This window comes from Equus przewalskii, chromosome 20, assembly GCF_037783145.1.
Source record: "Equus przewalskii isolate Varuska chromosome 20, EquPr2, whole genome shotgun sequence".
NCBI lineage: Eukaryota > Metazoa > Chordata > Mammalia > Perissodactyla > Equidae > Equus > Equus przewalskii.
Window position 1 is genome coordinate 53,096,023 of NC_091850.1, and position 144,179 is coordinate 53,240,201.

Here is a 144,179-nt window from a genome sequence, read left to right on the forward strand (position 1 = left end):
CCTGGAGAATGTGGGGGTATGCAGAGAATGTGAGTGGCCAGGATAGAAACGAGAGCCAGACAAAACAGGTGGAGCACCGAAAAGGAGCCCATGGTCCCCCAAATGGCTGCAGGATACTCAGCAGCCCAGCCACAGCGCCAGCACTAACCCATCCATCCTGCTCACCTTCTCATGAAACGGTCTTCCTGGGAAGGGTGGGCTAATGGGATCAATGGAATGGAAGCCAGTTGCTTAGTAGTGATTACCTAGCTATCTCTATTTGATCCTCCTGATTCATTCAGAAGTAGTTATCACCCTGCTCCTCTGTGCTGAGCTAGAAACCAGGAAACCTAGTGAACAAAATCTCCCTTGTGCTTGGCCTCGTGGAGCTCCTTTCCAGCAGGGGAGACGTTCATTGGACAAACATCATGCATTCATCCTCCATATGTAGTTAAGAGCTGTAACCAAAGATGGGAAGGGAAAGTGGAAGAGGATAAGGACAGCGTACAGGGGCCCCAATTAAGGAGGCTCCAAAACCCCAGCACGAACCTGAAGGGAAGGGGTGGAGCCTTCCAGGAAAGGAAACCCCATTGGAAAGTCCTTATTCAATATCCATTATTTTTCAAGATTTAACACTGCACAGTGGGACTAAAAGTTTGTGTGTGCGGATTGGTGAGAGCCCTGTTTTGCAATTCTCTTCCTTACATCACACTAACCTCAAAGCCCCTTTTGCTCCCCAAGGACATCCCAGAGCTCTGGTTTTGCAGGACTGAGGTCTCCATTTCAAAGGGGTGTCTGGGTCTGCTCCTCTCTCTCCACTCTTCTGAAAAATCTTATAATGAAGCCTTTTTTTCAATTTTTTACTGTAGAAAATTTAGAAAATAGAAGTAAACTAAGAAAAATAAAAATCATCTTTAAAAATAATGATATTTAATCAGTATTGATATGTGCTGAGTCCTGCCTTGAAGTTTTTTACATGTGTCATCTCATTATAACCTCGCATCAACTCTGAGGCAGAGGCTGAGTAACTCGTCCAGGGTCACACAGCTGTGAAGTGACGAGGCCACTCTGGACCACTACGGACGAGGCCCAGCGGTGGGGCTATGACTTTCTGCTTCCCAACTTGTAATCCCGCCTCCTGGAGATAACCACTGTCAGCACACGTACAAATGAACCGTCTTCCATCCTGCTCCCTGTGAGAGTGTGTGTCCACACTTTTAACAAAAATGGGATATTGCACAGATTGCTTTTTAAAAAATAATTTATTGAGGTGAAACTCACATAATATAAAATTAACCATTTTAATAATTCAGTGGCATTTAGTACATCCTCTGTGTCGTGCAATCACCACCTCTCTCTAGCTTCAAAACATTGTCATCACTCCAAAGCAAACCCCTTCATCATTAAGCAGTTTCTTACCGTTCTCCCCTCCAGCCTTTGGCAAATCCATGTCTGTGTTCTGTCTCCATGGATTTTTCTATTTTGGACATTTCACATAAATGGCATCTCACAATGTCTGACTTTTTGTGTCTGCCTACTTTCAGCTAGCACAATGTTTTAGAAAGTTCTCGCAGGGTACAGCATGGGTCCGTACTTCATCCCATTTCATGGCTGGCTAATAGACCCCTGTATGGACATACCACAGTCTGTATATCCATTCATCCGTTGGTGGATGTTTGGGCTGTTTCTACTTTTTGGCTGTTGTACGTGTACTTTTGGCTGAAACATGTCCTTGCTGAGTAGTTGTCTTCAACATTTTTGAGTCTATACCTAGGAATGGAGTTGGGGGGTCATATGATAATTCTATGTTTGACCTTTTGAGGAACTGCCAAACTGTTTTCCACAGAGTCTGAGCCAGTTTACATTCTCAGTAGCAAGGTGCAAGGGTTCTAATTTCTCCACATCCTCATCAACATTTATATTCCTTTTTAAAAAATTACTATTATAGCCATAATAGAGGGTATAAAGTAGTATTTCATTGTGGTTTTAATTGTCATTTGACTAATGACTAACAATATATTTTTCATGTGCTTGTTGGCCATTTGTATATCTTCTTTGGAGAAAGATCTATTCAAGTCCTTTGCCCATTTTCCTAATTGAATTGTTGTCTTTTTGTTGATGAATTCTAAGTGTTCATTACATATTCTAAATACTATATTTTATCAATATATAATTTATAAATATCTTCCTCCATTCTGTACATCGCCTTTCCACTTCTTCACAACATCCTTTGATGCACAGAATTTTTTAATTTTGATGACGTCCAATTTTTCTATTTTTTTATTGTTGCTTGTGCTTTTGGTGTCACACCTAAAAATCCATTGCCAAACCCAAGGTCGTGAAGATTTACCCCTATGTTTTCTTCTAAGAGTGTAGTGATTTGGCTGTTATATTTAGGTCATTGATCCATTTTGTGTTGATATTTGAATATAGTGTGAGACGGGGGTCCAATTTCATTCTTTCGCTTGTGCGTATCCAGTCACCCCAGCGCCACTTGTTGAATAGACAATTCTTTCCCCCTTGAAGAGGTGACTGTGGAATGGTCTTGGCACCTTTGTTGGAAATCAAGTGACCATAAATTTGTGAGTATCTTTCTGGATTCTCAATTCTATTCCGTTGCTCTGTGTGTCTTTCTTTATGCCATTTTGATTACTGTGGCTGCGTATACTGCTTTTTAAACTTTTTGGTTTTACTCGATAAACAGAATAAATTCTTTAACAACAGAACTATAAATATTCTCCTAGAACTTTATAAAGTCAACATTTTTATGTTTAGGTTGTGCATATTTTTTTATTGTCAAGAGGACCATAACAAACACACTTGCAGTTTGAATGAGATAACGCACAATTATTCTTCAGAATAACTTCCTGGAAGTAGAATCACTGGGTCCAAAGATACGCAAAATTCTCAGAGTAGCTATTGCCAAATTCCCTTCCGGAAGAGCTCTCCTGGGTTATCCTCTCTTTGGACTAGAAGAGCAGCTCAGTTCCGGTACTCCACTCTTTTTTGATCCAGTCTGACCCAAAATACAACTATCTCTTCTTTTCTTCTATATCCAACTTTGTTGAATATCAACTTTCCTTCTTTTCACAGTTTTAAAATTAATTGCAAATTGGAAAATGTAACACTCCCTTTTTCCTTCTTTGGCCCAGAGATTTACAAACTCTGCTCCCTTGAAAAAGCCTGGAACCCTGTTCCTAATGTGGTGATCCAGCAAGGACCAAGCTGCATCATGAGGCCCTCTTGACTGATGACTCCACTGAGTCCAAACGAAATGATGGAGATTCCCTACCGAGCACTATCATCTCTCAGTAACTACCTTTAGAATAGAGATGATGCGTTAGTAATGAATGGTCGAAACTATCCAGCATAAAGTCCCTAGTCTCAACTCAATTACACTGGTAAACAAAGCCCTCTCAAGCCTACTGGGCAAGAATGACACAACGGAGAAAAAGAATGCCTCATCTGACACCGGAGACAGCCCTTTCTCTCTGTACCTCTGAGAAAAACAATTGTGAAAATTTCTCCGCTCTGGCTGACACATCATCAAAGCCATATAGGCTGTGAAGTTTTACTGAGATGGAAACAGCTTCCTTTGTCAATGCACTCAGAGTGGTGACTGCTGAATGGCACATGGAGCAAAAGGAAAGCAAGGTTGGGACAGTTGCCATGCAGAATATGAAAGACAATAAGATCTCTCCACTCTAAATGTCTCTGATTCTGAGATGCATGTTGTAGCTTAGGGGCTGCCAACCAAGTTTCCTCACCAAGGTCCTTTCAGTGAATAGAAACACTTTAAAATACTTCTGTTTTTAGCATTAAAGTACAGAAGAGTAAAAACACAAGGAAGCTACTTAGGCAGTTGAGTCATGAGCAACTCCAAAGGAGAAATTAACCAAAATTAGACTAAGCAGGGAGACTAGGCTTCTGGCATGCTCACCAATACTCCCCAGCCCAACACCTGCACAAACATCACCACTTGATAAGCCGACACCTTCTTGCTGAACCATCCTTCTCCGCAGAGCTCCAGGAAGCCACTGCCACTGTTATGAGTGAATACATAAGGGGAGTCCAATTGGTCATGGCAAGGGCTAGACACTGCCCTCTCCAGGTGGATCGGATCTCTCCTTTTCTCTCGCTCCTTGTCCCTCTCTCCTAATATCCCTTTCCCAAAAATGGATCCGTGAGAATAAAGGAGAAGAGGATGGGGGAAGGGCTGAAGATCTTAGTATATCCTCTTGGCATGATTATCTCTTTGGAGATGGAGGCAAGGATCAGTTCAGTAGGCGTATCTGAAGGGAAGTCTTCCTTCCAGAAGGGACACCATCCCTTTGAGTCAGGTGGGCACTTCTGCTTGAGAGGCATTGGTCCCAGTTAAGCTGTCAGTACCGGGACATGTCAGAGGGCAGAGGTTCTGGATTTGCATTTACTTCCATGCTCTTTGAAGGGTATTACACAAAACAAATGAGAAATTGGAAATAAGGAGGAATGAAAAAGAAGCTAAGAGTAATACTTTAAAGAAAACATGCTAGACAGAGTGACAGAAGCAATCATCTATGATGGACTCAGGAAATAGGGTAAGTAAAAAGAAATACAGACACAACTTCACATTTATACTTTCGCTTCACAGAGCACTTTAGAAATTATCGTCTCTTAATCTCCTAACTGTGCCTCAGGGCAGATAGCATTAGCCCTCCTTTCCAGATGGAACGATGAGAAGAGACGCACCCAGTCGTCTGAGCAAGGTCACGGGGCTCATTAGTGGCAGTAGAGGGTACTGAACCAGGTCTCTGACTCAGGCTGGCTCATCAGCTAGTGCTAAGAAGACAAAGGAGGAACACGTGTTTAAAAGCCCAAATTTAAAGCAGAGCAGAAGAGAGTTGGTGGAATGACTTGGAGCAGAGGCAATGCTTCAACGTCATAGAAGGACAAATTAGGAAGAGTCTCTCTGAACTAAAGAAGAAAACCCAAGGTTGGGACAGGAACAGGACTTGATTTTGTAAGGTAACCACTCAGCGTCCCAGGCTCTATGGGTGCTAGGAAAAATGGCAACTGGTGAAGAGAAATGGTTTAGAATGAGTTGATTGAAAACACAGAAGCCAAAAGTCAAAAGGAGAACAGCAAACACAAAAGGTGATGGGGAAACTTCGACTGAGCACACGAAGGACACAGCTTTACAGAGGAGAACTGGACAGAAGCCTCCGACAGATTCAACATGGAAAATGCCACCCAAGCAGAAACCGAGGCAGGGGTGACTCACAGAATTTGCTTAAAACTTTAAATATTTGGGTTAAAAACGTCTGCCGGTATGCCTTATTCACTCATTTGACATTTATATTCCAAGGAGGTTTGAGAAAAAGACATGAATATTAAGCCAGAGATTTCTACGTAGAACTGTCTGATTGGCGATGGCCAACCAATTCTGGTATTTTTATTTGAGAGGTTTGCATTCAGAAAACATGGTGATTTGTTTTCCTTGGAGAAATATCAGAGCAGAGTAGCTTTTAGTAGCCATTAATCCCTGCGACCTCATTCACTCTTCTTTTCAAAGAGGGCAAAAACCAGAAACAGATTTCAAACAAAAGCTCTTCTAATGAGCAGCGACAGACGAGCAATTTGGGAGTAACAGGCCCTGAGCCTGGAATCAGCCACTCTGTTAAAGTGTCCCCAGAGGAGACAGCCCTACGAACCTAAACAAACACACGCCTCATCTGGTACGGCTTCCTCTCTCCAGATGACCCTCCTCTATCTGTAACTTCCTGGTGCTTCCTCAGTCCTCTCCTTCTCACCAAGAAGTAGGCATAGAGGTCTTGCGAATAATGAGTCTATTTATTTTTCTGACCCAGTGATTCTCAAGCAGAGATGACTCTGCCTCCCTGGGGACACTTGGCAATGTCTGGAGACATCTTTCATTATTGTGATGGGAGCGGGGGGTGAAGTGGTGCTATTAGCCTGGGGTGGGCAGAGGCCAGGGATACAGTTCACCATCTTACAATGCACAGGACAGTCCCAAGACGATAATCTGGGTCAAAATGTCAATGGAGCAGAGGATGAGAAACCATGACTAACTGAAAGGCATGAATAAACCAGAGCTAGTCTGTGCCACCTCTGAAATAGGAACTAGTTCACACTCAAATTCTGGGGTCTGTCTTCTTTCAAACGCAGGATTCCAACACTGATCTATCCAAACAGCAGACATATGTAAGCGACGCCCTGTTGCTGCCCTCATCTAACGCTGGAGCGTCGTCCCCATGTTCAGGATGATGCTGGCAGATAAGTCAGACCACAATTATACAGTGTTGTGGGGCGAGGACAGTTCCAGAATGTGTGAATGCATGCGGGTGGGATGCATAGCAAAGAGTTAACTTCAGCAGAGGCACACGCATCGATTTTTTGACAAGAATTCTGAAGGCCTAACTTCTTCCCTGCCGCATTTGCTGCACGACATTATCAAAGTCAGCTACCTGCTGGATCCCCGTCCTGTCCTGACTGTCAAAAGGGACACTGAGAAAATGAGGGCCACTCTTTACTCCTGGACAAGGGGCTATAGAGAAAGTGGAGTCTAGTGTCTAGAAGAAGAACGAGTTGTGCATGTTTAAAAATTTGTGACAAAAACAATAAAGAAACGAGCTTTTAAAAAACAGGTATATCACAATACCCAAAAGGTGGAAGGAACCCAAATATTCCTCAACTGATGGATGGATAAACAGAATGCATTCTATGCATACAATTTGGCCATAAAAACGAAGAAAGTACTAAAATATGCGAAAACATGGATGAACATTGAAAATATAATGCTAAGCGAAAGAGACCAGACACAAAGGCCGTATGTGGTGTGATTCCACTTATATGGAATGTCAAGAATAAGCAAATCAACTGGGACAGAAATAGATTAGTGGTTGCCAGGGGCTGGATGGGTGGGGAATGGGGAGTGACTGCTAATGGGTACAGGATCTCCTTTTGGGGTGATGAAAATGTTCTGGAACAAGATAGAGGTGATGGTTGCACAAGATTGTGAATGTACTAAAAGCTACTAAAATGCAGACTTTAACATTGTTAAAATGGTGAATTTTATATTACACAAATTTTACCTCAATTTTTTTTAATAAAACATGTTTTGGGAACACTCACTTGGGAAACCTGATGAAATGAGTTCTCTTGAATGCCAGGGAAGTTAAGTAGGAAACACTATTCAGGATCTATTGACTTATGAAGAACAAAGCCAAACAAATAGCAAAAATTATCAATACGCCAGGTGTTTGTGGACAGGAAATGCAATGGCTCAGTCCCCTTGGTGCTGAGTTGTATGGCTCTGGGACATGATAAATGAAGGCATGTCATCGAATATAAGTCATTGCTGATCATTAGCCGGGCAGATTTTTCCATCATTCCCGTTTTTAATCGCTCCACGCAGCTTCATTTCATTGTGACTCGGTGGTATTGAAGAGCAATCACCGTCGATGCCAGCCTCTGGTACAGGTGGCTGCCTAGCCATCGGGACTCTAAGGCCTTCCTCCCCACGCATATCTCCTCCACTGGCATCAATGGGTCCCCAACCCTGGTCTCTCTATAGTTGTGGGGAGGAGACAGAGGGCCATGAGATGTCATCTATTAAGTCTGCACGACACTTAGCAGCGTGAAGAGCATATGGGACAAGTGAGCAGCAGCTGAGCTACCTAAACCACAGTATGCTTCCTGCAGAATCTCATCATGCTGGGGAGCCCTGAGGTCTTGCATGGCCAGAAGACAAGGAGGAAAAGGCACAGACATTCTGAAAAGGAGGTGGTTTTAAACAAAAGAAGGTCAGGGTGGGCTAAAAGGGATTTTCAAATGGAGGATGATAGAGCTCCGAAGGTCGGCTTCATTGATTTCACCTTTCTGCAGACCCCACCTTGAGCTTTTTTGTCCCGGTGGTGCACCCAATGCACCCTGTGCGTAGACCTGACCTTTGCCCCCACACCTAGCACCTCACCTTCTTTCCTGATGCTGCCAGGAAGGACAGACTTCAGGCTTCCAGAATGTTCCAGCTACTTGACAATCTCACAATCAAATTCATGGGGTCAGAGGCACTGCGGATGCAGAACCCATTCCCACCAAGACATACTTTGTAAAGAAGGACAGGCGTGTCCAGACAGACTTTGGACACAGTTTGTCCTGCTCATTGCTGTGTCTCAGTTGCACATAGATGTGTTCCTGGCATTGGACAAACAGAGTTGTTTTCTTCTTTGGTTTGAAGCAGTGTTTAAAAGTCACCGTGGCCAGCTTGAAGCTATCAACCATGAAGAAAAACAAATTTTTATCTTAAGATTGTTTTAGATGCTAAATTGGGTTTGGTTTTAAAGATTCAGACACAGCAGAAGCCTTTAATGAAACTGAAAAGAAAAACAAACCAAACAAACCAACTAACATATAAAGGTCCAGAAAACTTAAGCGTCTCTCTAGGCTCCTCAGGTGTGTGTCGTCTCTGCTTGTCTGGAAACACACACAGAGGGGACGTGAAGAGCCACACACTGCATCTGGGCTGTTTAAGTGATGGCACTGTCACATAACCAAAGGCAGCCACCATCCTTCTATTAGATGCCTGGTTCTGTACGCTTAAAAGAACACAGCAGGTGATCATCCACATTACACACACCCTTTGGCCATTAAAATTCCTCTCCAATGTCCTGTTACTTCCTCCTAGGAACTTGATCTATTTTTAAGATTGGCATTAAATGTTCAATTCTCTGCTGATGACATCAGGGTCAGAGATGTCCCTCCAGGACAGGGGACAGGACATCATCAGTGCCCACGAGCTTGTCCTCCTGGTGCGGTCGTCTCCCACCAGGGCTCTCGCTCTGGGTCCGATGGGAGGACGCACGCAGGGCAAAGACGAGAAGAGAAAGAGAGGGGCTAACGTGTGAGCTGGGGTTGTCTGCTAACCCCAGGCTGCTCCTCGGCCTGTGATGGGGAGAGAGGGAGGCCTGAGAGGACATCGGGGCGTGGGTGAGAGCGGTGCAGGACTTCTTCATTCGTTTGGAAGAAGCGCTCGATATGTGTGCCTGTGTGTATGGTGCACATATATACACACATGACAGTCAAGGCTGTCATTCAAAGGACCACAACCTGGAGGGCTTAACCAACAGAAATTTATTCTTTCCTGTTCTGGAGGCTGGAAGCCCAAGATCAAGGTGCCAGCAGGGTTGTTTCCTTCTGAGGCTGTGAGGGAGAGTCTGCTCCAGGCCTCTCTCCTCGCTTCTGGTGGTTTCCTCTCAAACTCTGGCATTCCTTGGTTTGTAGAAGCATCACCCTGGTCTCTGCCTTCATCTTCCCATGGCCTTCTGCTTGTGTGCGAGCCTCTGTATCCAAACCTCTCCTTTTATAAATAAAGAAACCAGTCATACTGGGTCAGGGGTCCACCCGACTCCTGTATGGCCTCAGCTTAGCTAAATCCATCGGCAATGACCCTATTTCCACAAAAGATCACATTCTGAAGAACTGGGGGTTAGGACTTTAACACATGAATTTGGAGGGTACGCAATTCAACCCCTAACATGCCCTGGCTACAAACGTGCAAATACACACACATGCTCAGACACATTCATCCCACATCCCATCCGCTTTCATCTAAAAAAGATATATTCATGCCCGTGTGGGCACACATCTCTTTGTGGCCCTCCGGGGGTCCCTGTGCTATGTGATTACAAGGTACAAATGTCACAGAGAATGACAAACCCAGACTAACACAAAAGATGCCCCTAAGCTCTGGCTTTCTTTTCTGTTGCCCTGCGTCCATGTGTAATGCTGCCACTACATCCAAGCGCCGGTCTCTGGGATTTCTTCAACCCCAACAATTCTGTGATTCCATGGAGACCAGGCTTCGGAGCGAGAACTCCTGGCATTGGGGGTCCTGGACATGCACCCAACTCTAGTATTAACTGATGTAGAGAGAGTCACCTTTGTGCCTGATTTCGTCATCTAACACTTTATTTATGCGGCGAATGGGATTCATTCATTTTTTATGCATTCAAAAAGCTCTAATATACTCACTCTGTGCCAGTTACTATGCAAAAACATTGGGGATGCAGAGATAAATGAGAAGCAGCCCCAGGGGCCTCAACCTTCCATTTTCTTTTGCCTCTCAGGTTCAGTGATTCTAAACTGGCTGTAAAAACTGGTACCCTGTACTTTAACAATCCTGTCATACGGTAGACATGGTCATGGGCATCCACAAAGCTTTGCTGCTTTAAAAACTGCAGATATTTCCTTCCATGTAAGAACTGATACATCCAGCCACCCCGACTCCTACAACACAAAGAGGCAGGCTTCATCAGGCTACAGAGAGGAAGAAGAAAAAGACCCAGTGTGCAGCCTCCAGCCTACTGGAAACTGAGCAGACACGCCTTGTGCTGGTCGTTCTCCTTTGCTCCCACCACAGGCTCCTCTGTTTCAACAGGGCTCCTGGTAGGCTGGCTTCCCTTTGGTTCAGCCAATGGGAGGCCCCAGCAGGAGATTGGAGGGAGGGAAAAGAGAGAGGTCAGGTTGTCTCATCCCCATTTCCTGTTCTAGAACATGCTTCTGGCAGCCACCGAGGTCCCTTCTTCACAGCTCCCACTCCCACTTAGCTTGGGTAAAACCCTTTCCTCCTCTTTGTGAAATAAAAAGTGATGCATTACACTTGTTAAAGATGGCAAGGCAGACTTCATTTGGGGGGACTATTTCAGTAGGTATAGTAACCATCACAATGGGATTTTGCAGTAGGGGAGAGATTGGGCTCAACTCTGAATATCACAAGGAAAAGTGGGGATTTGTGGCCAAGGAGGGTCTTTCACTAACTCACCTAACAGGATTATTGCTGAAGGCAGGCGACTGGGGTGATCAGACATCACCTGGGGGTGGTGGGGGAGGAACCGGATCAGAGGTCAAGGGTGATCAGACATGGAGAGTGGGGGATTCTGGTGAAACCAACATAGCAGGATTTTTGTGTAAATGGGGTGATGTGAAGATGGACACGGAAGTCCAAAGTTCAGGGTCCAGATGGGCAGAGGACGGAGAGGAACCTGGCAAGAGTCTGGTCAAGGACAGACGCTGCTGCCTCGGCCCTCTGGGTCTGGAGAGTAACAGGAAGCCTCCGTTGTCGTCTCCTTAAGCAAGCCCACACCCCCAAGAAGAGACCTTTCTGAAAGGTCTCCTGAACCACTGGAGTTCGATTTCATTTTCTTCCGGGACCCTGACTGACCCAAGCCTGGAGTCCAGTCCTGTGTCGTGTGCATCACCCAAGCCTTTCTAGCACCCAACATGATTTGCAATTTTGTTTCTGATGTTCCCATTCTGTAGGAATCTGAAGATCTCTTAACAACACAGATGCCTCCTTCAACAGGGAGCCACCTAAAGACAGCTATTCTCCATGATTTGCAATGTGCTTTCAAAGCCCCTCAAATGAGTGGATTGGGAATAGGAAAGATTTATCACTGTCACTCCTGCTATTGAAAACAAGCCCACACCTCCATCAGAGAATTCCAGCTGCAGAGAGCAAAGTCAGACAAGATCGGACCATGAAGACAGCTGGAAAGGCGGTCCCCACACCCCCATCAGAGTTAGGGTTGTGCGCATTCTCTCTGATGAATGCTGATTGCCTTTAAAGGAAATCGCTCTGATCTGCACAGCAGTGCCCACACTTCCATTCTGAGCCTCCCTTTGTCACTGAGAACAAAGCAGGCACGGGGGCTCAGTGTGCGGAATGACCCGTGTTGTCTTGCCAAAAGAAGCATCACGAGACACAGGTCAGGTAGATCAGAGTTGGACACAACGTGAAGCTAGTTGCTTGCTGGTTCTCTCACACTCAAAGAGTTAAATAACATCTTTCTTCTATTAATCTCTTTCTTCATTGATTCCAAAGACCAACAATAGCTGAACTAAAGTAAATATTTTTTATAGTTGTTCAAAAGCCACCTGATGGGGGTGGCTGAGACATGTATTTCAGAGTTTGATAGCCTGGTGGTGGCCTCTCTCCTCCTTCTCCACCCAACTTTGAATTATACTTTTTTAGGAGGAGCCGACAAGGATGGAGTGTTTTATCCCTTCTGCCTGCTTGTTCCAGAGCCCTTTCCATTATCCCTGTCAATCATGTCCCTCGGGTGGCCTGTCTAGTTTGCTGTACTTTCTTTAACTCAAAGTCAGGCACCTCCCTGCTCCATGATGACAGCTGCAGCGGTGGCCAGCATGAGAAAGAAAGCACTTAGCCCCCAGCCTTCTGCAATACTGGGTGAGAATGCAGCCTGCAGAACTCACGCTGAGCATCTGAAAGACAAATCACCTTGAAAATAAAGACACGTGGAACCCTACTGAGGTCCCTTCACATTCTAGGAGTCTAATGCAAGGCTGAAAGATGACTTCACTAGCAGAAAAAATCTTTTGTTCAATGGAAGGTTTAAATGAATAAGAGCATCATGTTCTCGACTCTAAGCACAAGGTTGTCTAGACACAAAATACTGCCTTTATCTGTGTGCTGGAGTTTATCCAGGTTTCATATGTACTTCATACCGTAATGAGAGGAAAGCACACCAGCTAACATTGACCATCCTCAAAGACAGGGTGATGGATCAGGGGTCAGCAAAGTACGGCCCATGAACCAAATCCATTCCACCTCCTGTTTTTCTAAATAAAGGTTTACTGGAACACAGCCACTCTCATGTGTTTACATCGTGTCTATGGCTGCTTTCTCACTGCAACGGCAGCGATGAGCAGTTGTGACAGAGACTGCACACAACCCAGACAAGGCACCACCAATGACTGGCTCTCCTCACCATCCAGAGGCTTTCCTCTGCTTCTGAGAATTCCGTAAGTTCAGAATTCTAACGAAATTTTTGTTCATGAGTAAGTGTTCATACACTAATACTTTACCTACTGATGGCTATTTTCCTGGTAATAGTTTTCATGTATCAAAATTCTAGTTAAATATTACAGAATAAATAACAAATTATGCTTTTTTTCCCCTATAATTAAGTCTTTAGAGTGAAGTGCTAAAATTTTAAATGTCATTTGATGATAAACCCTCAACACACAGTAATGTGACTGACTAACTTGTAGCTGTGCTGGTCTGTTCAACTAACTCTGGGTCTTCCTCACAGCTTTTTTTTTTTTTTTTTTTTTAACACAATATCTATAGGAAAACACTTTTTTCTTTTTTTTTTTTTAAGATTGACACCTGAGCTAACAACTTTTACCAATCTTCTGGGGTTTTGGGGGTTTTTCTCCCCTGCTTTTTCTCCCCAAAGCCCTCCAGTACATAGTGGTATATTTTAGTTGTGAGTCCTTCTAGTTGTGGCATGTGGGATGCTGCCTCAGCATGGCCTGATGAGCGGTGCCACGTCCACGCCCAGGATGCGAACCAGTGAAACCCTGGGCCGCCGAAGCAGAGCTTGTGAACTTAACCACTCAGCCACGGGGCCGGCCCTTCCTTACAGCCTTACAGCAGGTAGAGTCCACAGCCCGGGGCTTGGTCAGTCTGTGCTTCAGGGAGGGCCCAGCAGAAATTCCACGGCCTCCCCCAGACCCCGCTCTGTGGCGGCTGTAAAGCTGTGAACTGCTCCCCTCAGACAGGAGTCCTCCAAACTCACAGCCCACAGTCCATTCCTGGAATTTCACAAAGTCTCCTCAAGAGAAGAACTGGCTCATGCAATTTTGGGGACTGGCAAGTCTGAATCTGCAGGGCAGGCTCGCAGGCTGGAGCACCAGGGAAAGCCTGATGTTGCAGCTCAAGCCTGAAGGCTGTCTGCAGGCAGAATTCCTTCTTTCTCAGTGAATCTCAGTCTGTCTTCTCAAGACTTTCAACTGATTGGATGAGGCCCACCCATATTAGGTAAGGTACTCTGTTTTAATCAAAGTGTACTGATTTAAACGTTAATCATTTCTAAAAAGTACTTTCACAGTGACATCTAGACTGGTCTTCCACCAAAAACTGGGTATCTTGGCCTAACTCAGCTGACTCATAAAATTACCACTTATATATATTCAGTCATGCACCACTTGAGGACATTTCAGTTAACAATGGACCACATATATGATGGTGGTCACATCAGATTAGTACCACACAGCCTAGGTGTGTAGCAGGATACGCCTTCTATGTTTGTGTAAGTGCACTCTGTGATGTTCACGTAATGATGAAATTGCCAGACAATGCATTTCTCAGCACATGTCCCTGTGGTTAAGCAACGCGTGACTGCACTTGCATATACACAAGTCAAAGTTAAGTAGCAAAGAAAGTCTATACGATGCTCTACCTGTCTACCCACAGGTGACCGTATGTTTGGGTTTTCTTGGCTAAAGTCCTGTTGAATGAAATCAAAGCAGTTGGTGTTAGACATTCTTCTTTCATGGGAATGAACCCCTCTCTGTACCTAAGTCGTCCTTCCTGGAAATGGAAGTGATTCTGTTTGCACAAGATGTTTTAACAAAGCAGTGCAGCGCGAGGCTCAGAGCAGAGGCTCTGGAGCCAGCTCTGGAGCCAGCGCAATCTGAGTCCACACCTTGGCTGTGTTACAGTCTCTCTGTGCGATCTTGGACAATCAATGTATTCTCCTCGGGGCTGTTTCCTAACCTGTAAAGTGAGCACACAAAAGTGAAACTCACAGAACAATGTGAAAAGGGGCAATTGAGACCTAAAAGGAAGGCACTTAAAGGCCACGTCAGGCACAGCATAACGGCTTAGCAAACGGTTGCTACAAAAGGGAACCAGAAAGGGTTTCCATTGTTATCTGCCACATGCATGCGGTGTAACAAAGGCAGACTCAGATGAGGGCGATGATGATACTTGGCCGATAAAAGCATCTGAGCTTCAAGGAGGAAGTGTGGGGAGCAGTGGTGCCAAGACTCTGCAGCGTTTCTAGGGCAGGTGGGGACGAGGGAGGAGCATCGAGGTGGCCCAGGGCAGTGTTTAAGGGGGTGACTGTCTCCACGCTGATTTTATAGGCAGTTAATAGCAGAAAACACCCTCAAGTTGGCAGAGTATCCAGGTGCCATGAACATTTTAGAGCAAAAGGGTTGCAGTCCTGACATGAGAGCTGTCATTCCTAGCATGATCACAACCATGGAGAAGGAGATTGGTGAGAAAGGACTTCAGCTACATAGTGGGTTCAATTGTTTTCCCATACATTAGATGCAAAATTCCCATGAAATTGATTTATCTAATGATGAGCATTTTTAGGCTGCTTAATTTTAAAATGGCTTATGATGAGGATTTTTAGGCTGGTTAGTTTTAAAACTACAGATGAGATTCAGGCTCCAAGGAGTGGAATTTGTTTGCCCCTTTGTTGGGAAACATTTACATTTCTAAGGGAAACCTCTATCTGGGAAGATGCCTCCCTCTCTGTGCCAGGAAGAAGGGGTGATGTTCTTATCTCTAGAAGCTCTTAATCAATGCCAGAGGCAAGAACTTAAGTTGGTTACTGTCTGGCAACCTCATGTAACTGACCCCCCCCCCACCCCAAATCCTCCTTTGTCTTTAGCCGAGGATAAAATTCAAGCGGTGACTTCTGCCATTTACTCAATCCGGTTTGATTCTTATCTAAAAGTTGTGGGACCGCCAAATGGCCAGACCATACGGGCACTGATATCATTTTAACTTTTTTACATATTCTTTGTCTTGTAAAGAGATGACTCACATACCTATGCCTTAAATTTAGTCCTAACCCTCAACTCGGGGCAGCAGCAGGAACTCTGACTGCCCGTGGGTCCTGTCCCCATGCTATTCTATACTATTCTCTAAATAAAAGAGCACTACTGCCAGATCTTAAAAGTCTAAAGAAATCTTTCTTTCAACTCCTCGGCTCACCGACCCCGCATCATCTAACATATGGTTGATATTATTATACAGATGAGTTCCAGCTCCACTAATACCAGACTAATCCTTCCCAATGAGAACAACCAGAACATCTGAGAGAATATTGTTTAAATGTATTTAAAGGTGTCAGAATACCAACACAGCAATAAAAAAAAATTACAGAACCAAGATTTGAGAGAAAAATAAAAGAGGACAGCCTGGCATTTGGGATCGTTTTACCCTAGAAGCTTCTCCTCACACTGAAACGAGCTGCAGAACATGTGGAGATGAACAGAGCCTTCAGTGACTCCAGGGAGAGGGAGAGAAACTGGAATTCAGGGCAGCCTAGGCATGGAGGGCCACTCTGCTTAACACCTTGGCATTGAGTTGGACATCAAAGGGTTAAAACCTAGCAATGAGGGTAAACCAGAAGTAGACAAAACCTCAGGAAAAAACTAATTAAGCTTTGAGCCATGCCCATCCCTGAGAGTCCAGGTAATCCCCACTTTCTAACTCTCCTAGTCTGGTTACCGTCCAGAAGTGGACTGAAACCCTCTCTGTAGAAAGAGGGTCATCCAGACCTTCAAATTATCTCTATGACTTTCAAATACAATGCACCCAGTCCAAAATTACCATGCCCAAGAAAGTATTATTTACAATAAAGAGAAACAGCTGACCTATAAAGGATCCAGACAGTGGCCGTACCAGACACAGACTTTAAAAGAATAAGACTTAACATTTTTAAGGAAATAAAGATTAGACTGAGAATTTTTGTAGAGAAATAAAAATTATTTTTGTAGAGAGCTAGAAAGCATTTTTTAAAGCCAAGTGGATCTTCTATAACTGAAAAACTACAATGACACCGTGTTAATGGATTTAACAGAAAATTATATAAAGGCTGAAGATGGAATTAGTAAATTGAAAGCCACTTCAGAAAAAATAATCCAGACAATATAATTAAAACTACAGAAGGAACATAAGAGATACAGGGACATGGTGAGAAGGTCTATACTGCATACAATTGAAGGTGCAGAAACACAAGAGAAAAATAAAGAGGAGGAAGAAATAGTGATAATTTTCTAAAACTAATGAAAGAACTAAAACCACGTATTCAAGCCACATAAGCTGTGCAAACCCCAAGAGGATAAATGCAAAAACGTCACACCTAGACACAACATAGGAAAACAAAAGACAAAGAAGACAGAGAAAAAAGACAAATGATTTTCAAAGTGATGTCAGTAAGACTTAAGGCTGACCGGTCAATAGAAATGATGGAAGCCGGCAGAAAATAAAATAATATCTTCAAGTAATAACAATAATAACAACTACAAAGGATTTAAATTCTAGAAAAATATATCTCAAAAATGAAAGTGAAATTAAAATATCTTCAGACAAACAAAAGTAGACAGAATTTGTCCACATGAGAACCACACTGAAGGAAATGCTAAGGGGGTAATCCAAGTGGCAGACTTGGACTCCAAGGAGAAGACTCCAGACAACAACTGAAAGAAGAAAGAGGAGTGTAAACTTCAAGCATGTGAATGAATCTAAATAGAATTGTCCATATAAAATAATAACAATACCGAGTTAAAATAGATGACAACAATAATGCGTAAGGTGGGAGGAGCCTAAATGGAGCGAGAGCATCCTAAATTTCTTGCATTGAGCTGGAATAAGTAAAAGTATTAATTTATATTAAACTTTGTAAATCAAGGATGCCTGTTGCATTCTCTAGAGTAATAACTTGCTTAAAAAGAGTATATAACTATGTAGCTAATAGGGGTTGGGGATGGAATAATTAAAGATTACTTAACCAGTGCTATAAAAACGGTGATCTCAACAAGAAAAACAGGGAAGAACACCTTCTCTTCCAGATATCAGGACTTTCTGTAAAGCTACCATAATTAAGACACTCCAGTATTGACAGAAAGATAAACGAAAATTTTAAAAATAGAATAACCCCTTTGGAAAACTGTTTGGCAGTAGCAGCTAAATATGGTCACTTACTGGAAGACAAAGTTGGCACTGAGAGCGAGGGAGACCCGATGTGCTTTTCAATAAATGGTGCCGAGTCCAGTGACTATCCGTCGGGAAGAAAGAGAATCCTGACACCTCCTTCTCCCAGTACATAAAATCAGTTCCAGGTGATTACTGATAACCCTGTGAAATACAAAACAATTAAAGTTCTAGAAAACAACAGAGAAATATCTTCATGACCCAGGGGTAGGAAAAGATATAAATGGAAAAGAATGATAAATAGAGCAGTGTTAAACTTAAGAAAGTGTGTTCATCAAAAAAAAAAAAAAAACCACTGCTAAGGGAGCAATAAGGCAAGGCACAGAGTGGCAAGAGGAATTTACATCACGTATATAAACCACCAAAGGCCTCCGATCCAGAACCCTAGAGAGTAACGAGAAAAGACAGGCAACCGTGTGGGAAAAACAGGCGAGAGACTTGAGCACGTAGATCACAAAAGAGCATGTCTACGCAGTTAATAAACACGTGAAAATGTGTTGATCTCTTGAGCCATCTGGGGAAACATGGTGTTAGGACCACAGTGGGACGTCATAACACAGCCTCCAAAAGAGAGAAATTCAAAGAGTGACGGGAACAAGCATTCACACAGCTGCTTGGAAATGGTTTGGCATTACCTACTGAATCTGAGCAATGCCCACCCTGGGACCCAGCAACTATACCCTTCATCCACACCGGAAGACGTTTATGAAAATATTTGCGGCAGCATTATTTATAATAGCCCCAAACTGCAAACGATGATAATATCCTCCAGTGGTGGAAAGTATAGATAAATGGTAGAGTACTAATACAATGAAACATCAGGAAGCAACGAAAACTAACGGCTGCTGCATACAACAGCATGGCTGAATCTCACAAACGTAAGTTGAATGAAAGAAAGCAATAACGAAAGAATTATACTATACGATTCCACTTCCGTAAATTCCAAAAAAGGCAAAACTGATCCAGGATGTTAGAAGTCACGTGGTGGTTATTTGCGATTGGGTGGCAGCATGAGCAGCACTTTTGGGCTCCTGGCAGTGTTCTCTATCTTGACCTGGATATTGGAAACACAGGGGTATTCAACTGTTAGCAATTCATTGGCTAACATTTATGATTTGTACATTTCATGTACAGGTGTTACATTTTATCAAAAAAAGGAGAAAAGTCTGCTTTCAAATGTCAAACTTGAGAGCATAAGAATGTCACAGTTTGGTAGCTGAAGTGGAAATAAATTCCTGGGAAACCTCTATTCTACTCTTTTGAACAGATTTTAACATGTGTGATTTGGAATAGATTCTGTTTATGGTACCACTACTTGGTGCTCTAAAAGACATAAAAGTTTATGGAATAAATAAATGGAACTTTGGGCATAAAAAAATGGATATTGCTATTCTTCGAGAGGAGAAGAGCAAACCCACTCTGAAGAAAGAGGTCCTTCATTGTCATTCACCAAAGACCTGCCAAGCATTGATCACAGAACAGGTGTGTCTGTTAGCCTAGGAATATATAAACACGTATCTATGCAGCTTCCACAAAGTAGACAAAAGAACATAGAATTTGAAATCAAAACACCTACAGTTTAGACTCCATGCAGCCATTAAACTATGTTGTATTAGCAGGTATTTTAACATGGAAGATCCAGAAGATAAAATAGAGAGCATTTTATTGTTCTTTAAAGTAAGAGTGAAACATTACCATTGTATTCATATAGACTTGTATAAATGTTAAATGCAACGTAGATGGTTGTATAGTCAGAACTCCCGTTGGGGTTGGGAGTGAACGAACTACAGAAAAACAAAAATCTGATAAGGAATCAGGAGGGTCAAACTTTCCCTAAGAAGTTGTCCCAGATTAGGTATTTCTGAGATCTTGAGTGACTGAGGGCTCTTCAGACAGACAACATCTTACAGCTCTAGGCTTCTGAAAAGAAGCTTGTAAAGCTGCTGCTGCTGGTGCTGCTGGTGCCTTCTCAGGAATCATTGCCCTGAGCTTGGGCCTCTTTCTCTCTGGTCCATCAGAGAAGCTCTGTCCAATTCAGGAAACAGTAAGATCGTGATCAGCAGTGATAGTCCTGCCTCAGCCCACATCCTCACCAGTAACTCTGAGAGAGCCCATCTAACTCTGACGGCACAAAGCACTGTGATACTCCTGGCAGAGACCGGCATATTAATCCCTCTTCATCTTCTCTTACCTTCCTCTAAACATTGTTGTCTTCGGTCTCAACTTCTGCACCTCATGGAGTCATAGGACAGGAGTGGCATCCTGATATCAATACCACACATGTGAGGATAGAGCCAAGGGAGGGCCCTTCTAGGAGTCCACATTGTGGCTTTTCCAAAAGAATTGTCCCAAACAACAAGAGTAAGACTCCATTAAGGAGTTTCCAAGTCGACCAAACCAGCCTAATGATAGTAACTACACCCTAGGGCTTGAGGCTTAAATTAGACTAAATTAGAGGTAGGCAACTGAAACAGAGTAAGCTTTATAAATGATAGGCATCACCAACATCATCATTGTCATCATCATCACTACCATCGTTGTCCTCAACATCATCGCCACCATCGTCATCAACACCATCATCATCACCATCACTGTCACTGTTGTCATCAACATCAACACCATCACCACCACCATCATCATCACCATCAGCAGCAGCAGCACTTGTCACTGTTGTCATTGCCGTCAACACCATCACCATCACCACCACCATCATCATCGCTGTAGAGCTGGTAGATTGCTTCTGCTTTCTTCTTTTTTCAACGTCCCACACTCCTCAGTGCTCCACACTAGACCTCTGGAACAAAATGCGCCTAGCCATGCTCATCACCAAGGCAGTGGGAAAATGGTGCATCCTCCCCTCTGACCATACGAAGATGGCAAGGATGCATGTCAACAGCCAACTGTGCGCTGCGTGAGCCAGACACACCACAGACCAGCCTGGATGCGTGGCTTTGAGCTCAATGGAATCAGAGCAGGAGGAGCCCAGTCCCAGGAGGCGGTGTGACCAGATGGCTGAGAATGAAGATGTTAAAAAACTGGCTGCCTGTGATCTTGAACGTGCAACTGACTCGCGGCCCGCGGGGAGCCTTTTGAGACTCTTTTTCCTTGATGTTTTGAATGAAGCTCATTGTGATGCATGCCCGTTCCGCTTATTTAGAGTGATGAGATGAAACCCAGGTGAGTTATTTGGCAGCAGGGAATGCTGCTGTTTTTAATCAAAGCAAACAAAAAGACAATCTCTTTATTGAAAAGATGTATCCTCAAGGCCTTTTACAGACTGCAGAGTGTGCACCTTAATCTTACATGCCTTTGAAAAGAGAGCACTCTTGAAAAGCAATCTATATGTTCCTAATTTCACTATAAAGTACTTGAATAGTTCTGTCTTTCCAAATCAGAGAAGAAAAGAAAGAGAGAGAATAGGCCTGCTGTGACCCAGAAGCCATCACACAGCACAAGCCCTGGAAGGCAGTGATGCTGGGAATGTGAGTTCAAGGCCTCTAAGCCTGAGGCTGAGAAGAAGCAAATTTGACTTTACAACATAGACATGAGAAGTCAAGACAATGACTAAAATGTCAGGACACAAAAGGATGAAAGCAGTAGCAGAACCCAATGTCTCCTAGGAGGTTATAACTGTAGATTTATCTACCGTCAGAGAAGACTTCACACCCACAACTAAAGGTGAAGTCGCTGCCACCTGTTACATCCCGCACAACAGTGGGTAGTAGAGGCCAGTGGATAAAGACGCCTAAAGGAGCTATCAGCAACATATCCAGTTCCGTGACTGTCCTCGGGGAGAAACCTCAAAAGACAAATGCCCAGAGAACAACGCCATTTCAGGCTGAAGCCGACAGCAGCCGGCGCAGTTGCCTACCAAGCAGGAGGGGAGATGATCCATTCAGTGATGATGCTGAGGAAAACACTGGAGCATTTGAACAGCCAGCCTCATGACTCAATGGAAGACAGACAATGTACAGACACATATATTGTGGCTGGATTTCTAATGTGATGTCTTCCTCCAACTAGACTAGAAAAAAGTAACCATGTTTCCAAGTTATACCTTATTTTTTTTAAACTGGTTTGTGTGAGTGCAGACAGAACTCTGCCTTCTCCTTCGTTATTTTACTATTCTCCAGTGACTCCTACTATCGAATCCATCACTACCGAACGAGGCCTTACCTATGAAAAGACTAAGTCAGTCGAGCAAGGTGAACCCAGCTGACGGGCATCAGAACTCAGGACCTGAGCTTGAGAAGGTAAGTATTTATCAAGTCTGAACTGGGTTACCGAGTGTCTCCCCAAAATCCACGCCTACTCTGAACCTCATGATATGACTTTATTTGAAAAAAGGGCCTTTGCAGGTGTAATTAGTTAAGATGAGGTCATTCTGGGTTGGGCTGCGTTCTAACCCAGTGACTTGTGTCCTAATAAAAAGAGAAAGCAGAGACACGCAGGGAAGAAGGCCATGGGAAAACACACGTGGAGAAGGATGATGTGTCTACACGCCTGGGAACACCAAGGATTAACAACCACCACCCAAAGCTGGGAGGCAAAGAAGGACCCTCCCCCAGAGCCTTCACGGGGAGCACAGATCTGCCCACACCTTCGAGTCTCCAGGACCGTGAGAGAATCCACTTCTGTGGTTTGAAACTAAGTTTGTGGTACTTCGTTACCTCAGCCCCAGGAAACTAACACCAAGTCCCTTAGCCATCTGGAGAACAGAGCCCACAGAGCCAGCTGCCTGCCAGGAGTCCGTAAACACTGAGCATTCGAGTGTCCTTTGAAATCTGTGATGGGAAGAAATTACTGGAGTAGATGAAACGACACCTCCCTTCAGTGACCCGCGAAGGCACCGAGTTCCGATAGACACTGTTTCCTCCCACCGCGTGCCGCCACCAGGCCTGTCAATCCCGCGTGTGTGATGCGTTCCTTGTGTTCTGGATCAGGCGTATGGAAAACCATTTCTGTTTAATCATCTAACCTGCATTTTCAAAGACCTGACATGGCTTTCATTGGACAATAAAAGATTTTTGACTGAGATTCTGGAATTTTGAAGCTGTCTCTACGTCTGCTGTTACATCTGTGCTGTCACTTTTCTCCTGGTAACTCCTCCACCCCCACCCCCACCCCCAGCCCTTTCCACTCTGCCTTAAACGTACATGCTCTCTTCCATTATACGCTCGTACGTAAGGCTTCCTGACCCCCACCCCTTCTAGCTCTGCTGCATGGTCTCTGTCCCTTCGCAGCCACACGTGTCCGTTTCCTGGGGCTGCTGTGCAGAGTACTGCAAACTCAGTAGCTTAAAACAACTGCCTTTTATTCTCTCGCAGCTCTGGAGGCCAGAAGTCTGACATTGAGGCATCGGCAGGTCCCTGAAGGCTCCAGGGAAGAATCCTTGGTCTCTTCCTAGATTCTGGTGGCTGCCCGCGATCCTGGGCGTCCCTTGCCTTGCCGCTGCCTCCTGCCCACCCCTGCCTCTGTGGCCACACAGCGTTCTCCCCGTGTGTCTGTCTGTCTCTGTGTCTCTCTCCTCGGAATAACATCAGCCCCCTAAACCAGTGTGACCTCATCTTCACTTGGTTACCTCTGCAAAGACCCTATTTCCAAATAAGGTCACATTCACGGGTGCTGGGGGTTAGGACTTGAACATATCTTTCCAGGGGACTCGATTCGACTGACGGCATCAAGCCAGTCACTGCGCGAGCTGGTCTTCTCTCACTTCCCTGAGTGTGCACCCACGTCCTACAATGCAGGTCAAAGTCCTGCCTGACGAGTGTCATACCTATTTATGAGCCTTTCTCTCCCTTGCACGTGTTCTGGCCAGGCTGAGGTCCCGATGGAGCCTAGGCCTCCCCTGTTTCCTGTCCGTCATTTGTCTCTGCTCCACACCAGAGGGGTCTCTCTAGACAGAGACCGCTCGCTGCCCTCACCTGCTCGGCTTCCACCGACTCCTCCAGACGCAAGAGAAGGCCTGTGCCTCTGAGCCTGGTCCTTCCCACCTCCCCTCTCTCCGCATCTCACTCAACAACCAAAACTTACGTCAGTGATCCAAGACAGGGTGGAGACCACGGCCAGAGGGGCGTGTTTCATTCAGCACATTTACTTTTTCTTTTCTTTTCAGTGAGGGTAGGAGACCGGAACTGTCTTTTCCGTCTCTTTTCCTGGGTAACTGTCCTCATTTACGACCAAGTGCAAGGCTGACCTGCAGGAAGGCCTCTCTCACTCCAGCCTGGGCTGGGCGGCTGCCTCTGGGCCCCCGGAATGCTGTGCCCCTTCATCTCTGCACCCACCATGGCCAGCTATAAATATCTGTCTGTCTGTCTGTCTCCGTCCCTCCCGTGTGGTCACCTGTGCTACTGCAGGTGTGCTGGCAGACACAGACCCTCACCCGGACTGGGCACCAAGCCCACGGTGTGCTAAATCCTGCCCATTCCTCCTCCAGCCCCTCCACCCCACCCGCTGGGACAAGGGCCTGTGGCACGACTTCCTCCCCTCACACTGTGAGTCACAGAAAAGTGTTCAACTATCTGTGGTGGGGCCTCTCCCTTTTCCAAATGATGATTTTGATGATCAATTACTTAGGAACAGTCAAGAGGACCCAGGCAATCCCGACCGCACACAGGCTCTCAGGTCCTCCCCTCGGAAGACACAGGTGCCCGTCTTCACTTGAGGGCCCACCTCTCAGGAGGTCTGAGTTCACCAGAGCCCCCGGCTTAAGGAGAAGCAGTGGACCCAAGTGGGGCCTTAGTGGGATCATGCCACAAGCCAAGAAGCCCCGGCTTTAGACTTCTGAAGAGGAACAATTCTATATGCCAAAATAAGAGTCATGTAACATGCTGACGGTAGCTGGGGGTTCCCTCGGTGAGAGCAATTCCAGAGCCCATGTGTCCTGGCCATCTGCCCAGCGTGGCCTCAGCCTGAGCTGGGGTGGCCGATGGGAAGATTCCCCCACCACTGCCGGGCTGCTCACATGAGACCTGGGCGCAGCCAGCTCAGGGCTGGATCAGCAGCGGTAGTCCCGGTTAAGCCGTGGGGACCCTTCCACACACTCTGTCAGGGAAGGCTTCAGCCCTCAGCCCGCCCTGTGTCTGTGTTGTCCAAAGTGTTTCCAATGTGCAGGGAATTCCTGAAGAAACAACAGGTGAAGCAGGACCTGGCAGGTCGTAATAAAAGCTAAAGGTAGCCACCACTTATTGAGGGCTCATGATGGCAGGGCAACGTTGCACTGGCCTGAGCACATGCCTGTTACCCTAGCTGTTACCTAAACCTCACAGGAGTCTGGGGGTGGGCTTGTGCTGCCCGTGAGGAAGCTGGGTCTGAGCAGACGAAGTGACCCGCTCAGGCTCACAACGAGTGAGGAATGGCAGAGCTGGGGTCTGAAGCCCAGAGTCTGCTCCCACACTGTTCCCTGCAATGCCTCTGCACCTGCATCCCCACGTAATGGCCAGCCCTGGAGGCTCCCAGGCCTGCATCATTTCCAGCTACTAAATGAGATTCCATTTCAGCTGCAAAACCCGTGCCTCTCCACCATGCTAAGAGAATTGCCGCCAAGCTGTCTCCCAGGCAGAGGCAGCAGCCGGAGTCCCACCGACAGACGGAGTCGGATCCCGGTGACAGCCTGAGCAGAGCTGCAGATGGAAGCTCGGGACAAAAGCTGGGAGCTTCTGGCTGACTGGGCTGCCAGCCCGATTGCTGACCCTGGATGCCAGTGGCATTGTGGTCCTGGCACTCTGAGATTCTGAACACCTGCTAGTTCAAGTAAGCGAATGCGGCCCCCGGGGCTAGTGGGACTGAGCTGGTGCTGGAATTAGCATCAGCTTCCTCAGGAGTGGAAAATCACAAACACCCACCTTGCATGTGCTTTGCCTGTTTTCTAGAAAGATCAGAGGGAAGGCCAGGAGAAGCAGATAAAGAACACAGCTGGGGCAACCAGCCAAATGGACAGCTCAGGGTGGCTTTGCACATCAGGCATTGAAATAAAACTTCCCAGGTCCTCGTCACACTGGGTGAGCCTCCAAATCACCTCACTGGGCCTCAGTTTCCTCGTATGTAAAATGAGGAGACAGGATTGGGGGACCTCGTGACTGTAAAATTTCCATCAGGACTAAAAGTAGCTTTTCTTCAAATGGGGCCAACATGCAAGCCTTGTGCTCAAGTCACTGAGCCAAGCAGAGTGCCAGGCACAGCCTGGAGGAGGGGTGCCAGGCCTTCATCCCAACACCAGGATGGATCTCTCGTACAGAGGGCACAGGCCCACACCCACAGCACGTCAGATGCATTCCATTCCCTGACCACTGGACACCCCGGTCCCAGTCCCGCCTGCAGCTATGAGTGTCCACAGCGGTGGGAATCAGGTGCCATGCTCCATGGCCCCTGGAGACGTGCTTCCTTTCTCAGTTTGTAAACTTGACTGTTAGAGACCTGGCTCGGCCCCTGGCCTCAGGAGAGACATTTCTGCTGTGAAATAGGCTGGACGCTGCCGCTCTGGACTCAGCCTCTTGGGGCCAGGTTGGGGTAGGCCCGAAGAACCAGGGACCCCAGTGCCTTTGGCCCATCTATTCACCTCCTGGGAAAATGCTTTGAGGAGGAAGCGAAGGGGAATAAAATTCCTGGTGCCTTCTAATTCCCAGGACCTTTGTAGTCTCTCTTCATTCACCAAAATCCCCTGGGCACCAGCGTCACGCCCCACGTGGAGATCCAGCACTCAGCCAGCCAGCCAAAGGTCCAGCCGTGTGGAATGTCTCTTCCAGAGGCACAGGGAAGGTGATAAGCAATAAAAATAAGCAAAATATCCACTGTGCTGTTTGGTGAGGAGGGTCAGGAGGAAAACACCGCAGAGGAAGCGAAGCCAAGGTCCAGAGAAGCACCCCGAGCAGGAAGGGGCTGGGGAAGTCCTGAGGCCGGGAAGGGACGGGCACGCTGCTGAGTGGGGAGAGCGTCCCCGACAGGTGGGACGGCTGAGGCTCAGGTCCCCAGGCCCAGGCGGAGCTGCGGGTTTGAGGACCAGCCAGGAGGCCAGTGTGGGCCATATTTTCCATTGTTTATTCTTTCTGTGATTCAGTCTATTTCTGTCACCTGTTCCCCAGTTCTCTGGTGAAATTCTACAACTCGTCTGCAATTCTTGAACATATTCGTCAGCTATTTTAAAGTCTGTGTCTGATGTTACTATTATCTGGATCTCCTTGGTTCTGCTCCTACTGTCTAGATGCTTCCCTTTGTTTTTGCTCTGTTCTTGTTTGTTTTCACCCCTGTTGTTTTCAGCTTCATTTAGGACCTGAGCTATGAGAGCTTAGAGACCATGGGAGGTGCTGGTTCGTGCTCTCATTCTTCAGGGAAGACTTTTTCTCGCCTCAGACAGGCCATCAGGGCAAGCTAATTCACAGCAGGACTTCATTCTCTGTGAGACCCGATCTCTTTCTGGGGTAGCCTTACTCTTAAGCATTACCCTGCAAGATCCTCAACGGAAGGCCTGGGGTGTTTCCAAGGACTTCTCCTGCACGATGGCCTCTGATCGCCAGTTTTGGTCCTCCCAGGCCTGGGAGCCCCTGCCAGCTCTGTGCAGACACTCAGACAGTTAGCTGGCACAAGTGCCTTGAGGGGAAATAATATTCCCTGACTTTGGGGTTTCCTCAACGCCCTCCTTCCTCCCAGGATCCTGGCCTCAAACCCTTGCTGTCTGGGGAGCTCAGCAATGGCTAAGAACAGGCTGGTCTCTTGCCTCTACCGTGTGTCCAGGGTTCCTTCTTGCTCTTGGCAGAAAGGGGGCTCCACATTACCTAGTCTTCCGTTTCCAGAAACGGAAGTCTCTTCACTGCTCACAGCAGCGTCACACAGATCCCTTTGCGTACTTTCGTGGTCCATAAGCATGGCAGATGACTAGAAAGACACCTTTCCCTGGGCAGGACCCACAGGGACAAAGACTCGTGACTTGGTGCAGTGCGTTAAGCACATTCTTTCAAATCATCTCCTTAATCAAACTTTTTTTCTTTTTAGCTGCCTCTTTTTGTGTCAGGAAGGGCCTAAAGAGTTAATTTTTTATGAAACTAGGAAATCTCTCTCGGGCTTCATCACACTGTGTTCTTAGAAATCGTCCACCATCTCATTAAGCACGCCAGGTTAGTTAATTATGTTTCCAAGTAGCAGGTGGGGCAGGATAAGGGGTTTCAAGATGTATGATCTAACCTCAAACCTAATAATGTGTTTTGGAGGAAAAAAAGAAATTTAATTAAGAAGGAAAAATGTAATCAAGCAAGTCCATCTTATAGAGCCTCATTTTTACCCATTTCCTCTTGAGATCCAGCCTGGAGAAGGGGCGCCAAGATGAGTTAGAGTCGAAGCCTTGCTCAGAGTCGACCCGGGCGCGTGCCCCGATCCCCGACCTCGTCCCTCCTGGGACCCATCAAGCAGCCTGCCCATGAGGGCTGGGTGTTGAGGAGGGTAAAGAGATGAAGAAGGGTAACTCGCTGTAAAAGGCAGAGGACGGGGTTGGGGAGCTGCCTCTGTCTGAATGACCAGAGATGTGCTCACAGATGTGTGTGGACAACAGGAAAACCCTGCAAGCGCTCTGCCTGATGAGTATTCAACTCACTTAGAAAACAAACTCCCTAAAAAAATTCATTTTGTGTGCCAAATGTCATCAGTTGGCACTGTATTGAACAAGACTCTGAGGCTGAATCCACGTCAGTGACAAAGGCACAGCCATCAGGAGTGGTACAACCCTAGGCTTGGGCTGGGAGAGCAGCAGAGCAGGGGCCTCGTATGTGACACCTCTCTCATCAAAATACGTGTGCACTGTCAATGACTCCATAATTGCTCTGGCCTGGCAGAGAACATCATTATTTTTTTACTTGTTCATAAGACAGCTTCATAAAACAACACTTGTTCATAAAACAGTGGGTAAGATCACTATCATTAATCCCCTTTTACAGGTAAGAAAACTGCACTACAGAACGTGACAGGATTTGACCAGATTATCCGCAGCTCTGTGTTGACCATCACTCCTGTTCCTCCCCAACTTTCCCATAGATGTACAGAAGACAGAAGGTCCCCAGTGTCCAGGGGATCAGGTGAAATGTGGACTATGCAGCGACATTCACAGCACTGCTCTCGAAGGAGGAGTGATGCCCCCTGAAAAGACTAAACAGACCTGTCGATTCACATTGAAAGATGAAACGTAATTCAGAATCTATCACAAAACATAATTAAAAGATTAAAATCATAAATGATCATGAACACTGTAGACATTTTCATATTACAAATGGAATAGGTAGTTAATGCCACAAACACATAAGGAAATACAAAAAGGTGCCTTCATGATTGAAAACTTTAGCTGCTAATTTTTTTGCATAACCAAAAACAAGGCAGAAAAAGAGTAGTTCAATTCAGTTAAATAATATACACTTGGGTCATATGCTAAATGCATAGAATATAATCCATGCAGGGAATATACTGGAATATAATCTAGTATGGGTTGGATAAATGTCTAAATAACTATAGTCCAAGACAGGATATGATGCATGCCATTGGAGAGACACAAGGAAAACATCATGGGTCATCACTGAATCAGGAGATTTGAGATGATCATTCAGCATGATGATTGAATCAGCATGAATTACATTTTTATAAGTATATAAAATCTACTTTCAAATTCAAGAAAGCAAAAAAAGAGAGAGAGAGAGAAGTATTTCTTTCAATTTTGTGGATTGACTCTGTTCCTGTATTGTTTTTTCTGGAATCTTCAGATGAATATGAACAAACCAGGTCTGTCATGTATTCACGTCCATTTCCCAGACTCTTTCTTGGATTGTGTGTATCAAACATTCAATAACAAATCAATTCATCTGAGGACTCATGCCATAGACTTTAATTTCTGTTTATAAATCTTCAAAGGTTAAAAAGACAAAATGCTTTCTACAAATGAATCATAGAAACCAAGAATTTGATGTAATTCCTCCCACCTTTAAATAGAAATATTTTTAGACCACCCAACATGACGTCCCACCCATCTTATTCTGCATCTCTCCTGGCATCAAGACCTGAGAGCACCACAGCATCGAGCGCTCTGACATTAAAGCCCCTTGTGTTGTGAGCTCTTCTCTTAAGGCTGAACACACGTGCACCAGGCAGAGGGCGAGAGACTACTTGCATTAGTAAGGGTTTCTGATCCACAGACTCTCTTAACCGTGACATTTCCTCCACCCACTCGTACCTTGGTGCTCAGGTCCTTGTAGGCAAAAGCAAAATTGACCATTACTCCTCCCCCAGTGTGGTGCATCAAAAACAAAAGGCCACAACTTCTTTGATGCTCCTGCCTTCAGGGGGCTGGGTCTGGGTCACCTCCCCTTAAGTCAGGCAGGCTTGTGACTGCTTCAGTCAAGCAATATGGTGGAAGTGACACGATGTGTCTTCTGGAGCGAAGTCGTAAAGCCAGGTAGCTCCCACGTGGTGTCTTGGAACGCTCGCTCCTGAAAGGCTCCTTCTCAGAACCCAGGCTCAGCAGTGAGAAGCCCAAGCCCCATTGAGAGGCCACGGGAAGGCGCTCCGCTCAACGGGCCCAGCAGAGCCCACCCAGCCTTCAAGCCATCCCAGCCCAGGCACCAGATGTCTGAGTGAAGAAGCTTCCCGATAGTTTCAGTCCCCAGTCTTGGGTCATCCCAGCCACTCAAGTCTTTCCAAATGAGACCCCAGACCCACCTCCTGTGCTCTATACAATTTCCTGACCCACAGGATTTGTGAGCACAATAAAACGGCTGCTGTTTCACAGCTCTAAGTTTGGGCTTCTCTGTGATACAGCAGTCAATAGCCAGAACACCCACTGTTACTTTTGGCCACGTCACTCAAACTCGTCCAGCGTCCTCTCTCCACCTATTTCTATCCTGACCGTGCATTCTCTGTCAGTCTTTACACAACTTTCCCATCTTACCACTCACCCCATTTCACACTAGCATTTCTTTCATTGCATTGTTCTGGTGTATTGACTTCCATTTTTAAAGCCATTTTACGGTTATGGGACGTTTCGATTCTTTTCCATTTGGAGCAATTACGGATGATGCTATCATGATTATCTTCGTGTGTGATTTTGTGCTTGAGTTTGGGGTTCATTTATAGGATAGATTCTCAGAAGTTCAGTTACCGGGTTAAAGAGGATAATTATTTAAGGCTGTGAAGGCATACCGCCAAATTTATTTTCAGAGTTACAACAATTTAGAGTGACACCAATAACACAAGAGCATGGCTGTATCACTGTACCTTCTCCAGCTAGATTAATTTTTATAATTAAGAAAAATATTAATTTGAAGCATAAAATTCATAGTTTCGTTTATCTTACAAACACATGTAGATGTGGAACGACAAGGGCAGCTAGAATAGTACACATGTTATAGCACAGGATACAAAAACAGATGAAGTATGATTTAGAAGAGGAGAAAGAAAGCAAAGCAAAGAGAGTGATTGTCAAGTCTGAGGGAGAGAGAAAAAGTGAGATGGAGCAAACAAAGAGATGGAATAATGTAGCAGAAGGGAAACTCAGAGTACAGCATGTCCAAGCTGTGTAAGGAAGGAGAGAATCAAAAAGAGGGATTAACACCAAGCAGCTGAGTGGATCACTGTGTTAAGTAGGACTCTGAGGCTCAGTCAAAGCTCACTGGGGGTTGAGAATCAGAGAGTGCGAGATGTGACTCAGCTTTGATGGGGTTTTCAGGATGGCTGTGTCTGAGAATTACACCAAGGTATTGGAGAAACCCAGACAAGTCTTTAAGAGAATGAGAAAAGAAAAACCTTGACCATTGGTGTCACTATGATAGAATTTCCACCTTGTTTATCATCCCGTCATTTCCTCAGAGAGTAGCTGGAGGTTAGAACACACACTTTAGGTAAATGGCATTAGAAAAAAAATTACAAAAAATATTTGGGATGGGAGTGAATTTGGCCAAACAGATTCAAATACCCTCACCATTATTTTCCAAAACAACGAACGGTTCATCTTCTTTCAGGTAAATGTAGCTCCTAGAACTAAGACATTTATGAAAATATTGAAAATGGCATTTTAAAGAGCACGTTCCTTGAAATCCCACAGTTTCATGGCCAGCCTGCTGCACTGGCCTATTTTTTCCCAGATACCAAGGCCCTGCCATAAAAACATCCGGTCTGTGCGAGCTCGTTTTCGGCAGTAGCAAATTATGTAAAGAAATATCTGCTTAAAAATGCATCTCACAGTTGCAACGGATGTCATCAGCTTACCAGTCTTCCAAGAACAATGTGAGATAACCACCAATTATGTCTTCTAAACAAGAGGAGAACCACAGAGAACATAACTGGTTTCATTCAGGCTCTGTTCCGGACCGGGTGGAGGGCCTGCGGGATTCAGGGCGCTGGATGCTACCGGCCTCGCCGCAGGATACGTCCTCCACCCAATCACAGTCTCGTGCATACATCCCATGTATACAAACAAATTAACATTTTATTTTCTGCTTGGCCAGGAAATGGGAAAATTAAATATTTTAGTTTACAGTAGAGCCAATATTGACACTTCAGGTGTGGACTGTCCCTTACCAGAGATCATGTTATTTGCACACTGACCTACGATGTGCAACCGTGATTTCCATGTATTATCCTACTGTGTTAGCACAATTCTGACAAAAAGCTATTAATACTTCCAGCTTTCAAAACCCCGGTCCTGGAGAAGCCCAACCGCTTGCCTACACGTGGGTAGCAATGCTGAAGGAGAAATTGTGCAACTGCCACCTGATGCGATTTCAAGTCAGTGTTCGCCGAGTGCACCCGGGCTGCTCCCCACAGCCCCCCCGGTGCCTCCCTTGCCCCCCACCCCCCACTCCACTCTCATCATCAGGTGCCCCCACGGGAATTCCACCACTTGCATTCCTCAGAGCAAAGCTAACACAGGCCTGTGAAGAATTAAATGTTCTGGAAGGTCTCAGGGGACCCGAGGACAACCTTCAACATCACTTTCTGAAGAATTCTCGGCTTGTTTACATCAGCACTCCAAGCGAGACAGAAAGGCCTCTCTCATGTCCAGACGCTCTTTGAAGAGATGACTGATATTTTCCAGCGTGCTCACTTTCCACGTGGACAGCACACCCCATTTGGGAAACATTGATTTCTTTTGAAAGGCTTTGAAAAGAACAGAAAGCAACATGGTGGCTTTTCACACTGTGTGCCGAGACCCTGAAGGGTGCTCGCTGGAGTGACAGCCCCGGGCTGGCCCCACAGAGGACCAGTGAGCCGGGCCCACTCTCCACACTACAGCGGATTTTTGCACCTGAGGACAGGAAATGCGATTAGGCATGGAAGGGACAGCGTGACAAAGGACAGAGCAGCGGACAGGGTTAAATTCCAGGGTCCTGGGCTTGAAGCGGGCAGACTGCAGTGATGTGCACGGTGCGGGTCACGAGAAGCAGGCCTGGTATGGGCAGTGATGTGCACGTGAGAAGGAGGAGTCCAAGGGAAGAGTGGGGCCGGGGCTGAGGAAACTGCACACGGCCAGGAGGAGCTCCAGCAGACTGAGCTTCTCCACAAAGTCCTGGAGAGGCAGCTCCGGCCTCATCCCGCAGGGGACCCCCTGCCTGGGGGTGAGCTATGCATCGGTCAGCGCTGTTCCAGCCCCGACCATGGAAGCCACTGTCATGCTCCCACGGCAGCCGCTGGGGCTGGCGGCAGGCCCTAAACTCCGGGCATTCCAGGCTCTGTGGGAGGACAGGGTCAGGAGCCTCAGGGAAGAGCCACAGCTGCTGGCCACCGAAGGGCGCTGGAGAGGGGAGGCAGGCTAGTGGCAGCGGGGGATCTGAGGGGACTCAGGTAAAGCACCAGCACCGTCCACCGCAGGTGAGAATTATTTCTACCGTTTGACACATACCACGTGCCAGCCACCGTTCCAAGTGCTATATGCACATGGATTCACGTCACCCCTAGAGCAATCCTCGTCATCTCCATTTTACATATGGGTGAGTTATGCACAGAGAGGTGGATTAAGTGGCCTGAAGTCATGTTCCTCGGTGGCCTTCTCCCTGCAGGTGGCAAAGCCAGGACCAGGGGGCTGTGATATGGGCTTCTCACCGTACCGTCCCTGCTTAAGAGCCTGTTTCCTCCTCTGTCCAATGAAATAACAACTAGCTGGTAGGGTTAGGAGAAGATACTTACTGGTCGTGACACTGCCGAGGCACTACTGGCCGGGAACAGGGAGAACCAGAAAGGGAACCTCGCTGGCCCCAGAGAAACAGAGGCCTGGTCAGCTCCATGTGGGAGTGAGCCTCTGGCACCCACAACCACTACGATACGGGCTCACAGGCAAGAATGACCGTGTACATGTTTAACTCCACTCCCACAGAACACTGTACAACTAGCACTTACACCCATCCGCTTCCACAGGTCATAACCAACCGGCTCTTATGTTACATTTAGTTATTCTTAAAAACTGGCAGTTTTGTTTTTCTCACCTTCTGAGAATTACAGAAACAGGTGGTTGCAGGCATTAGTTCAGTGATTCAATGATGTCAGGAACACAGTCATTGCTGTTTTCTTGGCTTTCCTTCACAGTTACAAGATGGCTATTGCAGTTCCAGCCATCACATCTAAGTCCCAGGCAACAAGAAGGATAAGCAGAAGGGAAAAGGGAAAGTGGGAAGTTTCAGCTTAGTCTTCTGCCTTTTAAAGTTTTCTCAGAAAGCCCACGCAAGGACATTTTATTTGTCAGAACAGAACAAATAAATTTTAGTGTGTCTGGGGATTTCACAAAAATGGAATCCACAAATAATGAGGATCAACTGCATATGATAATAGGAACTAGGCTATCCTTCCTGGTGAGAGATGTCATATTTGAAATAGTTAGTATGACGCTGACATCACCAATGAGAATGGACACTGGACCCGTGGAACCGATGCCAGCCCTAAACAGCTGTAGGACACACTGGTGCTTCCACCAGCCTAATGTCGGACTTCCTCACTAGAAGAGAGCCCGTTGATGGCTGGTGGTGGCTTTGTCTGCAGCCTTGTTGTCAGTATCACCGATGGGGACCTAGAGCTCCACTGAGCAATGTATAGATGACACGGTACTCGGAGGAACAGCATGTGGGTAGCCATATTATCAATAGAATTGGGATCCTAAAAGCCACACCCAGGCTGGAGCAGTGATCCTCATCCACTGGGGTGCAGGTGAAGACTGGTGCTGGCACGTGGCCGGGGAGGAAGCTCAGACACTGAACCCAATGAGTGACTGAGCAGGATCCCAATGATGGTATCAGGTGACGTGGCCATGGGCAAGTTACTTGACCTCCTGTGCCTCAGTTTCCTGATCTAAATGCACCTACTTCACTGAAGCATTGGGAGGACCCAAGAAGGTCATTTATATGAACTCCTTAGCCTTACCACGGTGCTCGGAACACAGTGAGATGTCAGCACGTTGTCTGTGACCATCGTACGATCCAGGTGCTTTCGCTCTTCTCACCTTTGAAAACCCTTGATAAGATGAGATACAGTGTCTGTCATTCTCGATCCCCTGACCTGTTTCATTTCACACTGAAACCATACCCGGAGCCTTGTGTCCAGTTACGGATCCCAATCGTAGAAGAAAAACAAAGTGAGGAGATGCAGAAAGAGAAAGAGAATGGTGGCAAGCATCTCAGATCCGTGCCTTCTGGGAACAGCAGAAGAATGTGGAACTTTTGCCTGAAGAAGCTAGAGGCCAGGACAGTGGCCCATTGGTGGTGGTGCCATGGAGGAGATGACATGAGACCAGGTGGATCTGTAATCCTCAGACTAGGAATCCAATTGATGTCATCTGGGCCCACAGAACACAAAGGAACCGACGGATGGAAGATTCCCGAATGCAGAATTCTGGCTCAACCTCTTCTCTGGAAATAGAGCAGAAGCATTCGGCCCCTCCAAGAGGTGACAGAAGGTGAGATGAGTACAAAAACCTTCACAGCCAACCGATGCTGGAAGAACATGTTTATGCCCGAGATGAAGCAGCCACACACTCCTGCCAGGCAACCCGCACAAACTTAGGTGACTGGAGAGGAGTGAGGTCTGACGGGGTGACCCCACAGCCATGCACAGTGCCGATTCCGTGCTGGCTCATGCCGGTGCAGAGAGGGCAAGGCACAGCGGGGTGGATCAGGGACAACTGGGGAGCAAGGCGACATTGCAGGGTCTCCCTGCCTCCTTCTCAGGATGCTCAGTGAGAACAAAGTTCAGAGCCAAATAAATACTCACACACAGAATCCTTTTTGGAATTTTTAAGGAAATGTTCTCTGTGAAAATGATTTGAGTAAACCGACATGATTTGAGTGTTTACTTACCCCAACAGGGAGAGAAGCAGTATTGGCCTCAATTTACTCATGAAGAATTTGCAACTCAGAGAAGAGTAGCAATTTACCCAAGCTCACACAGAAGGAATCCAAACGAGGTGTTCTGACCATAAGACCCTCTCTCTCCACTTCATCGCACAGCTTTGCAAATAAAATTCCTAAATCACCCCAGAAGGCGTATTGATCGGCCGTGAAATCAGCACCGTCTGACGGTTCCTTATCTCTTGCCCCCCAGATCACAGAGCAGGAAATGCTAAAATCCCTTACAACAGCTCAACAAATACAAATTTTAAATGTAAATTGGTGCAGCCACTGTGAGAACAGCATGGCATTTCCTCAAAATATTCACCACGTCATACAGCAATCCCATTTCTGGGTATATATCCAAAAGAAATGAAAACAGGATCTCAAAAAGATGCCTGCACTCTCACATTCATTGCTGCATTATTCACAACAGGCCAGACATGGACACAACCCAAGGGTCCCGGGATGGATGAACAGATAAAAAAAATGTGGCCCATGTATACACAATAGAATACTACGCAGCTGTCAAAAAGAAGGAAATCCTGCCATGGGCTACAGCATGGATGGACCTGGAGGATGTTATGCTAAATGAAACAAGGCAAACAGAGAAAAACAAATACTATACAATCTCACTTATACTGGGAACCTAACGTCAACTGCATGGAAGCAGAGAGTAGAATGATGGTTGCCGGGGGTGGAGGCAGGAGGAAACAGGTGGTGATGGTCAAAGGGTATAAAATTTTAGTGATGCAGGATCAGTAAGTCCTGGAGACCTGCTGGACAGCATAGTGCCCAGAGTGGGCGATACTGCACTGCATCCTTAAACAGGTGCCGAGGGGGTAGATCCTACGTTGGGTTCTTATCAGACACTCACACAAAATAAGAAGAAGGAAAGAGGAGGGAATAAAATGGGGGAGGTGGAGGAGGAGGAAAAAAATAAAGAAGAGGAGGGAGAGGAAGTAGAAGAAGAAGACAGCAAGAGGGAGGGAGGAAACTTTGGCAGGTGATGGGTGTGTTTACCGCACAGGTTGTGGTGATGGTTTTACAGGTGTATACTTACCTCCAAATTCATCAAGTTGTATATATTAAACATGTACAGCTTTCTGTATGTAAATCATACCTCAATAAAGTGATTTAAAAGCACCAAGTGTCCAAAGCATAGAAAAGGGAGGCAGGGTTTATTTCATCTCTGCTGGGTTCCAGCTTCGGAATTCTGGCTGGTTCTGAGTGACAAGGAGCTGTAAGAGTTACATATGAAGAGCAAACCACAGTCAAGTTATACAACAGATTAGAAGGGTCTGTTTCCTCACGGTAGAATTTGATACCCAAACAAAATGGTGGGTGTATTGCTCTCAACCATGACCATGTGGTTTGGGGTGAAATTCTGTCTTGAGCAGACAAGGCCCACAAAGTCAGGCTCCAATTCATTTGATCAGAAACTCAACGTTTGTGAAAACGGGACAGGCATGGCTTCCTTGAGAACCTTTCAGAAAGTCCACACCAACTGCAAGGGGAAAGGGTCTCGCTGGCTTGGGCGATGGGCAGCTCTTACTTGAAGGCTGGAGAGAACGTTGGTTCTAATTGCTGCCCACGTTGGGCCTCTGTGGGTCGATGAGGTGTTATTGTTACAACTTTTTCCAAATCTGTGGACGTAAAACTTTGACTCAGATATTGTATACTCCTAGTAGCGATCTTTATATATACATGGCACATCTGTTTGTTAGGTGAATAATTCGTACTGACTCAAGGACTATTTTGGATCTGTTTCTCCCATATGCTACAAAATTGTGAAAAATATCTCCCTGGGAGGCAGTTGCAGATCAGGCCTGTTTCTACAAAACAAGAGAGTATTTGTCACGACTGGATCTCGCAAAATCTAAAGCCCCTACATGAGACTGGCTTAACCAAAATGGAGACTGAATGGCCCATGACTTAGACCTTAGGCTGACTGGATGCTGGGACACGCAAGATGGCGCCAGGCCTCCCTCCCTCTGCTCCCCTCCCCTCGGAACTTTCTTCCCCTCAGGCTCGGCTTCCACCTCAGGGCCCCAGCAGCTACAGCTTGGCATTCTCCAAACTCCAAGTCCGCCAATGAGAACTGTCTTTTCCCAAGAATTGCCCCAAACCCCAAGAACTGAGCCTTCTGGTCAGAACTGATCGGGACCCACCCGATGCTCCCACAGAGCATTCCTGGGTCAAGTGCCTGCCTTGGGAGCCAATCCACCCGACCCACCTGAACAGCCTGGAGAAGGAGAGATAATATGGGGGCTCTCAGTAGAAGGGAGACCATGCCAGACACCCACCTGCCAGCGCCATGCAGCAAAACCTACGGACAGATCCCCGACACTCAGAGACGGAAGCACCTGTGGGTCTGTGGGACCATGTGGTGGGGGTGCTGGGCTCCCCTCACTCAGCTCCTGCAGTGTCTACACTGGGCAAGGATGATGCAGGGTGCACTTTCCTCGGACTGCCCTTGAGGTTCGGCATGAAAAACTGGCTCCACAACAGGTTGCACTCAGCACCCCAAAGCCCAGCCCACAGTCAGTGCCCACCTGAGAGCACGTCCAGCCTGACCCGCAGGCCTGTGCACAGTCCTCAGTGTGCACAAACAGCAATTTCCCTGGACTCCTGGCACAGAGCAGTTCCTGGTTGCATGGCCTGGGCTGAAATCTCTGTGCCATGATGACTCACCGCTAGGCTTCTCTGAGCAAGCTCTGGGCTTCTCTGCATCCGTCACATTTGCCATATGCCTTCCTCAGAGCCTCTCGCTGCCATTGTCTCCAGGCCCCTCAGCACCTGGCTTTGCCTGAGCCATAAGGCATCTCCTGCTCCTCCTGGGGCCCCCAGCTGCCTGCCCTGCCTCTCTGACACTGCCACCACTTCCTGAACTGGTTAAAATGTCAGAAGTGTGGGATCTAGCTCCCAAGCTGCTACTCCAGGGAGGTCCAATCGCGTTAACTCGGGGGGATGTTTGGCCCATGTGAACCGGGACACGAGAGCATACGTTTCTCCTCTTTTCTTCCCGCCATGGGTTGTTTCGCCCGAGCCATCCTGCAGAGCAGAAGAGTCCACCTGCCAACCACTTACCTGGCTGCGGCTCTCCCTGGCCCTGCCTCCCACCTGCTATGGATGGGATGTGTGCCCCCCAAATTTATATGTTGAAGCCTAATCCCCACTGAGATGGTACATGGAGGTGGACCCTTTGGGAGGTAAACAAGTTTCCAGGAGGTCATGAGGGTGGGGCTGCCATATGGGATCAGCATCCTCATAAGAAGAGACCAGAGAGCCTGCTTCCTCCCTCTGCTCCCTCTCTCTGCCTTGTGAGGAGAAAACGAGAAGATGGCCATCTGCAAACCAGGAAGCAGCTCTCGCCGAATCTGCAGGCACCTCTCCAGCTGCCAGCACCGAATCCACAGGATCTCCAGAGCCATGAGAAATAAATATGTGTGGTTTGTGCTGCCCGGTCTGCAGTAATTCACTATGGCAGCCCAAGCTGAGACAGCACCTCTTGTGCCTCTTGCTCTCGTTTTTCACTCCCCAGTACAGCACCAGCACATAATCCTTTCCCCAGGCTCTGCTTTCTGGGGAATGCAGGATTGCTGTCAAGTATTCAGTTTTTAGAATGGAGATTAAAAGGCTTGTTGGGAGAATGAAATGAAACATAGAGAAGCTAACGTTTATTGTGCAGTTGCTGTATATTGATATCGTGCGAAGCACTTTACATTTACTTTCTCCAGTTCTCAAACAGCCTGTGGGGGTAGTTCTGTTGTCATTCTGCTTCACAGATGAGGAAAGTGAGGCAGAGAGCTTTGGCCAAGGTCAAATTGTGGGTGAGGTCAGCCGGCTTCACACTTGGAGGTCTGGCCTGTGACGACATCTTCTAAACTCCACTCTGCAGCGTCTGTAAAGCCAGGAGAGCAGGGCTGGCACAGGCAAGCGGTTAGTAGATGGTGGCCTCCAACTGTCTTTAGTGATGGCAGAACATCAGCTTTCTTTATTTTGGCATGATTTTGTAACTTGTGATAATCCGCACATGCATGTTTCTAGCTACAGGGAGAATCATTCCCATGACCTCTCCTTAAGCACTTTACCACGTTTGAAATTGAGGCTCAGAAACAACACAATGAATGGACTGTAGAACATATGCCGTTACATTATTCTGCAAGACCCTTAAAAATGCATAAGTGCCCATCCCGATAAATATTTATTCTTGGAAGCTGAGGCTGTTTCTGAAACTATTTACAGCATATTGATTTTTATTATAGTCCTGAAAAGTTATTCAATTTTATGATGTTCAGGTTTTTTTCACTTAACGATTTTGCAAGCAACTTTCTGATCCCAGGAAAACAGATAAATTACAAGTTGACTATAGAAATCGAGCCGCACTTGCGTTCAGAGCCCCTCGTGTCTTTTCTCCACATCATTCACCCACAGCACTGTGCTCTCTCCTCCAATCCTTTTGCTATCAACCTTAGGGGAAATTATTATGGCTCACAGGAAGCCAGCCATGGTATGCTATTTCCAGATCACTTGGAACTGTTACTGGGGAAATTGATGCTGACTACTGTCTGTGGTTCTTTGGCGGTTCTCTGGAACACACCCAACCCAGGCTCCAGTCGACAGCTGCCAGGAGAGCAGCAGGTCCAGGAAGGAAGCAGATGAAGGGCCCCCACACCAGAACTGAAGGGCGATGTGCAGGGCCTGGGGCAGTCGGGGACGGGGAGGCAGCTTCCTCAAGCATGGGTAAGAGGAAGGCTGCAGAGGGGCGGGCCTCCGGCTGTGTTGGGAAGCTCAGTACTTGTGGTCCAAGAGACTGAGGGGGAGGGGAACCCCTGGATATGGGGTATTGTGAGCAAAGTCACGGGATGGAAGCACACCCAGCGGGGTGCTGACAGTGCAGATGGGGTGGGGGTGGGAGTGGGAGTAGGCAAGGCTGGAGAAGCAATGAGAGAAAATGATGGTGTCTCCCCATGGACCCCGCTAAACGTCAACCCAGAGTGATGGGTAAAACGGAGGTGGGTGATCTGCAGACACAGCGAAATTAACACACCAATGATCAGCAGAGGAAGCTGATCTGAGGCTAGACTGAGATGGAAGGCTGTGCAAGTCAGCTCCAAGGTGAGGGGTGTCATGCTGCCCCAGGACCTCCATCTGCCTGTGTCTTCGATAAGGAAGAAAAGAGAAGAGACTGACGGGGTGCTGGGGTGGCAGCGCATGCTGCTGTCTGGAAGATGGCAGGTGGCATCCATCATGGTCAGCAGCAGGATAAGTTAAAGTCCTTATGAAGAATCAGAGAGAAGTTCCTCCCACCCGTCCTCCTCAAGACCCCCCCCCCCCCTTCCCTTCTTCGGCTGTGGGACCTGTGGCCTACCCCAGTTTGGATGCAACTGACTTCTTTAACTATGTGCTGTGACAACCCTGCACCATCTGATACACTGAGGGTTGCAGGCTGCATCTGGGACCCATCATGGGGTTCTACAGCCCATCCCTCAGACCCCATACGACACGGAGAATGGTGTGGCTTTCAAGAGGCAATAGTGTGACAATGGAAAGGAGCTTCTGATGTGGGGACACAGAAGCAAAGGGCTTAATACATCCTGAGGGGAGGGGCAGTGGGGGCAGGCAGCCAGGAGGGTGACTGGGACCGTGCATGCATTGTGTTGGTGTGGACCAGGTGGCGTGGTCCAGGTGGAGTGGACAAAGCCCCCACACTCGTTCACTCTGGGCTTCCAGTCACAACTGAACAATTAATCCCATAATGACTGTGAGAACCTGACCTTCACCCACCTGCCAAGTTCATGCTAGAGAAATCAGCAATGTAATTGCCCTCAGCAGAGAGAGGCACATGGTGATTAAAAAGCCCACAGACCTGAAATGGAGAGACTGCAGTTTAACAATTTTGCAGCGACCACTATTTTTCATCAAGGAATAATGAACAGGTACGTCATGAAGAATTATGTGATGAGCAAGACAGCACCCTGTTTTAGGGAATCTGGATTCAGAAATATGAATGCCCCTGTCCCCAAATATGCCAGCGGGAAGACATCCTCATCCATCACTTCAGGAATGTTTCCTTCTAAACAAATGACCTTTCCCACCAGGCCACCTGCTTCCTCTGAATCAGGATGCTGTGCTGGTGCAGAGGGAAATAGAACTGCTGTGTTAGTGTGGTTTCGCCAGAGACACAGATCATAGGACGTATACTATCAGGGGTCTGTGGTTCTGTGTCTCTGGAGAACCCCGATACGATGGATGGATGGACGGATGGATGGATGGATGGATATAGATACATATAGATACATAGATATCAATATGATCTCTCTACATATCTATACATATAGATAGATAGATTATATCTATAATCCTAATTATCTGTATGTATTAGTCCAGGTTTTCCAGAGACAAAAAACTACATATTCCTGATTAATATATGTCCTATGGTTCTGTGTCTCTAGAGAACCTGGACTAATACAAAATACAGATAGAGAGAGAAGAGAGAGACTCTTATCTATAGAGAGATCTATATATTGATCAGGATATCTACATGTATCTCTGTATCTATAGATCTATCTATATATATATATATCTAATCTATATCTATCTGTCTATCTGTATACACATACAGAGAGCAATAGAGATTTATTTTATGGAATGTCTCACATGATTGTAGGAGCCAGCGAGTCTGAAACCCTTAGTGCAGGCTGGGAATTCAGGTAAGGGTTAGTGTTGCAGTCCTGAGTCTGAAATCCATAGGGCAGCAGGCTGGAAACTCAGGCAGGGTTTCTTTGTTGCAGTCTTGAGGCAGAATTGCATTTACTTTGGGAAGCTTCAATTTTTGCTCTTAAGGCTTTCAACTGGTTGGGTGAGGCTCACCCACATTATCAAGGATAATCTTCTTTATTTAAAGTCAATTAATTGTAGATGTTAATCATATCTAGAAAGTCCCTTCACAGTGACATGTAGACCGGTTATTTGACCAAAAAATGGGCACCATAGCCTAGCCACATTGACACATAAAGTTAACCATCCCAGCTAGTATATATTTCCTTCTTTCTAGAACTCCACAAGGCAAAACAGTCATCTTTCCCCAGAGAGCAGCCATGCTCCTGGGTCCCTCAACCCACTGTCCATGAACCAGAAAGGAGCTGCTGACGGTACGGAACTACAGAGAGTGGAGGGCCTAAGGTAGGGGCAGACAGAGCTGGTTGTTCCACTGGTGTTCTCAAGATCAGCTCTTGTTCTTTCCCCTAGAAATTTCCTTGTGAAGGCAAGTTCAAGTTTCAGGTCTGCTCTCTCAACCTGGGGCAGGGGTGGGGGCGACAAAATTATTCAAATTCACACAAGAAAAAATTCTTTTTTAATATAATTCACACACACGAAAATGCTCAGATCTCAAGAGGACCATTCCACAAGTTTAGTTCTGTGACTATGTGTCAAGGCACAGCATTTTCACAGCAGAAAGTTGCCTGATTGCCCTGCCCAGTCAACCCCTCCCACCCTGAAGCAAGCACTGAGCTGACATCTGTCACCACAGGTCTCTTTGCTTATTCTAGAAGTGTATACCTATTGAATTATATGGTATACCCTTTTCTGTTTGGCTTATTCCAGTCAGCATACTATTTTTGAGATGTACTTATACGTACTGTGTGCGTGTGTTAGTAATGCATGCCTTTTTATTGCTGAGCAATGTTTAACTGTATGAACAAAGCGTCGTTTACCCATTCCATTGATCAACAGTCCAGGTGTGACTATTATAAACATCTTATTGAAGGCTTTTTATGAATATACAACGTTTATTTTGGACCAACACCTAAGAGTGCCATTACAGGGTCTTGGCACAGAAGTTTATTTAACACTTTACAAAGCAATTTGCCATAGTGGCTGTACCATTTCACACCACCACCGCCAACTCGTGAGAGCTCTGATTGTCCAATGTCTCTTCCAGCTTTGCTTTGGCCGACCTTGTGCATTTTATATATTCTAGTGGGGGGTGTGGTAATAGCTCATTGCGTTTTTAATTTGCCTTTTCTTAAAGATGAAGGAAATCGAGCAGTTTTTCATGTGTTTATTGACCATTTATATCTCTTCTTTTGCAATGTGCCTGTTTGCCTTGGTCTCTTGTTAAAATTGTGCTGTCTTCTTGAGTTCTGAGAGTTCTTTACATATTCTGGATACAGATACTTTGTCTTATGAATATATTCTCAGTCTGTGACTTGCCTGTTTATTGTATTGATAACGTTTTATGATGGGGATTTTTTTTGTTGTTTTGATGTAGTTTATCATTTTTGATTTGATGATGATGACTTTTGTCTCAAGAAATCTTTTCTTACCTCAAGATCACAGACATAGTCTTCCATGTTTTCTTGTTTTAGCTTTTACATTTAGGTCTAGGATCTAGCTCAAATAGGTTTTGTATGCAGTGAATTAGTGATTGAGGTTCTTTTTTCAAAAATGGATCTCATATAAGGCACTTTTAAAACCTGAATTACAAGATATTAACATAGAACAACAATATACTCTTTCCTCAATTTGGCTATTAACACAGGTTTTGACAACTGGCTTTAATACCCCTGGCAGTGTTAGATGACCTCATGGGATCCAACTCCTCCTCCTGCATTCCAAGCTCCTCTATGTGGGACCACTCTGACTTGCCAACCACATTTATTTATCGCTGTGAGTCTCCTTGCTATCAAAATAGCACTTCCTTTTCATCCCTCCTCTGAGTAACACAACACGTGACAGACTCTCCGAAAGAAAGTACCTCCCTTAATTTCTTCCCCTCTCCATTATTTTTAGGTTATGAAATTTACCATGCACAGATATATCTGCACAGTTTCAAGAATACACACACATACATTTATAATGTCTTTTATATTTATATAAACATGTACCTTTTCTGATGCTCATCATTGCTTCCTGATGACTGAAGCTTCCTGATGAATGAAGGGTTGAAGCTGACATAATTTTTCGTTAGCCTGAAGAAATGTATTTCTTTTAGTATTTCTTGTACAGAACTTCTGAGGGAGAGAAATTCTCTCAGCTTTCATCTTCTCAAAATTTATTTATTTTGCCTCCATTTTTAAATTAATCTTTTTACTTTGAAATAATTGTAGATTCACATGCATTTGTAAGAAATACAGAGAGATTCCATATGTCCTTTACTCAGTTTCCTCCAATGATAATATTCCGCAAAACTTCAGTACAAGACCATAATCAGGATATTAACATTGCTGCAATCAAGCTACAGAACATTCCCTCACTACAGGATTTCTCATGTTGTCCTTTTTAGTAACACCTAACTCTCTGCTCTCTCTCCCCATCTATGACCCCTGGTTACCACTAATCTGTCTCCCCTTTCTATAGTCTTCTCATTTCAAGAACAAAATTATGTAGGCTGTAACATTTTGGGATTACCTTATCTTCATTTTTTAAGGCTAGTTTTGCAGAAATTCTAGATTGACAGTCGTTTGTATACATGTGGTGTGTGTGTATCTTCTGTATTTTTCCTGATTGGTGTTTCCTGAGCATTTTTGATTTGTGGGTTGTCTTTCATCAATTTTAGACCATTCTGAGCAAATATCTAACTAAATACTTATTCTTCCTCAATCTCTTTTCTCCTTTTTAGGTTCTAGTTATACATATGTTGGACCACTTGATACTGTCACACAAATTAAGACACTTTAATCTATTCTGGCTTTTGGTTTTGTTCATTTTTTGTTTGCTGTTTTTCCTCTTTGTGTTTCAGTTTGGATACGGTCGATGAGCCTGTCCTCAAGCTCACTGATTATTTCCTCTGCCGAGTCGCTGTTATTAAACCCAATACAATACTTCTATCTGATATTGTATTTCTCATTTCTAACATTTCTGCTTGGTTCACTTTTATAGTTTCTGTGTGTCTGCTGAAATTCACTGTCTCCTCACATATACAGGTTTTCCAATAGGTGATTTAGCATATTTCTAGTTATGACGCTTTCAAATAATTCCAACATCAGGGTCATCTATGGGTCTACTTCTACTAACTGTTTTCCTTCTTCATCATGAGACATCAGTAGAGACTGAAGTAAACAATATTTCCCTTTAGAAAAGGGCACTTCTTTTCCTGTGTCAGGCCGCTAGTTTAGGGCAATTGATTAAATTTTTTCTATCATTAAGTTAGGTCTGAGGTTTTTGGCTAGTTTGCTTCAATTCACCACTAGCCTGACACATTTTGAGAGTGAGTTCAGGATTTTCCATTCTGCAGTGACTGGAGTCTGAGCACAAGCAAGATTTCCCAAATTTCTTCATGTTCCACAAACCACCAGTTTTCCACACCATGAGAGCTCTCTCTCTGATTCACAACTCAGCTGATAGCTCTGCTCATTGTTGGGGAGTTCTCTTTGTCTTCCAGTCCAGCCTCAGGCTTTGGACACCTGTGGGATCATGTCCCACTTGGAAGGCCTTGGAGGGGTTCCTTCCAGCTCTCCTGCCTCACTCCCAGCTTTTGTCAGGGGAAAACGCGAGGAGTCTGGGGAGAGGAGGGTTCTCTCTGGTCTCTGAAAGTCCAGAGTGCCTCTGGCTGATGCATCTCAGATCTCACACTCTGCTTCACCCTCCTTTTGTAGGTGGTTGCCTGGGACTTGAAGAAGGTGCCAGGAGCTTCGGGAAGTCTCCCAGCTTGCTGTCAGGCCCTCCGGCCTTTGGCATACCAACCCCGAGCACTTGAGGGCCTATGGGAAAAACTTGCTCAGGGACTGGGGTTCCTCTAATCCGTCAGCCATGTGGGGCCGTTATAAGTTTGTTAAAGTTCATGCTAATTTTTCCTTATCCCCATCTATGACAGATTCCTCTTCTCTTGTATCCATACCAAGAATGAGAGTCACTATGGGTCTCTTCTCCTCTCTGAAAAAATTGCCATTTTCTTGAGTTTAGTTCACTTATGTTTTGGGGTTTTGTTTTGTTTTCTTTGTTTTTGCATCTTTAGGTCTCTGATTGGTTTGCAAAGTCTATGATTTTGTGGCTTCTACATCTTGTTTGGGTTATTGAGAGCAACTGTCTTTTGTCATTTTCTAACATTCTAACCAGAGAGATCTCTTCCACATCTCTCAGCTTCTATTTTCTATCATTTCGTCTCTCTATGTTGTTTTCTGGATAATTATTTTCAGGCCAATCTTATTCTAAGATCTCATCACGTGTAACTTTTAATCAGCTTTTATCCTGTCCCTTGCCTTTATATTCTGAAGTATGTGTATATTGTGTGTATCTGTATCTTTTTATTCTTAGAAGTTCCATTTGATCTCATGCAAATCTGCTGTCCAATAAATTTTCATAATCTCTTATTCTTCTGTCAAACTTTGATATTCTCCTCATTGCTTTAAACATATTAAACACACATTTTATGTATTCTAAAGCTGACAAATAAAACATAGATAAAGTCTACATATCTGATTGCAAACAGAGTCTGTTGTTTCTGGAAATTCTCACTCACGGAGTTTTCTTCTTTCTTGTTTTGTTTAGTAATTTTGTGGATATGAGTATGAATTCATGCTACCTGGAGCTTTATCTGTGGGGATTCTTCAAGGCCTGGGATTAAAACAATCCTTCTCTAATGAGGATCTGTGTCTGTCTTTTCCAGGTACTTGGTAGCATACCAAGCTGAGGGCACCGTAAACTAATTTGGGGGAATGGGGACCACACAAGTGGTGTACATTACTTCCCAAATTCACGAGTGCTGGCCTTTGGGTAGGAATCTCACGGGAGATGCAGTCATCTGTGTGTATGTTTTGCTGCTCCACCCCTACTTTATCCCCCTGTGGGTTTTTCTTGGCTTGATCCAAAGACTCCTCTGTATGGGAATCCTGGCCTCAGTGGGTGGGGTTCTCACTGATGGGAAGCCTGTTATTCTGGCCCTGGCCTTGTGTCCTTTGCCCTCCCTTGCGGCCTGTGAACTTCAGTCTGTAGGCCATCAGAGACTGGTTACCCCCACACCACTCCCATCTGGGCAAATGCTCCATGATTCCTCCTTGTTCTTTCCCACATTCGCCAGCTCAACTGTGCATTATATTTAAACTATTTGATTCAGCATTTTTAGTTGTGCTATGAGTCTGCAGTTCTGCAGGATTCCCTCTCTTACTCCTGACAAGGAATGGCGTGTCTGTGGTTTCCAGCCGCCTTCAGGGCCAGAGTTTTAAAGCCGTCTTCAGGATTTAGAGGGTCTGGGAGATGTGTGTCCTTCTTGATGCGGTAGCTACACACTGGTCTGGATGCCCAACCTGCAGGGATTCAGAAGGGGAGAGCCTGCTCCTTCCTCAGGCCACCGGCCCACTGCAGCTTTAAAAAGATCATGTTAAAGTGAATTTTACATTAGTCTTTATTTTGGTAACTGTATATGTTGATGTGAATGAAGATATTACTAAGTTTAAAAGTAAATATATCAATACCACAAACTTAACTTTTACTCAAATTAAATTTCAAACAAGCCCTTATGATTTAAAAAAATACTTATTTTAATTTTAAATTAATTGTTGGGGAGAAATATACACTTCTAAATGACTATAAATTGTCTGGTGTTAATCGCTCTTAGAGATTTTTGTGAGTAAAGGGTTGAATAAGTCTGTGTAAGCGTAATAATTTAGAAACGAAGTGCATAAGTAAATCTGGAATTATACAGAAACGCTGTGAGATAGTCTGGGCTAAAATCTATCTAATAAAGTGGAAGTAACCTTGAAATTCTTTTTTTTTTTCTTTTGGTGAAGAAGATTGTCCCTGAGCTAACATCTGTGCTAATCGTCCTCTATTTTGTATGTGGGATGCTGCCACAGCATGGTTTGATAAGCAATATTTAGGTCCACATCTGGGATCAGAACCCACGAACCCCAGGCCACCAAAGGGTAGTGTGCCAACTCAACCACTACACCACCAGCTGACTCCTTGAAATTCTTAATATGTGCTGTCTTTCCCTGTCAGCAGAGAAGACAGGCCTTACATGTGGACACAACAGTGGGTGCAGTATTCTGAGGGGCAGAGCTCGGGAGACACTTCAGCTTTGGAGAGGTTTCTTTGCGTTAGCAGAGACCACACTGCTCAGTTCCCCGGGCAGGATCCCGGTGTTGGTGACTTGACAGCACTGGTGGATCTTGCACCACTGGGATGGAGGGAACGGACGAGGTCAACGCATATTTCACTGAAACACTTGTATGGGATTAAAAAAAACAATCAACCGAGGAGCCAGGCACAAGGGTTTTCTTATTTGAAGATTTATTTCTCTCTCTCCTTCCTCTCCACTGGGTCACACTGTGGAAGCTGAGTTGATAAGGAATGCCAGGTAAAGGACAAGACCCAAAGCTGGACCGATGAATAAAACCAACCATGCAGTCACACTTCCTTCTTAAGTGCCCTACGAAATGGGATGTACTGCTAAAAGAAGCCAGAGAAAAAGCAAAGCAAACTTGCAGTTTCTGGAATTGTATTTCTCTTACTTTAGTTTTTCCAATGCCAACGTTTCTAAGTAGAAATTAAAGTTATGCATTTCAAAATTACATCAAAATCCAGAAAACTTACTTCCTCATCACTAAACAAACAGGCTTTATGAACAGAAAACGCATTATAAATATTACTCTAGGTGATCGCCAAGATGATAGGCGCTAACTTCCAGTCTCTTTAAAAACACAAAATGGGAAAGGTCAAGCTTGAGTGCTTTCAAAATTCTATTTTCTGCTCCACTACCGAGTGAACAAACAGATTTCATCATGCAAATAAAGGCTGGCCTCGGTCACTGGCCTGCGGGAAGAGGCCTGTGAACACCCTGCTCTGAGTCACCCTTCTCCTACCCCCATGAGGGCGTCTCTCCAGGACAACTCATGTTCCTTGCTTCTCAAGCACAAAGAATAGCTGTAACAATGACATTCTGAACAGACTGCACACTATCTTAAAAGTTCTGAGCTGGAAGTCCCCTCCCGGCCTGTAAGCCACCGCAGTGGAGGGCAGAACTGAGCCCTGTGGCCAGCAGGGCCCCCACTGTGGGTCAGCATCACTCTCCTCCCTCTTGGGGTGGGGTGGAGGTACACAAGAGGAGAGTAACCCCCTGGGAGCTCTTGCACCCTGAATCCTGAGGCAGACAAACGGACAGCCCTCCAGACTTGACTTCCCCACACTTTCAGCTTCTGAGGGTTAACAACATTTTAACAGTTAAACACGATTCAGATCTTCAAATAACCTGCAGCCCTCCCTTCGCCAGACCCAACCTGTGCAGACAACCTCCAGAGTAGAAACGCATGCAGGCAGGATCCAGCTCCACTCTGGCAAGGAAGAGCAGAGCACGGAGGCGAGAGCAAGCCACCTCATGTTTTCTGTCAACCTCCAGGATCGTGACAAGACAGGGGTGGAGAAGCGTGGGTGTGGCGGTGACGTTCATGGACAGACAACGCCCCGGCTTCGGTGGGCCTGGGGGAAGCCTGAGAGCCTGGCCCAGAGCTGCCCCGGGAAAGCAGGGCCAGGCAACGGGGGTGAGAGGGAGACTGACATTCCAGCATGTGACTGTTTTAATTTTTAATTTACGACATGTGTGCAATACAAAATTACATGAAAAGATTAAATAAAATAATAAAATACATTGGGTTACAATTTAAACTATTAAAAGTGGAGATATGACACAAATTTACATATGAAAACATGCATACCAAAGGTATGGTGGGCCAGTGTCTACATTCTGACCCCCCGTTTTCTCTTGAGTTTTGCCAGTTGTGCATTCACATCTTGGGGTGGGGTTCTTAGAACAGCAATTAATGGCTATTTAAGAAAAAAATAATACTCTTAAAGACTACATACAAAATTAAAGACAAAACCTGACAGGGACTAGATTCAGTTCTAGATGGTGGAAGGAAGTGAAAGTTTCTCACCTCTTCGTCCTCCCAAATTCCACTGCGGTGCATCAGAAGGGGGACGCCGGGGAGGCTAGCTAGAGGAGAGGTCTGACCTGAGCACAGAGCGGCTGGGAGGGCAGGTGCCCAGGGCAAGAAGGGTGGGCAGGAGCTCTAACGGTGCTCCCCCCACCCATTACATGCCACCACACAAGCCCAGTTGGCATTCAGCGTGTCTGGGGGGAAGCCATGCCCTTTGAGAACCACTGGTCTGGGGAACAGCCGGCCAGGTCTGCCCTCCCCGTGCCCTAGTGCAGAGCCCCTGGAAGGTGCTGGGGAGCACCAGCTGTGCCAGGAGCCACAGGCCCACCTGGGGGAGGGCTGGGCTCCAGGTGTGAATGTTGGCATGCCAGGCATGGGGGGCAGGGAGCCCTGGTCCTAATGTCGGTCACACAAACCCAAAGTCCTAGTCCTTCATAAAAGCGAGCAGACGCTTTCCTTTTAATAAAACTGAGCTGGACCATCTCTCATTGGCGCTCCACTCATAGTTCTGTTTTTGCCTGCATTGCTAGAATATGTAACTGTGCTAAACCAGCTCATTGCAACACAGTGATGGCTCTCTAAGTCATAAGAAGAACCTGAGCATATTAAGATGGAAACATCATGCTAAAAGATAGGTCTTCCTTAAAACTGTCTTTAGAGGGCAGGAAAGGAACTTCCTGTTTGTTTCACAATCATGCACATTGAATTTCTCTGAGAAAGTCAGGCAAATAGAAGGAAAAGGAGGGGAAAAGAGCGTAAGTTAATGGCATTCTTACTCTTGAAACTTCCCTAGATTTCTAGAACCTTCCTCCTTGAACTCTTTGTTGCATCTTCAGTCTTAATGAGGCAGGGTTTAGATTCTCATTTATGAGCTCTGTTCACACTAGTCTTTACAATATGGTTCTACATGAGAGAACGTTATTGGAAAAGAACTGAATGTGTTCAATTTGGGCAGGATGACAATGTTTTTTATAGATGATGGGTTAAGAAGGCATGAGTCTCACAGAACCTTCTACCCACTATCCCTGTGGCCACTTTTTTCCGGGGGTTGGGGGGGTGGGTTGTGTCAAAGTACTTTGCTTTAGGATCATTAAAAAACATCCAGGAAAGAATCTGACCAAACAGGTAAAGTATTTGCTTCTGTGGTTTTTTTTGAGGGGGGGTGGGAATTATGTTCTCAAATACCCTCTAATTTTACATGTTATCTTTTACACACATTTTTCCCATTTAATTCTGGAGATGATGGGTGGAAGCAGTGAAACTAACTCCATTCAAGGCCCAAAATACGAACGGAAACGTGTCTCTGTGACTGGGCACCTGGGCAACATTCCAGCTAAGGCGCTCTTTGCAGTCTGGACGCTGTGGTTCACGGTGAGTCTACAGCGCCCTCTGGCGGCCACGGTGCAATTCACACCATTCCCAAGTACAAAATACTGTTTCACATTCTTTCAAAACTCGTGAGCTACACTGTCACAACCTATCTTAAAAAACAAAGTAACCAACGTGACCAAGTATCACGTAGTGGAAAATGACAGTCACAAGTATCACGGACAGGCTGATTTTGTGCTCAGAATGAAAAGCTGGGAGTCCTAGCTAGCTATGTGCATCAGAACAAGGTTCCGACGTCCATTAGGTTCACTGGCCACGCTGTACATCACCCCTCCTCAACACCACTGCCCCACGCAGAACAGCTCCTTGGGCTCCTGGGTCCGGTGAAGCCAGCCCACCGCACAGCCCAGCACAAGAGCGGCTGCAGATGCAGCGTGCCAGGCCTGCCTGGGCTGCTTATCAAGCTGCGTGGGGCCCAGCTTGGGCCGCCCAGAAGCTGTGCGCTTCCTGGGTGCACAGACCTGGGCTCTTGCCTAAAGCCCCACCCAAGTCCAGGTTCAAATGTTTATTCACTTTTTTTTGTTTTTTGGTTTTTTTTACTGGTAAAACTCTACAACAATGTTCTGCTTAGGTACCAGCAATTAAACTCAACAGCATAAAACCCGCTTCACCCTCTGAGGGCGACACAGCACCACAGGCAAGGTGAGGGCTACTATGATCACGCCACAGCCTGGAGCGGATGCTGACAAGGAAACTCCGTGCCCCCTGGTGGTCAGAAGAATGGCGACCGGCAGAAGACAGCAGGTGCAATCTACCCTCCACCCCATAAAAACACACAAAACTGTTGAGGTTAACAACTATCGAGAACCACATGACAGGTCATCCCCCAGACAGATTTTCCAAAGTGTGTCTGCAGACCCGCTCTTCTCTCATCCTCGCCTCCTTTCACCTGGCAGTGCTAAGCCCATCGCTGCGTGGGAAATGCTCACCGAGGACTCCACCACCCACACCCACAGGATGCCAAATCCAACCACTGCATTGCCAGCTCCCCTCACCTGACCACGGGCTCTGAGCTCAGGTGGCCAACTGCCTGCCTCCAGGCCTTCTTGGCTGCGGCCAGGAACAGTCGCGAAGGTGCCTTACCCTGCTCCACCCTGCCTGCTGTCTCCTCGTCCACCCTCCCCACCACAGCTTCACTTACAGGAGCTCCTCAAAGTGGGGAAGTCATTTTTCTCCCTGGGTGACTACGCACACACAGGGCTCTCAATGGCCTCCAGACTATCACCTTCCTAACTCCTGTCCCGATCTTCTCTGAACCCCCGACTTTCACCTCTAAAGGCTCCCTGTTACCCCCACTGGGATGTCTCACGGTTCCCATGTCACAAATACACACCTAGAATTTGTGATTCCCACCACCAAATCTGTGCACCCATCCCCAGTCCCAGGTACCCACTCAGCAACCCGGGAATTTTGATTCCTACCTGGCCCTCATCCCAGTTCATGAACTTACCTCCAAGACATAGTTGGAATCCATCTATCCTTTCCTGTCTGCACAGCCACCACCGTAGTCTCTCCCTACCTCCTGGCAGCTCTCTCTGCCAGCCCTCCTCGCATCCCTTTGCCACAGAACTGCCCCAGTGAGCTGTAATCTCATGACTCCTCTGCTCCAATCTCCCCACAAGCGTGAACGAGCCCAGGGCTGCCCTGGTCCCAGGGACTGGTGGTGACCTGTGGAACCGAACAATCAATGCCTGTCTCCTTGGACAGTGTTCTGGCTCTCCTGGCTTCCTTTCCGCACACACAGGCTCTGTGCCTCTCAGAGCCGCACTCACCTGTCCAGGAGGGACACTTGCCCCCTGCTCTCAAGGCTGGCTTGCTCCTCTCAGGTCCTACCTCACATGTTCCTGCTCAGAGGGACCCTGGATCAGCACAGAGAGAGAGGAGTCTCTGCCGTTCTCCTGAGGGCCTCCATGTTCTCTTCACTGCACTTACCACAATTTTTGACTGTTGATTTACTTGGTGATTATTTGGGGTTTTTCTACAGCAGATCACAGGTCTTTGAGAATTTGGCCTTCGCTGCCTGTTCACAACTCCTCCTAGTGAGGCCCCTGGCACGGAGCACACACTCAGTAAATACTGGCAGAAAGAAGGAACACACCAACAAAAAGCTTCCAAAGGGCAATGCAGAGTTGTTTATAAATCTCAGTTATGTTTGTTATAATTACTTAAAAAACACAAGGAAGGAGTAACAAAATAGTTGTCAGATATAATTTTTAAAGAGCAGTAATTTTTAAAGATTGTTAAACAAATCCAATCCTGAGGGCCAATCGGCACTTAATTTTCTGGAATCTGGTATCACTAGAGCATCTCGGAGAACACTCGGAACTGGTTACACACTGGCAATGGAACGTGTTCCGTCCAGAAGGGAAGTCTCCTTGGGACCGGCCGTTTTCTTCTATCTTTGGTTAGAGGAGAGTATTTTCTTCATCTTTGGTTAGAGCAGAAGTAATGCCAAGTGCTACTCTTTACTGATCAGAACAAGAACGTTGCATGGCTTACTTTTATTTTTTATTATAAAAAAACACATACAAGAGTTTTAAGAAATGAGGAATATTAAGACAAATCAGAGCCACGGTGAGTTATTAAACCCATTTTCTATGTACAAATACTAAAATTCCGAAAGTGGAACATCATCAAATGTGAAACACATTATAGCACTGTCCATATATACACGGCACACACAGAGATCTGCCTGCGCTCGTCTCTGAGTCGTTTATGTACATGGTGTTGATACAAAACCGGCACGTGAGCGTCTACTCGTCAGTCCTCCTTTTCCTGACCTGTAGTTAAACATTTTTAAGGAACTTAGAGATGTGGAGAAAATGCATGAGTGAGTATCTAAGGGCTCTCTCCGTGTTGGACTCTGACCAGGAGCACACTGTACCTTAAGGAAAACTGCTGTAGCCCATTTCTACCTAAGACAGTGGAAGAGACTTCTAGCTCTTTTTTAGCCAATTTATTTTTTCCTAATCAGTCAATTGAGCGCAAAGTCCAAAATTAGCTCATGAACCAAATCAATGCTTTTATATTAAATTCATTATAAAATGCCACTCAATTTTAAAAAGCGACTAAAAGGACACTTTCTGCAGCAAAAAAGGGCTAAGTTCAAGTTTTTGTTGTTTGACCAAGACACAACAATACAATCCATACGTCATGTAATCACAACAGCCGTAAATGAAATGCATGTGGTTTGGAGGAAACAGCTAGGCCACTGCTGGTTTCTCCTGTCTCTGCCCCGCAGGGAGGAGAGCCTCTTGGCATTTTACCTCTTTCGCAGCTTTCTTTTTGAAACCTTAGGCTGTAACCTATCTGTACTGGAGAGATGTAAAGGCACTTCTCTAGATGCACTGACACAGCGCAGCCTAGCCGAGCTCCTCCGCGCACAATGCACTGACTTCTTCCAGGGAGCTGACCACCGCAGAGGGAACGCTGCGAGAGGTCTCTCTGCGCCAAGCTTCTAGGATCTTGGATATTTCTGCTGGATTGCTGGGACTCAAGTCACAAAGAGCGTACACAGCTGCTAGCTGTATACCCCATGGTATATCTGAAAAGAATTTTCACATCGGTCATCACACAAGACAATGTTTGTTATTCAACACTTTAATGTTATAATCTACTAAAATACTGTTCAAACACAGAATACTTTCCGCCAGCAATGAAAACTAAATATAAAGGAAAAATCCCACAATGAAAAGATTAATTTAAGACTCATCTACAAATAGTAAAAAACCAAAAGAGCAGCACAGCTATACACAGGTTCCTGGTGCCGGCCTGTAACCCCAGGACAGCTAGAGTTTCAGCAGAGGGCACAGCACCTCAACTCGCCCTCTCATGACCAACGCTAAGCTTTCTAAAGCAGTTCTGGAAGGATCACACTCCCATATTTAAGTTTTAATAAAACTTTGGCTCTCAAAGCATTTGTCAAGTAAACGACTCCATTAAATATCCACCGGAAGCATTTATAAATGGACTTTGCAAATGAACTACATAATGAAATGAGATCAAATGAAAAGCTATTCTTGTACCATACTTTCATATACTAGATTACATGATTAGAGATTATAGCATATGATTATAGATTACACCTAGGTCATAGATGATGGCATATCAGAGTTCTCACTGAGCATCCGTTTATTTAGGAGTTAATTAAAATTTAGCTAAGTTTTAGTTAAAGTTTAATCCACTTAAATAATTTAGTCTAAAAAATTTAGGAGTTTCACTTGTGCAAAATAAATGCAGAAAGTGAAAAAAAAAACCCGACATTTCCTTAAAATTTATTATTAAGTAGTAGATTTCTGTTACAGTGATGCACTGCCAAACAGGGCAAACTACTACTATTTGAAATAAACAAACAACATCATTACAAAACCCAGACATTCAAATGTCATTGGTAAAAACGTAGGTAGTACTGGCAGCTTTTAAAACTACTTTTCTCCCTAATCTACAAGGCAATCACAGAAGCAAAGGGCAGGGCACAGAATAAGGACTAAAAAGAAGAAGAAAAATGTCTAACAGCAAGAGAAATGCAGTGATATAAAAAACAATCTTAATAAGAAAACACATGGGCCGGTGTGGAGAGCCGGGGCTCACAGGCAAGCAGACCTGGGCCGCAGGCTGGTGTGGCGCAGACCAGCTTCAGACCCAGTACTCTTCTCATGGGGGTTTGATCTCCTCATTTATGAAGCAAAATCAACACCATCTGGCAATGCCCTAGGCAGGCTGGGGGGCAGGGCAAGGACGGTGCCTAACCCAAGCAGGCCCAGCATGAATGCATTCTCTTTCCTCCAGGGAGAAGGGTCATGATGTCTCCAGGAAATGCCCAACCCAGCACTGTTGGCAAGATGACCCCTTAGGCACTCTTCTGGCTGCCATCTTTTATAGTCAATACACAACCCAGACCGTACGGAGCACGTTTCCATATGGAAGACATACGCGTTACCTCTGCAGCTACCCTAAAATCAGAGAAGGTTCTTAGAGAAAGAACCTTCCGACTGTTCTCATTAATCAACCTGCCAAGCCTCACCCTGAAAGCTGAAGACACAGAGCCTGCCATGTCCAGATTATCTTGGATGGAATGCAGTATTTCAGATGTCACCTGGTGTGTTCCTGAGGGGAACTTGTTTAACTACATTACTCCTCGATTGCGTAACATTCAAATGGAAATAAGATTCAGTTATTAGGGTTACTTTGAGTTATGCTCTTCCCATGAAAGACTAGGTCAATATAAAGTTACATACCATGTGGTATGTAGATTATAAGGAAATCTACGAATACTTGCTCACAAGGGTTCAGGTTTCCAACTTCTCTCTCGATGCTAAGTTCTCAATAATACTGGTACCTCACTGGGGCTGCTGCTTTATATATGTGATCTCATTTGGTCATCAGGACACAACCTCAGCTGGGGACCTCCTGGGACTGCCCAGGTTAAGTCACGTGTTGGAGATCACTCGGCAGCATGAAGATGTACAGAGTTTCTGAGACAGAATGTCAGCACCAGGATGAGAAGAGAGCTTTCTCTTCCTTGGAGATGCACTGCCCAAAAGGGCGGACTACCACCATTTAAACAACACCAGCCCACATGCCCTAGCATCAATGCTGAACGTGTAGCCAGACAGCAGCTTTTCACATTACTCCCATCTCCTAATCCAGAAGGCGGCGAGATCATACAGCATGGCACACAGTAAGGTTAGTAAGGTTAGTAAGAGGAATGCAAGCAATTTAAACACCGTTCAAATACACAGAAGCGTTACCTTCATCCTGGGCATGCTGTATGAACATACCAATGACCGAACTGATGTTTTTCACAGCAGATGGAAACCCTTCCTTCAAACCCAACTGGCCTAAACGACCTGGGGAAACAAAAACAAACCAAAAGGTAAACAATCTTTAAGCGTTGATTAACTTTCTGTAAGAATTTAAAATTTATGTTTTCTTTCGTATAACATTATGTACCTTAAGCTTAATGATCCTAAACCGAAGTCATAGAGGGTACCTATTCTTGAGTAAAAACAGGTTTGACAGTAAAGCATCAGGACACAAGCACCATCTGTCTCAAAGAGGGTGCCCAACATGACTAGTCATCTCCTTTTTTATTCACACATATAGATGATACACAATTACGTTGCTTTCCTAGTTAAGTTATAATAATAAGTGGAATTTATAAGAATGAATGATTTCAGCATGCTTAATGTGAAATGGCTAACTTCTATTAGGTTAATAGACCAAATATAAGACTATGGTCCCACCAAACACACATTTCTGGTATAATACTTTGCTGTTATAATGTACAGTCACGTGTCACTTAAGATGAGCATATGTTCTGAGAAATGTTTGTTAGGTGGTTTTGTCCTTGTGTGAACATCACAGAGTGCACTTACACAAACCTAGATGGTATAGCCTACTACACACCTAGGTTGTATGGTACTAATCTTATGGGAGCACCGTCATACATGCGGTCCACTGCTGACTGAAACATCTCCAGTGTGGTCCGCAGACGCCCTGGAGTCCTCAAGGTCACAACTACTTCCATAACAATGTTAAGAAGTTATGTGCCCTCTCCCCAGTGTTGAGATGTGGACTGACAGTGCAAGAGCAATGGGTGATCAAAGGCAGAGACACCATGCTGCATGGGAGTCGTTCTTTCAAAATATCCAATTTCACTTACGAACGTCCTTGATGAAGCAGTCATAATTATTCTTACTAAATCCAGACCGCTGCATACACATCTCTGTATCTTTCCGCGGGTGGAACAGGAAGAGCGCATGCAGCATCCCACTGCGCACCCAGGCACACGGGCTGTACTGAGCAAAAGCACTTGTGCAGCTGTTCCACTTGGGAGGGGAACGAGGTGCTTTTTCCACGAAACACTCACTTTTCACCAAAAGAATGACTGACAAACTATGACTATTCAGACTGAGGCAGACATTTTCCCAAAAATGAATAAAGTGAACCTGTCACCACAAGGAAATTTATCATTGTTGTTAATGATAAAATCTGAGCTTTTAAGCAAAATCAGAATTTTAGAAAAAAGTTCTGCCAGCCACCCTGAGCTTGACAGCTTCAAATACTTAACATTTCTCTGATGAGGTCAGTGATGATATTAACCTGTCTTCCCAAGACTGCTGACATGTAGAAGATCTATGAGGATCAGTATTTTCCAAGTGAGCAATGCATGCTCCAACATCATGAATGGGCAAAAGATCCCATCTATGTGCTAGTGTCAGAGAGCAGGAAGGTTCAGTCACAGTTTGACACCACAGCCAGGCTTTATGAAAGAATGCCCACAATTGCCTGAAAGGGCTATAAAATACTCCTCCTTTTATCTACTACATGTCTCTACGAGACTGGATTTTCTTCATACACTTCAACCTAAACAACATACTATAAGAGACTGAACGCAGAGCAGAACTGAGAAACCAGCTGTCTTCTATTAATCCACACAGTAAAGAGGTGTGCAACAAGACAAGGCCATTCGTCTCACTGTTATTTTTTGTTTATTTTGGAAATAGTTACTTTTCATTAAAAATACCATTTATGTTAACATGAATTTATTATTGCTAATTTTAAGTGAATAATTAAGTACTTTATTAGTTTCTAATACAATAATAATTGCTAGATAGAACCTTGAGTGATTGGGCATTCTCATTAGAGGAACTAAAGCCGACAGGATGGCACCATTCACCTGGTCCCCAACCATCTGGATGTTTCCTGTATCCAACAGTCTTGCGGATACTAGGTTGCTTCAAGGCGGAACCCTCATCCCCTCCCTCAAGGCCAGGCAGAATCTTCTTTTGCTCTTTGTCTTACACACACAGGAGGAAGGTTCCGGATGTATCTTGGATGCACTTTCCCCAAGTCCTTTCCCTGTGTATTTATGACAACATTACCCTGTACACTCATTGTTCAGTGTCCATCTTCCCTCTCAATAATACAAACATCTCACAGGTTTATATGTGAACAGTCCATCTGCCTCATCTCTATTTTGAATATGGAGAAACTGAGGCACAGGTCACTGAAGGAAATTCCACTACATCGTATCTCCTATAGGAACTAGCTTAGTGCTAGTTACATGCACCCTGAATGCTGTGATGGATAACGTTCAGTAAATGCCTACTAATTGATGAATATCTGGATAATTCCTAATCGAGGATGAAACTGTAAACATCTGGGTAATTCCTACAGTCTTTCCCTGAGGTCGCAAAGTTAACACACTTCAGAGATCAGAAATTTCAAGTTAATGATCACTATTAAAAATCTCCTTGCAATTAGATCAAACTGTTAACTGCATGCCACCAGATCCGTCCTCTGAGACAATTTATCTGGTGTATTCCAAGCACAACTAATAGCAGAGAAATGGACAAGGCATGAGCCTAACACAGCTATGGGCTCTTTCAGCCATGAGATGTGTGTGTGTTCCCAGATAATGTATGACCCAATTACAATGGTTCCCCTTCTTCCATTTAAAAGTGCTTAATGAATTGGGTTTTATAAGTTATTTAAATTAACAGAGCTATTAGGTGTAAAATAAGAGAAAATCATAAGTCTGAGGTAGAGGTTTGGGGAAAAAAACTTAAATATATGATGACGATGAAAATGATAGACAAATTTGCTAAGTTGATGGGAAGAAAAGTGCCCCAACAGAAGGAACGTGAGCAAGTCCAGGGTGGTTCAGACACATTAAAATACAAATAAGAAATGCTGAATTAATCTCAACGTCAAAGACAACACACTCCACAGCACAATCAAGACAGCAAGGAGAGCTGGGCCCTGAGGGAAGGTAACTAAGTCCACAGGGCAGAACAAGGGGAAGTTAAAATCAGGGTTTTCACTTAGGATTGTAGATGCAAGTTGGGTACGGAAAGGGTGAGCTGAGACAATTCCAAAGAAAAGCTGCAACACCTGGGAAGAGAATGGATAGAAACCCCGAGTAAATGTTACTTCCGCCTGACCTGCAAAAACGTGCTGTGAGAAACAGTGCTATCCCAGCTTCTAGGCTCCAGTAAATGCCAGGTAGGGCATTTCAGGATTTAATGAGTTTTTGGGGCAAAAATGGTACCAGCTCTATACTCCAAAGAAAGTCGGTAGGCAACTTCTGCCCCAGCTCTGCTCCCTTCCCAGTGAGTGACCTCAGACAAAGGCCTAACCTTTCCAGGCCTCAACTCTGCTACGAAATGAGCAAACTGGGGCCCGTTCCCATCACTCCTCCATGTTCCTATGAATCTAGAACAATTCAAACATTCCACAAAACGGTCTTTAATACATTACCATTAAGGTAGAAGAAAGTCCGTTTAATAATCACACAGGACCATTTGCTAACAGCAATGTTTACATCTCTATCTAACATTAGATAACACTGAATCATTTTGACAGAAAGCATGTTTTATTTCCCACGGAATAAAAATCAAATTCATTACGATTTTGGAAGTTTGGAATTAAGAATAAAGACAATTCCTTTATTTTATGAATGATTAGGGTGTGACTTCAGTAAATATTATTAAGTCATGGCCTATCAACTTAATTATTTGCTAAATCCTTTAATCAATGTTAGCTTCAGAAACTGCAAGAAGGTTCTGAGTTTCTTCTTGGAAAGCGTTCAGATTTCAAGCTGGACAACTGAGTGTGGGAGAGCCCGTGCACATCTAGCCGTAACACCCCTTCTCTGATTCCCGCCAGGTCTAACGAGCAGGCCTCACCTGTCCCTGCCCTTCCTGTAAGCCTACCCCGACACTATGCCCTCAGTACCCAGCGACTGCTTTGCTCGGGGCCTCCAGAGCCGACAGACAACCAGAAGAGGCAAAGCTTAGCCACTGCTCTCCAGCACCACCGCCCAGGCACAGCCCAGCTGTCTCCCCAGCCTCTCAATACATGTCTTCTTCCCGCACATTAGCTTGGCCTGCCCCAGTCCCATCTGCAGAACTAAGGAGGACTCACCAGTCCTCGCTCTGCTGTGACTTTTCATGTTACACTTCCTTTCTAGTTATCCTTTGAACCACATTTATATACTGACATATTATCACATTATTATGCAATATTATTAGTTATATATTAATTATACATTATTTATTATTCCTATACACATATAACCGTATTATATAGCATTCTTAATTAGGTAAGCATATATATACATATATATATATTCAAAATAATATTATTAAATGTTATAAATTATTTTCTCAAAGCCAGAATTCTAAAGATTTAAAGAATAAACTAGCCTGAGTTTGACTAAAACTAACAGTCAGGCTTTCTCCCTACAATTATACATTCTAGTTTTTAGATAAACCATTAACACACTCTTCTTAATTCACATACGGGTTACTTTTAAGGTACATATTTGAAAGCATTTATGTAATATTGTGCAGTTGTTTGGAGCCTGACAATTTGAATTTTTAACAAAGCTTCTCAGGAAATTTGGACCATCAGCCAAATCTGTTAACCACATATTCATAAAGGCTAACTGCAGGAGAGAATCACATTCGAGACAGACCCTCCACCACAGACGAACAGAGGCCGCTTCCACACAGTAGGGCAGAGTGGACCACCAGAAATACAGCTTGCCACTCTCTTTTCCTCTCGTTACAATAATAAACACAGAAACAGATAACCACTGCAACAATAACAGCAAAAGTGGTGTCATATTTGACTTCAAAAAGTATCTCATTCTTTTGAAAATTCCATAGATACTTCATTTAGGTCAACATATGTATTTATAGACAATATCTCTCCTAATTTTTTAAATTGAGGAATTCAGCAAAATACGTTTTGAGACAGTAGGCCTGAGCACAATTATGCACTTCCACTTGCGTGACTTTATCTTTGCACACATCTCTTCCAACTCCTACACAGTCTTCAGCAATCATCTGGTTCTCACTCTCGTTTGGTCACTCCAAGTGTATTTTTGGTCATTTCCAGTGAAATTAGATGTCTACTTTGAAACCAGTTGTGGTCTTGAGCCACTTTATATTGTTACTTAGAACAACGTTCCCATGTTTGCATGTAAAGTATGCACAGAGCAGGAATACATATTTGCTGATATAACACCAAAATTAGCCAGAGACATTACATCTCCTACTGTGATCTATTTGTAAGACTTACTTATCTAACTTAAATATTCTCAACTCTTATTTCAAATAGTATTATCTTGGAGTTTTAATTAAACTACAAAGAGACTTAAACATTATGATAACCATGTTCAAGGATCTAAATGGCCATAACGCAGAGACCAGATGATCCCAGTTTTGGGTGTCCCAGGGGCACTGAATCCACACTGCAGATACAGAAGACAGTTCAAATAAGGAGAGCCTTCTAGTAACTAACAGATCTCAGCAATGACCATTCTGCAGAGCCTGGAGAACAGCTTGTCAGAGATGAGGCAAAGAAGAAAAAATAAGTAAAAATAAAAAGTAAAGATTTGTGGGTGCTAAGGAGGAGCAGAACTAAATGGCCATTGAAGTCCTCCTTAGATCTGAAGTTAAAAACAAATTTGTTTCATTTAAAATATTTTTAAACAGTGATTTTAATTTCTGGATATTCAGCTTAGAGGAAAACAAACCTACCGTAGCTCCCAATTATGGAAGGGCATATAGGGATCCTCGTCGGCAAGTGTGCAAGAACTGGGGTGCAAGGAGGGGGACAGCCTTACTTCAGAAACCAAATGAGACTACAGCATAATTTATAGCAATCGTTAAGTGTGTGCATGTGTGTATATTAATATCAATACCTGAGAAGAGTTCAATTATAAATAAATTGTACTTAGAAGAAAAATCTTAATCTCTGATAAAGATGGATAAACATTAATTTATAAAGAAAGAGTAGGAGTAAGGAGAACGAATTAAGTGCAAAAGTATCTACTGATACTTGTAAAATCAGTCACTATGGTGAGGTTTCCGTCAACATATATTATTGTACATTTATTCCCCCATCAAGATATCATCAATAACAAGGAAAAGTTTAATACAAGAGACAACTCACCAATCAGCCTGAGGACTGACGCTATGATAACATCAGGAGTGTGTGCGATGTTTGCATGCCCCTTTCTGTACTTTATCCACTTATCCATGACAGGCCACAGCTCCTTACTGGAAAACCACAACACAGATCAATGTATACGCATATGAAAATACACATCTCATCATCGCTCAAATGGTAAGAATTTATCTTAAAAATGGTCCATAAGAGAGAGACTATTAGTGAAGAAGAGTAACACCTGAGGATGTAACTTTTCGAGTTAAAATGAGAACAGACAACGGAAGTTTACAGCTTTCCAACTATTTAGGATATCTGTGCCCACAATGGCTTAAAAGAAGCTACAAATACCCATGCTTACACCTTTATTCTCTGTTTTAAGTCTTTACAAGGCTCTGCACAGAGACACTGAATGAACAATGTCCAAAGCCACAGAACTGGAAGTGGAAGAGTCTGGATTTCCACTTGGACCTTCCAGATGTTAATGCAGCACCCCTATTCTAGTAGCCTACGATTTCCCTGGGTGGAGCAAGGACAAACAGGCTAGGTTTTGTAAAAAGAACTAAACCAGAGGAAATAATCAACCCACACTTTAGATGAATTAAACAAGCTTTCTAGTGATTGAAAACAGTGCCAATTCCTCTTTACTTTCTCTTCCTTCAAAATTATATTTACTTCTTACATGCCAGTTAAATACAGACAAACAAAAGAAAAACATAAATTAAAAGTGCCCCAAATAACACCTTCTCAGGTTTCTATCACTCTTCTAACTTGGGCTTTTCCTTCCACATACTTCTATGTGTGCATGCATGCAAAACACACAGCCTGAGTGGCCACAGCGCTCAGGATGAGGGTCTGGAGGCACCCAGGCAGAGATCCTGACGTGGGACACTCTGTCCTCACCACAGTGGGGGAACCCTGGACAAAGCACCACTGATCAGTACCATCCCCAGTGATCTCATTCGTCACTGGGGACAGAAGGGCCCCTGTGTCCTGGGCTCCCAGTAAGAGTCAAGAAAATGAGGCCCACAGTAGGCACTCAAACATCTTTACAGAGACAGCACTGGACACACTGTTCTGTCGCTTTCTCATTTAGTAACAGGTTGTGAAATATTTCCCATGTCAATACATAAAAATCCATTTATAGCTATTTATTTTAATATTGATGTGTCTCATTATATAGATCGACCATAACTCAATTCTCTATTGTTTGACATTTAGATGTATAATCTTTCCCTGGTGTTAAGGAGAAAAAGAAAGTGAGAGAACAAATTCCCATAGAACATATTCCTCAAGTATCTCAAGGATATGGACTATCGACCTTTTGGTGAATCCTTTTTAACATCATAAACTCCTTTAAACCAGACTTTCTCAGTCAGGGTTCCAAGAAAATTAAGATCTACAGAAAAATTATTGCAGTGACTATTTTCTCCATTCTCCCAAAGATGTTCCACAGCTAGTGGCAGAATTCTCAGAGCACAGAGAAAAGTGAATTCACTCCATAAGATGGATGCCTGAGAGGACCAGGCTTCGTTCTCTCCAGAAACCCCAGGGGACAAGAGCTGCCAACCTAGGATTCAGAACATTTCTGTTCATGTGCGTTTTTCCAGAGTCTGCATGTTAAGACAATGATTATTATATTTCATTCTACACACATTCGTGGATCAGCTCCCTTGTGTGGGTGCTGCTCTACGTGCTGGGGGTGCCGGGAAATCCCAGCCCTTCTTCAAGACATGCCTTCCTCCTCAGGAGAGAGAAAATAATAAAAGAATTCAATGAAGAGTACTGACAAGTACCACAAAAAGATAAAACAAAGGACATGATAGTGACACAAGCAGTTTAAGGCTGGTTTTGGTTTTTTTTTGAGGAAGATTAGTCCTCCTCTTTTTTGCTGAGGAAGCCTGGCCCTGAGCTAACATCCATGCCCGTCTTCCTCTACTTTATATGTGGGACGCCTACCACAGCATGGCGTGCCAAGCGGTGCCATGTCCACACCCGGGATTCGAACTGGTGAACCCCAGAACGCCGAGAAGTGGAACGTGCAAACTTAACCGCTGTGCCACTGGGCCGGCCCCCAAGGTCAGTTTTATTAACTCTTTTCCAAATCAAAATGTCATTTGCAAATGTTTCAGTTGCCTTAAACAGCAAAAATGATTCAAATCACAATTCAGCAAGCATTCAAAGTCTACCTTACAATTCGAATTACTCAACTTTATATCAAAGTCAGCAAAACAGCCCTGTACCTTATGATGTGATCGTGTGTCCAGACCCACTTCTGATGGCAGCAGAGCAGATCAATGGCAAGTACGTACTCCCAAGTGTTTTCACTTAGATCTTCACCAAATCGTTCACTGGACTGAAATTCTGTGTTTGGACATAACTGTATGGTCAAAAGCAGCTTAGAAACCATGAAGCCAACATCTACAGGAGCATTCTAGCAAATGAAAAAAAAACAAAATAAAATTTAGAGTTTCCAGTATAATACATCATATGTTAGTAATCTCAAAGAGTATAATGTGCATCAGACAACCAACCATTTAATTTTCAAAGACACCTTTTGAAAGTTGTATTTTGAATAAGGAACCATGTTTATTTTAGTCATAATACTTGTCATAAAATGACGATAGCATAGTGGTTGATAGGCCAGACAAAAAGGCTCCAGGCAGGATGCAGAATCCAGTCAAGCAGAAAAGAGATTCGCTGGAATCCAGAGATAGAAATGCAAATTTTCATTAACTCAAATCAGATAATTAAAGTTATAAAGAGAGTTATAATAAAAAAAATTTAAACCTTTAAAAAATTATTTAAATTCTTTCATCTCTCTGACCCTACATATCAGTCTTCTTTTTCTAAAAATTCGTAAAATTGAATCAGACAGTATTAACACAGTTTTGTCTAGCTTCTTTCACACCAGTGCAAGTTTTTGGATCTTTATCTTCATTCTTGCAAGTAAGAGTAGTTTGAACGTTCCTTTTTAGTGCTGAGTACTAATCCATTATATGCATACACCAGTTTGTTTGTCCATTCACCTACTGATAGACATCTGGGTTATTTCCAGCTTTAGGATATAACTAATAATGCTGTCATGATTAATTAAATACAATTAATACAATTAATAAGACTTTTGTGAATATATAAATTTGACTTCTCTTGGGTAAATACCTAGGAGTAGGTCTATAATTTTGTTTCTTTCTTGTGTTATTTTTCTATTGGGTTTGTTTTTAAAAGTGAACAGGAAGCTTTCAATCTTTTTTTATACCTGAAAAAGATTAGAATTACTTGGTTCTTTAAAGGTTAGATAAAATTCAGGGGGAATCTATATACATGGCTTTGTGTATAGTAAATTTCTAATCATCGTTTCAACCTCTCTTATGATAACTGAAATCAATGAGTTTATTCAAGTGTTCTACCCCCAAAACCAATTTTGATTATTTTTATTTTGCTAAGAAATCACCCTAGGTTTCCACAACTGTCGCTACAGAGTTGCAGGTAGTCATCTTCTCTTTATCCTTTATCTGTTAGATACAACTTCCAAAATCTTGAATATTTTTGCTTTTCTTTTTTTTATTAATCTGAACTGAGTTGTTTTGTTAGTATTTTTTAAAGGTAATGTTATTTTCTATGCCTTTTTTTATTCTCTATTTCATTATTATTACCTTTTAAATTATATTCCTTTTTCCTAGATTCCTTCTCACACTAATTTTTAAGATGATTATCAGCCAATTTTATTATTTAATAACAAAGACATTGAGACTATTTTAATGAGTACTAGTTTCCCCAAAACTGGAGATCTTTGGTATGAAGAGTTTTCCTCTCCATTGACTTTTAAAACATTGTGATTTTACTTTTGAGTTTCTATTTGTTCTATTTGTTCCAGGACTGTGTATCTCAATTTCCAAGAAATTTTTAAGGAATCTTCAAATTATTTATGTCTAATTTTACTGAGTTATTACCAGAAAATTTTGAGTGTAGAATCTTTACTTTTTAAAAATTAAGGTTTTCATGTGGCCAAATTCATGACCGGTTTTTATGAATGTGCTATAGACATAAGAAAAAAAATACATATTCTTCATTCAAGTTTACTTGTTATATTATTGAGTTCTGCTATGTCTTTACTTAGTTTTGTCTATCAGATCTGTTGAATTCTGTGAGAGAGAATTTGCAAGTCTTGTACTATACAGGCACGCCTCACTTAATGATGGGCTACATTCTGAGAAATGTGTCCTTAGGTGATTTCACTGTTGTGCAAACATATGGTGCACTTACACAAACCCAGATGGTATAGCCTACTACACATGTAGGCTACATGGTACTAATCTTATGGGACCACTGTGGTATATGCAGTCCCTCATTGCCGGAAATGTCATTATGTGGCACGTGACTGTAATGGTATTTTTCCCCCCAAGTATTCCTCATTTTTTTATAGCTTTGACTTTATATTTTTACTTGATATGATATATGGTAAATATATCTATTAAAATTCTATCTTTTCCAAAAATAATGCCTTTTATGAGCACATTATCCTATCTGGCTTCATCCTGAAGAGGCCAAAGGAGACAGCTTCGAATGCACCAGCTGGAGGACAGGGCGGGGACAGGAGTGGCCTGTAGGTAACCTGGAGGTAAGAATACACATACGGCTGGGGTCCGTGGGGGAGGCAGGAGGTCTCTCCTGACTGCTAAGTGACTGACTGGACTCTGAGGGTACCTCACCCAACTGTGCTCTGGTTTGTCTAGATGGGCTGCTGAAGAGATGATGACAGACTTGCTTTCAATATTTACCTAACTTCTGTCTGCTAAGAGCCCCTTCCTTTACTTAAAAAAAAAACTCAAAAGACTTAACATCAAAAAGTACTAAAAAGGAAATCAAAATGGCATATAAAACACCACTACACACATACGCCAGGGGAATGCTTTTTAAAAGAAGAAAGTAATACATGATCATTAAAAACAAAAAAAAAAGTATGAAAATAAAAGTTAACCCCTTATTGACTTCAAAACCTCTTCTTAAAGTTTACTACTACCCATTCAGCATCCAGAGATTCTCATTAGATAAGATATAGGAATAAAAGAACAGCAATCTAGATACTATATTAGCACATCAGTTACTAAAGGAATTAATAAAATAATAAAAGAAAACACGGGAACAAAAATACTCAGAATAAATACAAATTCCACTAACTGGAAAGAAAAATACAGACTATCAGATTCAGAAAAATCTTAACAGGAATGAGTTGAGATACCAATTTTTCACCTTTACAAGTACCTATTGCAGAAGCAAGTAATTTACATCTCCTCTGAACCCTTTACACATATATGGATTTCATCAGTCATAAGTTAGTGCACAAAATAAACTTTGTTAAATCAACTCGATACATAGTTCTACAATTACTCCCAGAATGTCTGATGCATACTTAATGAACAAATGCATAAGCCTAGGCTAAAATGATATTTTAAAGGATCTAATATGAAGTACAATATCTCTAAAATAACTATGAACTAATACAAAACTAAATACAAAATCAAATAATAACATTTATGTAAGTGCTACAAGCATGGTATTACAAGAAATAAAAATAAACCTCACCTTTTCCCAATTGAGAAAAGCTCTCAAACAGTTCAGAACCTCTCCTTTAGCACGCTGTCTGGCAACTAACTGCATGGCTTTATTAATCACCGACTGAGAGAGAAATACATCATGCCACATGTTTGCAATGAACAAAGTCAATTTTTCAGACTCCGGAAAATCTATGAGAAAGAAAATAAGATAATAAACCTTTATTTCTGATCAAGTGAATAAATTACAAACTGAGAATAAGGTTCAGTAATTTCACGTGCGCCTTGTAAGGCCTCCTACAGCTACAGTGAGGGAGCCCAGATGAGGCTCTGGCCTCAGTTATTTCAAATCTGCTTCTCTCTTTCTACCCAATTTCTCTCCGGTAAACTTTCTTTAATTAAATTTGAAATATAATATGTGAGTATACACCATTGTATCTAAAGAGCAGTGAACTCCAAAACACAGGAGAAGGCAAACATCCTCTCTCCAGATAGCCTCAAGCCCAGAAACCTCCCATTTGTGTCATCACAGGCACAATTTCTATGAATTTACATGATTAGAACTTACCTGCAGAACATGTAAAGCTTTTGATTTGAAGAGATATGTTTTATAAATAATGAATGATAATCCTTTCGTTATAAATACTTTCTCCCACACTGTGGCTTCTCTCTTGACTATTTAATCAATTTAATCAAGGTATAGTTTACATAACAAAAACATACACTCCTTTTAAGCAGACAGTTTGATGAACTCTGACAAATGAATACATCCATGTAACCCCCACCACAACCAATATATAGAACATGCCCATCGTCCCCAAAATCTGAATGGTCTGAGTCTTTCCAGTGAATCGCTTCATCCCAGATACAGACAACCCTGATCTGCTTACTGTCACTTTAGTTTGCCTTTTCTCAAATATTGTGAATGGATTCGTATAGTATGTACTCTTTTCTGTCTGGCTTCCTCACTCAGCATTCTTTGCAATTCATCCAGGTTGCTGCATGCATCAGTAGTCCGTTCCTTTGTGTGGCCAAGTAATATTTAATTGCTTGATATCACACTTGTTTTCCAATCACCTGCTGATGGACACTTGATTCCAGTTATGAGCTATTATGAATTAGGATGCTATGAATATCTGTGTACTAGGCTATGTGAAGATACGTCTCTATTTCTGTCAGATAAGTACCCCTGGGTCATATGATAAATGAATGTTTTCATTTTATATAAAACTGTCAAAGTGTTTTCCAATGTGGTTCTACCAGCTGACAGGAAGATTTTTATCCTGTTTGGCGTGAAGCCACATCTACTTAGTTTTCTCTGTATTTTATCTAACATTGCAATGTTTCTAAAAAGAGTGGATAAATCAAAGCATAAACTCACAGTGCTATTTTGATCTGTTTTGTTTGTTTGTGAGGAAGATTGGCCCTGAGCTAACATCTGTTGCCAATCTTCCTCTTTTTGCATGAGAAAGATAGTCACTGAGCTAACATCTGTGGCAATCTTCCTCTATTTTGTATGTGGGTCACCACCACAGCATGGCTTGATGAGTGAGGGTCCATGCCTGGGATCCAAACCCACGGACCCTAGGCTGCCAACGTGGAGTGCATAAACTTAACCACTACACCACCAGGCCGGCCCCTTGATCTGTTACTTTTAAAACCTCATGATCATCTGGTAATGCTTCCTCCTGTCACAGGACTTCTTCACATGTTCTTCCCTCTGCCTGGAATTCTCTCCCTTGCTTTTCTCTTACGTATTCTTTTTCATCTTCACCTCTCAAGTCCAAAAGTCACTTTGACAAGGAAAGCTTTCCTGATCCCTCAGACTCTCAAATCTACCTTCCTCACCAAAATTCTTCCATTCAACAGAGACTTAATGATTGTGTACAAGGCATTTTCCTGGGGCGGGGATATATAGGAAGAAGACAAACAAAATTCCTGTCCTTACAGAGTGTGCAGCCTAGCAGAAAAGACAACAAACAAAAAGATCATGAATGTAATAAAAAAGAGGGAGAAAAAGGGATCTAGAATGACTGAGGGAGTATGTGAAGTAACAGAGTAAGCCAGAGTAAACAAGGTGGAGGGAAAACCTTCCTGAGAGAAACCTGTATACAAGGGCCTGAGGTGAGAATGGGCCGGTTGTGTCTGAGGAAGAACCAGAAATCCAGTGTGGGCTCAGCAGAGTCCACGATCCTCCCTTTCTACCACCCAGCACCAAATAATTCCAACGTGTGCTTGTATAATGTTATCATCAGTATCGGCCCCACTGGATGGTCATATCTGTGTCTGGTTTCAGTCACTATCAAAGCCTTAACACTTAGCATGCACCTGTAACTACGTGTTGAATAAACTGATGATTGAAAGAGTAAATAAAGAAATGAAGAGGGCAACTGAAATAGAGCAGGCTCATTCACAACTCTAAAAGTGATGAATGTATTCAACTATCTTGATTCATAAGCCCCATAAACATTATGGTAATAAAAGATTATAAATCTTTGCAATCTAGATAAGACTTTCTATTATGATATTAAATTGCATTTGTATATCATTTTACCATTTTAAAATGTTTCCACTGATGACCTGATACAATGCAGAACCACTCCCAATCTGATTCCTTGGAAGGGCCTGACGAAGTGGCAATAAAGGGAAGAGAATCTAAGGACAACACGGCCCCACTTTCCTCCCACTTCTCTCTCCTACTCCTCTTTGCATGAGCTTATGAAGCCATCTTATAGCTTCTGCCCTATCCAGCTAGTGACACAGCAGTGTGATTTGTCACTGACTTTAAAACTGTTCCCTTATCTTGTGTCAACCATACCTGATTTTAAAGTAGCTGCACAGGGAATAAAACAACTATGTAGGAATGAGAGAAACTCTAGTATATCCAAGTGGAAATGCACATGCTAAGCTAACTGAGTTTAAGTCAGACTCTCTAACTGAAAACCAGGAACAGCTAGGTATAGCTAAGGCTATTCATGCCCGCCAGTAAATGCACAAAACAACACTATTTTAAAAAGCACACAGCAATTGCTTAGCTGAAAAATACAGATCTAAGCTTAAGGAGGGAAAAAAAGCAATAATCTATTTTCAGTACAAAGATCTCGCCATCTCGGCATACCTTCCTTAAGCAGGCTGTAACAAAACAAGCGAGCTCTCTCCAAGTCTCCGAGCTGCCGACAGATGCCCACGTACACTCGGCAGAGGGCGTGCATGTAACTGTGCTCCACAGACGTCTTCTGAACTTTGAGTTCTGAGAGAATAGAGTGAAGCAAGCACTCTGCTAAATGCTAGATTGGGGAAAAAAAAAAAAAGGCAATGTACAAAGATATTTAGCTTTATCCTACTAATAAATAGCTAAAAGTGACAAAATTAAGTATCAACTGGAAAAATAAAACTATCAGAAGGCAGAGGACCGCCGTAACCGCAGTGATGACTGCTCAGCAGGCCACCACAAGGCTCTGGGGGGTGAGAAGCCCCACACCTGTCGGCTACCTGCGGTCACCGGTGCTGCAGGTGTCCGATGGCAAGCCTGAGCACACCTGGTTGCCTACTGTCACCACCACCAGGCCAACAAATGCTAATTTCTTGGTTTTGCTACAATAATCTTTGGGTGTGGGTGTGTATTAAACCCACTCTAACTCCACGCCCTTTCTCCTTTTCTGAACTCCAACGTACTCTCCACACATTTATGCTGTTCAGATCTTAAAATACTGGGTAACATTTTTCTTGCTGAAGAAGAGGAGCATTAAATAATTTGATGTATTCATTCACGTGAAAATAAACATCTTTTCAAAGTTATACGTACTGTTCATTATGCTTTCTGAAGGTAAGCAATCTAAGAAAATAAATATTTATACCAGCATGACTTCAAGGCTGTGCAGATAAACAATAAAGTACAGTCCATCGAGCACTGGAAATCATCTACACAAACTTACCGACATGGACATTGAGAAAATATAAACCCATAAAACCTTAATAAACCATGTATGTAAATCTGCACACCCCGCCACTTGGCCCCCACCCACCTACACCACCCCGCCCCCGCCGTCTTGAAACTAAGCACCTGTTCTCGTTTGATTTGCAACATACATTAACAAGGAAGAGGCGAAACCCACATGAAAGACTCACAAAACACTTAAATTTGCATATAATACTATTCACAGAAAAGGCTCTATTACATGACGATAATTTAATGCTTTGAAGCAAATCACTCTGCGCCTTTAAACATGCCAGAATCAATAGGAAATACGCAACTGTCGTCCTGACAGATGTTTTTTTCCTTAAAATTTTAAGTTATTTGATGAATACAAATGATCAAATCTCCAGTGTCTTATCACATCTCAATTGTATAAAGTGCTGGCTAGAAATAAAGTACAGGCCTTAATGTGTCTATGGATAATTGTCAATCTCTGAAATAAAATTTCCAGTTAGGGTCATCTACCTTTCTGCTGACAGACAGCCTGTCCTGAGGATATGCAATTGCTAGTGGACTCAGAGAAAAGCAGGCACATACCTTCCTTGTTGTGCTAAATTCATACACAACTTCTTTCTCTTGATCTCTCATTACAGGCTTTTTGGAGATATTTCCCACATACACATGACTACGAATGACAGGTAACAGATCAAAAGATGACTCTGCAATCTTCTTCAGTGCATCAGCGATGGCTTTATCATGGGACTCCACAGTTTCTTTTGGGTTTAGAGGCAAGTGTGAAACTGTATTTACAGTCGGAAGAGAACTTCTCTCCTCCTGTGTTGTTACTACTTCAGCGGGAGGGAGGTTCCTTCGGAGGTTCTTGTTGATTCCTTCTGTAGGCACGCTCCCGGTTTCTGGTTCTGGGGACCCGGTGTCCAGGCACAATCTTTTAGCACTTCTCAGGGTAGGCATTGACAACGTCCTTTTCCCGCTTGAATCCTGCTGAGTCCCCAAATCTCTTGACTTATCCTGGTTACAGTCACCACCAGAGTTGCTCCCTGTTTTAACAAATGCAGTTGATGTTGACGTGATTGCTTTGAATCCTGTTATAGCGCTGACAGGCCCTGGTACATTCTTACAGTCGGCAGGCAGACCTCGAGTGAGCTGAATATTCCCTTTGAGGATGTTGAGGGTGCGGGCCCTGGCAGATAACTCTGGGTACATGGTGTCAAGAATTTTAACGGAATTCTCCTGGGGCCCTGCTACAGCAGTATGGGCAGATGCAAAGGCGGGGAGTCGGCCAGGCACTGGAAGGGCATGCTTTGGGGTCACAGCACAAAACTGCAAAGGAGATGACAATATCCTCTCACCTGCTGGTGCAGTGGATAGGGAAGGAGAAGCGCATGGAAGAGAGGAGCGCCCCAGATCTTCTGGCAAAGGAGACATCATAGGAGGCACTGGGATTTCACACAGTGGAGAAATCTGGCCAACAGGAGAGGTAGGTGAGGAGGGACTGGAACTTGATATCAGAGGAGAAACTGCTTGTGAGGTCCTTGGAGGCGTAGCTATCAAAGGAGCGAGCAAGGGGGGCAGAGGAGGCCCCACCTCCTGCCGTATTTTACTCAGTGTGTCAGCAGAACAATCTGTAGGAGTAGATGTGTCAGCATTGGCTAAAATGGTCTGAGTTTGGTTTCTCTGAGTTTTTGCATTACCTCTTTCCCCTGAAAGTGACTGAGAAACTTCACTCTGATTTGTTTCAGCTCGGCTTGATGCTAAAGTCTTTACTAGTTTGTTTGATTGATCCTTGTTTGAAACCTTTGATCGACTCTTATTTTTGCCAAATGGCTCAAGTTTCCAGTTATAATATGTGTGATCAGATGCAACAATCTGCGACTCAAAGTTTTGATCATATATTTGAGAACTAATCCTCACACTAGGCTTAACAGGTCTATTCCGCAAACGACTTTTATCAAAGTTGGTACTCTGACCACTGCTTGAAATATCCTCTTGGGTACATGAAAGGTTACCGCCACACTGGGTTTCCTCAAATGGAGGGCCAGTGTGATCGGTCTCTGGGGACTTCACAGATGTAACTGAGAGGCAACCAGCTCCCTCCCCTCCCTGATCTGGGGAAGCAGGCATGTCTCCTGGAGCATTACACAGTATAACCTGGTCCACATTTGGCATGAGAGCTACCCCGTTTATGATGGTCCAGTTGTCCCCCTTCTCGATGACTAGATTCTGATCTTTATTTATTAGCACATTTATGACTTCGGAGGTCACTGTTGCTATCTGACACTGAAATGTCGTTCCCGCCTCACCACCAGTGCTGTGCTGGGCTGTCTGTCCTGCTCCTGAGTCGGAGCACGGGGGTGAGGGCCCCACCGGTTCTGACATGTCCTCTTCCCCACTGTCCATCGGCCCGCTCACATCCGAGTTACCCTCAGCTCTGCCCTGAGTGTTTTTATTAGTGGATGTGCCCCTGGAGGGAGAAGGGGCCTGGGTGTCCAGGCAGACTGCTGGTGGGGGTGGAACTGAAGGGGGTGAGGAGGAGCCAGCTGTTTCCTGAGGTGGGACTTGTTCTTCTAGGTGTTCCCTTGTCATGCTGTCACGGACACTTAAGAGCAGGAAATTTCCAGAATCTTCTCCATTAGAGTCCTCATGATTGGTCTGAAGTTCCTGTCCAAGCTTGGTGAGCACCTCAGACAGCGTTTCCAAAGAACACTGAGCGAGCTGACCCGTGTCATCTTCCTCTGACTCCAACCACTCTTCGGAGGTTTCAAGTGTTTCTTCTTCACAGAGCTGCTTTCTGTACTTTTCTCCTAATATCTCACTTTGCTTTAATTCTTTGTTCATTTCTTTCTTTAGGGTTCCTTTGCTAGAACATTCTGAAACAGAGTCCCCTGAACTATAATCTCTTAACTGACAACTTTCAAGAAACATAACCACCTCTGATGTCGAAAGTCTGTCTATCTCAGAAAAAGTACTGATGTTAAAGTCCTGCAGAGCTGAGGTCAGATACCCGACCTCTGCGGAAGGTCTGGTCTCAGCGGCAGCAGCACCTGTAGCTCTGCTGTCTTTTCTGGAGGCATTGACAGCCCCTTGCTGCCCACTCCCCACCGCAGCTTCAGGCTCATTCTCGCCCTCACTGCAGCTGGGAGCCTCACTCTCCTCGACCTCTGTGTCACCGCCTCCCGCCTCCCGAATCCCTGTGTAACAGTACAGAGTACCAGCAAGGCCACTCTGGGGGACAGCATGTGGCTCTTCCTCTTTTCTGCCAATTGCTGATGAAAAAGCGGGACTTGCCGTGCCCAGAACTTCAGGAGAAGCACTGCCAGGCGCTGGAGACGGCAGCTCCAGAGTCTCCTTTGGGCTCTGCTGTACACTAGGAGAGGCCTTTGAAACGGCCAGGGTCTCACCATCATACCCAACTGTGTTTCCACAGGGCATTTCCTCAACAGGAAAAGCTCCTGACGCTGGCACTTCCATGCCTGGAAGTTGTTTCTCCCCATCCACCCCAGACAAGTCCGGATTTGCGGCATGAAGACAGGGACTCTGCTTCTGCACCTCTTCCTGCACTGCAGTTTCCGTCACAACTTTTTGGTTTTGGACTGGGATGTTTTCACAAGAGAAAGACAATTTACTATTTGCGGAACGACGAGAATTTTCTACTGGTGAAGAACCACTTGGAGAACCAAAATCTAATTTTCTCCAAGAGGTGGAAACTTGTGGTGAAGTCCTTTTCGCAGCAGCTGCCTCCTTGGTTTTCCATGTTGTATCCTCTCCTTCCCCAACCCGTCTTCCTACAGATGACCCGTAACCTGTTGTATTACCCACATTTTCTGTAGCTAAGGTAGGCTCAGTCCTATGTGGTCTCAAGTGTCCAGATACAGCACTTGGTGCCGTTTCAGGTCTGGTCTGCTTGGTGATAACTGATACCTGGTTAGGCAACAACAACGGAGCAGCCTTGAGTCCCACAGGATTGTTACTTCCTTCAGTAAGATCAGGCGTGGAGGCTGATCCTCCATTTTCTAAGGACAGCATCGTCTTTTGTAGCTGATAGTTGGTCTTTTGTTCATGTTCTGATTTAGCTCTCAGCCTTTCTTCACCACTTCTCCTTAACAGATCACTATGGTGCCATGACGTGCTTTTAACAAAACCAAAACCATTCTTGATCAAGTCAGACCGAGACTCCACTAATGATGTGAAATCTGACTGATTTAGTGTGAGCTCAACTCTTGGATCTTGACTTTCACATTGCCCATCTTTCGTAGCTTTCATAAATATTGACTGAGGAAGTGAACAGACTTTGGTCATGCCTTTCACAACTTTAGTACATTCTACTGCACTGCTACTCTGATCATTAAAATGTGATGCTCTCAACATAGGGCTCAAGGCATGAGAGGTGGTCTCCAGATCATTTTCTCCTACAGAACACTCTGGCGGCTCAGACTGCAGATATAACCTGTGTAAAGTTTTAGCCTGTAATCTTTGTTCTGAATGATGCAGTTCAGCTGGGATAACTTTAGTAGGAACACGTGTATCATTACCATACTCTAACCCAGAGGAAGACTGGGGATTACTGCAGACAGACGATGCTCCCGAGGTAGAACAGGAAGATGATGCGGCTTCAACATCAAGCCCTGGTCCATCCATTGCATCACCTGCATCTTCTTCTGATTCAGGTGATTCTCCTAAAACGAACCCTTGAATATCTTTTCTTTCCTTTTCCAATTCTCCAGATATTCCCTGAAAATGGTCAGAAACTGATATACGATCTGACTCAGAAGTGACTTCATTAGTTAGTGTCCACTTAGTAAAGCCTGATTTGGGCGATCCTATCCTTTTGGATAATAGGGTTTTTCCTTCAGATTCCATGAGTTCATTTAATGGCCTCTTGCCGAAGGGAGAATAACACACATGTGACGTCCCGGGGGCCACTTCCTTCTCTTGGGCCAGGATGCTGGACAAGCTGTCAACACTCTCACTTCCGACGGGTTTGTGAAGTGTGTCCTCGGTTTGCACTGACTTATCCACCTCCCTAACCTCTCTCTGTCTTTTTGCCTCATCTAAACTGCCTCTTTGTCCATTGCTCATGAAATCAGATGACACTGTCCAGTGCTTCTCACAAGCTGAGGAGTATGTGGTTGAAGGTTCTCTCAGTGGTGCTCTAAATGTCCCAAACCCAACATTTGTCACTTCATTTACTTCAAATGTACTTAGAACTTGGGTGGCTTCATGTGATTTGAGTGTTTCCTCCCATGTACCACTTCCTTTATTTTTTCTGGACGATCCAAAACAATCCTGTGATTCAGGTGTTTCATCTTCTGAAATAGACTCAGAATTTCTATGCTGGGCCGAGTCATTATCACTGGAATCTGTATATTCTCCAAAGTAGGTTTCCTTGAAAATAAATGAGTTTTACTAGTTAGTTAATTAAATAATTCAACCAACTAAACATAACTATCAATTAAATGCATTAAAAAAAAATACATGCTTCCGAAGAATATTTTAAAACACATCTGAGAAAAGGCTAGTTTCCTCTCTGGAATCTCCACTAATGGGTGAGTCTCAATCTCGGGGACAACACTGCATCACCCTTCCCTTAGACAAGCCCATGTCTCCCCAGAGTTCTCTCAGCACACTGCTTCTCCCACAGCAGAGATTCTTCCGAGTTCTCCTCCACACACGGTCTAGGGTTAAGTCTGTTCTCCTACTTCTAAACATTCCTACTTCCCAACTCTTACTTCCGTATCTTCTGCTAAAAAAGGGTTCTGGCTCTGGCTGCACAACCCTCTTTTCCCTGTCTCCAAGTCACTCCTCCACATGTGTCTGACTCAAGCCTGGGCAGCCCGCTCTATGCACCAAGCCTAGCCATCCCTCCTGCTGACGTCTTGTAGACATCTCTTGCCACACATTTCCTCACACTTCCTGCTGCGTCTTGGACAATGTTATCAACCAACTTGTTCCTCCCCTTCAACAGCTTATGCACGGACAACACTCCCTCCCACACAGTCCCTGTTCTCCCTCTTTGCTCCAGAACCCCTGTGACCCCCAACCAGCCCACTCCTGTCTTGTGCTAACTGCCTCTATCACGTGACGCACCAGGCGAGCTAACTCATCAACTGCCTTGCCTCCCTGTTGTGTAAGGGAAATGGCGGACTGGTGACATAAACTTGCTCCTACTAAAAAAGTTCTTTCCCCCCTTGAATCCTAGAGTACCATCAACTCCTGGCTTTCCTCCACTGTCATGACACTTATTTTCAACCTCCTTTCCTCTTCCTCTCCTACTTAGTCACGTACGGATTTGATAGTTCCCCAGGATTCCGTCTAGGACACTATCCTTTTCTGACACTCTTACTCAATGGCAACACACAGTCCCAGGGCTTCTGCTGCACCCAAATGCTGATGCGCCCTAAACATGTGTGTCCCTCCACAGCCCTCCTCCAAGTACCATGCCTGCGGATCTAAGATACATATTGCATATATCCACTTAGAAATTCCATGCACACCTCATATCTGACATTTTACATATTATCTTCCCACCCAACTAGAGTTTCTTCTTATGTTTGTTATTTTCCAACATACTTGACTCCTTCACCTCCCCTAACAACCACATGGAAAATCTCACCAAATGCTGCTCATTTGACCTCATAATATTGTTCAAACCATTCCCCACCTCTTTAACCCAATGCTACTTCAGGGTTCAGCTGTCAAGAACTAAGGAAACTACTGATAATTTCCCTGTCTATGGTTTTACGTCTTTCCTGACTATCCTCACTCCCCACCCATTCATACTGTGACTGAACTGAAACTTTCAGATGAAAATCTACCCTTAGGTCCACATCTTTGGATCCAGCAAGGATTTCCTACTGCCTTCAGGATAAAACGGAAAGTCCTTAGGATACACAGGGTGCTTGTGGACCTGTTCCGCATGAATGTCCCCCAGCATCAAGTGCACCCTCAGTTCTGTACCTCTGTATAAAGAGCTTCTCCACCTGAAACACCTCCCTTCCTCTTTAACACTCAGCTGGGATCCTATCTTCCCAGAGCATTTCCCACCCTCCCCCTCTGCCTGGCCTCCACTCAGGACCAGCTCCCCTCTAGATCCTTTCTGTAGGGTATACTTCCCAGCACTGAGGTGCTCTACCACAGCTGTGTCATTGTCTGCACCCTTATGGTCCCGCCAACACACAGGAAGACCCAACCAAGCAGCAACCATCGCCTGTGTCACCTTTGCATTCCTGGTGCCTAGCACCGTGTCTAGAACACAACATGTGCATGATGTTTCCTGAATGAAGGAAGAGACTCAAAGGAGTAAGTTATCTGCTCCTTAAGCCAAAAAGTATACAAATTTGCTTCAGCAAGACTAACGTCCTAAGAAATTAAAATTATAATAAACCATTCTGCAAACACACAAAAAGATGAATTCATCAAGTAAAAGTGGGGAGTTCAACAACACAGGTTAATGGGCATGCACACTATATACAGGGATTTCTCCATCTCTGAAAAACTCCATTCCTACAACTATGTATTCAATAAATTCATTCCGTATCTGTTATGTGCCAGGCACAGTCCTCCCACCAGAGACCAACAATTTGGTTGTGGATAAAGACAAACAAAAATGCAACCATAATACAAAGTGAAAAAAGTCATACTATATATGTTGATCCAAAGGGCAGTGGCACGTCTTGTCAAATTCTCACGTTATCCCCTAATAAAATCTGGTCTGAGTACCACAAGTGTTCTTTGAGTCTGGCTAATGTATTAGGATGGACAATATGCCCACTTGGTAATTCAAATCCAAAGTGTATACTCACAGGTGCGAGTGAAGAAGGTAAAGTGCCCAGGTGTGGTAAGGACACCAGAGGGGGTGATGGTACTGGAGACAAAAGAGGCGGGGGAAGTTTGAAGAAATCAACTGCAGCTTGAAGATCTTCATCAAAAAAATGATCATGATCAGAAAAGTCAGTACTGTCGTCTTCGTTCCTCTGCATTAAAACCTCAGGATTCTGGTCCTCAGTAAAAACACGGTCATTATGGTCAACTGCTCCACCAGGTCTCTCTTTTCCCACATTTTTACATGCAGAGAAGTCACCCTCTATCTCCATGGACAGTTCTGCCAGACAGGTCTGCACTGCTGAGGCCCTGAGAGGACTGCCTCCTACTCGAGGGGGCACGTCATCTTCCCTGGACTCTCCAGACGTCAGGTTTTCTTTGGCAGGTTTTTCTGTGGGGGGAAAAAAGTAAATATCAAATATTTACTATACCATACCAAAAAAATTTTTTAAAGACCAACTTATTCTAATGGTTCAAAATGCTTGCAATATTAAGTTCAAGTAGAAACATTTTTTAAAAGGCAATCAATCTCTTCCTAAAGATTATCCTAGAAGACCTGAACGTATTTCATGTAAGCATGCTTCCCTCACAACAAGGAAGACGAGAAAACAGGCAAATGGCTGGATGAGATGCCCCTCCCACCCATCAGCAGCAGGACGCACAGGTGGAAAGGCATTCAGAGCAGTGGTAATGCCTTGATGACTCACTCGTTCGCTCAGTGAATCTTTCCAGACAACCAGCAGTATTTGGAAGAAACAGCTGTGTACATATAGGAAGATAGGCAACACCATTTTCTCTGTCTGAAAAGTGATTAAACCCAACCAATATAAAACCTACCTCACGACCATATTTCTACAATGCTCTAATTAAAGGACTTGACTAGATCATATAAATACTTTATATTACAATGCATAAAAAGGTAGTGCTTTTTGGGTCTTGATTCTGATTTTGGTGAACTACAGTGGTGCAAATTATCAGTAAAGACGTGTGTCCTGGGAAATAATTAGAAATAACCATTTGTCATATTTGAAAGCCATAAAAATGTTTTACAGAGGACTCAGGGCTCCTTGGAGGAGTGGTGGATTACAGGGCTGGGCAGGGGAAAACACAAATTGAGCCTAAAACATCTTGCTGTGTGAAAAAGTAAATAAGTACTCAAAACAGGATAGGATCCACCTAAAGGGCCCAGGAGCCAACCAGAAGATGGTCCCAATAAACAAATCTGGAACAGTTTGAACAATAAAATAATGACAGCACTCAACTATAATGTATAAAATAAAATAAATTATCTATGAGACTACGCTGACAGAAATAAATAATGGAATGAATAAACAGATGGTAAAGAAGGGATAGCTCTTCCTTACAGAGGAAATCCAACTGATAAATGTATAAAGAATGGGGGAAATACAAAAATCACTATTAGACAAAGTAGTAATAGTAGCAGACAAGATCCATTCATGGATGCTAAAATCAGTGGGCTACAGTTGGAAAGAGAATATTCACATAGTATCTAAGTATCTCCCTCAAGATAATTAATAAGGAAAAAACAGTAACTTCACAATGGGGAACCCTGGCAAACACCATCTTAAACAAGCGATCAAGGTTACCATCCCCGTGATAATGCATATCCACATCCCCTCTCCCCTGGTACAACACCCTGAGCAGAGCGCAACATCACCACCGTGGAATTCTTGCCAAAAAATACACAGCCTCACTCTAATACGAGACATCAGGTAAGCCAATGGGCTTTCTACAAAATGATTCATACTCTCCAAAAGTGTCAAAGACATGAGACAAGGAAAGACAGATAACTGTCAGACTGGGGGGGGATTAAAGAAAGAATGACTGCTAAATGCAATATGGGAGAGTGGAAGGGAAAAACGACGTTAGTGGGAAAACTGGTGAAATTCACACAGGTTAATTTAGTTAATAGTACTGTACCAAGTGTTCAGGTTTTGATTATTGGTGACAGAAAATATTAAATGTAGGGGAATCTAGATGAGGGGTCTAAGGGAGTTCTCTGCACTATTTTTGTAACTTCTTCATATGAAAACAAAAAGTTAAGAAATATACGTTTTACGGTAAAAGATTCCAAAGATGCCATGTTTTCCCTTATACTTGAAAAAGTTAACATTAAATAACAGCCTTATCCTTCAAAACAGTTTGTTTTTAAATAAACCATATTATTAAATGAAGGACAGCCCTTTTAAAAAATAACATCTTTAACAACATGAAATCAAGTGCTTATAATAAAACAAGACTATTGACTGATACTGAAGCATGAAAAGAATGCAGGCTGCTTCTGCCTGAACGCATGAACAGATACATTCTAAACTGAAGACTAATGGAGGAGATGCAGGTACCATCTCATTATATTATCACCGCCATTATCCAGAAAGTGAAGTGGATGGAAAATCTATTTAAAAGAATCCCATCAAATATGCCTCAGTATACCTCACAAGTTCTGAATCTAACATAAATAAGAACTAGTAATTTGTGTTGACATTTTCCTGAGGGAACTTTGTCTTCAGAAGCCCAAGAGGAAAAACTAGGTACACATTTCTATAGAGTTAGATTCTCAATGATCTATCAATCACAGCAGCTAATCATAAGAACCTAGCAACATTTTTTAAAAGTTAAGTAAGAAGCACTTTAATCCAATGCAAGACAGCTATTTTCTCCCCATCCACTCTGAAATGACTAGTATCTGCTCCCAATTCTTAAATACTGAATGGAGTATAACTGAGAATGTGGTGGAACACCCAGGTGACTTTTTATCACAAATCAAGAGAGACCACAGAGGAAGTCCAACCTCTGAAAACGCATTAACTAATTGTGCTGTACAATAGTAATATGACATGACAGTTGGGATGAAAGAAGATAATTTTTATCTGACAGTATGAGTATCCTAAAGGAGACTATGAATGTACACTTGATTGTATACTAAAAGTTCAACCAAAGAACTGGTAAGTTATATGAGAAATGAATTAAGCTAAACCGCTGGTGGACTGATGTGACTCATAGAATGATTTAGAAAAAACCATGCTTCCTCAGTCTTCTGCAAATACCTGCCACATGTGCTTCCACTATGTGTCCTTCCAATTTCTATGAATATTCCCTAATGAAAGCTGCTACTAAGAAATTAAAAGCCAGGGGCTGGCCCAGTGGGCAGCGGTTAAGTGCACACGTTCCACTTCTTGGCGGCCCGGAGTTCACTGGTTTGGATCCCGGGTGCGGATATGGCACGGCTTGGCACACCATGCTGTGGTAGGCATCCCACATATAAAGTAGAGGAAGATGGGCATGGATGTTAGCTCAAGGCCAGTCTTCCTCAGCAAAAAGAGGAGGACTGGCAGTAGTTAGCTCAGGGCTAATCTTCCTCAAAAAAAAAAAGAAAAAAACTAAAAGCCAAATGCATTTACTGAAATTACTAGTCACACTGAAGGAAAAGGAGTTTTGTGTAATCAAAAGTACCCATTCTGGTTTATTTTACTTGTTTAATGTGAGATTCAGAAGATATTAAAAAGTAAATAAACATTTCTACTTTCATGCATGAAATGTACTTCTGGAAGCTTCTCTCTCACCTGGGACACATCTGCTGCCTTCACCAGGTAGTTTGTGTGTTGTGTTTATACAGAGCCAGAGTTCCTTCAGAAGTAGTTTTACTTTTCCTGTGAAAAAGAGTAAAGTGCAAAAGTCATGCCATTGGCTCAATCTATATAAGGCCAAAACATACCCCTGTGAAATTAGGATTTATTAGGGAGTTAGAAAACTAGGTGATTTAAACATCTTCCCCAAATTCAACCATTATGCAAATTCAGTTAGCACTGAGGGGAAAGTCTGCAATGCTTTAGCTAAACACTGAAGGCCGAATAAAGGCTTGGGTTTTTTTGAAGGGGGGATGGGATGAAGGAAGGGTGGGATGGGAACCAAAAGACCAAATCTGCTTGTTGTTAAAAGGCCTTAATCACCTTTATGGATGCAGGAAGCAAACCAATCTTTGGTCTATACATCCTCTACAGAGAGTGATAGGAAATGGGGGAAGGAAGCACAGATATAACGACCCACATACGAGATGTTGGCTCTACATATTCCACAAAGAACGGTAGAGAGGTACCCCCCAGTTACAGGAGGTCACCAGAAAAGCCATTAGCTGACCACATTGTAATTACCCTGGGGCTTCAGGGATCGTAGAAAATCCATGAATGATCTTAAGGGGAAATGAAGTGGGAGATAAAAATGTATGTGTGTAAACATATGGATAGGGGAAGAGAATCACACACACAAGCAGACACACAGAGAGAATGCTTTTATAATGCTTTTATAAGGAAAGTGAAAGCTTCGGAATTTTTATAAATTTTCAAAGGGGTCTGGATTCCTAAAACGGTGAAGAACCACAGCTAAAAGGCCAAGCGTAGTTGTAACTAAGACAGGCCTAATGAAATTCATTAACATTAAGAATATTGTACTATGGTTTTAAAGTGAGTTTAATATTAGTAAGTACACAAAAACTTCCAAAGCAAAAAATATTCATAAAACTCTAAGTATGAATAGGTTGTGATCAAATATGCATAAAAAGACAACCCACACTAATTAAAATTCAAGTAAAAATAAGCATTAAGTATTAGGCAATTTCAGGCCACCTCAAAGTTCTTAAATTAACACAAAGCATTTACTGAAAACACTGAAATCTGTAATCCAGTTCTAGAGAGACTAAAAAGATGAACCTTTTAAACAAAAATATTTCCAAAGAATCACAAATTTTGAAACAGGTCTGCTCTATTTCAGCTGGCAAACAGCATCACACCAAAAAGATGAAGTCCATAGAAAGGGGACCAGGACAAACGGGGGCAAAGTAACAGGTAAGTTTGAAAAGTGGGACATTTCAACCTCTTCTGAGCCAAATCCGCCTGTCACCACGTGAAAGCACATCTACTTTTGGTTCAAAATTCTGTGACCAAGTAGCTTGTCTACATTGTGATTTAACCTACCCAAAAGCCTGCTTCCAAATACTGTAATCCCCTTTGCTTAAATGACCTGACCAGGATCCCTGCTTATTACGTATACCCCAAGCAGCAAGCAAGGAACCTTAAAAAAAAAGAAAGAAAGTTACTTTTCTATTCTTACGAAGACTATTAAACCAGAGCTATGCCTATTCTAATTCAGCACTTGTTCATTACTTCTAATGTGACCAAAAAAAACTATCCATTTCCAGCAAAGCAGAAAAATATCATCACTGTGGCTTCATAACTTGAGAAGAGAAACTCTCATTAAGCTGAACTGCACACCTTCCCCCAATCCTTTAAAATGCTTCCTTTATCAAAATCTAAGGCATCTATGAGTATTTCTGGACTTTTCTACTCCATTGATTTGTCAGTCTCCACAAGAAAACCATGCTTCTTTAATCACAACAGTTTTACAATCATGTTTCACTATCTGTGCAGGCATGAGTCTTGCTCAGGTTTTTCCTGTCAAAAATTTTATTATTCTGAACATCTATTCTTCCTGATAAGTCTTCACCATCTGCTTGTCCTTTCCCGTATAAAATCTCAATGGGATTTTGAGTGAAACTGTATAATTATAAATACATTTGGGGAAAATTCACATCTTCATATTTTGAGCCTTTTGATCCAGGAATACAATGTTTGTTTGTGTGTTCAGGTCTTCTTTAACGCTCTCAGCGTTTATTGTTTTCCTCAGAGGCATGACACCCTGCGTTTAGGTCTTTTCCTAGATATCTGAAGGGTCAGTTGCCATTTGAGAATGAATGGGCTGTTCTTATTCCGTCCCTGTTCTAATAGGTTAATGAGGGGACATCGTGTGTGTTCACTGTATATATGACCATTTTCCCAAGCTCCTAGACTTCTGTTCTCCAGCTAAGACTTTTCAATTTTCTACATGGTCATATCGTTCGACATTATGACAATTCTGACTCTTCCTTATTAGTATTTACAGTTTGTATTCTTTTGTGTCTGCTCTGCGGCACTGCTTATGGCCTCCAGTATATACAGAATGAAGGGAACAAAGAACACGATTGCCTTCTTTCTGACAGTAATAACGATGCTCTTAATGATTCACCATGCTCAAGTTTGAGACTTCTTTTCTATCATTCCCTCATGAAATATTTTTTTATGAGGAACGGGTATTAAATTGAGATGATCATATCATTTTTCTCTTAACTAGTTGTTGCAGTATTCCTGAGATAAATTCTTAAGTCATAATTAGTCTATATTCTAAATTACTAGATTTGAGTTCTTAAAATTTCATTCAGTATTTTTGCACCTATATTTCATAGTGACAGTTCTGAGTCTGGAGGCTGTGTGTGCATGTTGTTATTAACTGGTTTTGGTACAGTGTTATGCTAGTCTAAGAGAATGAGACAGAAAGCACCATATTTTTCTAAGTTCTAAAACAAACAAAATAATAATAAAGACATTAGATTTTATTGAAGGATTTATAGAGCTCACCTGTAAGGCCCCTGGATCTTTTATGGTCTTAGATTTTTTAACTATTTTTTAAAATTTCTTCTGGGCTATTTTTCTGTTCACGTTTGCAACAACTATCCTGAGTCAATTTGAGTATGTTTTCCCAGAAAATGGTCCATTTCATGAACATGATCAAATTTAAATATAAATTTGTGAATTAAGAAATTCTCCAACCGCAGTTTTATAGCTTTCTCGGTCTTGGTGCTATTGTTTTTGTTTCTTGCTTTTTTGATCATACTAGCCAAAGAGCTGTTGGTTTCACCAGCACTGCAAAGATCCAGCTGTTAGTTTTAATAGTCCCAAATCAATTGCTTTGTTTCCTAGTTCATTAACTTATGTTTTCATCTTCATTAATTGCTTCCTTTTATTTTCTTTAGGTTTCTGTTACATTTTCTTACCTTCTTAGTCATCCATTCTTCTGTAATTCTTGCTTCACTTTCTGTAATTCTTGCTTTCTAAAATAATCACTTAAGACCACAAATCATTCCTTTGAATATCATATTGGCAATATCTCAAAGATTTTAATAAATACTGCCCTACTGTTATTTCCAAGACAGTTTAGTATTTCAGTTTTTATTCTGTTACCCAAGAGGAGCTTGCTTGTGTTTATGTGTTCAGTTACCAGATAGCTTTTGATTATGATTCTAATTCTACCCCCTATTTTGTCTGCCTTTACTCTCTTTTATTTCTGAGAAACATATTAATTAAAGTCTCCCATGAAAACACATTTGGTTATTCCCCCCAGAATTTCCAAGTGTTTTATTCAACATAGTTTCACGCTCTTAGGTCCATGATGGCAGTATCTTCTTGGTGAACTCTAACTTTAATCAATCTAGATATTCCCTTTTAATCCATGTAAATTCATTTCGAGGCCTGAATTATTTTTTGCCTTGTATTACTGCTTTCAAGTTAGCATTTGCTTGGAATTCCTTTATCCATCCCCCTATATGCAATCTTTTGCTTCATCAGCAGATTCCTGAAGTCTTCATTTATTTGGAAAAAGTGAAATGTACAACAGACAATATCCTTGCCCTCACAATGATTAAAAAAATACTAATTCTACTTGAGATAGTAACAAGTTCTTTGGAGAAAATAAAACAGAATGCTGGGATAGACAGCAACTAAGGAGAGGGGCGGGAGGGTTCTATGTTAAAGAGTAAGGCCCGAGATTAGCCAAATCCTAAAACAAGTCTGTCAGTCCAGAAGGGAAGATGATTAAATTCAACAGTTGCCTGGGCATTGGGAAAGCAAGTGTTGTCAATCCTCTACTCCTCTCAGCAATATCTATTCTCAAAGCCTCACCTTCCACACCTAAGAATAGGAAGAACAGAGTCAAAAGCACATGGAATTATGTATTAGTGATCATTATAAACAGCAAACCAGTGCCCAGGCAACTGAAAGGTGTGAAATGTTGAAGCCTTAAGCCAAGAAAAAGATGATCTTGCGCTCTGTGGACCTAGCACAGCTCATCAAGCCATGCTGTGGCAGCATCCCACATAAAATAGACAAAGATTGGCACAGATGTTAACTCATGGCCAATCTTCCTCACCCCCCCCCAAAAAAAGAATTTAGGGAAGAAAAAAAGCTAAAAGGAAACTTCTGAAGAGACACTATATACTTCAAGAAAACAATTTAAGAGGTTTTATTAATTTAGATTTGGAGTAAAAATAACAAGTTAGTGACAAGAAAACATCATTTTAAATTTATCATTACCAAAAAAGTACAAGACAGGCAGAAGAGAAATTCATAATCTCCTTTTCAAAAATGGAGAACGAAAACACAAAGAAGGAAAAGTAAACACAAAGAAGAGAAGTCATTTACAATGACACACTCAGTGATAAGATGTGCACCTAGACACGTGTGAGCCCCTGGTTTCATGACAACCACTTGACTTTTCCGTCTAACTTTTGGCCTTCCCTAAATTCTCCTATCTTCCAAAAATACACCATAGGGCTTTGACTCCACAGTGTGCCTGCCTGACTTTAACGACGTTTATATATTTGGCATCTAAGAAACTTATAACTTAATGAATCGTAACCTAATGAGAAAACTATACTTATTTACCGAAAAGTGTAGAAATTATATCTCTAATTAGTTTTTCCTTTCCCAAAACAATCCCACTTTTTGACTTTCATTCACTGTATTGTTTTATCAGACCACAAGTGATCATACACACAGATCTAATGAAGACAGGAAACAGGAGATGGCTGCTTCTAACAGGAAACATCCACTGAGCCCTGGAACTTCCACAATTATAGGTGAGAGCAACCAGCAACCTCCCAAACCACTAAACATAACGCATAGAAACTAAAGCAAAATTTCTAATATACTCACTTTTATCTATGCTTCCGTAAGAATCACTTGAAATTTGTGTTCCGATGTGTCTCAATTCTAAAAACATGGGGGAAAAAAACAGTTAAAAAAGAATATTGCATGTCAAAACAGAATTTTTAAGTATTAACTGAATACTCACCCTTTTCATTTTTCTGTTTAGAAAATTCATCAAGCCTTTCCTGTGAAAACAAAACACCACCAGTGTTTGTAACAGATATGGAGCACAGCCACTGGAGACCTCACGTGGGAGGGCACCCTAACGGGCACCGCTTCTGCTGTCACAGGGTGGCCTCAGCCCAACTCTCCGTGATTAGGATACACGACACTGACAGAGGACACTACGGAGCCGTGAAGCTAGGAACTTAACACGTGTGTGCACAGCTGTGGTCTATTACCTGTGTCTTCTTAAACTCCTTTTCAAGTATTTTCTTTTCATTCCTCAGTTGCTTGAAGTCCTGAGTTTGCTTGACGGCAGCCTCTTTAAGAGTGCAATGAAGTAAGAGACAAAAGTAATTTACCAACTTTACAACTACCACTGATGAAATACTCAAAATCTAATCTATTGAGCATCTAATTCATTTCTTAAAACTTGGAAACAAAGTTTGTAAAAAAGTTACTGTTCCTTCAGTAATATATCAGTCAGGGACAAATGCAGGAAAACTTTCTGTTGTAACTATTATTTATAAACCTAAAAATCCTTTCCAATCCCAGCACAAGACAACCCAAACCCTCTACTCAGATGAGAATCTAACACACACAACCTTTAAAGAAGGAGAGGCCACGGTCCCCTCTGTTCTTCAACAACCAGGAACATTTAAGTTCTACAGATTTAGAACTGTGGTTTTAGCTCAGAATATAGTTAATACCATTCTCTTTATTTGGGGCAAGGGACAATATTCTCAATGTCCACTACATTGTGACTCTGTCCTGGAATTCCCTTTAACAAGTTCATAGTCCTAACTGCCAATATCTTTAATACAGATCTACTTTCAAGGTATTTTTATAGCTCTTCTCTGGATCTTCAGCAAATTCTACATTCCGGTTTTTGCTTCTGAAGCACTAAATGGTTCAAACATACTATTAAGAATCTGAGCAGCATTGACTTTCCCTGCGTATGTTCACACACAATTGCGATGAAAACTAACATTTCACAAAATACCATAGTAACAATCCTTTGCTGATTCCTCTAACAAGCTTGAGTATTTTTTTGCCCAATTATCATGCCACAAAACTTACTACAGAAAAATATTTGTGTAACATGGAAAATAAAGGCTACACTTTTGCTTCAAAGGAAGTCTGTTCTAAAAGCTGCATACAGTCACACAGGCATTTCAGATCTCTTTAAAAACATTTCCTTCAATAGACACTTATCTCCACACACTAGCATGAGAAGGCAATACTTAGAAAGAACACAGTGGCGCTGTACTTACTGTCATACTGTCAATTTTGGGCAACAACAAAATCAGAGGAAAACTGTTATCAAAATATTTACAGAGTTTAAGTCTAAAAAACTGGACTTGATGTAGGTAAATTAATGACTGGAAGTATTTCCAGCAACTTCTATTCTACATGCCCTGATCAGATTAAATCTAAAGTCTCACTTCATACTCCAGGTGAAAAACAAGCCATTCTCTGGGGCAGAGCACTCTCAGCAGGACGAAAGAGCAAGAGCTGGGGCAGTGAGCCAGGGCAGGCAGAGGACTGCTGCAACCCACAGAGGCAAGGCACGGAGGGAGGACCACGCGCCAGGCCTGGGTCTGGCAGAGCCCCTCTTATCTCTACTTGACATTATTTCCACGTCCCAACCACCCAAAGAAGGTGTAAAAAACAGAACAGATCTTGAGTTGAGTTCCCGAAAGGGTTACCAGCTGCCACGTGAGGCCATACCAGATCCTCCCATGCCCCCTCTGCACCCCGCTACCTCATGGAGATGAGAGCCGCTAACTGAAAAGTGGCGAGAGGGGAGATCAGGGACAAAGTCGACAACCCCCAGTGTAAGGAATTTCATGGAAATCTCTCCACAGGTATGTTCTGACTATTCACATACCCAAGTTTCTTGATGATAAAAGTAGTAATCTTTTCTACTAACCACTTCTTTCATTAGGAAAAAATGAGAAAGCCCCATGAGATTCAACTTTCAAAATTAAATCCTTTTTAGTGATTGCTGCTTTTTACAGTAAAATTATGGGCTGCTATTATTTTGAGTGCAACAAGATTTCAAGGATTTAACACATTCCATTTCCATATTACTATCTGCTAGCTGAAAAGAGTGTAATATTCAAACTTTTTCCTAACGCTGCCCTTGACGCAGTCACCCAGGGATCCATCCTCAAAAAGCACACCAACTCAACTACTTGATCAAGGACTACAGCTTTGTGTAGTTACCAATGTCTGCATGACCAGCGACTTCTACTAACTAGAAACAACAGCGTCAATTACCTTCCAGCTTCTTCACCTTGGCTTCTAGTTTCTTCTTCCTAGTAATACAATTTTATAAATTAAAATAGTAAAAAAAAAAACCTATATATATATATAACGTCTGGTACATATCTTTTTTAATTGCTGAGACTTATCTAACAAAGAAAATGTTGGTCACAAGCATCCCCCATCAACCACTGGCATTACCAGCGACTGCTCTGAAGGCAGAGTGAACCTAAGCAAGAACAGTATACCATTAAGTGTGTAATCACTCTAAAATGGATTACAGAAAACTGTATTTTTCTGCCACGCCATGTCTGGGAGTTCTCCGAAACCGCAGTGGCCTCATCCATGTCCAGATAAGTTTCCTAGAGTCAGTCTAGGGTTAAATTAGGGAATGTCCCTTTTAGGAGCACGTATGGCAGGAGGTTTCACAACATCACTTTACCGGAGGCAGTGGCAGGAGAACTTCACATGTTTTAAGATGGATTTCTGTGTCAGAGAAGGTAGGTAACTCTCTGAGAAAGAGTCTCTGAATTACTGCTATCTCACATCCACATTAAACTACCGTATGTGTAGCTCACAAGTTTTGTGAATAACGTGAACATAGTATTCAACTTCAAAATAATCAACTGGATGCTTCTGAACAGCCCTTTATATTCATGGTAACAAGGATAGCCATTCTGTGATACCTGTGAAAGTACCAGTACAAAGAAAGGAGTTGATAATTATGTTTTCTTATACACAGATATACATGTATGCAAATATAATGGACGTAAAAAATTTTACGGAGTTCCTTCTCTGTGTAGCCCTTTAACATAGAATGGCTTACTCAGTCCTCCTTATAATCCTGCAAGGTAGCTACAATTTCCATTTTACAGATGTGGAAACCAAGGCTGAGACCAACTAGTTCAACATCACACAGTTCATTTAGGCCAACAAACACAAAGACAGAGAAAAAAGAAACACTACTCATTTAAGGATTAGCTATTTCCAAAGATGAAAATCCTATTTCCATAGGAATTTTAACACTACTTACTGAGCATCAGTTTTCAAGCATTCTTCTTTTACACGAGCATATTCCTGATGAGTATCTTGATATAACTTTAGAGAACTCTAAAAAAGAAGTATATATTACCAATTTGAAAGTCATTTGTCATCAGTGGTTTGATTCTGATAAACTAAATTATCACTTAACAGTATGAAACTAACCAAATGAATAAATATATTAGGCAAGAAACAAAAGTACAATTCACTGAACATTCCGGTGGATATAACCACAACCTTAACAGTAAATGTAACACGATTAACAGCATAATCAAACAAAGCCATAAAATTTAAAATACACTAATTTTAAGGTAACTAACTCCAAATCTTTATAATATTGAAAAGCTAACATTTTGGTCTCAAACTTCAACAAAACCTAAAGCAGTTTCAGAGCTTAATAAATATAAGCTATAGTTACTACTGAGCAAAAATATAAAACAGATCACTATACGGAACAATCACTGAGAAAAATGCGTTAATAACAATCAATATACACACCCTGACGGCCACCGTGGAATGGAAAAGAAACTGTTACTGAGCGTTGCATCAGAGCACAATGTGTTTATATAATTCTTTAATCACCACAGCTCTGAGAGACAGGCTTTATGACCCTTTTCATACACAAGGGGTCTGAGGAGCCACAAGCTGACTCATTCTTCCAAAGTCACAGTGAACGAGTGACTACTTAGGGCTTATAATCCAGGTCTGACTGCAATGTTCATGTTTCCTCTCAGAAGCAGCTGACGAGACTATTCTATGATCAGAGTCAGACAAAACGCAATGTCGTAGTTGTTTCTGTTTAACTTTCACTGTGCAGTTAAATATATAACAGACTTTCCACACAAAGTGGAAAATCTATCACTGTTAAAGTATGTAAGACTTCAGACACATGCATGGCACTACTAAAATGGCATACTTTGCAGACTGACAGGCACAAAAACTATCATGAAAAGAGCTGAAAGAACAGGTCAAGAAGCCAAGAATCATTCCAGGTTGGCTACGACTTGCTACATGCAACCAGTTAACTTTACTGGCTTTAATTTCTTTTTTTTTTTTTAACTGTAAAAGCCATGAATTATCTTCCAAGATTTCTTTAAAAAGCAAAACAAAATTTATATAGAAAAGCAAGTTTATAGTATTGTAAACAAACTGTTGTACTACAACATTTTTTTTTTTTTTTGCTGACGAAGATTCACCCTGAGCTAACATCTGCTGCCAATCTTTCTCTTTTTGTATGTGAGTCGCCATCACAGCATGGCCACCAACAGATGAGTGGTGTAGGTCCACGAGTGGGACCCAAACCTGGGCCACCGAAGTGAAGCACACCAAACTTCACCACTAGATCACTGGGGCTGGCCCTACTGAAACTTGATTTTTTTTTCTTCTTTTTGGTAGTGAAATGAGCCCTGAGCTAACATCTGTTGCCAATCTTCTTCTTTTGCTTGAGTAAGATCAGCCCTGAGTTAACACCTGTGGCAATCTTTCCTCTATTTTTTTTGTATGTGGGTCATCACCACAGCATGGCTTGATGAGCAGTACAGTTCTGCACCCAAGATCTGTACCTGTGGACCCCAGGCCACTGAAGCGGGCTGTGTGAAATTTAACCACTATGCCACAGGGCCAATCCCTGCAACTCAATTTTGAAACAAAGAACATGATTTCCTTGTTTTTAAGTCTGAATTTCTGCATGTTATTTTATGTTTAAAACAGGAAAAAGTAAAAAGGCAATCAATGCAGAACACATAGAGCCATAAAAATTCACAGCTAGGTTTCTCTACTGAACCTCTCAAAAAGCATGAGCAACTGGCACAGTATTACAGAGTTAATAATTACTCCAAGGACCAAGCCATTAATCAACTACTTCAATTTCCACTAAGAACAGTGATGCACTTAGAGAGTCTTGATCAGCATTTATTTCCTTTGTTAAGACAAAAAAAAGTCCCGTTATCCCAATTTTAGTAAATAAGCAGATCTTAATTAAAGATAAACCTTTGTGGGAAAGTTACTTCAGTTACCTTTTTCTCTTCTAATTCTGCTTTTAAAGATCCCAGTTCTTCCTGACATTTCTGCAGAGGAGAAATTTTTTGAAGCATCTGTTCCACTTGATGATGCAGAGTGCTGTTCTCTCTAAAAATGGACAATGCACTAACATTATTATAAAAAACTATTTATAATGAATTATTAAATACATCTGGTGATTTTCCATTTTATTCCTAACTCAAACAAAAAATAAAAGAATCTCTCTTTTTAAATACATTCCCTCTATTTATACCAACATAATCTTCATGTTGCTTTTTACTTCTTTGGCATTTAATCTATTTCTAATAAAACTACATTAAAAAGCCAGTTGAGAAATAAGTACAATACATTCTCAATCTGCTGGAGAATACGTTAAAGGACAATATGCCAAATCATTTGGCTCTTCCAATCTTGAACTCATCTCCATTTATTCAAATTAAATGACAGGCAATTTTATGATTGAGTTTATAACCATGTTTTGCCTTTTTCTAAGTGATATATGTAATTAGAGTATGAAACCTTACTAAATTTTTAAGTATGTCTATTTTAACTTATTTAAGACTTACAAGATAAACAACCACATTAAATAGTCCAATTCATGTAGACAACAATAATTTGATAGCAATAAACTTCATTTCAATGGCAACATGGTCAGTAAAAGTTATTGAACAGTCAAGTCAAATGCCAGCTCATAACTTAGGACCTTAGTAAGACATTCATTTGAACAATTTAATAGTAAGGAACATGTGACTTGTTCTTTATTATGAGTACCAAAGCAACATTCTATAATAATGGATCAGTCCTATGTGGCATTTTGTTTGAATCTGTTTAAAAATTGAGTGATAATGTCTACCCCAAACCAACTATGAAAACAGTTAGCTTACCTTCTTGCAAACTGCAGCTGTAAAACTTGTTAAAGAAAACTCTGATAATTTTATCTACTAATACTTGTCTGAAAATAAAACTCATTTTAAAACTATCTGAACAAACTGTGTTATGTACATATAGGCAGGATCATCATTTCTAGAAAACAATATTCAAAGTTCCATCTATAACATAGTGATAAAGCTTTTTACTGAGTTATTCCTATTTACCATAACATGTATCAAAAGTCAAATATCTGCTTCTCTAAATTAAAAAAGGTATTTGGTTAAACATACAGTTGTCTAATATTAAATTTCAAGAATGAAGACAAAGTAATATGCAACTAGTGGAAAATACCTTGAATCCAGTATATATCAGATTCCCCAAACAACCTGTCTTTCATTCCTCAAACAGTGAGAGCACAATTCCAGCAAGCCAGAGTTACGTACTTACTCAAACCATATATAACTCTATTGAATGAGCAATGAGAAAAGACATACAGGGTAGACACAAAATCTAGACAAGCCCTCACTTTCACAATTTACACAATTTGATAACTTCATTTCCTATCCCATGGGGCCAGTAAAATGGTCTAGAATAGCAAAACATAATTCCTTTAACTTTCACTTCCTATAAATTCTTCCTCATATCACAATATACCAAATGTTTGTTTGTAACAACACGTCGATATCCTCTTCTATTAGACTGTAAGCTTCTCAAGATTAACGAGTATATTTTATTTATTCTAAATTACTGAAGTCTTTGCAAGAAAGAAACGTTCAAAAAATATCTGATGAAATAAAACATACTCTCTGCCCCCTAGTAAGAGGAACTAATAAACAACAAAACAGTCAGAATTACAAAAAGAATAAGGAATCAAGTTTTATAAGAAAGCCACATTAAACCTGTAACATTGGCACCTCAGGCTGTAGGGCAAACTGCCGCATACTTGATGTACAACAAATACATATTTTGGACAAATGCAAATCTGTTTTTTTTTAAAAATCAATATTTACCTATAGCTGAGGCTGAAGCTGATTACCGTATCACAGAATAAGAATTCAAGAATAATTTAAAAGTTTTATCGATTTTTAATAAATTTTAATAATTTTTATTTAAAAGTTTGTAGTCAAATTTTAGAAAAGTAAATCAATACTTGCCCTGCTAGATTACAGCTGTAATTACCTCAAAAAGTTATGCCATTTCTTCCAAAAAAGGATATAATGCTCTTCTAATACTGGAATTGCCTATTTCCTATTTAACTAAGTAAAAGTAGTTGTAGTAACTATTTTTGTCCAACGTTCATAATCAAAGATATCACTCTTGCAGTAATATACATTTATAGGTAAACAGATTGACACTTTCAATAATTAAGCACAGAGATTTCCAATTTCGTATATTTTTTAATTTAAAAATTGAGATACTAAAAATAAGTCTAAGTGCTATGCCTTGATTTTATTACTATAATCACACAAATTAGACATGATGGTACCAACACAAACAAAGAATCAGTGATCAGGTGTTATGTTCAGGAATGCTAGAAATAATATGGAAGCAGGCCTCAAGTTACTAACAAAGTCAAACAGCAGAATCTATCCCAATAGTGACACTGAAGCCGCACTTTGGTGAATCCCTGGAAGTATATGTGTGTTTATTTTTACAGGAGAAATTTATATTTTTACAGGAGAGATTTAATTCAGGTAAGTATTAGCACCACACGATGCAGAAGGATCAATCATACACAGGATTTTCACCCTGCCAAGAAAATATTTAACCAGAGGTCAACTAACTACAGGCATTCTAAATGGTTACTGAACAAATCACGACTATCAGCCCAAGAACTATCTTGTGAATAGAAAATTACTCTATATTAATACATTAATGTATTACTATACATTAATTCTCCACAAATCACGAAAATAATTAACAAAAGTCAATTTCCCAACATTCTGAATATTCCTAGAGTGCCTTTTCCAGAAATCCCAAAATAACATTTTGATGGTATGTTCAGCTTCAAATTACCCCTAAATCTAAAAAACATAAATCACGTCCTCAGTACAAATACAAAAGACCTACTCACTAAAAGGTTCTGAGACCTTAAAAGAATCAAAATTGGTAACAAAAACAAAATAAAAACTGCTAGCCTCCTTATTTTAGAACTTAAACGAGTATTAAGAGTAAAGACGAGCAGTTTACTATGCTTGTTAGAAGCACTCCCTAGTGGAGCCTGTAAATATTGCCTTCCAGAGGATAACTATGAAAATAAATTATTACATCTCTTTAAGAAATTATAAATAAGTAAATTCAAAAATTCAAAGGAAAAAGCCAGTAAAAGGATATCATCACATTTCTTCTGATATTCTGTTAACAAATTACTGCAACAAAGAAAAGAAGTAGGTTATTTTTTAAACCTAGAAAATATACAATGTTAAAATCATGTTTCAAAATAAGCAGGGCACCCTTTCTTCCTAGGTTTCCTGCAACAAATTTATGCCTTGATATATATATAACCACATACACATATACCTTAAATTTCTTAAAGCACTGTGCTGATATATGAGCTTTCAATCTAAAAATTCCTTTGATTTAAGTAATATCTTAGCCTATAATGTCAAGTGACTTTTACAGAATTTAAAAAAAAAAATCAAATCTCACACCATGGCTATGAAATACTGTATTTGAGGTCCAGCCCGAAAGCTAAGAAGGCTTTGAAGATAGAACAGCTTTTAAAAAATTCCAGTTTAATAAAAATCACTTCCAAACCCATGAGCCCTGTTGCAAAGGCCTGTGGACCAATAACAAAAGGTTCTTGTTGCAGACAGGGCTCATAAGTTTCATTATAATCAACACCATGTTGGCCCCAGATGAGAAACTCAAATTCTCCTTTCAGCCCGAGTGGTCTACACCACAACCTGCTCCAACTGTTTGTCAGGTTTACAAAATTCAGCCCAAATACACGAACACATACTCACTCTGTATTAATAATTTTTTGCTTCAAGGTAATTAATGCTTCAACATATTCATTTAAATTCTGAAAGAAAAAAACCTACAGTCAGTTTATTTTTATAATATATAAACTATTTTTTCTGTAACTTATTATAAACACATTGTTTAATATATTACATGAAGACAGAAACGTATACATCTATTATTTAGACTGTGTATAAACACACAGATTACTCTGTGAGCCCGTGTTCACTCTCTCTGCATGTCTGTCTTTACCTGAATGATGCTGCCTCTTTAATAGCAAGGTATCTGTAAAGATGCTTTGACTGAGTGCGCTCAGTCACAGTGAGAGCTCAATAAAAAGTCACTATTTTAGTTCACTGATTACTGTTAATCATCAGTCTACACTGTACTCCAAACTGTTTCTGAAACGATTTAAGACAATCCAACAAGACACATAAATTATAAAAAATAGCAAAAACTAAAAATATCACGGGAAGGACAAATAGGAATATTAAAATGAGGTGGAGATTAAGTGAAAAGTTCATTTTATAAGGATCTACATTACACTTTAAGGACCAACTACAAATCTGGCTCTAAATTATTGCCATCATCTTGACAGGGAAAACAACATTAGTTACACTGTTTACAATGTTCCTAAGATTTAAAAACAAGCAATTTTTTTTTTCTTTTAAGTGACTTCTTTAATGTCTCCTTTTTTCATTGTTAAATACTTCAAAAATAAGAACTTATTTTTAAGCATAATCACAATAGCCTTTTCACACCCAAAACAATAATTCAATAATATCATCTAGACTGAGCTCAATTTTCACTGATTATCCTAAAAATGTCTTTTTCTAGATAACCTAAATGAATCGGAAAATTACAGTAATATTTTCCTTTATGGTAACGTGCATTTTCTTTGCAGTCACACATGTAACATATATTAAAATAAAAATTGTACACATTCAAATATATAAAGTAAATAGTATAGGTTCTCTTGTAAGCCCACCACCTGTCAAAAACCACTCTTGCTTTCTGTATACAGCCTTTCAGAATCGTTAATGCACATGTAAAATACATTTGGATGCATTCAGTTCAACTGATTCTTCACTGAAGAACACTTAGGTCTTTTCAGTCTTTGCTTCAGCAGGAAATGAACGTCTTTGCCCATTCCTCCACGAGACACTTCTATTTTTCCTTAGGATAAAGTTCAAACAGGCTCTCTACATTAGTGATAGTCTGTGAGCTCTGATAATCTCAGCCATATTTCTTTCTCATTTATATTCCTTTATAACTGAAATTGAGAAATTTTTCCCATCTCTTCTGGCTATTCATAGTTTTTCTTTTATTAATAGCCCCTTAAGGGGCTAGCCCGGTAGCATAGTGGTTAAGTTCACACACTCCACTTCAGCAGCCAGGGGTTTGCAGGTTCACATCCTGGGGTTGGACTTAGTTCCACTCCTTAGGCCACACTGTGGCAGCGTCCCACATAAAATAGAGGAAGATTGGCATAAATGTTAGCTCAGTGACAATCTTCCTCAAGCAAAAAGAGGAAGACTGGCAACAGATGTTAGCTCGGGGCCAATCTTCCTCACACACACACACACACACAAAATATATATATATATAACCCCTTTATATTGTTTGCTCATTGGTGTGGTTGCACTTTTCTTATGGGCTGCAATATTTGAGCGAGAGTAACATCTCACCACATGTTATAAATATACAGATGTACAAATTTGCCAATTGATCATTAAAATATAACCACATAGCATATAGAAGTTCTAAACATTCATAGTCGAATCTGCCATTTTTTTAGAAATTTTAGTTTTCTGATATAATTATAAGGCTCTATCCCATCCAAGATGCTAAAATAAAAGGATTCTTCTATGTTCTTTTGTGCCTTTACTGTTTGTATTCAAATCTTTAACTACTCTGAAGTTTATTTGTGTATATAGTAGAGACTCTAAACATTGTAAATCAAAAGAGCAATGAATGGACTATTCCTTAGCGTTAGTGTATTTGGCTCCCCACATTAAAAAAAATCTTTCATTAAATACGAAATAAAATCTACAGAGTAAACAGATTTCTGCACAGAGAGGAGAGAGAACGCATCTGCTTTTAGTCCTTCCCTAAAACTAGCTAAAACTACAGTCAAGAGATGTTTTTCCCCCTAAGGGAAAACCCACAAATACGACAACAGGTTAAAAGACAAATGGACACTGGAAAGCAGATTCAGGGCACTGATTTACAGACCCAAGAGAGCCAGCAGCAGGGAAAAGTGAAAAACAACTCAATTTACACTGCAAAACTTCAAGAAACTTGGGAATCAGTGACAGGAGGTTCCTCTGAGAAAGAAGGGAAGGGAGATGGCACCAAAAAGAGAACTGGTTGCAAGCTTTCTGATAAGCATTTAATCCTCAAATTCCCACCTCTCTGCCAAGCCTCCAGAAAATTGCTCCTCCCCCATCCAGCAGAAGGAGGTTTGCTTTATGAAGTTTCTGCCTGGGGCACTGTGAACACTCAGGGCAGGTAAAATGGACCAAAAACAGAAGGACCAGATACACCTATCCACAATGACCTGAGACTGGCCGCTTGCTTCTCTCCACTAAGCTTCCAGACGGTGGCAGCCAATGCTTTTGCCTACTAGAAGCTCTTTCTCTGAAGAAATCTAACCAGCCTAGAGATAAGATCTAAAGGTACTGACAGCAGATATTCTTCAACCAACAAATGGTCCACCCAGACCTCCTGCAATGAAGCTCAGGGTCCAGAAGCCCACACATTCAGCGCTTCCAGCCAGCATAAGTCTCTGCTCTTAATATGTACAAAGAATCAAAGATTTCCAAACATCAAAGAAAAACATGTAATATGAAAGAGATCAAAACACAACAAGCCAAAGCAACTTGTAGTAAACAAAAACTGGGAAACTCCAAAAATATTAATTAATATGATCTGAGATAATGATGTTATATTCATGAAATAAGAGCAAGAAGCTATTTTTAAAAATATTTAGAGTCCTAGCAATTTTTAAAGAAAGCTCTAAAAAATTAAAAACATAAATACCCACTAGGATGGCTGAAATCAAAATGACAGACAATAACAAGTGATGGTGAGGATGTAGAGAAATCGGAACCCTCATACATGCCTGGTGGAATATGAAATGGTGCAGCTGCTGTGGAAAATTGTTTGGCAGTTCCTCAAAATGTTAAACAGCGTTAACTATGATCCAGCAATTCCACTCCTACGTATATACCCAAGAGAATTGAAAACAGATGTCCATGCCAAACTTGTACACTCTTATGTATAGCAGTATTATTCACACTAGCCAAAAAATGGAAATCAACTAAATGTGCATCAACTGATGAATGGATAAACAAAATGTCACACAGCCATACAACATGATTATTAGGCAACGAAAAAGAATGAATGATACATGCTACAACATGGATGAACCTTGAAAACATTATGCTAAGTGAAAGAAGCCAGTCACCAAAGGCTGCATGCTGTATGATTCCATCCATATGAATTGTCCATTACAGGCAAACATAGAGACAGAACATAGTGTGGCTGCCAGGGACTGGGGGCGGGGGGCACAGAATGACTGCTAACGCTTAACGGGTTTCTTGGGGGGCGGAAGGAACATGTTTTACAATTACATAGTGGTTACCAGTTGCATAACTGGGAATATACTAAAAACCACTCAATCGTACACATTAAAAGGACGAATTTTATGGTATGCGAATCCTATCTCAATAAAACTGTTATAACTAAATTAAAAATAGGAAAGCAAAATGAAAGATTCAAAAGATTTCATGAAAAGTTGAAAAAAAAATCTCCCAAAATAAGGCAAAACACAGACATGGGAAGGAATAAAGAAAAATAAAAACAAAGTCAGTGTAAAAAGTCTCACATGCCCAACAGCAAGAGTTCCAGAGAGACTACTGCAAGACAAAGAGACAATCAAAGAAACACTGGTACTCAAGAAAAAAACCCAGAACTGAAGCCAGAAGTTTCCAAATTGAAAGGGTCCAATACATGGAATACAAACAGGATCCAAACCATGAAACATCAGCACAAAATTTCAGAACATCAGCGACAAAGCTAAGATCCTGTAAGAATCCTGAGAAAAATAAAAGGAAACAAGCCATGTACAAAGAACCTGGTGTCACAACGGCTTCAAATTTCAACAATCTAGAGACCTAGAAAACTAGTCTTCAAAAGAGACCTAGAAAGCAAGCCTTCAAAACTTTGAAGGAAAATGAATTCCAAGGCAAAATTCTGCACAAAATATCCATCAATTGTGATGGTAAAATAGACATTTTCAAATCTACAAAGTCTCCATAAGCTTACTTCCCCAACATCCTTGCTCAGGGAGGTACTGAAGGATGTGAACGTGCTCCACTGAGTAAACAGAGTAAACCGAGAGGACAATGTGGGACACAGAACAGAGGGAACGAGCACCTGGGAAGGCAGCCGTGCGCCAGATGAGAGCAGGTCTGAAGGTTCAGGAGGGAACTTTTCCCTTAAGAAGAAAACCAGAGTATCTGGTGGAATGAAAGGATTAAGAGAATATTTCTGCCTAACTGGCGAAGAACTGCAAGTGAACGGAGGTTGTCATCATGCATCTAAATTATGATTATTTTTTAAACAGAAGCGTCTTCCTCTTTTTTCCCCTTCTCTTTCGAGTTCTTTGCTAGTCATCTCATCTTCCCCACTTTGTTTCCAGATGCCATTATGTAATGTCAAACACTATGCCAGAGACATTCCAGAAACCTCAGGCTCTAGAGTCACGCACAGCTGGATTCAAATTCCTGTTCCACTGCTTTCTGAGTGACCTTGGGCAAATTTACTTAACCTGGCTACCTCAGTACCATTTCCAATTTCATAGATAAGGAGACTGAAACAATGAGAGGTCACATAACTGGCTTGCTATCAAGATTAAGTAGAATGAGCCTATTAAAGTTTGTTTAACCCAGTTCCTGGCATATATGAAGCACTCTTTAACATTTTCAAGGTGAATAAGTTGATTAAGGATGTAATCATTAATCAGGAGAAACAAGAAAACACACAGGAAAGGAAAAGTAATCGTAATTTACTCCAGAGTTCCACTCTGAATAACATAATAATGTCAACCCTGAATACTGACCAAACCAAAACCCTAACTACAATGAGATCATGGTGGGGGGCAGGGGGGTGAGGTTCAGGTGTGACGGAGTACAGGGCAAAAAGAGCCTAACCCACACCTTTCAAAATCAGAAATCAAATATGCCTAAAACTGAGAAACAAGAAGCAGCAACATAAGTCTAGTATTCAACAACATGAAAATTCATTACAAAACACCAACAGTGCCAACAATTAAATGCAGCATCTCCTGGCAAGGGGGGATAGGTGGGGCTGGGGGCTGCTGCCTGTCTTAACAAATGCTGTATATCTGGCTGTTTCTCTAATTTATGATAAAAATAGAAATTTAAAATTACAAAACATAGCCTTGTGCAGTGGGGAAAAAACTCAGACTAAGTGAAGATGACTTCTTGGTTTCCTATAGCACTCTAGCCTAACTTTTTTCCTAAGGCCTGGTTGCACAGCAGCTCAAATGTGGTCAGATAATGCAGTATCCTAATAAAACATTCTTTTGTTTTTCTCCAATTTGAGTCAAATGTCACTTATGCTGGTTGCAAACAAGGGCTCTAACTAATGAGTCTCAGAATTGTGAACATTCAGCAGGCTGGGTCTGAGCAGACATCTACGCATGCAGGCACCACACTACTGCTGTCCAGCCCTTAGGGAAGGAGGGAGCTGCAGGGTGTTGTTCCCCTCCAGGAAGGGTTAGGTGGTACAGTTTCTTTGATTATTGCTTTTCTCCCAGACATCCTGCTCTCTTCTTCTGGAACTTCTATTATAATGTCTACTGAAAAGCTCAGATTTACTCCCAATTCTCTCTTCCAACTACCATCTTCTGTTTTTCTCTGCCTTCTGGTTGAGTTCCTCCAGCTATACTTTATAGTACTTCACTTGTTCACTAACACAATCCCCAGCACAGCCCATTCTGTTACTTACACTTTTTATTCCCACTTACTGCTTTTCTAAAGCACACTTTTAATTTTACCCATACAGTATCCTCCTAAGTGTCACTGTGAACATTTAGCACTTGAGAAAAAGAAAAGAAATCCACTCTGTGCTTCCTATCTTCCCTTTCCTTGGGGAAGTGGGATCAACAGTGGCTGAGCACACAGGGTAAGCTGGGAGTGGGTGGCAAGGAGCAAGCCAGTAGGCCTGGGGCTGACAGAAGTGGACAGAGGAGATGGCCAGTGAGTTAGTAAATGGAAATACTAAACAAATAAGTAAAATATATAGATACACAGCAAATAAGTAAACATACAGATGATAATGGGATAGGCAATTGCCCGAATCAACCTCAACACTACTAACATCGTGGGCTGGAAGATTTTGTTGTGGGGGCTGTCCTGTGTACTGTGGGATATACTCACTAGCTGGCCAGAGCACTCTCCCACCCAGGGTACATGTGCAGAAAAGAGTTAGACAACATGCCTGCGACTGCTGTCCTTAGAAAGGCCTGCTTGCAAGGTGAGCCCTTGGCTAGCATCTGGGAACTTGGATTATAGGAGGGTTCCCGCCATCTTCCAAACTGGTAAGACAGGCTCCCTGTGCAATGTGTTTATGCTGAAACCTGCCCTCCTTCTGGGAGTCTGGAATCCTGATAAGGGCAAGGAAGGGGGTGCCCATGCGACCAGCCCCAATAGACTCTTTGGGTCCTGAGGTCTAAGGAGTGCCCCTGGTAGACAACACTTCACATGTGCCATAAGACACTGCTGCAGGAATCCAGAGAGCTGATTCCTCGCATCTGGCTGCCTCTGGCTTTCACCCCACATACCTTTCCTCTTCTCTGATTTTGCTTTGTACCCTTGCATTGTAATCAAGCACACAGGGGAGTAGGGCTATATGCTGAGTCCTTCCAGCAAACCACCGAACCTGGGTGCGGTCTTGGGGATCCCTAACAGTGTAACCACCAAAAACATCTCTAAACCTTGCCAAACATTCCCCAGAGAATACATGGCCCTACTCCTTAAACTTTCATGAACATGAAAGACAGAGAAAGACTAAAGGAAGGTGGCTGAAGAGATATGACAATGATACACAACACAGATTCCTGACAAGACCTTGAACCAGAAGGGAAACAGTTCTTCCTGGTCCTGTAAGTAAATCTGAATGGGTCTATGGATTGGATGGAACTGCCACACCAACATTAACCTCCTGATTTAGATGGCTGTGGGCTCATTATGTTGGGAACTGTTCACACTCTCAGGAAACACACCCTGGAGGGTGAAGTGGAGAGAAAATATCAATGATGAAGCAAAGTTAGAAATATCTTAACAATTTGTGAATGGCGTGAAGAGAATACCAGAATTCTCTGTACTGTTCTGGAGACTTTCCGGCAAGTTCTAAATTATTTCAAAATAAATTATTTTTAAAAAATCACAATAATTGCTTTGCTGGGGGTGACTGAGTCCTCTCTGATAAGCCACGTTTCCTCCTTCTGTTTGCTAACTTGTTATTAACTGCTCTTATGTAAAAATTAAAGTCTACATTGGGGCCGGCTGGGTAGCGTAGTGGTTAAGTTCATGCACTCTGCTTCGGAAGCCTGGGGTTCACTGGTTCAAATCCTAGGTGCGGACCTACACACCGCTTGTCAAGCCAAGCCGTGGTGGTATCCCACATACAAAACAGGGAAAGACTGGCACAGATGTTAGCTCAGGGACAATCTTCCTCACCAAAAGACAAAGGAAAATTAAAGTCTACATTGATCTCTATCAGAGCTGAGTGTGACTCCTGGGCTGTTAGCTAGGACTTCTGTGTGCTTTCCCCTGGCACAGAGTGCACTGGAACCAGGCAGGAAGGTGGGAATGCTCAGCCCTCTCCAACTATGCTCCGTGAACACTCACCCAGCAAAACCAGCTGAGTGGCTCTGGTTCATGGGAAGGGAGATCCCAGGCTCTCGAGCCTCGTTGTTAGCTGCCCTTACCTTTCACTTTGCACTTAATCTATCAGAATGAACTTTCTCCCCGCCACATCTTTGCACCTCTCATCCCCTCTGTCCACAACACTCTCCCTCCATCTCTGCCCTCTTCAACTATAAATCATCCTTCAGACCTCAATTTAGCTTCACTTCTTCTATGAAGCCTTCAAGTTCCCTCCTAGATGCACTGTGTACATTCCCCAACAAGGTACTTTTTACATCATACTTAGACTGTGGGTATTTCCTCACTCATCTGTAATCTCAACTAGAACATGAACATCATGCCTCTCCTGTTCATGATCGTTTTCCAAAACACACCATGGCATCAGAGACACAATGATGCTCGTTTGCTAAATGAATGCATTACAATTTCGTGAGCATTCCTTGTAATAGCCATTTATGAATCAATACATCTAGGGGAAAATACATTTCAAGTTCCAAATGATGAAGTTCAAACCACTGGCAATTATCAACGGGAGTCCAGCACAAGTTTATGTAAATAACAGGCTCACATCTGCTCCAAGGATAGCCAAACACCATCTATTCTGAATCTATTCTAGTTAAATGAGCTAAACAGTATAACCATGTGCTCATCAAATTCTCATCTGGATTCCCAAGAGAGTTAAGTTGCTTTGCTGTGCAGTCAATGCAACTGGTAAAAAAAAAAAAGGGGGCCTCTCCTTCACCAGAATAAAGCAACTTATGCCAGCTTGACTTGAAACCACCCAACTTAAGACTTCTTTAATTGTATCTAATATCACTAGAGTAAAGATCCACGCTGGTTTATGACTACCAAAGTTCATCAATCCATATGGACGCTGGGCCATAGAGAAGTGATAACATTATAATCAATGAAGGTAAGAAACAGAGATAGGTGATATGTGAGACTGCAAAAAAAAAAAAAAGGTACACAAAATGTGGTCAGTCTATCCACTTCTGAATCAAGCAATGATCTCGGCACAGGCACTGTATCTCTTCAACCACTACAAAAAGGAGGGCAGGGAGAAGGAAGACATGAAGGCAGATCTCCAGTGCAAGCAACACTGTTCAATTCAGGAAAGAGACAGCTAGCCTCCTATCGCAGTTCACAGCGCTGACAGTCACAGCACTGATGCGAGTGCCTAGTGCAGACAAGGCACCTTAACAAGCTTCTAAACCTTCTGCAAGATCCTGAAGTTTCAGCGTACTAAAACTACCCAGCAGCACATCTTCTCTGTACGGAACCTCTTTAGTTTCTCTCTCGCACACGTTTAACTGAAGCACAGAAGCTGCTGTGGAACTATGGAACACCTGCAGAAAGGTCTTTCCTAAGGGTGGTAATCAATCGACTGACGAATGCAACTGCCTGTTCTCAATTCTCACTCTTTCTAATCTGGATTTCCTACATACTTCCTGTTTAACTGTCTCTTTATCTGTCTCTCCTTTTCTCACTATTCCATGTTTGCCTTTCTCGTTAGCCAGCTAGTTTTTCTTCACTGACTCCTCATGATCACATGTACTCCCATGAATTGCCACAAAGGTTTTCAGTGTTTCTTCTAAGTGAAAGAAAATACTCCTCCGTTCTCCTATCTCCATCACTCCCCAAATAAAACTCTTACAATGAACTCAGCACCCATCTAACCTGGCCTCTTCTCTATTTTCTTGCAAGTACATTAGGGTACTTTGGAGGCACGGTGCTCCAAACAACAAATGTGAAAACAGGTGAAAATCTCCAGTTCTGATGTCATTCCAAAACTTCAGTCCCACATTTCCAACATCTTTTCCACCTTGGTTTTGCTCTCTGCTACCTCTACCTCAGTTCTGAGTCACTCAGGTTTCAAATCTCTCACCTTCTATTTCCCTGACTTGAAATCTGTCCCCTCTTTGCATAGTTTCTCATATCCAGAACCTTTTTTTCTCTATTCCCATTCCCAGCAAACTTCAATTAATCCAGGCTTTTATTATCACTAGTAATGCATTAGTAAAATAACTGACCACAGCTAGCTGCACCTCCTCTGATCATCCTGCACACCAGCACCAGTTATTTTTACTATGCAAAACCCTTCATTGCGCCATGATGCTGACAGAAATAGATACACAACTTCAAGATGGTTACCATTCAAGGTCCTCTATAACCTGCCATGAGCCTCTTTTTTCAGCCTTACTTTGCAATACTGAAGACTTGTTTCTTAGACTCACTCACAACTAACCAGCCTCTTCCCCTATAAAAGCATTCTAGGCAACAGAACACCCAAATGCAATGGAGTGTCTGGATCTAGGGAAGAGGTCTGCAAATTAAGGCCCGGGGCCTGTTTTTATCAATTAAGTTTCCATAGAACACAACCACACCCATTCCTTTAGGACCGTCTGCGGCTGACTGTACTAGAATGGCGAGTTGAGTAGCTGGGAACAAGACCACAGCACCTCAGTTTTTATGCTCTTGCCCCTTACAGAGAAAGTCTGCAGACCGCTGGATTTAGATTTAGCAGGATTACTCCAATGCTGTTCTGAGAACCAACAGTGTGATCCAGCAAGGGTAGAAGGAGGGAGACTCCTCAGGAGGCTACTGCAATCATCTCGAGGCCAAGATCACAGAGGGTGACAAGGGGTGGAAGCACGGTGCGGGTGGGGAGATGGTGAGAAGTGGATGGATAACGAAGGCAGAGCCAACAGAATCAGGTGATGGACTGGATGCACGTAGTGAAAGAAAGAAACCAAGAACGACATCTAGTTTCTAGCCTAGCAACCAGAAGGATACAGAAGCAACCAGAAGGATACAGTTGCTACTTGTAACTAAGATGGGCACTACTATGTGGAGACCAGGTTTTTGAAAGAAGATCAGATCCACAACTGAAAAGCATAATTCACACCAGTTGTTCTTCTGCACAAAAGCCTCCAGTGACTCACTATTCTTTCAAAGTACAAGCCCAAATCCTTACAATGGTCTAAAGGGCCCACATAATCAGGCCTTCCTCTGACTTCATCAGATTCCCCAATTGCTACAGACTGTTCATTCCCTCCCAAAATTCATAAGTAGAATCTAACCCCTAGTGTGTCAGTGTTCGGAGGGAGGGTCTTTGGGAGGTGATTAGGTCACAAGGGCGGAGTTCTCATGAATGAAATTAGTGCCCTTATAAAAGAGACCCCAGAGAGCTCTCTTCTTCCTTCTGCCATGTGAGGACACAGTAAGAAGACAGTAATGAACCAGCAATCAAGCCATCACCAGACAGCAATTCTGCCAGTGCCTTGATCTGGGACTCCCCAGCCGTCAGAACTGTGAGAAACACAGTTCTGCTGCTTATAAGCCCCTCAGTTTATGGTACTTTGTTTAGCAGCCCCAAGCAGACTAAGACACCAACATTCACTCTACCCCAGCCACAAGGGCCTCCTTGCTCTTCCCCAGCACTCCAATCAGAGTTCCTATGTCAGGCCTTCACACCTGATCCTTCCACTGGCTGGGATGCTCTTCTCCCAAGGTATCTACAGAACTTATTCTCTCACCCCCTCGGCTCAAACATAACCCTCTCAGTGAGGCCTTCCCAGGAATCCCTATTTAAACTCCACCAGCCATTGAGCCCTTCCTCACCCATTTGTTCCCCTCCAACTTCTCTGCTTAATTTATCTCCAATGCTTTTATTACCTTCTCATGTAACTTGTTTAATCTGTCTTCTCCCCCCGACCTCTTAGAAGGGAAGCTCCAAAAGATCAAGCATATTTTTCTCTTTTTTCACACTGCTGTAACTGCACTGCCGAAAAAAGAGCAGGTGATCAATAAATACTTGTTGAGAGAATGAGCAGGCCCAAAGAATAAATACAATTTATTAAAGATTCAAGAGAATTTCACTGATGTTCCTGAGGTTCGGAGGTAAAAAAAATAAATAAATAAAAGCATGTTATAAATGCCTAACAATGCAGCTCAACTCAGACAATGATTTTACTATCATTTCTCCTTCTATTCCAGAGTGCCAGCGCATGACTCCCTTTTCTCCCTAGCCTGACCTCAACACCTAAAAAAAAAAAAAAAAAGCGTCTCCTGATGGCCTATCTGGCCTACATTCCTTTCCCTTCTGGTCTCCTTTCAGCAGCTATTCTCTCCTTTGCACTTTGCTCATACCAACCAGACCTTGTTCTGCTCCTCAAAGACATTTTGCTCCTTCTCACCTCAGGAACCTTTCCACCTGTTAACCTTCTTATCTAGAAAGCTCCTCCAACACCTCTTCCAGTCTGCTCCTTCTCATCAGGCAGATCTCCCAACATCACCTCCTCAAAAACATCTTGCCTGCCACCCCAGCCCAGAGACAAGACCACCATTCCAATTCCTCCTTTATTTTCTTCCTAACACTTAAAACCTTCTAAAGTCTTATTTTCAGAAATATATCTTAGTTAGAGCAGATCTTACCAATTTGTTCACCACTACGTCCCTCGTGCCTAGAACACTAGATGGGATAGGTGATAATTACAGCTAGTAGGTACGGTGGTGGAGGGTCCCACTTTACCATTAAAGACACTAACATTAAGAAGTTAGACTCCCGACATCAGACAGCTAGGAGGGTCTACCTGGAATCGAGTACTTGAGACTATTTCCATTACTGCACAAGACCTGGGGCCAGACACTAATTAACTCCTCTTCTGTCACTGTAGAGAACAGTCCATGCTGCTATTAGAAATTTCCAGTATCTGCATGTCTTTGATGAATAACCCTCTTAGCCAACCCGCAAGTCGCCTAAGATCGTGCCCCCAGGCAAGAAACATTTAAAGATGAGCCAGAACAATCACAAATGTTGTCCTCGGACAAGTAACTTCCCTCAGCATTTCGCTCATCCCTCACCAACCTAAAAGTCAGCCCTGAGGAGCCCTGAGGCTGGGTCAGTGAAGGAGGGACCCCTCCAGAACTCGCTCACGCCGCCCCCTACTACCACCGCATCCCGGTAGAAGTCGGGGTTCCAAGCCTCAATAAAGCAAAGGAAGCCAGTCTCAAGACAACCGCAGGAGAAAAGGGAGCGGGAAAGGGAGGACGAGGAGCACCCGCAGGGGAGCGGGAGCAGAGCGCGGAGGCGGAGCGCGTGCGGCCAGACCCTGCAGCCGCGCGTCCCGGCAGGCCGGCCGAGGCCCTCCGCGCCCTCGGCCCCGGGGAGGCACCGCACCTGCTGCAGGGAGGCGCAGCCCTGGCACCGGGAGAGGTCCGCCGCCGTCCCCGGCGCTGCCGAGTGGGTCTCGCCCGGCATCATGGTGCCGCCGCCGGGCCCACTGGGCCCGCGCGCCTCAGGGACCCGCGGCCTCGACCCTGTGCTGCCTCTGCTGACGCCGCCGGGGCCGCCGCCTGCCAGGCCGCTTCCCACCGAGTCCGGGCAGGTCCATCCGTGCACAGAGGTCCCCGTGGAGCTGGCGAACGGCTCTCGGAGCCAGAGCCGTCTCGGGCACCAGAGAGAAGCGCTACCCGGCGCGGCCCCCGAGCGCGACGCAACCTAGCGAGGACCCCGCCCCGCCCTGGCTCGCCCCGCCCCTCGCCGCGGCGCGGGGCTGTCTGAGGCCTTGCCTGAACAAAATAGGGATAAGAACAGCTCCGCTGCGGTGGGGAGACGCCCACGCAGGAAATATCAGGAAGGGCGAGGCGTCGGAGGTGCACTCCTTCCACTGTTTATGGGTTAATCTTTTATTGCCAGCTTGCTGCGTGGCAGACTTTCCACAGACACCTAAAACCTTCCCCGAGGGAGGCAGGTGACCCGCGATGAGGTCACTCCAGGCGCCTCCAGGACACAAAGGACCGGTACCGGGATGGGCAAGTGCGGGATTTATAACTGGAGGGAGCGGCGCCGTCCTCGCCGGACGAGAAGGGAGCGCTGCAGTTCCCGACGCTCCGCGCAGCTAATGGGACACCGAGCGTTTCCTCCGGCCACGCCTGATGCACTTAAGCGCCTCGTCGCGGCTTTCGGCGCCAGCGGCCGGTTCTTCCTCCGGGAACGTCGTTCCTCCCGGCGGCTCCCCTTGCCTGCTGTAGTCCCCTTGTCGTCCGACCCAGCTCCCCGGTCTCGTTCCAGACCCATCCCCGCGGCGCCCCTGGAGCCCTGGCTGTGAGCTCCGCCACCCACTGGGTGCCAAGCGCAGCTCCTGGCCGAATCCTCAGCGACCCGCCGCCGCCCACGGTCAAGAGCCAGCCACTACCGAGTCCTATTTTAATACCTCTTGGGAGGGGAAAAAAAAGAAAAATCCTCCCCCTGGCCGCAACTACTGGATAAATCCAGGCCCTGATCCTCGGCTTGAACCGACTTTTTTCACCATATCCACCGCCACCAGAATCATCTTTTTAATAATCATAGCTTGTTGCCATCAATACATTGCCCAGACATCTCCTGTGGCTTCCCGACTTCTGGTTATAAAGACCAAATTCTTAGCATTCGATACAAGTAGTGTACGTGTTAAGTTTAAGTCCAGACCTTACCAACTTCTTCCTAAATCTTCACTGTGAAAATTGCAACTGGAGACACCCTTTCCAAGAAGGAACTCTGGATTCCTCGCATCCCTACCCTTGTTTACACATGTGGCTGACACTTGCTGTGGAGTGAAGGGACCCGTATCCAGCCTCAACAGCTAGATTTCCTATCGTGGACGCTTAAGGCAGCCCTGTACCTGACTGAGGAAGTGCTCTGACTGATCCCTTCCCTCATGAGCAGAAAACCAAGAGCAGAGTTAAAAGGGAAAGGGAAAGTGAGAAGATGCCCAGCGGGGAGCAGAGGCACCTTGGTAGACAGACCTTGTGACTCATTAGGGAAAGGAGAGAGCAAACCTGCCCGGGTCCTGGTTACTTTCCATTTCTGGCTTCTGGTCCCAGACAAAGAGGTTTTCACAGTATCTTCCCTTTTATTTAAGGTTTCCCACAGGAGTGTTTTCCCAGAGCACCTGAGCAGAGGAGGCTTACACTACAGAGTTGTGGCCCTCTGCATGTCCAGCCACACTGACAGCATCCCTACCTGGCCCGAACTTGGAGACCTCACTACCACCTTTTCAGCCCTGCCCTTGCCTGTGTTAACAAACAAAATGCACCTGAGTAAATTTTAAAGCCCTTATGGCTTTATTCAACAGCTCATGAACCAGGCACATCTTATCTAGCAGGGAGAAAGGCACTCTGAAGAGCTTTACAAAATGAAAGACTTTCATAGGCGGAAGGGAGGAGGGACGAGGAAGTTATACTAGCAAGAAGTGGCTTGGTCGCAGTAAGGTCACTTTCCTTTAGGGGAGGGCAGGGGTCTCTCAGGCAGGTGACCTCACTAGTGCTGATCAGGTGACTCCTGATTGACTGGTTTAAGATTCCATTTCTGGGAGAGCTGAAATTGTGATTATTAAATCTTGGCTTGGTGATGTGGGGCCTAGCATAAGTAACCATTTCAGCCTATTGTCTTGCTTTTAACACTTGGAACACCCTCCTTCCAGCTCTACACATCGTAAGCCCCTACCCCTCCAGGTCCCACATCTTACATCCACAGCCCCAGGTAACACCTACCTAGTTTTTTGCTCTTTAGCCCTGAGTAATTTTTTATAATGTCACATTTTGACTTGGATTACAGTGATTTTTATGTCTTAGAGTTGAGTTTTCCTTTTAATGCCTGTAAAGTGTTGTACACAGTAGGTGCTCAATGAATGTCAGAGTGAATCAAGTTTGCTGCAGCTAATTGAAGGTAAAAAAGAATAAGCACTTTTCTGTTCAAAAATGAATGTGCCTTTGTTTCTCCTGCCTTTCTCAAAATCAGTTCTTCAAACATTTGAAAAGAGAATCAAAAGTCTTGTTTGTGCAATACGGGGTGGGTAGACTCCATGAAGGGCTGCATAGTAAATAGTCCAGGCCTTTGGGGCCATAGAGGTCTCTGCTGTGTATTTGCCGTTGTTATTATTTTGTTTTTTTTAAGAACCTTTTAAAAACCTAAAGATCATTCTTCCCTTTCAGGCTGCACAAAACAAGTGTAATTATAGGTAACAATGGAAATTACTATAGGCCACTAGTTGAGGAATGCTGAAAATTACATTTTTCCTCTTTCCCACACCATGGGGCCACAACTGTTTTGTCATTGTGATGGAAATGAACAAAGAAGCAATGTCTGCACTGCAGAAAGTGGTGAACAATGACTTTAGAACCACACACCTGGCTTTAAATCCTCAAGCAGGTGACCTATATGAACTGGCATTTCCTTACAGAGGATTAGCTATAAATTAAATGAAGAGTGGCAAGGACAGGGCCGAATCCATAGGAGCTACTATACAGAGAGTTGTTATTAACAATTTATTGATGGCGTTACTCATTTTGGAAAACAAATACATCTTCAGCCTACTCAGAAAAATAGGGGGCTTTTTTTTTTTTTTTTAGCATTTTGCTTATCAAACTTCCAAGAAAAAGTGTGTTTTTCTATAAGTGTCCTAAGACTTGGAGGAATGGCTAGATTCTGGCCTTTGATTTTGGGGCTTCCCTGTGCCTGTACAGTCCAGTCAATTCTTTAGAGAATCTGACTGTAAATGTCTCGGTTCTCGCCCCATACCCTCATTGTCACCTCCCAGATACTTGGTAACATCTCCAAAATAAAGCTTTAGAATATAACATAACTAGGAGGTTAATTAAACTGGTGATTTAATTTATTACCGTATGCTTCTGCAGAAATGGCTAATAGATTTGGTCTAGAAGCCAAGAAGATTTTTATCATATGAACTCAAAATGGAAAAGTATTTGTCCTTTGGAAGTTTGTATATTTTGCTCTATGAAGAGCTGTCCCTTCCTTTGATGCACTTACCCATAAGAAAAATAAACTATATTTTCTTCTTTCTCTTAAAACCCTGAGAGGTGTGTTGTGGAGTAGTTTACAACTCTAAGAGTCTACAGTTGAGTGGTATCATCTGCTTAAGTTAGGATTATTTCCAGACCTGTGATGTAATGCTAACACATGCCCACAAGATGTCCATCTTTCCCTTTCTGTGTTTTAGACATAAATGGAATTTCCAGCCCTATTTGTGACATATCAGCCGCTTCATTGGGGAGTGGAAAGGCCATCTTCTGGGGCATCCTGGGGTAGAAGGCAGTTTGTGAGAGTCGTCTGCCCATTCATGGTCCGCTCTGCTTGCTCCTGAACTGCCTCCGCTCCAGTGTTTCTTAGCATCCTGGGTCTCGGTGGTGTTCTGCTTTGTCTCTGGGGGTCAGCAGGAGGCCCTGTGCCTTTGCTGGCCACCCCAGCTCTCACCCTCAAAGTGATGCAAAGTCGGGAGTAAATGGTGCTTCTTTCTGGAAGCTTGAGTGCACTCAGAAATCAGAAGAATCCGTTTTTATTTTGAAACAAGCATAGTCTGGGATAGACTGCAAACTGACCTGCTTGTGAAGACGAAGCAGGAGTTTCCAGCACTTTCGCAGCTGTGGTAGCCCTCTGCATCGAGTGCAGCTCACCTGGCCTGGTGGGCTATTTTGTGAACATCCAGGCAGCTGTAAGAGCTTGTCCCTGGAGACACTTCCTGTGGTCTCCGGGATTTGGAGAAGGGAGGTAGGGGCTCAGAGAGGGTGGCAGGGGGCCTTGGTGTGCCAGGGCATGTCCCACCCACCCTAGAGAAGAGGGAAGGGAAGGGAGGGGAAGTGACTCCTCTTCACCTCAGGCCAGTGAGGGGCCTGTGACGTGATCCACTCAGAGCTAGGTATGTGCCCTGGACTGATTCCAAGGGGACTGTGAAAAGGCCAAAGGAAGTGGGAGATACCTGAGGTTGTGGAAAGTGGGGCGCGCTGGGAGCCAGCCACCCGTTCATCAGTGGTAAATAAAGGTAGGGTTTTCTGTGCACTGGATATCATGGACCTTTCAATGGGAGCTGTCCAAGGAACCAAGAGGGCAGCCAGGAGGGAGGAAAGATGTCTAGCCGGTGCTCTAGATGCCCAGGGCCAAGGCAAAGTGGAAGCAGGCAGCTAGGAGTAAAATGTTGCTCCTACATCCACCATCAAAAGAACTGCAACTGGATGTCTGCAGCTGGGAAGAGTCACTTGGCCACCTCCTGTGTCCTGCACCAGTGGCAGACCATGTCAGCTGCTCACCAAAATCTTGCCGTTTTTCCTAGGCATTCAAGAATTCCACAACCTCCCTGTGACTGGTGTACGACTACCTTCTACTGATTGAAAGTCAGCAACAGGGGCCTGGCCCATAAGACCCTCCCATGCTCTTTTCACTTCCTGCCGACAGGAATAGAGATGAACCTGTTAGAAAACAAAATTCAACTGAGTAAATTTGCAGATCTAATTGGCTTTATTAAATGATTAATGAATCAGTCAGCATCCCATCTAGCACCTAAAAGTGTGCTCCAAGGGGTTGTACAAAGTGGAAAGTTTTTATGGGAAGAAGGGTGGGGCAAGGGGGCTATGAGCAAAAGAAAAGAAAAGATTATTTCTGGGCCAGGACGTCTTATTTTGGGGGGAAGGGAACGGCAAGAGTTTTATCAAGCAGGTTCCCTATCTCCCTCCTCTGGGGAATGGAGAGGGCCCATGTGACAGATTGCCCTTGAGAAAATTCCAGACTAGATTACATTTCTGGGAGAGGCTATAAGTGCAAGTAGATGAAGTATCAGATCTAGGTTTGGTATCATGGGCTTTAGCAGGAGAGACACCATTTGAGGTCTGTGGTTTTCTTTATAACAAACCTCAGGGCACTGAGTCCATGATTAAGATACTGTCTCTCAACCCCCAGCTTATCCTTCTGTACTCTGCCTTGTGATGCTGGGACCCAGCTGCCTGGCTGCCTTGCCTGCCCATCAGGCTATGCCAATAGACAGTCCCCCTGCTGTACAAAAGGTGAGAAGGAGAGAAGGGGCCTACGCCTCCCATTTCCATCCTGTTTGTTTCTGGCCCTGTCAGGGTCCCCTGTCCTTGCTTTTGCACCCTGATGGGCGTTTCCTCAGCATAGCAGCATGTGATTCCAGTCTGCAGTTTCTCTACCACTCGCAGGACCTGCCGCATAGCATCCCTTTTGAGACACTAGCAAAGGGTTGGTTCCCAGCCCCTGGGCACCCCACCTCCGAGCACAGAGACCCCAGCACCAGCCCAGGAGAACCCCTCCTCCCATGTCTGAGTTTGAGCTCTGGGGGCATGTCCTCCAAGTGTCTGAGTTTTGCTCATTCTATCTTTTTCCCTTGGTTCTCTCCAGCCCAAGGGGTGGCAGGAGCTTCTTGCAGTGTAGAAGGTCCCTGCAGGGCTTCACAGAGGGCCCCTGCCTCATCAGCCCATCACCCGCCTTGGGCTATGATTTGAGCAGTTCGTGAACCCAAGTCACAACAAAACTCGCCAGAGAAACTGCCTTTTTCTCCTAATCCCCTCTCCTCTCAGCCCCTCCCTGGAGGGATCACAGACTAGGGGTGATGGTGGAGCAAAGAAAAAGCCTCCCAGGCCCTCTCCCACCCCCACCCCTCCTGCTGGCCTCTGAGAACAGACCCCAGCTCCATGGAGGGGAGGCACTTCAAACTGAAGATAAGACATAAGTGGTAGTAAGTTGTACTGGACTCTGTTGCCTGAGAGTGAACACAGAGGCTACCTGCCCAAGGTGTCGTCTAGGGTAAGAGACCCCAGAGAGCAGGGAACAGGGATGGAAAATCCATCAGTCAGTGGAGTGGCTTTACGAGGGCCCCTGCTCAGGGCTGCCGTGCCCAATTACAGCTCTCTGACTGATAGGGTCACCACCCCGCCTCCTGTGCCCTCGTGAGGTGCTTCTCCATGGGGACCAGTTGTTTGGTGTATGCCTAGCTCTCTGCCCTGCACAATGCACTGCTCAGGGCAGCCACTCTGAGTGTTGCACTTGGCCTGCAGGTGACACCCACCTGCCCTCCCAGGTAGTAAACCCTACTGGTTCAAGGCCCATTCAAGTCACCTCCTCTGGAAAGTCTCCTTGATATTGTTTCACATCTCATTTTGTTGTGTTATTTTGGTATCATTCCTGACTCTTCCCTTTTTTCCCCTCACCCCTCTACACATCTCAGCATCACCGAGTCCTGTGTGCTGTCTCTACAGCTGCCTACCTCTCCTTCCACAGCCATCACTACCAGCCCAGGACCACCATCTTCTCCTGGATCACCCCAAGGAGCCCCTCGCTGCAGTCAGCTGCTGCTCCTGCTTGGCTGCTGCCCTTGGCCGCCCAGCCTTGAGTGGTGCCTGGCTGCTCAGAGGGTGAGCAGTGGAGAGGAGCGAGGTGGACCAGCTCAGGAGTCGAATGCATTGTCTCTCCTTGCAGCAGAGACAAAACTCAGACTCCCTTCCACTGACAGTACAGCTCGCTTGGATCTGGTCCCTACCAGGCTCTGTTCATGTGTCCCACCATCCTCCAAATCTTCTGTGGCTGGCCAGTTCTCATCATTCGGGTCTCAGCCCAATGTTACCTGCTCAGACCTTCCAGGCCTGAGACCCCAGATGTATTACACTTATATTTTCTTCAGATTGGTATCCTATTGCTCCCAGGAAGAAAATAGACAATGTAAAGGATCCTCAGTGGCCTTGTTTTATCCAAGGCTTGACTTTGTACCTGTCCCTCTAGAACATGAGCTGGGCAGAGAGAGTGCTTGTCCAGAGTGGCTTTCTCAAAGCTCCTGAAGCTCAGAGCCTAGAGCAGTGCTGGGCATGTTGCAGGCTGGCACAGTATGTGTTCAGTGAATGGATGAGTGCACTTCTTTCATCACTTCTAAGACGTGGATGTTAGTTTACAACTGAGTGACTGAGGTTGTCAACTTTTAAAACACAGAAACCAGGTTAAGAGGCAAAACATTTGTATTTTTTGGATCAAAGAGTTGCAATTCAGGGAGCATAGATTCAAGGAGAAACTCAAATAGTGTCTTGCTAGGGAGTAAAAGTCAGGGGCTTTTAAGGGCAAAGAGGGGAAGTTGCGTTACAAAGAATGCTCACTGGAGTTGGGGGCAGAGAGCTAGCCTTGTCAAAACATTGATTGACTAGCTTCTATCTTCAGAAAGCCTACAGTCCTCAGTCTTTGTGGTCAGGATGGCCTGTCCATTCTCCTGCTGACTTCTCAGATAATTGCTTGTAAAACAACAGCCGTTTGGGCCCAGTCCAAAGGTTTGGCCCAGTCCAAGGTTCAAGACAGCAAGGCAGCTTCTCTGGAAAGGCAGCTCTGACTCCACTTAAAAATGGTTCCACTGTGGTCAATCCTGACAAGACACAGAGGGACTGAGTGGCTTGTCTCCCGTGTCAGCGGGAGGAAGGGGCAGAGCTGGGATGCACACTGGCGCCCCAGGGGCATGCAGAGGTCACGTCACCACTCCGCGTTACATCTTGGCCTCCACTGGTTTACAGTTCTCCGCTGTTGCTCAGAAACCAGCGTATACTTTGCACACAGCAGGCTTGCAAACAGTATTCAGTGATATGGAAAGAAATGCCCCTTTCTAGTGTGCACCCAAGGATACAGCCCTATGGACATGTGTGACTTCACACCTCCTGTCCTTTCGTCTGGGGCACTGTTTCTCCTGTGTCTGTTTAGAGAGTCCCTATTTTCTTCAAAACTTGGCTGAAATGTCACCTCCTCTCTGAAGATGCCTCAGACTCACCCTCAGCTCCCCCCCACCCGGTTCCCTCCTGCCTGTCCCCACATCCGCCTGGGATCCAGGGCTTTCCAATGGAGTCTTCCAGCACTTACTCATTACGCTACAATTATATGTTAATGCGGGTCTGCTTCCCAGCTCACCTATGTGGTCACTGAGACCAGAGACCACACTTTATTCACCTTTTTTTAATTCTCAGCATTCATTCATCATGCAGCAAATGTTTATTGAATGAGAAAAGTGTGCCAGCCACTGCTGCGGGCACCTGGGGACCCTCAGGAAGGGGAGCGAGCTACACCTCCCTGCCCTCACAACAGCTTGCTCCCCAGCTTCCTGTACAGCCCCTTTGTCTACCTGGACCCTCATTGCCAGCTAGCTTCTTCAAAGCACCTACACTGCAGGCCCAGCTGCTTCTGACTCCTTCCAGCACCAGGATCAGCTATGTAATTTTGGGGTCTCAGTGTAAAATGAAAATGCCCATTTTTCAAAACTTCTTAAGACTTTTAAGATGCCAACAGCAAAGTATCAAAACAATTGCAGGGCCCTTACGAGCAAGCGTTGCACACCCAGGAAGCAGCCCTGCCAACCACCTTCTCTCCAGCCAGACCTGCTCCCAGCTCTCCTCATACCACGTGGTCCCACCCCGTCTAAGCCAGAGTCACAGGGCTGATTCACCATCACTTTTAGACTCAACATGCCAGAAGGATAGCATCCACCCTTAAGTCCAGCTCCTCCCTCTCTGTTCTAAGAAGCCACCACCGTTTGGCCTATCCAAAGGCATTGACTGATTGACTTGTCACCTTCACCAGACTCCCATAATTCTAGGTTTTGCATCTCTCTGTCTGTCTGTCTAGGCCCTTCGCGATTCTGGTTACACATGGCCTCTCCCACCCATGTTATCCGTTACTCTTCTCTCCTGGAGCCATCTTTGTAAGACTCCAGGGGGCCCTGGGATAACTGCAGGGTGACCCCAGGAATATTCTGAGGAACTGCTAAGGACAAAATGTTTGTCTAACTGTTGAAGAAAAAATTATGCATGACGCTTGATAAAGAACAGGAAGGCAGACTTTACTCAGGACCATCGTGATAAGTGTGGGGACCACTGAAGTTGGGTCTTGCAGTGGGAGAGAGAGATTGAGCTCAACTCTGAATACAGCAAGGAAAACTGGGGATTTATGGCCAAGGAGCAGGATGGGGAGTCAGTGGCTGGAAATTATGAAAAGAAAACATTGGAGGTAAGGGGGATTCTGGCTAAACAGACCTAACAGGATTCTTGCTGAAGACAGGCCAGAACATCCAGCCATCTCCTGGGGGTCGTGGCTTAGATATCGAGAAGGGTTAGATATCATGGGTGGGGGATTCTGGTTAAAATGACTTAGTGGGATTCTTAAATTGGACAATGCAGAGATGAACACGGAAGCCCAGAAGTCAGGGCCTGTAGAGAAGAGAGTTCAGAAGAGCCTGACCAGCGCTTGGTCAAGGAGAGACTGTCAGGAGAAGAGGCAACTTCTCTCACAGGGCTCTGGTCCCCCATCGCTACTTTGGGCACAGCAAATCTGCTACTGACGTTCTTCCAGGATATCATCTAAAGGAAGGACTTTACTCCCCAAAGAAGCTTGGGGACCTCTTTCCCAAAACCACAGATCTGCTGGAGCCTGAGCCAAGGCCTGTCCATGGGGGCTCCACCACTAGGAAACCGCTAAGGCATGTCTGAGTCAGATGCCTTATAAGTAACCTTCCACTGTTACCACCTCGAGGCCAAGAGAGGGAGTTCCAGAGCCGGGTGACAGGAGCGAGGCAGACCTCCACAAGGGATCTGCAGTAAGAGATCCAGAACAGATAGTGCCAAAGGCCAGTCCCCTAGCACCTGCCTGGAGGATAGATCCTCTGCTCCCCGATCCTTTGAGGCAAGCCTGAAGGAGCAGTCTCTAAGGGAGCTTGCCCGAGGAAGGCTGTGCTCCTCTTGAGTGAGACTTCCTTGTTCCACTTCCTGAGAATCAAACCCTCTGGTGAGAAGCAGCATCATCAGGACCCAGGTGGCTGTCATCCCTGCTAGGACTCCTGCCTGGCTCCTTCCCCACCGCTTCAGCCCCCAAGAAGCATGCAGAGCTTTGCCCCAGTGTCCTGCCACCACCTCATTAGGTTCAACAGATAGTCTAAATCCTCTGCTCACCTCTAGCCATGATGTTCACGTGACTTCAACACAGTCTTTGTTCTACTGCTTTTTGGAGACAGTGACTATTTCGCATCCTTCTCTCGGGCATTGCCTTCCCTACTCATCCCTTCCCTGCCCCTGCAGCTCCTGTGCCCTCTGCGCCAAATGGGTTTAGGTCCCGCAGCCTCTGCTGGCATGTCCTCCATCCTCGTGCTATCTGAGGACCGACTCTTGAAGTGATTTCTGTTTCTATGATGCCTCTCAATCCTGTGATCACCCTCTCTTGTAGAATCCGTGCTTATCATCATCTAAAACGGACCATCTGTACTAATTTAACAAAAACATCTCCTAAACTGACATTCATATTAAACAGTATTTCACCATCATCTTTTTATGATTATTAAACGTGAAGTCTGGTGAACCCTATTCAAAGTTTGGCACAAGATGGCCTGTTAGTCTCATCCAAGGAAATATTTTCATGCATTTGTGAGCTTGGCCACGGGCGTGTTTTCCATTTTGGGTCTGCTAGAAGGACCTGAAGGCAGTGGCTACTCTGAAAGTGGGTCTCTGAGGGGCTCTTGGCGTCAATATTCACAACTGCAAATTCTCACTCCACAATGGGGTTTCCCAAGCCCAGCACTGCTGCTGTTTGGAACTGGAGAGCTCTTTGTTGTGGGGGCTGTCCTGTGCACTATAAGATGGTAGCAGCACCCCTCCACTCTATGCACTAGATGCCAGTGGCACCCCAGCACCAACCCCGTTGTGATCATCAAAACTCTCTCCAGACCTTGCCCAGTGTCCCCAGGGCTGGGGGAGGCTACAAAATTCTCCCCGGTTGAGAACCACGCTCTGCCTCAGGGCAGTTGCTTCTTTAATTTTCTCGGCAGCTGGAAGGGGAAATGTGGAGTCAAGGGAGAGAGGTTTAAAGATGGAGGACATGCATTGCAGCATTCAGTCCTCGTCTTGCACAACGTCCAGCAGCATTTGTCACAGCTACCCATCACGCTTTCCTCCTTGAGCCCACGTCTTCACCGTGCCTCCAGGCACCCCTCTCTTTGGATACTCCCTGCCTACAGCCTCCTCCTTCTCCATCTCTCTTGTTGGACTCTCTGCACCTCCCACATTTCTGGCTGTAAAGGTAGGCATGTCCCAGAGCTCTGTCCTCCACCATCTCTTCTCCCTTTGTTTTCACTCCCAGGGTGATTTCCTCCAATCGTGTGGCTTTAAGTCCTGGCTAACATGCTCCAGCCTGGGCCTTTGGCCTAAACATTAGAGATGTGTGTTCAACTGCCTGTGTGCTCCCTCCCAGCAGTGGAGGATGGACATGCTGAACATCACCCTGGTTAATAGCAGCTCATCCTCTGCTGCAGGCCCAAAGCTGAGGAGGATCCTTCACTCCTCTCTTCCCTCACCCCTCATCCAGCTCGTGGGCAGCCGGGCAGGTGTACAGTCAAAGTACGTGCAGCTCCCATGGCTCTGCATCATTCACCCCGTCTGCCTCCCATCCGTGTGCCCCCACATTTGTCTCCATATACTTGTCCAAATGATATTTCAATCATAAGTCAGATCAGATTCCTCTTTGGACCAAGAAAGAGTAAAGAGGTCTTGGAAGGCCTGTGACCTCTCTGTTCTCATTCCCACCCCTCCCCTATGTGCCCCAACCCAGTGCTGGGGGTTCCTGGTTGCTGTGTGGCAGCAGCATCCTCCCACCTCAAGGTCTGTGCATCACTCTTCTTCTTGAAGATGGTCCTCTCCCTGGCATCTCTCTCCTTCACCTCATTCACGTTTCTGCTCCAATGCCACCTGACCAGAGGGGCCTGGCTGACAGTTCTGTCCAGAGTGGCAATTTTTGTCCATCTGTCCCTTTTCCTGCTTCCTTGTCTTCTAAGCTCTCATTACCACCTGACATTATCCATCTTATTGGTGGTGGCCTCTTTCCACTAGAGTGGATGCTTCATGAAGGAGAGATCTACTTTCTGTTTCTTCCGTGTCCCCGATTCCTAGATCAGGCCTCACACATGGCACTTATTCAACAAATGATTGTTGAATGAATGAATGAATAAGTAAATAAATGAATATTTATCTGAATAAAAGCATGACCTAATGAGATTAAAAACCAAGAGCTCCCACAATCGCACTCGTTGGTATCTACGCAAAGGAACTGAAAATGTGCACACAAAAATCTGCACCTGGATGTTTATAGCAACTTTATTCATAATTGCCAAAACTTGCAAGCAACCAAGATCTCCTTCAGTAGGCGAATGGATAAATAAACTGTGGTAATAATAGAATAATAATAGAATATTATTCAGCACTGAAAAGAAATGAGCTATCAAGCCAGGAAAAGACATGGAAGAACTTTAAATGCATGTTACTAAGTGAAAGAAGCCAGTCTGAAAAGGCTACATATTGTGTGGTTCCAACTCTATGACATTCTGGAACAGGCAAAACTATGGAGACAGTAAAAAGATCAGTTGTTACCAGGGGTTGGGAGCCAGGAGGGATGAATAAGCAAGCACAGAGGATGTTTAGGGCAGTGAAAATACCCTGTATGAGACTATAATGACGGATACATGTCATTATACATTTATCCAGACCCATAGAATGTACAACGCCAAGATCGAACCTTAATGTCAACTATGGACTTTGGGTGATAATGACGTGTCAGCGTAGGTTCATCAGTTGTAACAAATGCACCACTCTGGTGGGGGGTGTCGATAATGGGGGAAACTGTGCATGTGTGGGGGCAGGAGGTATATGGGAAGTTTCTGTACTTTAAGGATGCCATTTCCTGAAAGAAGAATCAGCTGTGGGCACGAAATCAAGGATGTGTTGCTTCAAAGATGTATGTAACTTCAAAGAGGTTGTTTATTCCTTTCTGGATTTAACAGGGAAAGATCACTCAATACAATTATCTGGACCCCAGAATGACAAACGTTTTTGAAAAGCAATGTTTTGAGTTTCTTACTGGGCTTAAGAAGCCATGATTCTCAAAACTTCCTTATTTCTGAAATTGAGTGTTCAGATTCTGAGTTGGATGGTTTTATTTTAAGATCATGAGAATATAGCATATTTTGTAATTTATCCAGGCAGAAAATTATTGCCAAGGAGGGAAAAAAATGTCTTTCATTTACAATAAATGTCTAGCAATTGTTTGAATTTTAGATAAAATGATATCAGAGATCTTTGGCCAGAAATTTTCTTTTGGCCTCATCCTCAAGCCCTGACATAAAGAAAAATGGTACACAACCTTAAAAATACATTCCAGATATGTGGTGGAAGCTCTGAGATTTGTAAACAATCATTCAACATACACTAGAGTGAAAAAAATAACTTAACGTTCTTCATTGAAAAAAAAGATAGGGAAGTATGAGCCCCACATGTCTCTTGGATGTATCCTGTTAAATTGGTTGTTATATTCTGAATTTCTATTAAAAGAAGAGCTTTCCTATACAGTAAGGAACTTTAAGGGTTTTGATTAAAAAAAAATTATGTGTTAAACCATGAATTGAAATTTCTCTTAAAATTCAGAAGCAAGATCTGAGAAGGACTTTTTGAAGACATCACATCCCTGTTAATTTCTAAAAGTACGAATTGCATCAGTTATCAAGTCTATCCTTGTTTTCAAGAATTAAGAAATTCAAAGGGTATATGGGGAAGAGGAAGGGGAAATGGTGATGATGCTTCCTTTTTCTTTGCAAACGTATACACAATCATGGGAACTTTTGAGTAGGCAAAGTTATTCAAGGTTCTGTTGAAGCCTCGTAGTTATATCAATGACTTAGAAATGATTCAGTCATAAGAAACAGAAAATCCAACGTCATTTTATTTTGAAAGAATGTGTTGGCTCATATAACTTGTTGGCTCCAGGGCTCAGTGGATCTGATCTTTTAATTCTGTTTCAGCAATCATGCAGACCCTCTCTGCACAGTCACATGATGGATTATAGTGGCTCCTTGCTCTGCACTCCTCTGGGTTCTCATCCACTAGGGGAGAGAATATCTGTTCTTGCTCCTAGCAAACAAAATCCTGGCTCACTTAGGTCAGGTGCTCATACCTGAACCAGCCTCTGCAGCTGGGAGACACTTGGATCTGGGTCACATGCTCTGCCAGACAGCCGGGAGCACAGGCAGCTACCCCAACCCCATGGACTGTATGGGCGAGGGCCAGATAACTACATGGAATCAGGCGCTTCTACTCAAGATAGAAGACCAGATGCTCAGTGTCCATCTCGCACAAGTAGCCATTCAAGTGGACACTGTCTGAAACTATATTGCCCATTTGTGATTTCCATTCTCTGGAGGGCAGAGGATAAGCCCATGGGTGGTCAATGGCTCCCTTTATTGCTAAGGTGACTGATCATAGTGGAGACTGGAAAGGAAACCAGATTTGCGGGGGTGAGTATGAAGGCAGATTTCTTTAATTTGTTCATTCATTGGACATATACTGTGAGCCACTATTCTCCTCCATGCTGGGCCCTGTGCCCTGTCCTGGGATGTGGAGGTATGAGCTTACCATATCTCCTGGTAGAGGCTTAGGGGTGAGCCACAGCTACGCCTTGAAGGTTCAGACACTTCTGAGTCAGGTAACCGAGAGTTAGGAGCTAAGAGTGTCTGCCTAGAAGCTATAAAAGAGAAAGAATGAAGCCTTAAAAAAGCTTAATGGTCAGATATCACTGGGAAATTGATTGAGTTATACCTGGATACTTAAAGAGCTTTATATGAATATCATATAAAAACAAAGAATTTGGTCCAATACAAGTAATTATTTTAAAAGGATGAGAAAAAATGCTTGCTTAGCGCTCATTTAGTTAATTGCCCAGCTGAAGACTAGTTGTTCAGATTAAGTAGGTATAACCAGGCAAGTAAATAAAATTGTAGACAAAATATCAGAGAAGAAAACAACAACAAACTTCTGCAGTGGTACTGAATTTGCAAACCTTTATATTTGAAATAAAAACGACACGTGGCAAATAAATTCAAATCACATCCAAGGAAAATGATTGCATAAAATTAAAGTAGATTTTATGCTATTGTTTAAACCTGACTTAATGTGGTAGATAGAAGTGACTGGCAACAGCATCTTTCATCCTCTTTCCGGTATGTCTCTTGCAAACTGGAGGATTAGGTTGGGGAGAGTCCCCTGCGAATAGAAGACATTTCTCTTTCTTTGCCTGATGAGGTCAATCTTATCCACATGCCCATTCCTACCTCCCCCATTGCCTCTAGACCTGTAATTAGAATCGGATCCCCACATACTTTAAAGGCAAAGTACAGAATCTGACCCAGGAAGAGAAGACTTACTCATCAAAATAATTAAAATTTGCTTATCTTCAGTTACATGTGAAGAAGCCTGGGTAATATGTTTTGGGATGAATTTTAAACATGCTAAACTAGGGTAAAAGGAATATAAGCTTAGTTTGGATAAAATGTATCAGATATTTTGGACCCTTACCTTTGAGATACATCAGCATTTTCATTCTCTATCACAATTTAGTCATAGAGAATTTGATTATCTTACCATCCTACAGGGCACCATATCGGTTCAATCTATTGACGGCATCATGCTTACTGAACTTTGTGAACCAGAAATATCCTATCACATGCATGACAGAGCAAGTGAGATAAAACCGACAAAAATTTGCAGGGGTCGCCACCCCCCCAATGAAGTTTCTGCAGTTCTAGATGTATCCCAACACAGGAAAGTAAAGGACAATTTCTTGGCCTTCGAGACCTCCACCAGTGAAAAAGAAGATCAGTGCTTGGACAGACTTTTTTTTGAGGTAGAGTGTACCACATGTGGTGTACTGCTCTCACCCATCTATTGAGAAACTTGAAAGACTATCAACTTTGAGGGAGGCTTACAGCACGAGAAGACAAGGAGCTCTGCCATCTGGTCTCCCAGGAGATGCAGTGGGACAGACCAGATGCTATGTGGAGCCTATTGTAAGACCTCGCATAGGAATTGCTGAAGTCCCTTAGGCTTTTGACACAAAGTAATGCCCTTTTTGGAAAATAACTATAGCAATTTTTCTAAAATGGCTCTTGGTTGCTACTGGGCCCTGGTAGAGATTGAATGCCTAACCATGGGACGTCATGTGACTGTGTGATCTAACTCATTGTGTCATTAGGTTTGACTTCCATAACAGCAGCAGTTCAAATGGAAGTGACACATAAGAATGGAGCGTCAGCAGGTCTTGAAGTCCGATACAACTGCTCGAACAGGAGGCTCCCCCTCTCACTGCCCTCACCAGCGCTGCACTGCACTTCTCCTACCAGCCACAACTGCAGCCTTGTGCTGAGGTCCTATGCCCAGTTGTCAGGGGAAGAAAACTGTTATGGTGTGCTGGTGACAGCCCAAGATAGAGTTCTACAGTATTACAACTTCTCTCAGGCTTGTCCCTCTAGATGAATAGTAAAGGAAATTCCTCCCAGGGGCAGAAATCAAGTAGTATATATAATGCCTTATTTTTCTTTTGGAAGGAGATATGGCCAGAGGTATAGATCTTAATTGATTGATGGAAAGTTGAAGGTAGTCTGAATGCTCAGGGACTTGGGAGAAATGTGACTGGAGAATTGGTGACAAGGAGATCTGGAGAAGAGGTATAGGCACAGAGTATAAGGATATTTGTGTCCTGTATGAGTGCTAACCAAAGGACACCAACTTCCCAGAAATTTTGTAGTAACGAAGTAGACAAGATGACTTAGCCTGTGAAGGTCAGTCAGCCTTTTCCTATGTTGCTTTGGTTTTCCAATGAGCTCAGGAACAAGATGGCCATGGTGTCATGGATGAAGATGAAGGATGACTCAACAGCATGGACTTTCCCTCATAAAGCTGATCTGTGAGCCCTGCTATGCACTCAACCTGCCAAGAGTAGGAAATATTGAGTGTCAGATATGGTGTCATTTCCTGGGGGAGCAGCCAGACACCCAGGGGAAGGTAATTACTTTGGATCCTTCCATTGTGACAGGGACTGTGATTTGTCCTGTTTGGAATAGACACTTTGGGCATGAAATGTTTCTGTCTGCACTGCTATCAGAGTGTGTTACTGATTATCATGGTATCCCATATGCTCTTGCTTCTGACCAAAGAACCACTTTAAAGAAAGAGAAGTGCAGCAAGGATGTATGCCCATGGGATTCTGTGGTCTTCCTTTCTGCCCCAGCATTCAGGCACACTTGGCCTTAAAAAATTGTGGAATTATCTATTGAATACACAGATGAGACATCCATCAGGAGACAACATCATGTGAGAGTGGATGATATCGTATAGAATGCAGTATATGTTTTGAGATAGTGACCAAGATTTGGTGCTATTTTCCCAATGGCCAAAATATATGGGCTCCAGAACTCTGGAAGTAGAAATGGCTAGTTTTGTTGCTATACCTGGGGACCAACTCACAGAATTTGCTTTTGGTTCTCCAACTTTGTGATCCCCGGCAAGAAATGCTGAAGCCCAAATTATCCTCAGGGACATCTCTTAGTCCTGCCAAACCAGTGGCAAAGACCGATTGAAGATTCAACAGCCCAATATAGACAGGACCCAAGGGCCTAAGTCTGCCAAGAATGAAGAATTGATTAACTACAAAAAATGGCTGATGCATTTTCTGAATGGAAAAAAGGAAGTAATTGCAAATAATTATATTGATACAAGTGTTAATAATATCTATAGCTTTGTAACCTCTTGTAGAAATAAGCACTGCCATAACAACTATCACTTCCTTCCTATTCTGTAAAGGTAGATTAGCCAAAGCCCTTTTCCCACTTTTTACATTTCTCTTTTTATTTTACTTATGGTGTGTTAGCAGTACTTATCTTCTTAATTTAGTCTTCAGGTCTCAGAAGGTAAGAATGTGTCTGTAAAGAAGTGATCCAATGATGGAGTGCTGGTCGACCAGACTTTGGGTCGCTCCTCTTTTGCTGAGAAGATGGAGTTACTTTTCATTTGTGTGAAGGATAAATCCACGATGTTGGCACAAGCATTTGGTGTTATGGTGGTCTGGAAGTTTCAATATGGAATGGTATGCATAAATAATGAGTTGCCAAAATGGGTTCCTATGGCACATTTGATGGGTCAGCACTCAATGTCCATTCCAAATGTTTCCTAATGGGCCTTCCTGGAGGTCCGAGGTTGAGATGACATTTCTCTCATTCTGTTCCAGTGAGGTTCTGGATATAAGTGACCATCTGAGAAGCAGGCACCCTCACAGGAAACTTGCCAAGCAGGAGAGCAGCCGGGCTTACCTGGCAGACGCCTGGGCCATTTCAGCTGATGCGCAAGAATGAGATGTCGGGTGTGTGCAGCTGTGGCCCAATGGCCAGCGCCTCACTTCTTGCACCTCCAGAGGCGGCTTTCTGAGGCTTGGGATGCAGCTAAGGCCGTGTCTTTCTGAAATCACTGGTTCCAGCGGTAGCCTCATGATTCCCCACCTTCCTCTTTATAGTGGAAGCCCAGCTCTTCAGAAATGCCTTCCAGCGTTATCCCTGGAGCCCAGTGCAAGACCCCTCCTCCTTTTGACCCTATTGGAAGCACCTGATTCTCTGCACTAAGACCCTTTGTGTTTAAAATAGCCAGCAATTCCTGCTTCCTGTCCGTTAGCATGAGAATGGCTTGGGAGCCGAAATGCAAACACCACTGGACTCCATCTGCACTCTGGTTCCTCAGCCTGTCTTCCTTATCTTTGCCAAGGACAGCTCATTCTCCTGGTCGGCTCACAGTTTGCCTGTGTCCTTCCTGCCCCCTCTGCTTCCTTTCTCATCCTCGCTACCTCTCACTTAGTTCAGGCAGCCTCCATCATGGCACATTTGTACCCAGCCTAGCCTGCTAACTCACACAGCCGCAAAGTCATCTCATTCCACTCAGCTTTTAGAGCATTACACATTAGTTATCTTAAAGCAGGTTTTTTTTTTAAACCAAGTTATTTTCTTGCCCCTGTCACTAAGGTTACCTACAAGACGAAATCCCGATGCCATAGAATGCGGTTTACATCCTCCCCCACTCTCTCCTCCAGGGTTACAGAAGCTCTTCGAAGCTTTATTACCAATTAGTACATTAAGTCCACCCTCTGTCTGCCAATCACACCTTGGACCGTCTCACCCTGTGCCCTCCTTCCAAACATCTCCCTCGTGGAGAGGGCTGCCTGCCCATAACTTCATCTCTCTGAGGACTGCCGCTTTTGATTTCCTGCCCAAGTGCCACCTTTTCCATGATGAATCTGAAATTCATCAAGCTCAGAGTAATTGCTCTGTCCTATAGACTCCTATAGGATTTAGAAGAGAACTGAGTCAGGCACTGACCTCACACCACCTTGTATTGTCTCCAGCCTCTCTACACTCTCTAATAGGGAGGCATCAGTGCTTAGAACCACATGCTGTCATCGTCTTCCACAATGCATATCACAAACTGATTCATAAAGCAGGCTTTAGTCCATAATCACTTAATGGAAATGAACCCTTGGGAGTAATGGCTGGGGAAGTATTGTTCACGCCATCAACCGTGGAGGCCGTGTCAAATACTTTACATTCTAATGTCAATTTAGTTATGCATTTTTTGTGTGCTTAAAAATATTTTTTTCACTTGTGATTTCAGATTTTCTACCCAAAAAGTGGAGGCATGTATGTTGACTCATTTAACAGGAATCCTGCAAAGTACAGTGTTGTTTGTAAAGCACCTGTTTCTCATTGATAAAAAGCAACATGAAGAGAACGCTGTAATTTTATGAAGTATGTTTAAGTCATAGATTTAAAATTTGAGAAAAGCAAAAAGAATCAGATAAATTGTAAACTTGAAAAATATGATCTATTGTCTTTGAACCAAGTGGTACTAATCCAGCAAAGCAGCAGCCAAAAAGATCCTTGTTCCTGCCAGAGTTTATGTTTCCAATTCATTTATCCAAAAGTCTTTCCTACTCTTTTTGAGGGGAAATTCCTATTTTGCACTGGGCTTGATGAAACTCCCATACGTTACAGGAACAGAATGCGTGGTTGCCTCGTCTGAACATCTCCCCAGAAAAGTAAGAGTTTGCCTTAAAAATCAACACGTGCCTGCCCCACGTTTATTCATCGAATAGCGTGGACTGAGCATCTGCTTGGGGACATCGAGTTGGAGGAGATGCACTTCCCAGCCAGGTAAGCTCCTCCCACGTTGTGGGGTCTTTAAGTTCCAGAAACAGAGTTGAGATGCTCTGCACCGAGCACCGTGCTGGAGGAACAGAGAGGTGCAGCAGGCAGGAACGGGCAGAGAGGTCAGAGGCAGGAATTTCGCCAGGTACTCAGGAACATTACACAAAGGAGATAAGCTTAGAATTCTAAGCTGGACACTAAGAAAGAATTTTGCCAGAACAGAGCCACTAGGACTAGGGCATTCCTGGCGGAGGGAGCAGCTTCAGAAAGGCACCCGGCATAAAAGCATTGGCTTAATGAGGGGAGATGAATAATAGCACAAGGCCAGAGGGAGGGCTGTGTAGGGAGAAATGAGGAAAGATTAAACAAAAGGTGGCTTGTGGGGTCTTTAAGTTCCAGAAACAGAGTTTGGGCACCAAGGACACCGTAGGTTGTCGGAAGTCAGGGAAGAGAACACTTTGTATAACAATCTGGACTTCCAAGGAAGAGAGCTTTCTTGGGATGGATTTCTCCTTTCTGTGGGAGAGAAATAAAAACACACACAGTACAATGGGTGATTATGTCAACATGTATGTTTATAGGTTCAAACCCTGCAGAGTAGCACAGCAAACCAACAGCAGCTTTCCAGAAATGCCAGGGGGCAGTATGGCACCATGCAAAGGCTTAGAGTCTGAGGACATAGTCACTCACTGGCTGTGGCCTAATACTTGACCTCTGGGAGGGTCTTTATTCACAAATCTATGAATGGGGGCAACAAGACTTTCCTTTGTGTCCGGTTAGTTACATGTATAATGTCCCTGCCCAACAAACAGATGCTTAGTAAGTAATAGATGTAAAAATATGGAGACATATCCTGTTCACAAGTTCAAGAGTCATTAGTTTCTTTCTACTCCTCTGCTTCCTTTAGAAGCCGGTCTACGGAGTTAACAAAACCTTCTCCTTGTTTGTTTGTGTTTTTAATTAAGACTCACACTTTGCCTGGCATTAGAATTCTGCCCAGCGTTCTGCACCTGGCTCGCCCACTGCTCCCGTGCAGAAAGGCATCGCCCCGCGGTCAGGTGGCGTCCAGCACGGTGCTATGGCTGATCACTTGCAGCACATGCAGTTGTCACTTCGAGAATTCTTCTCCCTCCTCGTCTCCATTTCCACATTTTCTGTCATTCGAACACACCCTTGGCAGTCATGTGGGGTGTGGGTTTTGGAAGTCATGTGGGGAAAATGTATTCCTCTGACAGCTGCCTTCCTTGTAAATTACCTAGGTGACCACCCCCACCCCCCCCAACGACTCCTGCCCTCACCATCAATCTGGCTCTCTCAGTTTCTAGGGGTGACTTCGGGGTTTTCTGTGAAGTGGGGGCCTCCCAGAGGCAAAAGGCTCACAGCTTGGCATGCTTTGCTTTAATTGGATTCATTCAGGAATTTTTGGTGGGTTGAATATTCAGAACCAAAACATCTATACCCACGTAATTGACTGTCTACATTAACGTCAATTTACTATTCCACTGTCTTAATCAACCTGACTTCGCTACTCAAGATGACTCTTGTCCAAGAAAATAAGACTCACAAATAACTTTATTGCTAATTTCAGGAACTTCTCCAGTATTAATTTAAATGGACATTAGGCTACAATAGATGTTTATGATCGATAACATTGGATGACTACATGCTCTCAAGACTTTGCGTCTACCTCTCCCAAACTATTATATCATGAACTTTAGCCAATCCTAATCAAGCTCCACTCCCCTTTGAAAGACTCACCTTAAACCAGAAACCTCAAAAATATCCCAGCTTTGTCCACCCCCTCCAAGGCAAATCTAAGACTGTCAAGGTAGTGCCCACCTGTGCTGTAGTGAGCCACAACTCAGCTTTGCTCTGTCAATAGCCTGCCCTGCTGGGATTTTCAGGAGCCAGCATTCAGCAGCCTGAATACCACAATGCCCAGATACTTTTGGCCACCTCACTGTCTTCTGTGTTGAATATGTATGTCTCTGGGGACCATCAGAGGTCATATACAGGGTGGTTAAAATTGTTGTCTGCGGGTCTAGACTCCACCAAATACCAGCACCGTCATCCTGGCCAAGCATCCAGCCTCCCCATCAGCATCGTCTTGGTGTGGTGGGCTGCATCATGGCTCCTAGAGTTATCCCCCTTCCATCCCTGGAACTTGTTCGGCAAAAGGGACTTTATGGATGTGCTTAAGTCAAGGATTTTGGGATGGGGAGACTTTCCTTGATTATCCAGGAGGGCCCTAAGTGTGATCCTAGGTACTCTTATGAGAGGGAGGCAGAGGGAGGCATGTGAAGGTGGAGCAGAACGTGGAGGGACGCACGTTGAAGAGCAGGAAGGGGCCACGAGTCAAGGAATGCAGGTGTCTGATGGAAGCTGAAAAAGGCAAGAAAAAGGATTCTCCTCTGGAGCCTCCAGAAGGAACCAGTTCTGCCGACACCTTGATTTTAGCCTAGTGAGACTGATTTTGGACTTCTGACCTCCAGAACTGTGAGAGATTAAATGTGTGCTGTTTCATCCACCAAGTTTGTGGTAATTTGCTGCAACAGCAAGAGGAAGCTAATAAATTCAGTTTTCTCATCCCTAAAGTACCTATAGGAACAGAACTTATTGCCTACGGTTTTTACAAAGATTAAATGAGTCAATTTATATAAGCTACTTAGATTAGTGTCAGACATATAACAAGCAGTCAGTGAGCACTAAGTATTATTATTATCATATCTCTACCTAAGACTGGGTGTTGTATCTTATCCAGAGGACTGCATATGGGCAGGCTGTCTGTCTGTTGCAACTCTGTCTGGGACACAGAGGCGAGCACAGGGCTAAGCTCCCAGCAGATGTCCCTCCAGGATGGTGTGTTAACCACCAGGTCAATGAATGAGATGCAACTTCTTCCTCCATGCCAGATATTCAGGCCATCAAATGCTTTGATAGTGAAAGAAAGCAATTGAACAGATGACTCCAAACAATAAAAAGCCCCAAAGTTATTTTTATTTGGCTTTGAAATCAACTACACAATGTTAATGGTGGTAGATTGATCTTCCTCATTTTGTCTTAGTCTTACATAATTCATTTTCCCTGGATATGCAACCCAAAGACAGAAGAAACGGTCTAAGTTTGTACTGAGCAGAATGGGCCAGAGGAAGTGAGGAAAGGAAGGAGCCAGGTATGGACACTTGGCTGAAGGTAATGGAAAAGGAGAGTGTATGACTGTCCTACCTTTAGTCATGACATGACCCACAGGCCCTGAATTTGTCAGGGTTCTCCAGAAAAACAGAACCAATAGGAGATAGACAGATGGATAGATAGATAATAGGTAGATAGACGGATACATAGATAGATACATAGATAGATAGATGCTATTGGGAGACAGAGAGATTTTTAAGGCTATGGGGTCTAGCAAGCTTGAAATTTGTAGGGCAGGCTGGCAGGCTGGGCATTCAGGTAAGAGCTGATGTTTCAGTCTTGAGTCCAAATTCCAGAGGGCAGTGGGTTGGAAATGCAGGCAGGGTTTCTCTTTTCAGTCTTGATGTAGAATTCCTTCTTCTAAGGAAACTTCGGTCTTTGCTCTTCAGTCCTTCAACTGAGTGAATGAGACCCACCCACATTATGGAAGGTATCTGCTTTACTTCAAGTCACCTCACTGTAAATATTACTCACATCTAAAAAACTCTTCACAGCACCATCTCGACTACTGTTTGACAAACAACTGGGCACCATGGCCTAGCCAAGTTCACACATGAAGTTAACCCTCACAAGCTCCAAAACTATTAAGAGAGAACTTACCCATTTCTTACATTCATTAGTCTGCCAGATTAGGACCCATGAAAACCCACTATAAACAGCCTAATACTCACCATGGGCTTTCTTCACATGTCTTACAGAATGCCGCCAAGTTCACGTTAAATACAATTTAATTTACATTTTCAGATATTTAGAATTGCATAGGGGATGCACACATAATGAATGCAGCTTGGCTGGTCCAAATCAGCTTTGAAGGAAATTTTCATCTCCTGCCCCCACACACCAGTGAAGTTCACAGGACATGAGATAAATGGAGATCTTAGTCTTTATTGTCCGTCAGTATGAAGACAGTGGCTCTTTGCAAGATTATGCTGAGTCAACCAAACGGTTTAACTCGAATTTTCTGTACTTAATACCCTCTTCTATGTAACACCTGGGTTCTCAGATGTGCCCCAAATGTGTTAATAGCTATAAATGATGTATGAGGATGCATGAAATGATGGGATTTTCTTGCTGTATTTTTTTTCTGTCAAAATATTCTACTTTATTTGGAAAATTGTCTACTAAATCTTTTCTAATGAGCCATTTCTGTAAAATCTGATTTTGATCCAATACATTTTTCCTTAGTTTTTGGAAAATTTTGATAAATTTTCTGAAGACCTAAATTTTTCAGGCTAGGGTAATTTGTCCTAATTACTTAGGATATTTAATTCAGAAAAGACATTCTTGGCCATTATCAAAAAGACAAGAGGCAATAAGTGTTAGTGAGGATGTGGAGAAAAGAGAACCCTTGTCCACTATTGGTGGGAATATAAATTGGTGCAGCCACTGTGGAAAATGTGGTATATATAAAAAATGGAATACTACTCAGCCAAGAAAAAAAATGAAATTCTGCCATTTGTGACAATATAGGTGGGCTTTGAGGGTGTTATGCTAAGTGAAATAAGTCAGACAGAGAAAGATAAATACTATGTGATCTCACTTACATGTGAAATCTAAATATAAAAAAACCTAAACTCACAGATGCAGAGAACAGATTGGTGGTTGCCAGAGACTGGGGACAGGGGGTGGGTGAAATGGGTGAAGGCGGTCAAAAAGTACAAACTTCCAGTCATTAAATAAACAAGTCGTGGGGATGTAATGAACAGCACGGTGACTATAGTTAATAATACTGCATTGTGTATTTGAAAGTTGCTAAGAGTAGATCTTAAAAGTCCTCATCACAAGAAAAAAATTTGTAACTCTGTGTGGTGATGGAGGTAGTGATAAATATTAACTACACTTTATTAGGATGATTACTTCCCAATATATACAAATGCGAATCATCATGTTGTACACCTGAAGCAGATCTATTTCCTCTCTCACAGAATAAGAGAGCGATTCCCATCACTGTAGGAACAAGCAGCATCTAAAAATCTTTACTGAAGGCATGATTTGGCGCCATCATTAGAAAGTCTTCCATTAACAATGCAGGCAGCTGTCACCTGGTTAGCCACCCACCCCCGATGCACCTGTGTAAAGGGGCCGCTTCTAAATCGCAGCTGCTGCAGCCCTCGTCTTTCCAGGTGTGACAGCCTCCTCCTCTGCGTACCCCTTCTCTTCTGACAGTGAGTATTCTGAGCTGCCCAGCCCCCGTGCATCACATGCAATAGAGACAGATAAGTGACCGGGCCAGGCTTGAGACAGACAGCAAGAGACCAGAACTGGAAACCCCGAGAGTCACAGTCACAGGCTGCTAGGGGAGTAGAGGGAAGGAGCAGGGACAGCTTGAGCAGCTGGATCAGGGTGGATGATGGATGTTCGGACAGCTGAGAGGAGACACAGTCTTGGCATGCACAGAGATCAGCGTCCACTGAAGCCTGGGAAGTGCTGGCCCTGGGGCTGGCTGGCCTCGAGGCTGTCCTTAAAATGTGTGACACCCCAAAGCAGCTACAGAGGGTCTTCTTTGCCGAAGATCTAGGGTACAGTTTTTTGTCACCACTTCAGAGCATTGAGGTGGGAAATGTCGGGTGGAACTGAGGTAAAAACCCAACCACTGCTTCTGTTTAGTGCAGCAAGCTCCTAATTTACCAAAATATTTGGGCAAATGATAATCATGATAAAGTCCTCTACCCTGTCTCAGTTTTTGGCCAAAATCTTTCTAAAACGCAAGATTACAATTTCCTGACTTATAGTATATAGTAGTTATAATATATATACAAAGCGTATGAACATATAATATATATGTATAATGTACCATATACATATAAACATATTACATTGAATGGTTTTTGATATTTGATATCCTAGCTCCCAGAGGCTACCACAGTTCTCTCACACAGCCCTCTCACAGGTGGTCTCATGATATTTGAAGACTTTGAAGTTCATTTGCTTCATTTTTTGGTTTGTTGGTTCATTCCATACATTGATGATAGCAAACACCATGAGGTAGATGACAGAACTAGCTACAAATTGCCCTGGATTTTATGAAATCTCTGGTGTGGGCCATTTTTAAATGATTGTTATTCTTTTGATAATTTTTATGTTAAAACTGGAATGCAACAAAATTATTTGGGGTATAATATTGTCAGTGCTGTCATCCGAAGACCACCAGAAACACACCTGGAGTCAAACAAAGTTGAGTCTTTTGCCTCATTCCAAGGGAGACGGGAAGCCGTGGAGACGGTGGAGCATCTTGGTTAGAGGGAGCTGGGAAGAACTTGTGGATTTGCCTTGTGTTGGGTGATCTTGGAAAAGTGCAAGGACTCAGGTCACTGCTCAGGATTGAATACTGCCTGGAAGTAGGGAGAGGGTACTTCTATGATGGGATAGCTTCAGAACTCTCATCTAGAAGGTGAAAAGGAGGGTTTGAGGCTAAAACTGTAAGTGGTTAAAAAAAAGTGACCGTCATTCCTGTTAGCCAAGACAGAGGGCTGTTTAGTCGAACTTGTGGTTTTGACGATGTTCTTGTTTTTTTGTATTCAGACATGATGATGGAGGAGTCTTTATTTCACCTTGCTCCACCATGCTCACAGAGTAGCCTTCTGTGACGTTGCTGTTCTGTGGCACTAGGTTCAATAGGAGTGCACCATGTGTCACCATGAGTGCCAGGCCAGCTTCCTGCTCTTGGGGGCTGCTTTTCCCTTGTAATCTATTGATTAGTTCTGATCCTTCAGATTTAGGATAGTTAAGGACTCACTATCCCCTTAATGTAGAGATAGCTGCAAATCTTAAGGAAGTTTTGTGGTTCATGTGTTCTCAAATGAGTGGGAAGCTGCTCGTATTAGTTACCTATTGCTGTGTAACAAATCACCACAAACTTAGTGACTTAAAACAATGCACGTTAATTATCTCATGCTCTCTGAGGTCAGAAGTGCAGTCACAGCTGGCTGGGTCCTCTGGTTTGGGTCTCACCAGGCTGCAATCAGATGTTGGGCAGGACGCTGTTTTCATCAGAGGCTCAAGTGGGGAAAGATCCACTTCCAAGCTCTCTCAGACTGTTGGCTGAATGTGGTACCCTGAGGTTGTAGGACTGAAGCCCTTGTCTTGTTGCTGGCTGCCAGCTGGGGACCACTCCTAGCTCCCAGAGGCTACCACAGTTCTCTCACACAGCCCTCTCACAGGTGGTCTCATGAGATGGGAACTCACTTCTTCAAAGTCAGCAAGGAGGAATCTCCCTTCCTCAGAGTCTTACATAACACGTAACCATGGACATGACAGCCTGTCACCTTTGCCACAGTCTATCATCCGAAAGTAAGTCACCAACCCCACTCACACTCAAGGGGAAGGTGTTAAACAGGACGTAAATCATTGAGGAGGGGTCACCTCAGGCTGTGTCTGCCACATCACCTAAGAGTGTGTTAAGCATCTGTATGAATTCTACCATTTCTTAAGCATTTAAAAATTGCAAAAGAATAAATGCAGAAAATTAGGTTACATTAATAAATACAAAGAGGAAAATAAAATCAGTCTTAACTGATGTGGGGTCAGTGAGCTGAGGAGTCGAAGGAAAGATTTCTTGGGCTCTCAAGGTCTGGCAGTAGGGCTCTTTTATTTAGAGAATAGTGTGGAATAGCATGGGGACAGGACCTATGGGCAGTCAGAGCTGCTGCTGCAAACATGGGTTGAGAGTAGGGCTAAATTTAAGGCATAGGTATGTGAGTTATCTCTTTACAAGACAAAGGAAAGAATATGTAAAAAAAAAGTTGTTAAAATGGTATCAGTGCCGGTAGGGTCTGATTATTGGGTGGTTCTATAACTTTTAGATAAGAATCAAACCTGATTAGGTAAATGGCAGAAGCCACTGCTTAAATATTATCTTCAGCTAAAGACAAAGGAGGATGTTGCGGGGGGGGGGGGGGGGGGGGGGGGTCAGTTACATGAGATTACCAGAGAGTAAACAACTTAAGTCCTTGCCTTCCCCATTAAGAGTTTCCCCAGAGATAAGGCCATCCCCTCTTCCTCTTGGTGCAGAGAGGGAGACACCCCCCTAGATGGAGAATTCCTTCACAAATGCAACTGTCTCTCATCAAAGGGCAAGCAAATTCCACTCCTCAGAGCCTCCTTCTCATCTGCAGTTTTTAAAAGTAACCAGCCTAAAATAATCCTCATCATTAATCGTTCTACCAGGAAGAGGTGATCACTTATAAATTTAAATGTGTGTTGGACCCAGTTTATTGTACCATTACAGCTTCCTTCTGTCACAATTTACTGCTCAACGTGACTGATGCCTCTTCAGAAATATGGTCTTGGACCAACCATGTTCTTGTAGGGCACTCACTCTCACTGGAGAGAGAGAGAAGCTCCTAGAGCTCCTTCTCCACCTAACAGTGGAGGCCATTGGCCAATTGGGCCAATAGATCCCCTTGTGGCCTATGAGGTGACATCTTTGAATTTTTCATTATCAGACTGTTTGGGGTGGGGGCATGCTACTGGCATCTAGCAAGTGGAGACAGGGACCACTGTGAAGCATCCTACAATGCACAGGCCAGCCCCTCACCATGAAGAGCTGTCCAGCGTCAAATGTCAATAGTGCTGAGGCTGAAAACCCCTGGTCTCGATCCTTACACAAGAACATGAAGCTAAAAACACTGTGGGGTTTTTTCGGTTATTTACAAAGGTGTTCCTTTTTCTATCAATCATACCTCACAGCTCAACCCAATGGAAATAAGGAGTGAAAATCACCTGGTTTCAAATCATCTACAGAATTCAGCATTTTTTAAATAGTCATTTTTTAAATCCCATAGTAATCCCATGCACTAACAGATCAGGTAAAAATTATATTGCCTCAGAATAAAGTGCTGGAGAGTGGGAGAAGATTTATTGGGCTTTAAGGAATAAGGGGAAAATTATGTTATCAAGCGAAGGATCGGAACCAACTAAAGATTAAAAACTCACGGAAGAGCCAGCCCCCTCCACCGCCTCCTTCCCGCAGGAGCAGCAGGGCTGGCTGACCCTCTGGAGTTCCACGGTTACATGCGCCAGACCTTGAGAATGCTTTGTAGGAATAAATTTCTTTGGGACTATTGGGACTCAGTGCTTGGAGAGAACTTTACCTAAACTCTCCTCCCTGGAGCCTGTGATCATTCGAAAGCAACAGAAGAAAGTCATCAAGCCAAGGAAGCGATTTCAAGAGGCACATCGGTGGTGAGGATGGAAACCATTCATTCATTGTGAAATCTCAGGGATTGATCCAGGATGAAGAATTAGAGGATCAGAGCACGGAAAAAGCCCTGGAGGCTGCTGGTTCAGTGCACTCATTCGCCAAATGAGGAACCTGGGGTCAAAGGCAGAGCCAGGATGGGAGGCTGGATTTGGGATAGACAGTCCTGCATCTTCCCGTCTCTCTGTGCCTCTTGCTCTCAGGCTGACTCAGTGAGTGGACCGACAGGGCTGGTCTGAGGGAAAGCAGCAGGACTTGTGTCAACATCTATCCTCATCCCTTCTCCACACTGCTCATAGGTGGACCCTTAGAAGCAGTCCCACACTGGAGCCTCGGGTCCCTACCTCATCACCAAAGCTCCCTGCTCCTTGGGGTGCAGCTGAACGGCAGGCAGGCCAGCCAATCCAATCAAAAAACTCATAGGCAGGGTACACAGCTGATAAGGGGTCACTGTGCCATCTCCCCTAGGCACATGCATTGTAAGAGAGTTAACAGCTGCTTCACTTAGAGACAGGACTCCTTCATGACGGAACTTCAGGCATCAGTGCACAAGGGAAGAAAGCTCAGATACAGATATAAACTGAGAAAAGCATAGAAGTATAAATACCATAATATGTGTATATATATTATGTGTATACATATAATATATATATTTCATTCCTATGGCTACTTTCTATGGAGAAATAAAAAAAGTATTCTTTCTATGGAAAAAATAAAAGATAAATTCTATAGATATGCATATATCTTATACATACACATAAAAATATATTCACACTTTTTCTAGCCAAAAATAGAATTTTATAGTCATTTTTTCACTTAATGAGTTCTATACATAAATATGAATATACCAACAATATCATAGTTTTTTTATGATTGTAAAACATTCCACCTTAATTGATTCAACCTAATTAATCCTTACCATTGGACATTTAGGTTACAGTTTCTCAACCTCAGCGCTGTTGGCATTTTGGGTTGGATCGTTCTCTGTGGTGGAGCTGTCCTGTGTGCCAGGATGTGGAGCAGTACCCCTGGCTTCTGCCAACTAGATGCCAGTAGCAGCCTCTTCTACTTACGACAATCAAAACTGTCTCCAGACATGGCCACATGTCCCCTGGGGGGCAGAAGTGCCCTAGGTTGAGAACCAGTGATGTAAGGTGTTTCCTTGCTTT

General features: G+C 43.5%; 1 protein-coding gene across 1 annotated transcript; it reads right to left on the minus strand.

Annotated features, from left to right (window-relative positions):
- Positions 1 to 54,509: 54,509 nt before the first annotated feature.
- Positions 54,510 to 113,284, minus strand: ICE1 (interactor of little elongation complex ELL subunit 1). The gene is made up of 19 exons (XM_070587237.1): positions 112,946 to 113,284; positions 99,811 to 99,869; positions 99,185 to 99,213; positions 96,859 to 96,883; positions 95,971 to 96,082; positions 93,948 to 94,024; positions 92,930 to 92,967; positions 90,886 to 90,968; positions 90,630 to 90,669; positions 90,491 to 90,547; positions 85,256 to 85,342; positions 81,653 to 82,062; positions 74,430 to 79,235; positions 73,035 to 73,203; positions 69,948 to 70,108; positions 66,605 to 66,795; positions 64,368 to 64,474; positions 58,151 to 58,249; positions 54,510 to 55,944 (listed from the first exon to the last, which is right to left on the minus strand). The coding sequence occupies exons 1-19, from the start codon at positions 113,027 to 113,029 to the stop codon at positions 55,763 to 55,765; spliced, it is 6,816 nt and encodes a 2,271-aa protein (XP_070443338.1). The 5' UTR covers positions 113,030 to 113,284; the 3' UTR covers positions 54,510 to 55,762.
- Between the last annotated feature and the right edge of the window lie 30,895 nt (positions 113,285 to 144,179).

Bases quoted from the DNA above. Each gene is read 5' to 3' on its own strand.
- ICE1 (XM_070587237.1), bottom strand. From the start codon at position 113,029: ATGATGCCGGGCGAGACCCACTCGGCAGCGCCGGGGACGGCGGCGGAC. The intron at 94,025-95,970 runs GTAACTGAAGTA...CTTCTTTTTTAG, and splicing joins CAGAATTAGAAGAGAAAAAG to AGTTCTCTAAAGTTATATCA. The intron at 70,109-73,034 runs GTATGCCGAGAT...TCTTTCTCATAG, and splicing joins TTACAGCCTGCTTAAGGAAG to ATTTTCCGGAGTCTGAAAAA.